Source organism: Candoia aspera, chromosome 3 (assembly GCF_035149785.1).
Source record: "Candoia aspera isolate rCanAsp1 chromosome 3, rCanAsp1.hap2, whole genome shotgun sequence".
Taxonomy (NCBI): domain Eukaryota; kingdom Metazoa; phylum Chordata; class Lepidosauria; order Squamata; family Boidae; genus Candoia; species Candoia aspera.
In genome coordinates this window covers 113,161,272-113,305,450 of record NC_086155.1, presented here as the reverse complement: position 1 = coordinate 113,305,450, position 144,179 = coordinate 113,161,272, and the positions used below count along the sequence as shown (strand labels likewise).

Genomic DNA, 144,179 nt, shown 5'->3' with positions numbered 1-144,179 from the left:
CACCTGGCACATTGCCCGCGGGCAAACCTCCGTTGTCGCTCTGCGTCCCAGGTCGGGCCCGACTGTGGGACTGGTCCTCTCGCACTGGGAGGGGTCCTGTCGTTTGCGGTTGCTAGCATGAAAGTGCGCTGGGCGTGCTCTGCCTTTCCGGCCAGACAAATCCACCCGTGTAGGGAGTCTGGGTCGTCCCTATAGAGTGTCCATTGTAGTACCTCGTGGTTGAGGCCATCCTTGAACATGTCGATCAAGGTGGCCTCAGACCACTCTGGGATTTTGCCCGCTAGGACCTTGAACTCGAGGACATAGTCAGCGACCGCTTTTTTCCCTTGGCGAAGTCCTTTGAGGGTACTCTTGGCCCTTTCCTTTGCCAGGAGGTCCTCGAAGTATTGTTTCAGCACGGCCAGGAAGTCGTGAAAAGTGGCCAGGGCTGGGGCTCCGGACTCGGACATCTGGACGTACCAGTCTGCAGCCCTGCCTTTGAGTTTTGTGGCCACTGCTGAGAGTTTGGATGCTTCCGTCCCGAAGCAATGTCCATACTGGGCCATGTAGTTCCTGGCATTCGTGAGGAAGAATGACAGGTTCATGGGGTCTCCGTCAAACTTTACGGGGAAGTCCTTGGCGAATCCCCCAACTTGCGAGACCTCCACCTGTGGGTGGTTAGGGATGACTCCCACCGGGCTGGGACCACGAAGCCCTGCGAAAGAGTCCCGTGCTTGGCCCCTTCCTCTCGTGGTTGTCGATGGGGTGGGTAGGGTGCCCCGATCCCCTCTTGCCCCCTGTGCAGCAGCAGTCTTTGTGAGTTCACTCACCACCGATGCCATGGACTGGAGCATGTGTTCCAGGGCTCGTACCTTGGCTTCCAGGGTGCTGACCCTGTCCGGTATGCCAGGGTCATCCGTCCTCGGTGCTGCCGGTTGCTGCCTGATCGGCAGTCCTGCTACTCCTTGCTCAGGCGTTTGGGGGTAGTGGAGTCTCCAGGTGGTGTAGGATGTCCCCGTCCGGGGTCCTGCTCCGCCGTCCCACATGAAGAGTTGTTGGCCCCCGACTTTGTCTTCCATCGGGGCTCTCCAATCCGGGCTGGAACTGGGGTGCGGTGTGGGCATCTCGGGTGCGCCGACTCTAGCAGCTGTTGGGTCGTCTCCTCCTCTTGTGTGGCGTCCTTCACGCCTCTGGTGTGAAGCGCCGACTCCATGGTCTTCCCCGGTTCCGTCATCACCGGTGTTTTTCTCCCATGGAAAAATTTTTTCCCCGGTGGACACTGGCAAGGTTCGTTTTTGTGACTCTCAGCTTTATGTCAGGCTCTGCCTGCTAACCAGTAAAGACACAGATGCTAGCGTAGGCTTAGGTTCTGGCTTTATTGAGAAAACAGAGTGCATGCCTTTAAAAAGCTGAGAGTGAGGGGAGCGCGCCGGAATGGGATTTAAATAGCCTGTGCCGGTCAGCGCTCCACCCCACCTTATTCCAGGTGCATCCCACCGGTATCGTCCTTGTCAGGTGAGAGGTTGTTCAGGCCCCCTGTGCCCCAGGCATCACCTCGATCGCCTTCCTGAACGGTAATGATTCATTGCCGGGCGATCAGGCTCTTAATCCCTTTGACAGGTCGGGCGCACCTCTCCTGTTGTCTTGTCAATTACCTTTTGGCAACTTTGTATCTTTGTCTTCCATGCCGCCGGCTTTGGTTGTTACTTAGTTTCCAGCACCTGTTGCTTTCTTTTTGTTTCATGGTTGCCTTTTGCCTTAATCCGCCAGGGACCCATTTCCCTGTATTGTCATGCGAGCGGTTGCGATGTCACAAGCATCGCAACCGTGGTCATGACATGTGATTCCACCAGTTCTTTGTTGCTGGTAAGTTAAATTCTTTCCAAGATTCCAATAAATCAAGGTGGTCACTTATTGTGTCTTCCCAAATACTCTGCTCTTAAAGACATCCTACAGTTGGTGCCTGAGGTGTCAACTCCCAAATGGCTATCCTTATGATGGCTCCAGGAAATGATTGCCATGGATTTCATATAGCAAGGGCCAGAGCAAGAAATACCCAGGTTATTGCCTGCCTGCCTGCCTGCCTGCCTGCCTGCGTGCCTCATTCTCAAACACATTTAGGCATGGACCTCCAGTAGAGATGTGTAACGAGTCCTGTAGATGCAAGAAGGTATCCTGATGGCAATCAGTCAGAAGGCAGCAAATGTACGTCATGCTAAGAGTCTAGTGGAGGGGTCGGAGACCCAAGGGTCTGGGCTGGGGTGGCAGTCTGCTGCTCCTGCCTGCATTATGAAATTGCTCATAAGATAAATGTAACAATTCAACTCTGCATGGAGCAAACACTTAGGTGCATTGGCTAAACAAGTCAGTAGCCCATGTGCCCAAGTGTTCTCTATATTCACAATTGAATTCTTCATTGTCAAACTACTAACTTCTGCTGACCACAACCTTGCTCCTTAACCTCTGGTCAACCTGACTGATGCTAAGAGACCACACATGCTTTTGTGACAGTGCCTCATGGTACTGGAGGCTGGCAGTGAGATGAGCCAATAAGGAGTTCCAGATGCAAATCAGTGCTAATTACATGAGTCTTCCTGGAGACAAATCTCGGGATTCATTATTACATCCAGGCTCTAGGTGGGCAGAACAAGGAGAAAAAGCAAGCAGCCAGCTGTCATGTTCACTGATTCAATGTAGTTTATACATTGTAACATTTCTCATGCCATGGCGCTGATGTGCGTTTCTGTTTGGGAGGGAGCTGCTGTGAGACCTTGTACCAAGCTTTGTATCTGAATTTATTACAATGGAATGTGTTTGGGTTATTTTCTCTGTTCAAGGACTTTTCCCGCGGACCATCAGAAACCGTTAGGAACACCTGGGATTGTGAACTTGAGAAGATTCTACGGGGGGAGGGATCTCATTTGCACCAAGGGTTTTTAGTTTGAATTTGGCACGCTTTCATCATTCTCAGCTTTCTCTGTGATCCTGCATACTATTCTTTAATAAATCAGATATCTTTGAATTCCTACTTATGAGTCTGATGATGTTTTAGAATAGGCAACCATTACAACCATTAGCAACCAAGCCCAGCTGTGGTTCAGTGAGAACAGTCCCAACCACATCTGCCACCTGGTCAAGGTGCTGAGGTAAATGTGACAAAGCATTGGTCAGAAAGTTTTTCTTTCCCAGAATAAATTTTAACTGGAAGTTAAAGCGACTGAAAAACTGAGCCCAGGCAACCATTACACCAGCAAACTCAAGTCAAGGAATAGTTTAGCGTTGAGGTTCAGGATTGACATACAGAACTGAAGGTACAACAGAAGAAACATTTCATACAGTGCTAAAGGTAAAGGTAAAGGTTTCCCTTGACGTAAAGTCCAGTCGTGTCCGACTCTAGGGGGCGGTGCTCATCTCCGTTTCAAAGCCTTGGAGCCGGCGTTGTCATAGACACTTCCGGGTCATGTGGCCAGTATGACTCACGGAACGCCGTTACCTTCCCGCCGAAGCGGTACCAATTAATCTACTCACATTTGCATGTTTTCGAACTGCTTGGTGTGCAGAAGCTGGGACGAGCAACGGGAGCTCACCCCGCTGCGCGGTTTCGAACCGCCGACCTTCCGATCGACAGCTCAGCGGTTTAACCCGCAGCGCCACCGCGTCCCACATACAGTGCTACTTTGCAGTTATTTAATCCATCAGATCCAACCCTTGCTCAGTACTGGAATTCAAATTAAGACATTCCTGATAGCTTGCAGTCTAGCCTCTGCTTGAACACATCCATCGAATGGAGGTTTATAGATAATCTCTTCATGATCTGTCCTACGATCTTTCCAGATGGCTTGTCAGATTGTCTGGCTTGCAATCCTTCAGATTCTCCTTCAGTCTTCTTATGTTTGCCCCATTTATTCTCCTCTCTTTTTACCATTGAGAAATTATGTGTATCTTTAGCCTTCTACCTTATCTTTCATCTTCCTTTCCTCAGAGTATATTTACTTCATTCCCTCTCCTCACATTTAATTTCCTTCAGGCTCCTTATCTCCTGCAACTCTTTCTCTTCATTGATTCCAGCTGATCAATATGCTGCATCTGACTTAGTCTGAAATGAGTATTATAAGAATGAAGAAAATAGGCCAGCTAACTTTTAGAAAACATAAAATGTATAACTAATTAAAAGTCTTGCAACTTTAGCACATACAGTATATTAGACAATACCATCACAAGCATATTACCAGCCACAATAAAAAGTGACATGCTTTTTTAAAAGATCAGGATTTAGTAGAAATGATTATAAAGGCATGTTACAAATGAGTTTTATAGCCAGATCTAGATGTTTTATAGCTAGATCTATGAGTGCTATAGCTAGATCTGGACGTTAGGTATCTTCAGGAACTATCAGATTCAGAGAACTTGCTGAGAGTGATCAAACACATGGACAAAATATCCTAATGATAACCCACAGCTCCCAAGCCCATAAAGGGCTGTTTGGTGACCTATACGCCAAGGCTGAGCAGAAGGAGGTGCAAGGAGGCCAAGTCTTCCCCTCAAGAGACATGATGCCCTATTTTTGAAAAAGTCCATTGTAATAATAGAAGACAAGTTGTTAGGCAGAATGTGTAACCACTATTCTGATAATTCATATAGTAAGAAATCAGTCTACTCTTGATTTTTTAAAATTTTAGTTGGTGTGTGCCCTGACCACAGGATTTGGTTGGTGGGCCAGTTGACACTTGAAAAAAAGTATCTTTTGATGTGGAAATAATCAGAAGTTACTCACTTTGACTCATCATCTGAACTCCATGTGACATGAATCCCTGTTCATAACTCCATATTCTTTTGGTACTATTTTTGCCTGTTTAAATCTGTGACAGAATTACATTGTAGGGGAGAGAGAGAGAGAGAGAGAGAGAGATTTTGCCTCAGAAAAAGTTTTAATGATAAATGCCATGCAATTAAGACCCTATTCCCAAGGAAAGTAAATTCAACAATTGTTAAGGTAATGACTTATCTAAAACAGATACACATAAAAGTGATTTTTAAATATTCAGTTGTTTAGGCTTCATCTACACAACCTCCTTCTCCCTGCATTAAGATGGCCCACTAACAGTTGTGGAAGGCATATGTATACAACAGAACCTCCATCTTGGTGCCAGCCTTCCACTGGGGAGGAGGCTGGAGCTGGATCAAAGTAATCCATCAGGAGAGTTGTGTCCTGATTCACCTGAAGGAGGCTGGCAACCCGCATGGCTCCAAGACTGTGCCCCTCTACTTGGCTACAGACTTTGGGCCTCAGTGACCATTTGTGGTTTGGAAGCTTCTTGCTCCACAGCAACCAGTCCTGTCTCCCTCCCCCCCCTGCCTATTTAGGCCCATGAATTTGTTATTCCCATCACTAAGCTCTGTTGCTTTGTTTTATTCCTCCCCAGCAGATGCCGAATCTTGCTGGAGGGGAGAAAAACCTAGAGAAAGAGGGATCCTTTTTCCTCCCTGCTCCTCTCCTCTCCTTTTCCCTTCCCTGCACCTGCCCTTATCTCTATACTGGCTCCGCAGCTAGTTCTAGCAGTCTCAGCACTGCATTCATGTGGAGAGAGCAATTCTGCTGGCCTCATTTTGGAGGTGTGGCAAAAAGTACACCATGGGGGCAGTAGTTTTTGGAAGCCATGTGCTTTTCTCCCACCTCAAAGTTGAGAGGAAAGCACAGCCTTCAGGGTTCAGCTTTTTGCTGAAGATACCTAGACATTGTATTTGCTTTGGAGGTAGATAGTCTTTAGCTCTAGTGCACATGCTTGATGGAGTTTTTAAAGGTTAATAAAAGAACTCCAAGCAGCTAACAACAATCTTGCAAAGTAGAGGCGTGAACCAAAAAAGAAACTTGCACATTAAGCTTAATTACATTCAGAAAATAATTCAGGCTTCAAACAGTAGTTAGATGAAGAGAGGAAAAAAGGGTAGCTTACATTTATTCAGTAGATCTGGATACAAGTAGCTTCACAGTTGTTGTTTATTCGTTCAGTCACTTCTGACTCTTTGTGACTTCATGGACCAGCCCATGCCAGAGCTTCCTGTCGGTCGTTGCCACTCCCAGCTCCCCCAGGGATGAGTCCATCACCTCTAGAATATCATCTATCTATCCTGCCCTTGGTCGGCCCCTCTTCCTTTTGCCTTCCACTGTCCTAACAACCAGGAAACACACTGAGACATGGAACTGGTCTCTAATAACAAACTGAAGAAGCGTGGGAAAACCCAGACATATAACCCCCAAGGGTTAAGGCGGTCCCGATCTGTGTCTCTTTGAATGGCTGAACAATTCATCTTGCTACGCATGCGCTTGACAGTCTGGATGGGAGCCCCCTGCTCGCCATCCTCACTCATGACATCCACTCTCCCTAGCATCAGCATCTTCTCCGGGGTGTCCTGTCTTCTCATTATGTGGCCAAAGTATTTCAGTTTTGCCTTTAATATCATTCCCTCAAGTGAGCAGTCTGGCTTTATTTCCTGGAGTATGGAGTGGTTTGATCTTCTTGCAGTCCAAGGCACTCTCAGAATTTTCCTCCAGCACCACAGTTCCAAAGCATCGATCTTCCTTCGCTCAGCTTTCCTTATGGTCCAGCTCTCGCAGCCATATGTTACTACGGGGAACACCATTGCTTTGACTATGCGGACCTTTGTTGTCAGTGTGATGTCTCTGCTCTTAACTATTTTATTGAGATTTGTCATTGCTCTTCTCCCAAGGATTAAACGTCTTCTGATTTCCTGACTGCAGTCAGCATCTGCAGTAATCTTTGCACCTAGAAATACCAAGTCTTTCACTGCCTCTACGTTTTCTCCCTCTGTTTGCCAGTTATCAATCAAGCTGGTTGCCATAATCTTGGTTTTTTTGAGGTTTAGCTGCAAGCCAGCTTTTGCACTTCCTTCTTTCACCTTCATCATAAGGCTCCTCAGTTCCTCTTCGCTTTCAGCCATCAGAGTGGTATCATCTGCATATCTGAGATTGTTAATGTTTCTTCCAGCGATTTTAACTCCAGCCTTGGATTCCTCAAGCCCAGTGTTCTGCATACAAGTTGAATAGGTAGGGTGAGAGTATACAACCCTGCCGTACTCTTTTCCCAATCTTAAATCAGTCCATTGTTCCGTGGTCTGTTCTTACTGTTGCTACTTGGTCGTTATACAGATTCCTCAGGAGGCAGACAAGATGACTTGGTATCCCCATACCGCTAAGAACTTGCCACAATTTGTTATGGTCCACACAGTCAAAGGCTTTAGAATAGTCAATAAAACAGAAATAGATGTTTTTCTGAAACTCCCTGGCTTTTTCCATTATCCAGCGGATATTGGCAATTTGGTCCCTAGTTCCTCTGCCTTTTCTAAACCCAGCTTGTACATCTGGCAATTCTCGCTCCATGAATTGCTGAAGTCTACCTTGCAGGATCTTGAGCATTACCTTACTGGCATGTGAAATGAGTGCCACTGTTTGATAGTTTGAACATTCTTTAGTGTTTCTCTTTTTTGGTATGAGGATATAAGTTGATTTTTTCCAATCTGATGGCCATTCTTGTGTTTTCCAAATTTGCTGGCATATAGCATGCATTACCTTGACAGCATCATCTTGCAAGATTTTGAACAGTTCAGCTGGGATGCTGTCGTCTCCTGCTGCCTTGTTGTTAGCAATGCTTCTTAAGGCCCACTCAACCTCACTCTTCAGGATGTCTGGCTCTAGCTCACTGACCACACCATCAAAGCTGTCCCTGATATTGTTACCTTCCTATACAGGTCTTCCGTATATCCTTGCCACCTTTTCTTGATCTCTTCTTCTTCTGTTAGGTCCTCGCCATCTTTGTTTTTGATCATACCCATTTTTGCCTGGAATTTACCTCCAATGTTTCTAATTTTCTGGAAGAGGTCTCTTGTCCTTCCTATTCTATTGTCTTCTTCCACTTCTGCGCATTGCTTGTTTAAAAATAATTCCTTGTCTCTTCTGGCTATCCTCTGGAATTTTGCATTTAATTGGGCATATCTCCCCCTGTCACTGTTGCCTTTGGCTTTCCTTCTTTCTTGGGCTACTTCTAGTGTCTCAGCAGACAGCCATTTTGCCTTCTTGGTTTTCTCTTTCTTTGGGATGTATTTTGTTGCCGCCTCCTGAACAATGTTGCCAACTTCTGTCCAGAGTTCTTCCGGGACCCTATCTACTAAGTCCAGTCCCTTAAATCTATTCTTCACCTCCACTGCATATTCCTTAGGAATATTAGTGAGCTCATATCTAGCTGATCTGTGGGTCTTCCCTAATCTCTTTAGTCTGATCCTAAATTGTGCAATAAGAAGTTCATGATCTGAACTACAGTCAGCTCCAGGTCTTGTTTTTACCGACTATATAGATGTCCGCCACCTTTGGCTGCAAAGGATGTAGTCAATCTGATTTCAGTGTTGTCCATCTGGTGAAGTCCATGTATAAAGCCGTCTCTTAGGTTGTTGGAAGAGAGTGTTTGTTATGCAGAGTGAGTTGTCTTGGCAAAATTCTATCAGCCTATGTCCTGCTTCATTTTGTTGTCCCAGGCCATGCTCACCTGTAATTCCAGGTGTCATTTGACTGCCCACCTTAGCATTCCAGTCTCTGTGATGAGAACAACATCTCTTTTAGGCATATTGTCCAGTAGGTGCTGCAGATCCTCACAGAACTGATCTACTTCAGCTTCTTCAGCATCTGTGGTTGGGGCATATATTTGGATCACTGTGATGTTAGATGGCTTGCCCTGAATTCGAATTGAGATCATTCTATTGTTTTTTTGGATTGTATCCAAGCACTGCTTTAGCCACTTTACTATTAATTATGAAGGCTACTCCATTTCTTCTGTGGTCCTCTTGTCCACAGTAGTAGATCTGGTGGTCATCTGATGTGAAGTGGCCCATTCCAGTCCATTTCAGTTCGCTGACGCACAAAATGTCTATCTTTAATCTTGACATCTCACCAATAACCACATCCAATTTGCCCTGGTTCATAGATCTTACATTCCAGGTTCCAATGGTGTGTTGATCCTTAGAACATCGGATTCGCCGTTCACCACCAGCACCGTCAGCCACTAGCTGTCCTTTCGGCTTTGAGCTAGCTGCGTCATCACCTCTGGGGCTAGTTGAACTCATCCTCTGTGGCTCCCCAGTAGCATTTCGACCATCTTCCAACCTGGGAGTCTCATCTTCCGATGGTATACCAACATATCTCTGGTTGTACTGATCCATTTAGTTTTCATGGCAAGAATACTGGAGTGGGTTGCCATTACCTTCCCCAGGGATCACATTTAGTCTGACCTCTCTGTCAGGACCTTGGGTGGCCCTTCACGGTTTAGCTCATGGCATCATTGAGGTGCTCAAGCTCCAGCACCATGACAAGGTAACGATCCTTTGCTGAAGAGATTCACAGTAGAAAGCACTTATCCATCACTGGTTCTTTGTGGATACATTTCTATGGAAATAGAAATGTCTGTGTGCAAGCAAGATAAAGGATGAGAGCTGCATTCTGCAGCACCTCCTGCTTGCAGGTGTGCCAAGAGGTAATGGAGATTGTTAATTCCCAAACCCAAGAAGGAGGAGGAAGTGAAAATCAGGTGACCCATGTGACATCGCACAAGCACAATAGAGATGTGTTTACTAGAAAGACCACCTTATGCTTATGAGACAATGCTGAGTTGACCCCTGATAATTCCAACATAGTGCAGAGGCTGCTCATGATTATATATCATTATATATAGTGTATATATAATATAATATAATATAATATAATATAATATAATATAATATAATATAATATAATATAATATAATATAATATAATATAATATAATATAATATAAAACAACCATGGTATCCTTCTGGACCGACTCAGGGAGTTGGGGGTGGGCAGTGTGGTTCTGCGCTGGTACACCTCCTTCCTCCATGGTTGGTTCCAGTTGGTGTTGATAGGGAGTGAGAGATCCGGCCTGCGGCCCCTCCTTTGTGGGGTGCCGCAGGGTTTGGTACTCTCTCCACTCCTTTTTAACATCTACATGAAACCACTGGGCGAGATCATCCATCACTACGGGGTGAGGTATCATCAATATGCAGATGATACCCAATTATACATCTCCATCCCGGGTGAAGTAAGTGATGCTGTGGCCTGGGGGCTGTGGGGGCCTGGGTGGGGGAGAACAGGTTGTGGCTGAACCCGGGGAAGATGGAGTGGCTGTGGATTAACAGCTCCTCGATTTCTGGGACATTGTCATCTTTAGTTCTGGATGGGGTTGCACTGCCCCAGACAGACCCGGTGCATAACTTGGGGGTCCTCCTGGACTCACGGCTCCTGCTCGAAGAGCAGGTGGCAGCTGTGGCTAGGAGGGCCTTTGTGCAACTTTGTGTTGTGCGCCAGTTATGCCCCTTCCTGGAGTGAGAGGCCCTTCAAACGGTCACTCATGCCCTGGCCATATAGACTACTGCAATGAGCTCTACATGGGGCTACCCTTGAAGAATATCCGGAAGCTATAGCTGGTGCAAAATGCAGCTGCGTGGGCGATCTTGGGTTTCCCAAGATCAGCACACATCACTCCTTCGCTCCGTGAGCTGCCTTGGTTGCCAGTATGCTTCCGGGTCCAATTCAAGGTGTTGGTTATCACCTTTAAAGCCCTACATGGCACGGGTCCAGGTTACCTAAGGGACTGTCTCCTCCCCATCACATCAGCCCGTCCCACCCGGTCGTGCAGAGAGGGCATGCTACGGACCCCGTCTGCAAGAGAATTCCATCTGGCAGGGTCCAGGAGGTGGGCCTTCTCTGCAACAGCCCCTGCCCTTTGGAATGTCCTTCCCCCAGAAGTGAGATTGGCTCCCTCCCTCCTGGACTTTAGGAAACAGCTAAAGACCTGGTTCTGTAATTATGCCTGGGGTGGGAGGGAGAGTAGCCATTCTTGGGGATGGTTAGTTTCTTAGCAGGACCCAGCTCTGCCTGCAAATCATAAAGAACTTTCAGCCATCGAGGTTTTTATGATATTTATTGTATTATGTATTATAGTGTTTTATAGTTTTATATTTTTATTGATGTTTTATTGTAAACCGCCCAGAGTCTCTTCTGGGAGATGGGCAGTGATAAATTTGATTAATAAATCAATCAATAAAATAAATATATGAACAATATCACATCCTATCATTTCACAAACTGTGATGGTGTTAACTTAATTTGTTGTTTATTCGTTTAGTCGCTTCCGACTCTTCGTGACTTCATGGACCAGCCCACGCCAGAGCTTCCTGTCGGTCGTCAACACCCCCAGCTCCCCCAGGGACGAGTCCGTCACCTCTAGAATATCATCCATCCATCTTGCCCTTGGTCGGCCCCTCTTCCTTTTGCCTTCCACTCTCCCTAGCATCAGCATCTTCTCCAGGGTGTCCTGTCTTCTCATTATGTGGCCAAAGTATTTCAGTTTTGCCTTTAATATCATTCCCACAAGTGAGCAGTCTGGCTTTATTTCCTGGAGGATGGACTGGTTTGATCTTCTGGCAGTCCAAGGCACTCTCAGAATTTTCCCCCAACACCACAGTTCAAAAGCATCGATCTTCCTTCGCTCAGCCTTCCTTATGGTCCAGCTCTCGCAGCCATATGTTACTACAGGGAACACCATTGCTTTAACTATGCGGACCTTTGTTGTCAGTGTGATGTCTCTGCTCTTCACTATTTTATCGAGATTGGTCATTGCTCTTCTCCCAAGGATTAAGCGTCTTCTGATTTCCTGACTGCAGTCAGCATCTGCAGTAATCTTTGCACCTAGGAATACAAAGTCTTTCACTGCTTCTACATTTTCTCCCTCTATTTGCCAGTTATCAATCAAGCTGGTTGCCATAATCTTGGTTTTTTTGAGGTTTAGCTGCAAACCAGCTTTTGCACTTCCTTCTTTCACCTTCATCATAAGGCTCCTCAGTTCCTCTTCACTTTGAGCCATCAAAGTGGTATCATCTGCATATCTGAGATTGTTAATGTTTCTTCCAGAGATTTTAACTCCAGCCTTGGATTCCTCAAGCCCAGCTTGTCGCATGATGTGTTCTGCATACAAGTTGAATAGGTAGGGTGAGAGTATACAGCCCTGCCGTACTCCTTTCCCAATCTTAAACCAGTCCGTTGTTCCGTGGTCTGTTCTTACTGTTGCTACTTGGTCGTTATACAGATTCTTCAGGAGGCAGACAAGATGACTTGGTATCCCCATACCACTAAGAACTTGCCACAATTTGTTATGGTCCACACAGTCAAAGGCTTTAGAGTAGTCAATAAAACAGAAATAGATGTTTTTCTGAAACTCCCTGGCTTTTTCCATTATCCAGCGGATATTGGCAATTTGGTCTCTAGTTCCTCTGCCTTTTCTAAACCCAGCTTGTACATCTGGCAATTCTCGCTCCATGAACTGCTGAAGTCTACCTTGCAGGATCTTGAGCATTACCTTACTGGCATGCGAGTTAACTTAATAGCAATACAAATAAGTTTTTCTAGTATAACATTCAGATGATACATGATGGCTCCTGCCCTATGAAACAATCTCCCGAATCTTGACCGGCCTCAACCTCTTAGCTTTCAGGAAGGCTCTGAAGACTTGGCTGTTCTCTCAGGTTCTGGGACCCTTTTGGGGAGATGGGCAGTGATAAAAATTTGAAAAATAAATAGATATTAGAGAAGCTTGTCCTGTGAAGCATAGTATATGTTGATGTGCCCTGACTGTGTGTCAGGTTGCTGTGGTCTTCGTTGATTCTCTGGTTCACTGTTACACCACCTGGAGTCACACTTTTACGAGCTGGGTGGCCATATAAATCCAAGGAATGAATAGGCAATAAGGCTTTTGGCAGCTGCCAATGGGAATAAAGCTGTTCTATACGTCAGAGGAAGACAAGTTGTTGCATTGGAAATAAAAACAGCATGTAACCTAGAGGTCCAATTTTCATCAGTGTAATAGTTGTATGGGACTGTGAACAATGAATGAGAGTAGAAGTCTCTCTTAATTAATGTTGAACATTACAGGCTAGAAGTGATGGTATGCTGTCTTTATTTATTTATTTTAGTTCCAGTCTTGGTTACCCTGATGTATGACTTCTGTCAGGAAAAAAAAATAGGGGAGGGCAACCTTGCTGATTTTCCTGGATGTTTCAACAGCTTTTCATACACTGATCATCATACCTTCCTGGTCTGGACATCCAAATTAAAGCATCCCAAACTGATGGTTGTCTAGCCTTTGCTTGAATACATGCAGTGAAAAAGATCATCACTACCTTAATAAATGATTGGTTCCACTCTCAAACTGCTCTTACTGTTGCTCCCAACATTCAATCTGGTAAGCACCATAGGCAAGCTGTTGACACTGAGTTCTCTTTCTCCTAATCAAATAAATCAAATAAACCTGTAAAAGAGCTGGTTTATTTTGGTACTGATAGACAGCAGATAAAACGGGAAACAGCAACTCAGTTCCAGTAAGATAGAGAGACTGTGAGTAAATGGGTAAATGTTTTCCTAAACTGAAGAAATTCATTATATTTTGAAGGGGGTTAGGCTCCTTTTGAAAGACAGTGCATAATATGGAATAACTCTTTGATATATATGATTTCTATTCCTGTTCTTTTGAGCATGTTGTATTCTTCACATGTTGTAATCCAATCCTGATTGCATTAGGACTTAATATTGTCCTGCAAGCAGCTAATGGATTTACCCCTTAAAAGTTACATTTAGTTGGGGCCTACTTTCCTCAGCTCTTAGGTTAGCTTAGACTGGACTTTTGCTGGCAATTAAAACAGACCTACTGTGTTTTCTGTGCATTTCTGCTGTTGTCCTTTGATATTCTGATGTCACAGGATAGCCTCTAGGCTCAAAAGGACTTAGAGAAGGGCAATGCTTGGAAACTAAGCCCTAGGAAGAGAGATGGAAGGCAATGGGATTGATTGGCCATGAGAAGAGAAGGAAGAGGGAGAATGTAATGGCACCCTTCACACTATTGAAAGAATGACATGCAAAAGGTCTCTGTCATCCCAGCATATAGGAAACAGAAAAATAGTTTTCAGCTAAGGAAAAGCAGATTCCAGCTGAATGCTAAGGAAAAACTCAGTAAAAGCAATTTGACAGTGGAACACATTACCTGAAGAAATAATTGGTTCCTCTTCCCTGGAGGGGTTCAAGTAGAACCTGGCCATCTGTCAGAAAGGCTTGCATGTGGGCTCCTGTGCTGAGCAGGGGCTGGACTCAAGACCTAGATGGTCCTTTCCAACAATATATCTCTGAACATTAACTTAATTTGAGAATAAGATGGAGGTTCCTGTATCCTGGCAAGACCTCTGTATAGAAAGAGAAAAGCAACCTCTCAACTTCTAAAACCAAAGCAGCTTTGTCACCTCACTACAGCTGGCTTCTGAGACTTCCTCTGGAGGTTATCACGTTTCTTCAGTGAGGGAAAGCACGATCCCACTTCTGTGACCTGAGAGTCCTCCTTAAGCTGATCAAGACTATCTTGAATTTCACTGATATTTATCAGGGGCATAAAAAGACTATAGGACTTAAAGTACCAAGTAGCTTACCAAACCTGGTATTCCTATCCTGTATCTGTGCATTATTTGTTTGATAAAGTCTTGTTCAGTCCCTCTGAGTCTGGCCACGGCAGATTGAGCAGAGGAGACCGATCCACTGAGTCCAGGGTCAAGAAGGCAGGCCCAGCAGGCATTGTGGAGTGCTAAGAGCATGACAAGTCATTTAAACATCCTGGTCATCCACTGCAGCAGGAGAGGTCTCTACTGTAACAGGTCTCCATGCCACTGGATTAAGGTCTCTTCTGGCAATTGAGCAGGACTGCCCCTGTGCAACGGCTGTTCCACTTAAAACTCCATCATACACAGGTTTCTGTTGTGCAATACTGCACTACAGTGTGTCTTCTTCGAACCTGAAGGTCTCCCATACAAATGAATCCAGAGCTAGAACAGTAGTCATTAATTAACTCTTTTTAAAAAGGTTGATATCTTCAAAACTTTTATATAAATAAGACAGGGTTAATTTCTGGAAAGCAGGTGAGAGGAACGCCTGCCACCTTGTGGTTCACTGCTTAATGCTATTCTATGCAGCAATCAGATTTCATATCCAGTAGAATTAATGCCTTTTGTTCATAATGCGTTGTTTATAAAATCTGATCACAGTCTTCATATCTACCTACATGTGCATACATGTGCATAAGAGCAAAAAAGCACTTGAGCTCTTTGTTTAAGTTTAGAGTATAACACTAGAATATATTATAGAACATCTCATTTTACATTTTACATTGTATTTTATAATATATGTGATTATCAAAATCATTATAATTATATTGTTATAATGATATTATAACATTTATTTTTTTACTTACTAACTTATTGTATTATGTTATTACACTGTAGTAATAGTAATATAATTTTATTGATTAGTCAATTGACCATATCAAATTATTACACTGTTTTGTGCATATTTTCATGATAGGAACTTTCTGGGCATATGCATCTTCAATAAAACATTTGTTTCTTCCTCTGTTTACAATAATATTTTTTCCTGTTATCAGTTTTATTTCCTCAAAGTACATTGTAGAAATTAGAATTATGCAGAAGCCAAACCTATAGTTTTGAAATTGGCCCAATCAGAACTGAGTAAATCCAAAGAGGTTTTTAGGCAAGACCTAAAAAAAAATCAAAAATCAAAACTTCATTCTCCCATAACCTAGCGTAAGAAAAGCATTTTCCTTTTCTTTCCAGCACAGTACTATGAAAGTTGCAGGCTTTCCTTTGGGGGATGGAATGGGGTGATGGGAGCCATGTGGCCCAGCTTGCTGATCGTGAGCCACTCTGTGCTTAGACAGTCCAGGTCCTCTTTTGACTGATAAGCCACTGCAGAATGGCCCTCAACCCAAGAGTATCTATGGGGTATGTGTGTCAAAAAGTCTAGATGGTATCTATGGCCACATGATCGAAGACCGGCCCCTTTTTTATGTGTGACCACCATTTTAACTTTCAACCCCTCCTTCCCAAATCTAGGAACACACCTGTACTGAAACCATTTAAATGGAACTCTTTGTGCCATACAAATGAAAACCATGTAGAAAGGATCTCAGAGAGAAAACATTGCCTGCTGAAGTTCATAACCTTCATTATATTATACAGTTATGCTCAATGTGCTGAGAATAAATGACAAACTTCAGCTCTTACTGTGGAAAAGCATATGTGATGATTAGGTACTATGGAATCCTAGCAGAATGATTTCCATTGATTGGAATATAGCAATTAAACTGTTCAAAAGCAAGAGAAGTTGCACTGTATGTTAAAAAAAAGGCCTTTCTTGCTCAAAAATTCAAATGAAGGAACTTGATAATGCTGTAGAGAGATTCTGAATTAAAATGTAGAAAAATAAAAACTATGCTGTTGTTGTCAAAGGAGAACTGGTTGATACCTTCCCCAAACAAATAGCAGATTATTCAAAGAGAGATGAAATCATAGTGATAGGAGACATTAATTAGTCATCATGGTCCTTTCAGGAAATTCCTGACTTGGTTTGCTGACAATGAGGAAAATTGAGAATCAACTATTCTTGACTGGATATTAATCAATTATTAATCAATAGAGAAGATTTAGCCATGGAAGCAGTAGTAGGAGAAATATTAGAGGAAAATAAAATTGAAACTCTGATTTTAATAAACTCAGAACAATAATAAATATGAACCCATGGCAGGTAAGAAAAGCTAATGGAATGGGAGGGGGAGGGGAATTCTTAAAGAAGGAAATACTAAAAGCACAATTGTAAACATTTCCTGTGAGGGGGAAAATGGGGAACAGCAGAAGAAGCCAAAATTTTTAATGAAGATCTGAAAATGGAAAGGATACATATATAATGTACATACATACTAAACAAAAAAGGGAAGACAGCCCAGAGCTGTAGAGATATGTCAGGAAAAGCAAAAGCCACAAATGAGCTGAGATCAGTAAAAAACAAAAAGGGCTTCTGATGTTCAGAATAAAAGGAGAAGAGCAAGTATGCTCTTTGAGTGAGATGGGTGGTGACTAAATTTGAAATATAAATAAATAAATAAAACACTGTTACTGGGGCTTAACAGGATTTGAAAGAAAATATCCCTTCCATTTCCCCCCCATTAAACAAATAGCATCTAGTTTTAATTTCCCAGCCAAACTTTGCAAGCATAATTTACAACCAGTAAGCTGCATTCCATTACTCCCTCCTCCTTATGCTCATAGGAAGATAAGCATAGCTACTTGAGATTTAAAACTGCAGTGGAACTAAATTTTTCTCTTTTTTTTCAAGGTTTCTTTAACAGCCTAATATGTTCTCAAGATGTACTTTTATGGAGTCCTTGGTGTTCTCTGAGCCTTGTTGCTTTCTTGCAGACATTTCATTGCCAGACTAGGCAACATCTTCAGTGCGAAGAGGGAGTGGGCCTTGCTCTCAGTTTATATACAGTGGCTTGCCCTGCTTGTGTTGGTGGAGGTGTTGTTCTCTCCTTGGGAGTTCTTTGATTGGGCTGTTGTTTGCTGCTTGGTTGATTGCCTGAGTTAATAGTCCTTGATTAAGGTGTATTGTGCTGTTTGATTGTTCATCTGGTGTTAATCCTGTTGTTGTTTATTTGTTCAGTTGCTTCCGACTCTTCGTGACTTCATGGACCAGCCCACGCCAGAGCTTCCTGTCGGTCGTTGCCACTCCCAGCTCCCCCAGGGACGAGTCTGTCACCTCTAGAATATCATCTATCCATCCTGCCCTTGGTCGGCCCCTCTTCCTTTTGCCTTCCACTTTCCCTAGCATCGGCATCTTCTCCAGGGTGTCCTGTCTTCTCATTATGTGCCCAAAGTATTTCAGTTTTGCCTTTAATATCATTCCCTCAAGTGAGCAGTCTGGCTTTATTTCCTGGAGTATGGACCGGTTTGGTCTTCTTGAAGTCCAAGGCACCCTCAGAATTTTCCTCCAGCACCACAGATCCAAAGCATCTATCTTCCTTCTCCCAGCCTTCCTTATGATCCAGCTCTCGCAGCCATATGTTACTACAGGGAACACCATTGCTTTGACTATGCGGACCTTTGTTGTCAGCGTGATGTCTCTGCTCTTAACTATTTTATTGAGATTTGTCATTGCTCTTCTCCCAAGGATTAAATGCCTTCTGATTTCCTGACTGTAGTCAGCATCTGCAGAAACCTAGAAATACCAAGTCTTTCACTGCTTCTACATTTTCTCCCTCTATTTGCCAGTTATCAATCAAGCTGGTTGCCATAATCTTGGTTTTTTTGAGGTTTAGCTGCAAGCCAGCTTTTGCACTTCCTTCTTTCACCTTCATCATAAGGCTCCTCAGTTCCTCTTCGCTTTCAGCCATCAGAGTGGTATCATCTGCATATCTGAGATTGTTAATGTTTCTTCCAGCAATTTTAACTCCAGCCTTGGATTCCTCAAGCCCAGTGTTCTGCATACAAGTTGAATAGGTAGGGTGAGAGTATACAACCCTGCCGTACTCCTTTCCCAATCTTAAATCAGTCCATTGTTCCATGGTCTGTTCTTATCGTTGCTACTTGGTTGTTATACCTCAGAAGGCAGACAAGATGAGTTGGATTCGCTATTCACCACCAGCACCGTTGGCCACTAGCTGTCCTTTTGGCTTTGAGCTAGCTGCGTCATCACCTCTGGGGCTAGTTGAACTCATCCTCTGTTCCTCCCCAGTAGCATTTTGACCATCTTCCAACCTGGGAGTCTCATCTTCCGATGGTATACTGACATATCTCTGGTTGTACTGATCCATTTAGTTTTCATGGCAAGAATACTAGGGTGGATTGCCATTACGTTCCCCAGGGATCACATTTAGTCTGACCTCCCTGTCATGACCTTCCCATCTTGGGTGGCCCTTCACGGTTTAGCTCATGGCGTCATTGAGGTGCTCAAGCTCCAACACCATGACAAGGTAACGATCCTTTGCTGAAGGGTGTTAATCCTTGTGTTGATTTTTGCATATCTGGGTGTTGATTGCTGGCAAGGGAGTGTACTGGTCTTTTGGCTTTTTCTATTGTCTCTTTTGAATGGTATGTAAATGTTGTTGACCCCTATGTGTCTGTTGATGGCTGCTTTGTCTGAGTGCCAGGCTTCCAGGAATTCTCTGGCGTTTTTGGATTTGTCTTGGTTTAGGATGCTCACAGTTTCCCAGTTGAAAGTATGGTTGAGTCTGTCCATGTGTTGTGAGATTAAGGAGTTCTCATTGTGTCTTCTGACTGCTAGTTGGTGTTCGTGGATGCGCTCTGCTAGTCTTCTGCCTGTCTGTCCTACATAGTGGCTATTACAGTCTTTGCACTATATGTTGTAAATCACTCCTGTTTTTTTGTAACACCCAGATATGCAAAAATCAACACTAGGATTAACACCAGATGAACCACCAAACAGCACAATACACCCTAATCAAGGAACTATTAACTCAGGCAGTCAACCAAGCAGCAAACAACAGCCCAATCAAAGAACTCCCAAGGAGAGAACAACACCCCCACCAACACAAGCAGGGCAAGCCACGGTATATAAACTGAGAGCAAGGCCCACTCCCTCTTTGCACTGAAGATGCTGCCTAGTCTGGCAATGAAATGTCTGCAAGAAAACAACAAGGCTCAGAGAGCACCAAGGATTCCATAAAAGTACATCTTGCAAACATATTAGGCTGTTAAAGAAACCTTGAAAAAAAATCTCTCTCATAGAGAGATTGACCTTAACCACTTTTTAAAAATGTGGAACTTACTAGGAGTCAGCATGAATTTGTCAAGAATGCATAAGCACTAGAATGATCAGAAAGTCTGTAGAGAAAAAAAAAATTCCTGTAGACTACAGCCCTCCTCCAACCCTCTGGTCTATTTTGGCTCTTCCCAAAGTACCCAAAGGGCACATCTAGGTGAAGCTGACAACCCCAACTTTCCTCCTGAGGTCTTGGTTATACACTCCAGGGAGAAAGTGGAAAAAAAGAAAAGAAAGAGAGAGGGGGGGGGGGAAGAAACTCTGAAGCTGACAGAAGGGCTGGCAAAAAGGGCTTGCGGGCTGTTCCTCCTGCAGCCCTCCAGGAGACATTGTAAAAAGCAGCTGCTTCTTCCAATCAGGTGCAAGATTGGTTGGTCTTGATTGGCAATTGAAGCAAGTACTACTGAAGCAGGGCTAGGCAGCCCCTGAGTGAATGGAAGTGGCAGCCAGCACAGAAGAGAGAAGGCCTTCACTAGTGACCAAAGGACTCTTTCCTTTCTTTCCTCTCCCGGGTACCCTCTGTGGCGGATTCAGGTACCTAGAAGTTCCTCCAGGTGAGGCAGAACAGGTTGCTGTACCAGAGTGGCAAAAAAGCAACCTTGTATTGCAGGATAGAGCCCTCCTCTTCTCCCTTTTTAAACATTTAAAATAAAAATGGGTGTTTTAGTACAAAAATGCATCATAAAAGACATATCTATGTGTAGTCTGCACACAAAAGAAATCTGGAATTAACTATGAATGTGAAAAGGTTTTTCAATAAATTAAGGGGTTCATTTCAGTTTACTCATTGGTTTTTTTTCCTTTAGAGCACATTATGCAGCAGCAAAAAGGTCCATAATTTCATGCATTGATCCTAAATATATGATAAATATCATATATTTATCAAAGAAGTTTTAATAAAAATTTATATATATATATATATATATATATATATTTTATTAAAACTTTTTAAAAAGAACATAAAAATTAATACACACTAATATAAAGTAAAGACGAAAAGAGAAAAAGAAAGCAAAGAGAAGCAAAAAGTGCAAGAAAAGAAAAAAGTTTAAGAAAAATAGAAAGGAAAAAAAAAAAAGATACAAAACAGTGGCTTCCGATATTCTTCACAGCAATTATAAGTACAATTATATTTTAACCTCTCTCTCTAAAGTTAAATTTCACACAACTATCAACTAGAGGTCTGCCTATACCGCAAAGGATGGGATCCAGCTTCCGTGGTGTATCGCATGTCTAAAAATGTTGAACAATGGCATCCTGCAACCCCACCGACATAGAATTTTGACATAAAGGAGAAGCCTATGGCATCATTTGCTATTTTTGTTCCTGGGTCCACACGAAACATGTTCTGCCTTAGAAAAAATTATCTGCCATTCCAGTTTTGACCATTTTGTGTCACTGTTAGTCAGAAGGACAAAGAAAGAAACTGCAGTGCAGTAAGCCAGAACAGACAGATGCAGAAGGGCAACAGAGCTGTGGAGGGTAAGACTGGTCATGCCTGTTGGATTCTAGGCCGTTTCAAAAGAACCTGTGAATGCAATGGACCCAGCTCTCCTTTATGATAATAAGAAAGAAACAGAAGAGGACAGGCCTGGCAGGAAAGGTAAGGGCTTCCTTTCTTTGCCTACCTGGATGTGATTCATCTTCTCTCTGATTATTTTTTCCAGGTGTCAAAAGGAATCTGGAAGCGGACATCTGATTCAACGAAACACATGTACTATAGCTGATAAAGTACAAGGCTAATTCAAGTTAAATAATTATTGAATAATACAAATGTGAACATACTTAATTAAAAACAAAATAATAAGCCATATCGATAAACTGTTATTGGTTAAGGTACAGTAAGACATTTGATTGTCAATACAGCTTGACTATTCTGCAGGTTATGTAGTTCCTTCAGTATTTGGATATTATTCTGGAAAAACATGTTTTGTCTAAAAAATCATGGAGAAAAAGTGCTATTGAGAATTGGTATACTTGTAGTTTGATAGCAGTCAAAGGTGGATAAAAATAAAAACTGTGGTAAGAGACAGCCATACTTCTTAGACAGCCAGTGTGATGTTGTGGTAAGATGTTGGACCTGGGTCATGTTTAGGTCCTCACTCGAACATTAGGATCATTGGGTCATTCTCTCCCACCTTAGCCTAACTCATAGGACCATTGTGAGAATAATACCCTCTCAAGCACTCAGAGAAAATCCAGGATATAAATATAATAACAATAATAGAAAATTACAATGGAACCCACTTGCATTGTATTCTAACTCCCTGAGAGTGAAATCAAAGCAACAGGAAAGAAGACAATGAAGATTACATAATGCAAATATAAAGAGCAAGTAGAAGTTCTTCAGAAACAGGTCAAAATGTGTACCCAAAGTTCTTGAAATCTGAAAGGCTGTATAAAAACTGGATTGTGAAGAAATGCCTATAGTTTGCAAATATTTCACTGGAAATCCAAGAATCAAAGAGTATCTGCAATTCCAATTTTGTTCCCCACAGTTCTGTCATCACATCACTACATGTGCCCTCTTAACACTCTTGATTGCCCCACAGTTTATTGAATGTAGCATCTGGCTGCAAAAAGGGATGTGCATTCTAGGGCTAAATACTGAAGATCTAAATCTCAGTGTAAGCTAGCTTTTAAATTCAGAACTGCAGGATTATTTCTCTCCATATACAGAAAGCCAGGATTTATTACCAAGAAAAAATAGTAGAGCCCTTACTTAATCTTCCTCTACTGTGGTTTATTTTTTAATTAGAACAACCCCTATAACTGCAAGATACAAATTTAGAGTGCATATTATTGTTCCTTTTTTGATTCTCCAGAATAATGTGATCTAACGATAATCAAAGATCTCAACTGACTTATGCTGAGTAAAAAACTTAAATAAATCATACAGGGAAAAAATACTTGCATGACCTGCTGTTGGTAACCACATCTTGACTTCAACAAAGACTTTGCAATGTTGGCCAAACCAGGTTAGGCTGGAAAACATTATCAGCTAGAACAAATCACGTTTTTATTAGATATGGCAGTTATGGATGCTAAACAAGGATGTGTTTCAAGGGTTAAAGTTCATCATAACACCAATGTAATTGGCATCTCCTCATATGTTTTAATTGTTTGTAGAAGATAAATGTCCTGTTCATATAGATAAATTATCTGTTCTGTTGTCCTTAAACTACAGTTCATCACATTACGAATACCTCTTTTTCCATTAGAATAGGAGGGATTGTAGCACTATTTATTTATTTACTGTTCATAGCCCTTTCAAGAAGTCAGTAACTTGGTTTAAGGAAATGGTTATATTACAAACAGCCGCATGAACCTTGAACAGGTTTCACAGACATGTAAATCAGTGGAGTACATGTTCCTACATTCAGCTGAATGCTGGCTTTGATTTGGGACAAGGTATACAGTGGCAATCACCTGAGATTCAACAGTGGAAGGTCTGCTCATGCTAAACAGTGACATGTGAGAGGTCCAACATCAATAAATGGGAAGATTCTAAAGAAGATCATAAAGTTAGAAATCTATAAGTCAGCATGGATTTGACAAGAACCAGTCTTGCCAAACTAACCTTATCTCACTTTTTGATCAGGCAACCTCCTTATGGGTTGCCTGAATGCTATAGAATGATATGTCATGACTACACTAAAGCTTTTGACAATGTATCCCAGAACATCCCGATAAACATCATAGATACATGTGGGCTAGATGGCATGGTATCTGGCTGGCTGGACCCCCAGACCTCAGCTGCCTTGAAAACTTTATTCAAAGAGTGCATATCAACTGTTCCTTGTCAAAATGAATGAAATACTACAGAATTAGATCCTAGGCCCTGTACTCGTCAATATTTTTATTATTGTCTTGAATGAATTAGTGGAGAGAATGACTACCGGATTCTCAGTTAATGCAAAAATGGGTAGTATATACCCCAGAAGAAGAAGAAAATTCAAACCCATCTTGCTATATAAGGAAAATGGTCTGAAAATAACAGAATCAAATTTAACAGAGTCAGATGCAAAGATTCACTTAAAATGCATTAGTGTAAAATGGGAAAAATCCTGGTTTGGCAATAGTACTTATTAAAAAAAAATCTTGGAACAGTAGTTAATTACAAACTAAATACAAATCAGCATGGGTTGTGAATGCAAAAAAAGCAAATGCAATTTTAGGCTGCATGAACAGAAATATACTTTTCAAACCACTTTGCATACTGCATCCGGTTCTAGGCATCACACTTTTACGAAATATTTGGACAAACTGAACTAGGCTTAGAGAAGAACAACAAGGATGATCAGAGGACTAGAAGTTAAGAAGCAGTTGAAAGAGCCGAGCATGTTTAACCTCAGAGATTATTGAGGGAGATGTAGTTAGCGCTCTGTACCTGAAAAGATGTCACACAGAAGGAAGTCAAAACGTCTTCCATATCACCTCATCATGCAAGTTCTGGAATAATGGATTTAAGTTAAAGGAAGAATTATTCTGACTGAATGTTAGAAAATTAGTATAGTATTAGTATAGATTATATAGTAGTATTAGTATAGATAATATAGCTTAGTATTAGTATAGAAAATTTATAGGATAGGATAGGATAGTAAAGAGCAGTTTGACATTGGAATCAGTTACCTAAAGATGTGATGGATGTATTAAAGTGGAAGCTAAATACACATGCTTTGGGGAAACTTTATTTTGGGTTCCTACATGGAGCCTGAAACTGAATTTGATGACCTAACTGGATTCCTCTACCTCTCTGATCCTGCTTTCTCATAGCCGAAATCCAACTTCCAGGATTAACTCTGACGTAATAACAAGTTTGTTGCATGCTTCTCTTGTCAGCAGCCAACTGTATCATCACTAAACTTTTCATTTTATGAGGATTTGTTACCTAGAAATTTTGTTGGAAACTGATGTGAGAGAAGTGTATTAAATTATTGATCACTATCACTAAACACCTAGCAATTTAACTTAGTGATAAGACAGATACAGATATGAAATCAGCACCACTAGAATGTCCCTGGTTTCCCAGTACATGTACCTATGTGTCTTCTCATCAACAGCAAATTATCAGCATATATATTACCAGTACTTTATTTCTCCATGTTTCAATATTTATGTAGCCAAAAATTGGTACCATTCAGCTGCAAGGTTTTACAAATTATGAAAAATATCTTAAAGCCTAAAAACAGCCTAATGAAACTCTGGGCATGGAATTCTGGCTGGTTTTGTAAAGGGTAGGAGGGGTAAGAAAACAGGAAGCAGGGGAACAGAGCATTTTGGAAATGACATGTCTTTCTGAAAAGGAGCTCTGCAAAATACATTTTGTTATATTTGTCTGTCCTACTTAATGCTTGTAGGGCTTGAAAAAAAACAGTAAAGATTGGCAGCATTTCCCCCCTAACTAAAATGCAACATTCTCAGAAATAGTAATAATGGAAAAATGACTTCTTTAGTATTCATTTCTTCCCTTCTGGATAATCTTCCACCTGTTTTGGATGAGTTTACACTTCCTTTGAAGGAGTTTGGGGGTTCTCATTGGTTCAGTAGTAATGACAGCTGCTGTGATCTTCCTGCCTGACTGCACAGGCAGGAGTTGCAATATCACTACTTAGTTGCTACATTTTTCCCCCAGGAGTGGAAACTAGGAACTTCGTGGGCACTGACAATGGATTATATTAAAGCTCCTTTTGAAGAGATTTAGAAGATATTATCAATATTTGATAATATTCCTACTTCATCACATGAAACGTGGCAGCTGGCAACCTCACCTATAGTCTTCAATGCCCAAGGTGGTACACCTTTCAGTACCTCCCATGCTTAACCAAAAACAAAAACAAAAACAAACCCCTTTGGTGTTGATGATGGTTTTATGCATTAACTGAATTGAATATCCCAGCCTGACAAATATAGTTGAAAGATGGGACATATATAATTGAATATATATTGAGTTAATGCTATGAAGTTTCTTATATTTAAACAACTTATTTGGTTCCTTTCTGGAGGCCACATTGGTTATCATGTTGGTGAGTTTGTATATTAAATGAGTTAAATTGAGAAATATAATTAATTATATTAATACATATTATTATAATATTAATATTAATTGTATTAATACTAATACAATTAATACTTAATTGTTGCAATTTAAATATTGTAACATGTAAATCATAAAAACTTTTATGACAAAAAGTGCTTCTGTGTAGATCAGTATTTATGGAAGTTGTACCCAACTCAAGCACAAGGTGGTGCTATCATACAATGCAGAATATAAGATTAGGGAGTACCTGCCCTCTCAAGGAACTGCAGCCAGATGGCAAAAGGAATGGCATAAGACAACAGCAACAAACAGAGAGCAGAACTTGGTTCCAAAAATCTACACAGATGAGAGGAGGAAAACCCTATTTTAAAAAATAAGAACTGGACAGACAAAACAGACAAAAGGACAACCTAGAAATCTTCTGTTTCAACCACCTGCTTTGGGGTGAGCCTGAGACAATGGATATTTATCTCAAGGGCAGGCAAGTTTTAATGTTTTTTCTTTATCTCTGCATGTATGCAGCAATGTATGAATCCATTATGTATTCAGTACCTGAGGAAACGAAAACTGGATTCTTGATAGCTAACGTATTAAAAGATTTGAAAGTGGATGTTAAGGAGCTTTCTACTCGAAAAGCCCAGCTGAGATCTAAGGATCCCAAACAGTATTTTCATCTGGATCCTAATACTGGGGATGTGACAGTAAAGAATAACATTGATCGGGAGGCTCTGTGTGGTCAGAATGACCCTTGTGTTCTACTCTCTGAAATTGTGCTGGAAAATCCATTGCAGCTATACAGAATTGACGTTGAAATAGAAGATGTGAATGATAACTCACCCAAATTCTCCAAAACAGAATTCTTTTTTGAATTACCTGAGCTGGTTTCTACCAACACCCGTTTGCCCTTGGAAAAAGCTGAAGATTCAGACAAAGGAGAAAATTCTGTTCAGAACTACATACTTAGTCCTAATGAATATTTTAGGCTAGACATACAAAACAACAGTGATGGTAGTAAATATGCAGAATTGGTACTGGAGAAACCATTAGATCGTGAAAACGTTTCACAGCTGATTTTAATGGTGTCAGCTGTAGATGGAGGCTTTCCAGTCAGAACTGGCACAACGCAAATAGTTATTGATGTTCTAGACATCAATGATAACTATCCTCATTTTCAACAAACAGTTTACCAAGTGAAATTAAGGGAAAACGAACAGTTGGATACTCTTGTCGCTAAAGTGGAAGCCAGTGACAGAGACATTGGATCCAATGCTCATATTACATATTCTTTCAGCCAAACGCCAGAAGGACCACTAAGATCATTTAAACTAAACAGAAATACTGGAGAAATTACTCTTGTAGGGAAAATTGATTATGAAGAAAACAGTAATTATGAACTGAACATCAAAGCCACAGATGGAGGAAGACTCTCTGCTTATTGTAAGGTCCTTGTGAATATTGAGGATGAGAATGACAATGCCCCGGAAGTGATCATATCATCTGTGACCAACCTTTTACCAGAAGACTCTCCCCCAGAAACAGTAGTGGCCGTCTTCAGTGTCACAGACCAGGACGCTGGGGACAATGGCAGAACTACTTGTGACATTGATTCAAACCTACCCTTTATGCTAAAACCCACTGAGAACAATTATTACCAGCTTGTGACCCACTGGCCATTGGACAGAGAACAAGTGTCAGAATATAACATTACCATTACGGCCACTGACCAAGGCTCTCCCAGACTTACTTCAATGAGAATTGTTCACATTCAAATTTCAGATGTTAATGACAACCCTCCGGTATTTGAAAGATCTTTCTATGATTTCCACTTACGAGAAAATAACATTCCAGGTCTGCTCATTGGGTCAGTCCATGCAGTTGATCTGGATGCAGAGCAGAACGCCCAAGTGACTTACTTGCTTTTCCTTGGAAAGATCAGGGAAGGGCCTGTATCATCTTACATCTCCATCAACTCTGAAACTGGGAACTTGTATGCTGTTCGATCTATAGATTATGAGGACATACAAGACTTCCAGGTGACGGTGAGGGCTGTAGATAAAGGCTCTCCTCCACTGAGCTCACAAACAATGGTCCGAGTTCTTATCACAGATGAAAATGACAATGCCCCCTTCATCCTCTGCCCACTTCAGAACAGCACTTCTCCATCAAGTGATCTGGTTCCCAGGGCAGCAGAGACAGGCTACCTGGTCACCAAAGTGGTGGCAGTGGACAGAGATTCGGGGCAGAATTCTTGGCTTTCCTATCAGTTGCTGAAGGCCACAGATCCAAGTCTCTTCACTGTGGGGACTCAGAACGGGGAAGTGAAGACCACGAGGCCGGTGACCAACCGCGATAGTTTCAAACACACTCTTGTTGTGGCAGTTAGAGATAATGGCCGTCCTCCTCAGTCTGTCTCTGCCACACTGAGAATTCTTCTAGTGGATGGCTTCTCAGATCCTTACATGAAAATTATGGATAATCCTAAGGGTGAAGTCCCACAGGAGGGAGATGATACCCTGACAATGTATTTGATTATCTGCTTGGTCGTCATCTCATCCATTTTCCTCCTTTCTGTCATGGTGTTTATTGCAACCAAGTTTCAGAAACGACAGAAATTAATAGGAACCTCTGCATCTAATTTCCCTGCGGGACAGAATTTGCAAGAGAACTGTGGAGATCCTAGTTCTGACACATATTGTCAGGCCTACAATTATGAGGTGTGTTTAGCTGGTGGGTCCTTGAATAGTGAGTTCAGATTTCTCAGGCCTCTGTTTCCTGTTTTTTCAATGGATCCTACTTACACCCAAGTGAATCCAAGGAATTCAACAGGTTCTCATGAAACCAAAGCTCATGTCAAGGAAGGTGAACTGATGTCCCAGGTGAGAATAGTATTAAAACTTTTCCAACAGTTTTACAGTTTAAATTTCTAATATTGGATTATTTAAGTATACCCTGTTGCCCACCATATGGAGCAGTTTTTCTATGATTAATTCTAAAAAAGTTCCATCCATGAGTATATTGCATTGTTCTGTATATGTTTCTGAAGTACTCCCTTTGTTTTATTTTGCTTTCTTCTTTGTTTTGTTTTTCTTTTCTCCCTGTTTCTCTCTATTCCTCTTTTGCAATCTTCATTCCTGTCCATCATTTGAGGAAGTCAAAATTGTCTCTGCTATTTAAGATAGAGCAATTTCATTTGAGTCTTAGAAAGGCTGAAATAAGTGCAGCTGAGAGGCTTTGAATAAAGAACCTTTCATTTCAGAAAGAACCCCTTCTGTGTTCTCTTCCTCACTTATGCATTGATGGTCATGATGATATTCCATTTCACATTATTTTCTGGTTAAAGTAGATAAAAAGATCTCTGGCTGTCAGTATGTTGTGGGATTTGAAATTGGGAAGAAGGGTGTTCCAATTAATTTCTACCACAAAGCTGCCTCCCGGATTGCCTCCAAAAGTTGTTACCATACTACGATATTTAACTTGAAAAAAATAGGGGCATTTACTATAGGGGCATTTAGGGTGCTGATCTCATGAACATCTTGATACATCTTGTACAAAGAGCTGAGGTGAGTTTAATCTGCATATATTGGCCAAACAAATTCACAAATGTTTTTTGCCTAGCAAAATGAAGTTCCAGTGATTAAACTAGAGTCCCTCATCACTTCACAGAAGGACTTTGAAGGAGCACTTTGCCATAATCTCCAGCTTTAAACAAAATCTTCCATCTTGATACTGGCTTTGGGTCTGTGCTGATAAAAAAGCCTTGTATAACCTCATTGATCCTTCTTTGTTTCTCAGTGACATCATTCAAATGGTGTCAGCCTTTGCAGATGTTCCTTAATTCAGGATTAACATTTTAGAGGAAAAGGTATGAGAGAAATGTTCATGCATCTTAATACACCATTGTTGACTTCCACACATCCAAGAACCCTGCATTATTCTTGAGGTGACATCTATGGGCAACAGGACTTTCCTTGTGGCTAGGAATCTGCCCATTTCTACTGGGGGCAAGATCTCAAATCTGTGTTTCCCATGAATCTTTCTACAACCAAGTTGAAGCTAACAAACCCAGTTGGCACTAATATGTTTATGGTCATGGAGAGGAAAATAAAGCCAGATCTAATACTATTTTAATCATGTTCATATATTTTTAAAATTAAAAGTCTAATAATTTCAAAATAAGGAAATCCCTAGAGTTACATATATTGTGGACTTTATTCATGTTTTTCTGTGGCTGAAATTAAGAAAATCTAAATGGGCATAATTAACAAAGATCCTTTCCTCTTATTGTTTTGTACTGATATAGTTTAATCTATTTATTCCTGGGCATCCTCAGGGAAAATTATATTGCAATGTTAGAGTAGATTTGTATCCCTCTCTGAATGTTTTGTTGAACCCTATTATTATTGTATGGGGATGAGGTAAGAGGAATCTCACCAACTTCAAGAAGCATATTTCTTGTGGAATCTTCAAATTTTGAGTAGCTAGAGAGCCTTCAAAATTATGATTTATTGCCTTTAATTTAGAACAGACTCTTTAGAGAATATGCAGTCCTAGTGGCTGATTCCTCAGACAGCCACATGATGGCGGAATAGGCAAACGCATTACTGGGAACCCGGAATTTTGGTATGAGAAGAAAGGTACAAAAAGCTTTGACCGGGTTCTGCAAGGAGAAGACAACTAGATTTTAAGCAACGAAAAGATAGAATCTGTGAGGCAAAGCAGAAGGAAATTATTTCTTTGTCAGAGATAATCACTGGATGAAAGTAAGGAGATTTATATTTGTTCAAGAATTAAGGAGAGTCCTGAAGCATGGAACAATGCATTAGGAGAAAACAAGGTATGTATCTTTTCTTGTTGCTTTGTCTTCCTGGCTCATTATGTATTTCAATCTACTATTCTATGCCTGAAGAAACCAAAAGTGGTTCTAAAGTGGCTAACGTGCTGAAGGACTTGAAATTGGGAATACAGGAATTCTTTGATCGCAGAGCCCATCTCGCTCCTGAAAGCACAAAACAGCATTTCTCCCTTGATATTCATACTGGGGATATATTGATAAATGATAAAATAGACCGAGATGTTCTGTGTAGCCAGACAGACTCTTGCATACTTACCTCTCAAATTGTGCTTGACAACCCACTGGAATCATACAATATTGAAATACAGATAGAAGACATAAATGACAATGCTCCCAAATTCTCTAAAAATGAATTTGAGATAGAAATTCCTGAGAATGTTCCTGCAAGTATGGCATTCCCCTTGGAATCTGCACATGATGAGGACCTGGGAGAAAACAGCATCCAAAACTATACACTCAGCTCCAATGAATATTTTTGGCTGGATGTGCAAAGAAACAAAGACGGAATTAACAATGTGGATCTTGTTCTGAAGAGACCACTAGACAGAGAAAAGATGCCACACCTTAATCTTACTCTAACAGCTGTTGATGGTGGGGTGCCACAAAAAACAGGCACTGTTCAAATTAACATTGATGTTCTGGACAATAATGATAACTCCCCTCAATTTCTTCAATCTGAATATAAGGTAAGAATAAAGGAAAACCTTCCTAAGGGCACTGAGGTGGCTAAAGTAGAAGCTACAGATCTTGATTTTGGTTCAAATGCGCAGATCCTCTACTCATTCCATCGAGTTCCTGAAAGAATAAACGATTTGTTCCTTTTAAATGAAAGGACTGGAGAAATCACCATTTGGGGACAGATAGATTATGAAAAAGAAAAACGTTATAGCATGAACATCAGAGCAACAGATGGAGGGGGACTTTCAGGGCGCACCAAGATACTGATAGAGATTGAAGATGTGAATGACAACCCCCCAGAGGTGTCCATCATATCTCTGACCAGCATCTTAAAAGAGGATTCCCCTTTGGAGAAGGTGGTGGCCCTCTTCAGTGTTAGAGACCAAGACTCTGGAGACAACAGCAAAACAGTCTGCTCTGTGGAGATGAACCTTCCTTTTGTGCTGAAAGCCACCACAAACAACTTTTATCAGCTTGTGCTCCAAAGTCCCCTAGACAGGGAGACCCTTGCTGAGTACAACATCACCATCACAGCCATTGACTGGGGCTCTCCTAGGCTCACTTCAACAAGAATGATTAATATTCAGATCTCTGATGTCAATGACAACCCTCCGCTTTTTGGAAAGTCTTTATATGACATGCAGATCCGGGAGAATAATATCCCAGGCTTGCTCATTGGCTCAGTCCATGCTGTGGATCTGGACACAAAGCTGAATGCTAAAGTGACTTACTCTCTTTTGCCTGAGAAGGGTGATGTCCTAGTGCCCTCTTCCATCTCGGTCAACTCTGAAACTGGAAACGTGTATGCCCTCCGATCCCTGGACTATGAGCAGATAAGAGACTTCAGAGTTACTGTGAGGGCGACTGATGGTGGTTCTCCTTCCCTGAGCTCAGAGGTGATTGTCCGAATCATTGTCATAGATGAAAACGACAACGCTCCCTTCTTCCTGTATCCCCTCCAGAACAGCACGTCCCCATGCAATGAGCTGGTTCCCAAGTCGGCCGAGGCCGGCTATCTGGTCACCAAGGTGGTTGCAGTGGATGGAGATTCTGGTCAAAACGCTTGGCTTTCCTATGAATTGCTGAAGGCCACGGACCCAGCCCTTTTCAGCATAGGAGCACAGAATGGAGAAGTGAAAGCCAGGAGAGCCCTGAACGAGCGAGACACAAACAAACAGAGGCTAGTGATACTGGTCAGGGACAATGGTCTTCCTCCCCAGACCAGCACTGCATCGCTTAACGTTCTTCTTGTGGATGGCTTTTGGGATCCCTTCCTGAGGAGGGTGGATGTCAGTGTGCAAGAACCGGAAGGAGATAAAACTTTGACCACGTATTTGGTGATCTGCTTGGCTGCAGTCTCCTTTGTGTTCCTGTTCTGTATTGTTGTGTTCATTGTGGTCAAAGTCCTCAAGAAGGATCCCCAAAGCAACTTCAGTGCTGCGCCTCCTCACTTCCCACCTGCCGGTGCTGATACCCCAGAGAACTATGCTGATTCACAGAATGGGTCACTTTCCAGGGCTTACCGTTATGATGTTTGTTTGACTGGTGGATCCTTAAGTAGTGAGTTCCGATTTCTCAGGCCCTTTATTCCTGTGTTTTCGGTGGGAGATGTTAACGTCCCAGGGATCTATAAGACTTCTTCTTGCTCCAGAGATATCCCTAAGCAGGGTGCAGATAAGCAGTTAAATGAACAGGTGAGTTAACTTTAAATGTTACTTGTATATTTTTTTACAGTTTTTCATGGAACTTCTCCCTGTGTCCTATGGATACTCTAGTCTATGGTTTGTACAACATGTTAAATTAGAAATAGTTTTTTTCCACTAGTCCCCAAGGACTAACACATTTATTACAATTGTAAGTTCCCCACTATTGTAAAAGGCAGTTTTCAGCCATCTTGATACCCTCCAAAATTCCATAAACAATAGATTTCTAAGCTTTATTGCTGTCAGCCAAACATTTGCTTATAAAGTTGCTGTTATAAAAATATTATAACTCTACTTCAGCCTTGACTATTGCTGTTTGCAAATTTTATTTATGTTTTCAACTAACATCCAGCAAATAAATCCTCCTGCATTTTCTTCTCCAATTTCTCATCATTTAAATGAAAGGGCATTGGTTTTAGACATTTTTTCAAAAGACAGTAAGTTTATTCTCGTCCTTGAGAATAAGGGTCCGATGTGATCTTTCAGTACTTTTTGATAAACAGCTTCCAAGAGATGTCAAATGTCATGTCTTTCATTTTATTGTCATTTCTCCAGTGATTTGCCTGGTTTTCCACATTTCCATTAAATCCCAAAGGAAAATATCAGAAGGAAGCACATTTTGAGGGGCTTTATCCTTTTAAAATTAGTATTATAATTTTACTGCAATTTTTAAAAGAGGAATACAGAAAAAGGTATACAAAAACAAATCAAAAGAAAAACAAGAATACCCAACAAATTAATTAATTAATTATGAAATTGTAATACCAAGATGAAGTAAAAGGGGAAAAATAGAAAATCAAACAATTTCCATAATAAGTTAATATAAATCACCTAAGTGAGAGCCAGTTTGGTGTAGTGGTTAAACCGTTAAGGCACGAGGCTAGAAAGGTGACAGTGAGTTCTAGTCCCACCTTAGGCACAAAGCCAGCTGGGTGACCTTGGACTAGTCACTGTCTCTCAGCATTAGGAAGGAGGCAATGGCAAGCCACTTCTGAAAAACTCTCCCAGGAATACTGCAGGGACTAGTTCAGGCAGTCTCCAGGAGTCAAAAACTGACTTGAAGGCATATGCGTATCAACTTGTGCATAAAAATTGTATATTCTTGTAAAATATTATGAAACTTATGCCAAAGGGAATCATATTGTGTCATTTTTTTTAATAGTAGAAAAAATAGCCTTTTCAAAAATAGATAAATTATGCAATTCTTGATTCCTGTCTTTGATATCCAGGGTAATAGTACTTTTCCAATCTCTCAGCATAAGTCTCTTGGCTATTCCCCATGTCTTATATAACCAATACTCCTAAAAAAACCCAGTCAGATTCTGAAATTTTGGAATATAATTAAAGGTAAAATTGATATCTCTAACTTGAAAACATTTGTCCAGACATCTACTTACAATTGTTACAGGAAATTAGAAGGAGACTGGTATCATCCGTTCCGACTAATACATTTTATTAAAAAGCTAAAATCTGTTAGTTGGAAAAGGTGCTACCAGACTCCTGATTTTTTACCACCATAGGCTTACACAGCTCTCCTCCTACATTATATATATTACAATATTCTTCCAAAAGGCAACCAAAATCAGACATGACCAAATCATATGAGTTAATGTACCTTCGAATTTCTTACATCACCTGCAGACAAAATCTATAGTCCATACTTTCTGATGCTCTCTTTCAGGAATCCAATACACTCAGAAGAAACTTTTTGACTGGTGAATTTCAAGTCCAAAGAAGCAACCTTAATATTTTAAAAGACTTTTAAGACACTAAAGCCCCATTATCAAGTTTTCCAACTCTTTGTTCCATAAGCTATAAATATCAGTATTTTTTTTTTTACTTTAAGGATATTTCTAAATTTCTGATATAATTTTGAAGTTGGTTTAATTTCAGCAACAGAGTCAATCAGAAATGATAGCATCACAGTCTTCTTTCAGGCAGCTAAGGTCTATTCTGAAAAATCAAAACTTGTTTAAGTTTTTTTTTCTGTTCAATTGTGCCTGATTCTTGGTGACTGCCAGGACTACTCCCTGCAGTTTTCTTGGCAAGGTTTTTCAGAAGTGGTTTGCCATTGCCTGCTTCCTGGAGCTGAGAGAGAGTGACTGGCTAAGGTCACCCAGCTGGTTTCATGCCTAAGGTGGGACTAGAACTCCTGGTCTCCCAGTTTCTATCCTGATGCCGTAACCACTACACCAAACTGGCTTTCCGTGTGTCTTAGGCAAAGAAAATTCTATCTGTTGTTGTCAAAAATCTTTAAAACTATATTTGCAAAGTAATATGGACAACCTGTTAATGGAACAGGTAAGTTAATATTAAATTTTACTTGTACACTTTTTGCATTGTTTCATAGAGATTCTCTTCTCTCTGTGAGCATCTAATAATTACTTTTGAAAATAATTTTTATTGAAGATTTTAATTACAATAGTAAAAGCAAATACAAACTAAACTCCGAGAGAGAAGGAAAAATAGAAAGAGTAAAAAGTGTAAAGAAAGAAAAAGAAAAAAGGAAGATAAAGAAAGGAAATATATGAAGAAGTGACTTCCAATCTTCATCACAACAAGTATAAACAAACTTAATAACTCTTCACCCCCTGTAAGGTTACAAATATCACTTTGTCCTATAACCCATTCCTTATCTATATGCAAATCCATAAATCATCAACTTTTCAGTCCTAATGTCCGCAAAAAGTCCATAAAGGGTTACCATAGAAACATGTCTTATTTTAACCTTAGTCAAACAAATCAACTTTATGCTCATTCCTTTTACTTCTGACAGTCTTGGTTTTTAATTCATTCAGATGTTGTTGTAGGATTTGATCTCTCTTGAAATTTTCTTTTTCCCATCCCAAAGGCTTCTTTGAGGCTTTAGCAAACCTCTTTTGTAAAATCCAGTAAAAAGTCCAGGTCATTCTCTTGGTTTGTCATTTGTATTTTTACTTTGATTTTCAAAGCTTTAACCAACTCCTTTTGTATATCCAGTAGAAAATCCTTATCCAAGTCATTCTCTTGGCTTGTCATTTGTCCCTGACCATGTCATCCCCAGGCAAGTCTTTAACTGCCTTCTCTGTCCTATAATCCATGCTTTTTCTTTATTATCCAGTATTTCTGATTCTGAGATTTCTACTTCTGCCTGCTCTATTAGAGCTAGTAAGGTGGGCATGCTCTTATGTCCCTTTGTTAAAATTATGTCATCTTGAGGGACTGGAGACTTGCATTTTCCACGGCTGCATGTACCCTATGGGATAGTATCTCTCCTGAAGTCTGCATAGCTCTGCCGGTGTTGTGAAGGCAAGTTCTTAAAATGTAGCAGTTTCAACAGGCCCTAGAGCAAAGCAATTAGTGACCCCACCCTGCTATTTGCATTTTGTTCCTCAGTTTCTGGTGTTTCCTTCCCTGATGTAGTAATATGGGGGTTGTTGTTGTTACTGTTGTTTATTACTCTTATCTACTTGTTTTATTTTTTAAAAAAATGTTTTATGTTATCTAGAGGTGCTTATATAATTGAGGTAGCTTATGCATTGAACAAATAAATTAAAATAAATAAAATGTAGCATTGAATTCACTACACTTTGCTCAACAGTAAAGTTTTGGGCTAGAAAAAGTGCCTGAAGCACCTTTTTGAATAGCAAATGGTGGGGACATCCCAGTGCATGATGAGGAATCCAAACACATTAACATTAATGAATAAATAAAAGAGGAAAACTTGCAATCACCTAAATTCAGCAATATACATATTAAAACTACAGTAGGCACATACTTTGGAGTGACTGTAGCTTTGTGATCAGAGAGAGTGCTTTAAATAAGTAGCAATTGTACTTTGCAAGTGTATATATGTGTTCCTCTGTTTGATCAGAGCAACGAAGAAATATTGGCTTCTAATGAATTTTCTATAATAGAAACTTGGATATGGCTTAACTTTGGCTCCCCATTCAGACGTAGTAAATGTGATCTTCTCCAACTTCATTCTATTTCTCATCACACATTCCTTTATGCAAAAATGAGAATGCAGCAATTAGGAAAGTAACAGAATTCACCACCTTTTTTTCTCCCTGAAAGCTTGGTGAAAGAAAATTACAAAGTATTTAGCCAAAATCTGTTAAACTCCTTAGGAGAGAGAGTCTTGAGAACTGCCCAAAGTCATGTGATTGGGACAATATAACAATCTTCTTGAATAAGTAGATACTGTACATACATATTAATAAAGAGAGTCTTTCTCAAAATGAGCTGCATCTTTGTGTTCTCAGGAATAAAAAATTGAAGTTCCTCCTACCACCTGCAGGAGTAAAGGTGAAATTTTGTCTGCAAAGACTGCTTCTTGGGAATTGTAGTACTTACTGCAATTCAACTTACTGTCTAGTGACCGAAGCCAAAAACAGCTCTTTCTCCAAGTCTACAGCATGAAACCACCCTCTTCTTTGTGGTTGCTATCCATGAGATGCAGTCCCTTCCTGGTCCACTCCCAAGCCAACGATGAATATGTTAGAACAGGAATACTACAAGTTAATCCTGAATAAGAAACAGTAAACCAAGAAACAATAAACTATGAGCAGATAACAAAGCTAGTCCAATGGGATTTTCTCAATAGGAAACCTTGACTGGGCTGTGTTGATCATTAGTTAAAGGACAAATTAGAGAACAGGGAACTGTCACATGTTGAAAAACATAGTAGACTGCTTGCTTGTGAGGGAAAAAAATGAAGCTTTAATTGTGGGTTTTAGTGACTAAATGGTTTGCACTGATAGAAATAATATAATATGGTTTAATTACTGGTAAGAGATTATATTTTAAGTTGTATTTGTATCTGTATTGGAGAAGTTGAAAACCATCTTTTGTTTCTTCACTTTTATAGTTTTTTTTCTTTAGCTCTATCTTCTTGCTTTCCTATATTTCCTATATTGTATTTTAACTATATATTTTGAAATTGAATAAAGTTCTTAAAAAAACATAATAGGAGGGGGAAAAAACTACAGCAAAATTTACTGGGTGTATAATGAAAGGAATTGCAACAGAACCAACTTTAAGTAGTTTGATTGCAGCAACTGTCCTGGCCCACACCTTAGGCTCTTTTGCCTAAATGTAAGAGAGACATGGTAAACTTCCTAATGAACCAGCTGTACTATTTCCTAATCCTGTGGTAAGAGATGCAAAAACCTAACACTTTTCACTATCACAGGAAAAAAAAAATCACGATTGGACCCAGGAAAACAGAGTAGAGCTATTCATTAGGTGTCATTTGTCCTTTATTAGGCTGTTACCTAAACGAGAAATAAGCCCACCATTTACTGGAAAGGTTAATACAAGTCTTTTAAATTTCTTTGACAGTAAGCAGACAGCCATGCATTCCAAGAAGCTCAGAGTCTGCATCATGCCTATGAAACCTTGATCCCAAACCTCGTACAGCTCAGATTTCTTTACCAGTTTTCCTTTTCTGAAGGATTCTCAGTCTATGAGGTCATCCCAGTAGAGGCCTGCTCAGAACACTCTGTATCACGATATTAAACCAGTAAAAGCATGTAAAAATGACAAAATATGCTATCCAGTATGCATTTAGAGCCAATGTGGTCCATTTGCCAGATTTTTACTTGCTGGGTTTCAAGATCAATAATCACTGTTATATAAAGAAAGCTTGTGCTGTTTTTTCATTTCTTGGAATATCTCTTGCCAAACTACATCAGTCCAATCCTTCTAGCCCAATTCACATCTTATGAACCTAGCCCAATTCACATCATGGCCCCATTCCATGATAATGAATTTTATATCCCAAACTGATGACATTCCTTGATCTGCGGTCTGTATAATCTCCAAAATACAGTAGATTCGTTTGATTAAATAAAAAGAAAACAAAAATCTATTCAACATACTGTATAAATACATATAAAATATATTCATCCAAATCCATTTCATAACTTCTGCACATGTTCACTCTCCTTATGGATGAGGGGATGAATCTGTCATCCACCTAGCTAAACTGACTCCTTATCATTTCCCTTGCCCACAGAGTTTTGAAAGAGGCCACTAGACATGCACAGCTGCATGCAGATAAGAGTCCTATTGACCTGTGTATAACTGTTTATTTTCTCAGTTTTACTCTGTAAAACAGAAGACACCACTCAATTCACATAAAGGCTCCCTCAGCTTGAGCCTGACTTCTACTTAACTACGTGGACGTGTCCATGTTGTTTCCTTGACAACAATACAGAGGTGTTTTACTACTTCTTCTGGGAATTTTTTTCAACTAGAGCCCTAGAATTTCCTGGTGATCTCCAACTGGGGTTCTAGCCAAGTCCACCCATGCTTAGCTTTTTCAAATCCAGTCAAGATTGACTAGATGTTAATATATTAGATTTTAACTGAGAAGAAAATAAAAATACAGTTTTCTCTGCTTTATTTGTGAAATCTTTTTATTATGCTGCTATGAATAGTTGGCTTGGGAAAAGAACACAGATCCAGGATATTACAATGATTATATGTGGAAGCCTGAGGCTCAAACTAATAGGGTTTGCATTGGCTGTTGCACCATGATTCTGTAAACAACCTTATTTGAAAAACTCATGGTGAGATCATGTGGCACTAAGACTTCTAATCTTCTAGGAGTGATAGAAACCTTAATAAGGAGATTACTAATTAATTTTCTCCTAAATTGTAACACAGTGTAAATTTAACACCAGTTGCCCATGTTTTCTCCCAAGTGTCCATCTCTATGTTATATCTAAAATTAGTAATCCATTTTGTCATACAGTCTTTAACCTGTTCTTCTGTTTCAAATCTTAACAAGTTTGTACATTTTTGCTGTTACATTAATCATTTGTACATAACTCAATTTCAAATTCTGTTTTGTATTTTTCAATTCCAATTGTCTTTTTATTCATACTAAACCTTTCTGGCTTCTTCAGCCTAGTCTCACACTGTGCATATGAAAATCACTGAAAACTATGTCCTTCTGCAGTCAATTTTTCTCATCTTGATTTCATCCTGTATTAATAAGTCTTGATATGTTAACCATAAGCCAGACTGCTCACTTGAGGGAATGATATTAAAGGCAAAACTGAAATACTTTGGCCACATAATGAGAAGACAGGACACCCTGGAGAAGATGCTGATGCTAGGGAGAGTGGAAGGCAAAAGGAAGAGGGGCCGACCAAGGGCAAGATGGATGGATGATATTCTAGAGGTGACGGACTCGTCCCTGGGGGAGCTGGGGATGTTGACGACCGACAGGAAGCTCTGGCGTGGGCTGGTCCATGAAGTCACGAAGAGTCGGAAGCGACTAAACGAATAAACAACAACAAGCTGTTCCTCTTCTATACATTTCTTGCAATGGTTTCTTTATATCCATCCATTATCTATATTTCCCAAGTTTTCCTGGAGGAATCACACCCCATTTTTAGAGATGCAGTTATAAAGCTGTTAATACTATGATCTCAGAAGCTGTGGATTTGCCTTCACTGAGGGCCTTGGAGGAATGATAGAAAAGCATATTGTTTTCTTTCCTGTCTGGGCTCACAACTCAACTGGCAGAGCAGTGAAAAAGCTGATGATATTTGTGAAGAAATAAGCCCTTTAAAAAATAGGTATGGCCCACCAAGACATGATAATATGGAGAAAAACATAGATTCATGAGCTGTCTACTACGTTATTAAACAAGGAGCTAACATTATGGTTTTCCAATCATATGCAAAGAATATGGGTCAATACAAAGGGTTGCAGACACCTTCAGTCTTTTGCAAGAACTTAGATGGGGCCAGAAAAGTGGAATCCTAATTGAAGATTCTGATGCCCCTATTTACTTTAGTGCAATTTAACATGTACAATTCAATCACCCTATTTTAAACGGCCCTCCTCCTTGGTATCATCTACCTAGAGTATACAACCTTTGAAATGCAAATTGTATTGATTCTAAAGATAGAGTGTAATACTGACACACTAATATTTTGTTTCTATCTAATAAAAGCCAAACAAGGAGGGACAGTAATTATATGGGAGATGCCACAGCTAGTGAGGAGTGAGGACTAAATGCAAAGCCTCATATCCCAGATATATTTGTGTTAGATGTTCCAGTAGATAGCATGTAATAGAACTAGAGCCTTATGAAGACATATTATTAACCTAAATTGTTTATACACTTTATCTAAAAGGTTCCCAGAATACTTACAGAAGTATAAAAACAAGAGACAACATAGAAGGAACAGGGGAAAGGGAAGGAAGAAAAACAATGAAACTTAGAAACCATGTTTCATGGTTTCCTTTCAAGGGCCAACTCTGATGAAATGGGCTAGCTGAGCTGTCCTCAGAGATTATCTTAAAACAATAAAATCATAAATCTGAAAGACACCATGTAGGCCAGTGAGTCCAGCTATCTGCTTTATTAAATCTGACAACAGAAAAGGCAATATCCAAAACCAACAGGAAAACATTTCAACTACTCAGGCACTGTTTCTGTCTCCATGGCAATATGGTTTGAGACCAGGAATTACTAAATCAATTTAATTGCAAATCAGGAAGGTTGGAATTCATTGGAATATTTAACACTATTTCCCAGGTTACTTAAAGACCAAGGTTTCTTCACACTAGGCATAATTAACTAGCCACTGAATACAACAAGGGCTATGCCGCATCAAACCGTTGCTTTATGTTTGATCATTACCAAGATATTCAATCTGTCACTTGGGGGGGGGTATTACTTATTTTCTCTTCAATCCCCTGCCTATTACGATAGAGTCTGGTGTGTGTGTGTGTGTGTGTGTGTTATCCGTTCAATTGTGTCTGATTCTCAGAGACTGCCTGGGCAAGTCCCTGCAGTTTTCTTGGCAAGGTTTTGCCATTGCCTCCTTCCTAGGGCTGAGAGACAGTGACTGGCCCAAGGTTACCCAGCTGGCCAGTTTGGTGTAGTGCTCAATGCAGCAGGCGAGAAACCGCAAGACCAGGAGTTCTAGTCCTGCCTTAGGTATGAAGCCAGCTGGCTGACCTTGGGCCGGTCACTCTCTCTCAGCCCTAGGAAGCAGGCCATGGCAAACCACTTCTGAAAAACCTTGCCAAGAAAACTGCAGTTGCCAGGAGTCAACACTGTGTGCGCTTTTTGAGTCATCACACAAAAAAGATATTTTGCACAACTACCTCATTCTCCCTGTGTATTACTTCCGTTCCTTTGAAAGAAGTTAAATATTTCAATTACAGTCTTCCAATTATGAGAATAATCCAACTAGGCTTTATCATATTTGGCTTCTGGTATTAATAATATAAATGCATGCTTATTTCCCACACTCTGAGCTCTACTATATAGTTTTTAAAAATCCATGTACTTGTGGATTACCTCTAGGTTTTTGTCTCCAAACACAAGAGATATCTCCTTAAAACTTTTCTGAGAAACCATGCTTTGGCCACACATTCTTCCCAGTTCTTTGATATAAGCAGTCTATTACCTACAAAACTCAGACCAGAGCCTCAGAAACCAAGTATCCACATCAAGGTGATTTTCACTGACTTTTTGTTTTATTTTTAATCCCGCCTTTATTATTTTTATAAATAACTCAAGGCGGCAAACATAGCTAATACTCTTTCCTACTCCTGTTTTTCCCACAACAACAACCCTGTGAAGTAAGTTGGGCTGAGAAAGAGTGACTGGCCCAAGGTCACCCAGCGGCTTTCATGCCTAAAGCGGGACTAGAACTTACACCCTCCTGGTTTCAGCCCAGCACCTTAACCACTAGACCAAACTGGCTCCCTTTTATTTAAATGACATTTAAGCTGCTTATTTGAAGCACTTCATTTCATCTCAAGGTTTAAGGATTTTACCTAAATGGAGAAATAAATTGTCTGGATTCCAGCTTTACTCGTTTAAGGGGGAAATACAGATTTAGTATACCAATTATCAAAGGAAGGCTTATCTATTTAGTAAACCTGCTGTCCAGGCCTGTTCTATGATACCATCAAGCCTCTAATTAAAAATAAATATCAGACCCAAATGCCTGCAGTTCCAGGATTCCAAGAACATATAGTTCGAAGAATAGTTGTGCAGTATAAAATTCAAGTACCCCAAAAACTGCCTTAAGAAAACTGATGATATATGTGAAAGTTAAAGTCAGTGGCATCATCTACATCTATTCAACTACATCTATTCCTCCCTATCCCTACAGCAAAAACTTGCTGCAACTCACCATTCACTAAAAGATGCTCATCAATGTTTTCAACATGAAAGGAAGCCTCTGTTTTGTATGCAGAAAGTTCCAGGTCATCCCTGGCTTCTCCAGGCTCCGCTCTCAAACCCCAGAGAGTGATTTCCAATCAGGGTAAACAATATTTTACCTTTTACTGCAGAAGATTTGAAGGTGAAGGATCATGTTGTATCACAAATGCAGCACACGGTGGTGCTATTGCATAACACAGAACAATATCCAACGACCAACCGCTCTTCTGGAGGTCTACGTAAGTAAGTCATTATTATGCACACGGACCTCAAAGGGAAAGGCAACAGAGCTTTATGAAAAGCAGATCTTAAGGAATCTGGGGAGAAAAATACACCCAGTTCAAGATACAGAGGTAGGATAAGACAAAGGTTTTGTGGGAGGATTAACTGTGGACAGTGAATCTGGTGTTTCCATTCTGCATTAAAGTGATCCTGGGACAATGGAAAGAGGTTGCATTAAAAGGCAAGTTTGGGCTTTTTTTCTGTATTTACATATGTGTGTAGAAATGGGAGAGTCTTTGCGTTATTCAGTGCCTGAAGAACAGAAAACCGGGTTTGTAGTAGCTAATGTGCTGAAAGACTTGAAAATAGATGTAAAGGAATTGTCTGCTAGGAAAGCCAAGCTAGTTCCTAAGGGCTCTAAAGAGTATTTCCAGCTGGATCTTCATTCTGGGAACCTAATATTAAAGGATACAATAGACCGAGAGGCTCTGTGTGGTCAGAATGACCCTTGTATTCTATTCTCTGAAATTGTGCTAGAAAACCCATTACTGCTACACGGAATTGAAGTTCAGATAGAAGATGTGAATGATAACATTCCCAAATTCTCTAAAACTGAGTTCCTTTTTGAAATATCTGAGCACATTCCAACAAAGACCCGATTCCCTTTGGAAAGGGCTGAAGATTTAGACAAAGGAAAAAATGATGTTCAGAATTATACGCTTGCTCCTAATGAACATTTTAAGCTAGATGTACGAACTCACGCTGATGGTAGCAAATATGCAGAGCTGGTTTTAGAGAAAGCATTAGACCGTGAGACAATTCCTCAGATTACCCTAATTCTAGAAGCGGTGGATGGAGGGATCCCAAGGAGAACTGGTACAGTGCAAATAATAATTGATATTTTAGATGCAAATGACAATGTTCCCCATTTTGAACAATCTGTGTACAAAGTGCAGCTTGTAGAAAACAGCCCACCAGGTTCATTGGTCACTAAAGTTGCAGCCAGTGACGACGATAAGGGTGCTTATGCTGACATCACGTACACTTTTAGCCAAGTACCAGGAAATGTGCTTAAATCATTCAAATTAAACAATCATACTGGAGAAATTACTCTTGTAGGAAAAATTGATTATGAAGAAAACAGTAATTATGAACTGAACATCAAAGCCTCAGATGGAGGGGGACTTTCTGCTTACTGCAAAGTACTTGTGGACATCAAGGATGAAAACGACAATGCCCCAACAATAACTATATCATCCATCACCAACCCCTTACCAGAAAACTCTTTGCCAGAAACAGTGGTGGCGCTCTTTGGTGTCAGGGATAATGACTCTGGGGACAATGGCAGAACTACTTGTGACATTGATTCAAACCTACCCTTTATGCTAAAACCCACAAAGAACAATTATTACCAGCTTGTGACCCACTGGCCATTGGACAGAGAACAAGTGTCAGAATATAACATTACCATTACAGCCACTGACCAAGGCTCTCCCAGACTTACTTCAATGAGAATTGTTCACATTCAAATTTCAGATGTTAATGACAACCCTCCGGTATTTGAAAGATCTTTCTATGATTTCCACTTACGAGAAAATAACATTCCAGGTCTGCTCATTGGGTCAGTCCATGCAGTTGATCTGGATGCAGAGCAGAACGCCCAAGTGACTTACTTGCTTTTCCTTGGAAAGATCAGGGAAGGGCCTGTATCATCTTACATCTCCATCAACTCTGAAACTGGGAACTTGTATGCTGTTCGATCTATAGATTATGAGGACATACAAGACTTCCAGGTGACGGTGAGGGCTGTAGATAAAGGCTCTCCTCCACTGAGCTCACAAACAATGGTCCGAGTTCTTATCACAGATGAAAATGACAATGCCCCCTTCATCCTCTGCCCACTTCAGAACAGCACTTCTCCATCAAGTGATCTGGTTCCCAGGGCAGCAGAGACGGGCTACCTGGTCACCAAAGTGGTGGCAGTGGACAGAGATTCAGGGCAGAATTCTTGGCTTTCCTATCAGTTGCTGAAGGCCACAGATCCAAGTCTCTTCACTGTGGGGACTCAGAACGGGGAAGTGAAGACCACGAGGCCGGTGACCAACCGCGATAGTTTCAAACACACTCTTGTTGTGGCAGTTAGAGATAATGGCCGTCCTCCTCAGTCTGTCTCTGCCACACTGAGAATTCTTCTAGTGGACGGCTTCTCAGATCCTTACATGAAAATTATGGATAATCCTAAGGGTGAAGTCCCACAGGAGGGAGATGATACCCTGACAATGTATTTGATTATCTGCTTGGTCGTCATCTCATCCATTTTCCTCCTTTCTGTCATGGTGTTTATTGCAACCAAGTTTCAGAAACGACAGAAATTAATAGGAACCTCTGCATCTAATTTCCCTGCGGGACAGAATTTGCAAGAGAACTGTGGAGATCCTAGTTCTGATACATATTGTCAGGCCTACAATTATGAGGTGTGTTTAGCTGGTGGGTCCTTGAATAGTGAGTTCAGATTTCTCAGGCCTCTGTTTCCTGTTTTTTCAATGGATCCTACTTACACCCAAGTGAATCCAAGGAATTCAACAGGTTCTCATGAAACCAAAGCTCATGTCAAGGAAGGTGAACTGATGTCCCAGGTGAGAATAGTATTAAAACTTTTCCAACAGTTTTACAGTTTAAATTTCTAATATTGGATTATTTAAGTATACCCTGTTGCCCACCATATGGAGCAGTTTTTCTATGATTAATTCTAAAAAAGTTCCATCCATGAGTATATTGCATTGTTCTGTATATGTTTCTGAAGTACTCCCTTTGTTTTATTTTGCTTTCTTCTTTGTTTTGTTTTTCTTTTCTCCCTGTTTCTCTCTATTCCTCTTTTGCAATCTTCATTCCTGTCCATCATTTGAGGAAGTCAAAATTGTCTCTGCTATTTAAGATAGAGCAATTTCATTTGAGTCTTAGAAAGGCTGAAATAAGTGCAGCTGAGAGGCTTTGAATAAAGAACCTTTCATTTCAGAAAGAACCCCTTCTGTGTTCTCTTCCTCACTTATGCATTGATGGTCATGATGATATTCCATTTCACATTATTTTCTGGTTAAAGTAGAAAAAAAGATCTCTGGCTGTCAGTATGTTGTGGGATTTGAAATTGGGAAGAAGGGTGTTCCAATTAATTTCTACTCGAAAGTTGGCTCTCAAATCCCCTGCAAAAGTTGTTACCATATTACAATATTTCATTTGAAAAAATAGAGGCATCCTGAAATAAGTGGGCAGTATGGGTACGGCACTCATGACTAATCTGCTATTAAGCGCTGATTGCATGATCATCTTGACACATCTTGTTCAAAAAGCTATGTGAATCCAGTCAGCATATATTGGCCAAAGTCACAAGATTTTTTAGCTAGCAAAATGAAGTTCCAGTGAGTAAACTGGAGTCCCCCATCACTTTACAGAGGGATTTTGTAGGAGCACTTTGCCATAATCTCCAGCTTTAAAAAAATCATCCATCCTGATACTGGTTTTGGGCATGTGGTGGCAAAACAGTCTTTTTTTCATTGATCCTTCTTAGCGCCATCATTCAAATGGTGTCAAAGTCCTGAACACTTTGCACATTCAGGGCTAATATTTTTAGGAAAAAAAACAGGAAACAAATACTCATGCATCAGAATATACACATGGTGATTTCCACATATGATAGAAAATTGCATTGTCACTGGAGTGACATCAGAGGGCAATGGGACTTTGTTTTGTTTATCAACAATCCCCTCCCCCATTATATATTCAGGGTATGTAATGGCATCTCAGATACGCTTTGCTTGTCAGTATAAATCCTTCCATTTACCAAGCTGAAGCTAACAAATCCAGTTGGCTCCTAAGATGTTTATGGTCATGCAGAGGAAAATAAACTCATTAGCCAGGTCTAATACTATTTTAGTCATGTTCATTTATTTTTAAAACTAAAAGTCTAATAATTTCAAAATAAGGAAATCCCTAGAGTTACATATATTGTGGACTTTATTCATGTTTTTCTGTGGCTGAAATTAAGAAAATCTAAATGGGCATAATTAACAAAGATCCTTTCCTCTTATTGTTTTGTACTGATATAGTTTAATCTATTTATTCCTGGGCATCCTCAGGGAAAATTATATTGCAATGTTAGAGTAGATTTGTATCCCTCTCTGAATGTTTTGTTGAACCCTATTATTATTGTATGGGGATGAGGTAAGAGGAATCTCACCAACTTCAAGAAGCATATTTCTTGTGGAATCTTCAAATTTTGAGTAGCTAGAGAGCCTTCAAAATTATGATTTATTGCCTTTAATTTAGAACAGACTCTTTAGAGAATATGCAGTCCTAGTGGCTGATTCCTCAGACAGCCACATGATGGCGGAATAGGCAAACGCATTACTGGGAACCCGGAATTTTGGTATGAGAAGAAAGGTACAAAAAGCTTTGACCGGGTTCTGCAAGGAGAAGACAACTAGATTTTAAGCAACGAAAAGATAGAATCTGTGAGGCAAAGCAGAAGGAAATTATTTCTTTGTCAGAGATAATCACTGGATGAAAGTAAGGAGATTTATATTTGTTCAAGAATTAAGGAGAGTCCTGAAGCATGGAACAATGCATTAGGAGAAAACAAGGTATGTATCTTTTCTTGTTGCTTTGTCTTCCTGGCTCATTATGTATTTCAATCTACTATTCTATGCCTGAAGAAACCAAAAGTGGTTCTAAAGTGGCTAACGTGCTGAAGGACTTGAAATTGGGAATACAGGAATTCTTTGATCGCAGAGCCCATCTCGCTCCTGAAAGCACAAAACAGCATTTCTCCCTTGATATTCATACTGGGGATATATTGATAAATGATAAAATAGACCGAGATGTTCTGTGTAGCCAGACAGACTCTTGCATACTTACCTCTCAAATTGTGCTTGACAACCCACTGGAATCATACAATATTGAAATACAGATAGAAGACATAAATGACAATGCTCCCAAATTCTCTAAAAATGAATTTGAGATAGAAATTCCTGAGAATGTTCCTGCAAGTATGGCATTCCCCTTGGAATCTGCACATGATGAGGACCTGGGAGAAAACAGCATCCAAAACTATACACTCAGCTCCAATGAATATTTTTGGCTGGATGTGCAAAGAAACAAAGACGGAATTAACAATGTGGATCTTGTTCTGAAGAGACCACTAGACAGAGAAAAGATGCCACACCTTAATCTTACTCTAACAGCTGTTGATGGTGGGGTGCCACAAAAAACAGGCACTGTTCAAATTAACATTGATGTTCTAGACATAAATGATAACTCCCCTCAATTTCTTCAATCTGAATATAAGGTAAGAATAAAGGAAAACCTTCCTAAGGGCACTGAGGTGGCTAAAGTAGAAGCTACAGATCTTGATTTTGGTTCAAACGCGCAGATCCTCTACTCATTCCATCGAGTTCCTGAAAGAATAAATGATTTGTTCCTTTTAAATGAAAGGACTGGAGAAATCACCATTTGGGGACAGATTGATTATGAAAAAGAAAGGAGTTATAGCATAAATATCAGAGCAACAGATGGAGGGGGACTTTCAGGGCACTGCAAGGTACTAATAGACATTGAAGACATGAATGACAACCCCCCAGAGGTGTCCATCATATCTCTGACCAGCATCTTAAAGGAGAATTCCCCTTTGGAGAAGGTGGTGGCCCTCTTCAGTGTTAGAGACCAAGACTCTGGAGACAACAGCAAAACAGTCTGCTCCATGGAGATGAACCTCCCTTTTGTGCTGAAAGCCACCACAAACAACTTTTATCAGCTTGTGCTCCAAAGTCCCCTAGACAGGGAGACCCTTGCTGAGTATAACATCACCATCACAGCCATTGACTGGGGCTCTCCTAGGCTCACTTCAACAAGAATGATTAATATTCAGATCTCTGACGTCAATGACAACCCTCCGCTTTTTGGAAAGTCTTTATATGACATGCAGATCCGGGAGAATAATATCCCAGGCTTGCTCATTGGCTCAGTCCATGCTGTGGATCTGGACACAAAGCTGAATGCTAAAGTGACTTACTCACTTTTGCCTGAGAAGGGTGATGTCCTAGTGCCCTCTTCCATCTCGGTCAACTCTGAAACCGGAAACGTGTATGCCCTCCGATCCCTGGACTATGAGCAGATAAGAGACTTCAGAGTTACTGTGAGGGCGACTGATGGTGGTTCTCCTTCCCTGAGCTCAGAGGTGATTGTCCGAATCATTGTCATAGATGAAAACGACAACGCTCCCTTCTTCCTGTATCCCCTCCAGAACAGCACGTCCCCATGCAATGAGCTGGTTCCCAAGTTGGCCGAGGCCGGCTATCTGGTCACCAAGGTGGTTGCAGTGGATGGAGATTCTGGTCAAAACGCTTGGCTTTCCTATGAATTGCTGAAGGCCACGGACCCAGCCCTTTTCAGCATAGGAGCGCAGAATGGGGAAGTGAAAGCCAGGAGAGCCCTGAACGAGCGAGACACAAACAAACAGAGGCTAGTGATACTGGTCAGGGACAACGGTCTTCCTCCCCAGACCAGCACTGCATCGCTTAACGTTCTTCTTGTGGATGGCTTTTCGGACCCCTTCCTGAGGAGGGTGGATGTCAGTGTGCAAGAACCGGAAGGAGATAAAACTTTGACCACGTATTTGGTGATCTGCTTGGCTGCAGTCTCCTTTGTGTTCCTGTTCTGTATTGTTGTGTTCATTGTGGTCAAAGTCCTCAAGAAGGATCCCCAAAGCACCTTCAGTGCTGCGCCTCCTCACTTCCCACCTTCCGGTGCCGATACCCCAGAGAACTGTGCTGATTCACAGAACGGGTCACTTTCCAGGGCTTACCGTTACGATGTTTGTTTGACTGGTGGATCCTTAAGTAGCGAGTTCCGATTTCTCAGGCCTTTCATTCCTGTGTTTTCGGTGGGTGATGTTAACGTCCCAGGGAACTATAAGACTTCTTCTTGCTCCAGAGATATCCCTCAGCAGGGTGCAGATAAGCAGTTAAATGAACAGGTGAGTTAACTTTAAATGTTACTTTCATATTTGTTACATTATGTCATTGAGATTCTTTTCTCTGGGTATCGAAGAATTATTATAAGGCTTGGTTTTGAAAATATGCTTAATTAAAATAAAACAACATTCAGTAATTTGTAGTTTAGAGTTTTGTGAGAATGGAGTCAATTTCTGAGCATATATGAACAGGGGCATCCTATAAACTAAGCTAATTTTTTTTGCTGATGTTACATTTGCTCCAGAGCCCTTATATAAAACAATTATAACTCACCCAACTGTAATCTGTGGTCCTTGTGAACTTTATGAATGTTACTTGCCAATCCCTGCCGCTGTCATGATCTGAATGAAGAAGTACTGTGACGTCCTACTCTAGACAATGGTTATTCTGCTTCTCCAGTTTCTGTTTCCTGTGAATAGATGAGTTCAGCAGACAGAACTTTTCATTTTCTGAACCGTTTCAAAGCACTTCTTTCTGTGAATTTCCTGTCATTACTGTAAGGCTTGGTTTGTACAACCTGCTAAATTAAGGTAACATGCAATAGAATAATTTGGGTCCAGCATAAAACAGGAACCAACCAACATCTCTGTGTTTGGTGTGAATCAGGCTATCATATTAAGCCACATTTGTTTGGGCATAGCCATTTGAGTGAACACAGCATTTATGTCTGGTTTTGCTGGGTTTAGAGTTTAGTGTACTGTATGAACTTAGCCATTGTGTGTGGAGAAAAATGCCCCTTATTCTAAATTGAATATTTGCACTGTGTACCAATATCATCTGTCAGTGTTGACATTATCTTCTTCACTAATTGTTTTCTAATTAACTATGGAGTAAAGCTGCTGAGCTATTCAGGGTACATAATGGCATGTAAGAAAAGGAAGTGAATAGCAAGGCTGATCTGAAACAAGTGTCCCTGTTAATTCCTCAAGGTTCAAGGATTAGGGGCATGGAAGACTGATTTGGAGATAGAGGAGTTCAGCTGCAGTGAAATACTAGTTGCATATTGTTATACAGGAAAATTTGATTTTTTTTTCTATTTAAAAAAAATAAATCTTAGTTAAAATAAGGTAAAAATTAAGCTATGCAGGGAATGAAGCTTCTGCATTTTAAATCAGGCTGGCAATGATACCAAATGTGTGGATGTAGTGGATGTACCAGGGGAAATATATGTATTGCTAATCAAAATCAAATACAACATGAATACATACTTACGTACATAGCCATGCTGAATAGCCCAGTAGCTATTTGGGATGATTTCACCCTTATCAACAAAGTCATTATATCTTAAACAGTACGTGCATTTTTATAATAGAAATATTCTTGTATTACCTATGGTGACTCTGTATAAAGATTTTAAATAAACAGACAAAATATTAACCAAAAAAAAAATTCCCTTCTCACCCATATGGGTGGTATGTGTCTTCCTCAACCTTGGGTCCTCTACCAGAGGCCTGGGAGTTTGAGGGTTCTGCATGGTATCTTAGCTGTTCCTAGCACTGCACTCTTCTGGACAGAGAGCTCTGATGTTGTTCCTGGGATCTGTTGGAGCCACTCTCCCAGCTTGGGGGTCACAGCCCCAGGTGCCCCTACCACCACTGGGACCACTTTGGCCTTCACTTTCCACATCCTCTCTAGTTCTTCCTTCAGGCCCTGGTACTTCTCCAGCTTCTCATGCTCCTTCTTTCTGATGTTGCTGTCACTTGGCACCACTACATCTATCACCACCACTGTCTTCTGGTCCTTGTCTACTACCACGATGTCCAGTTGATTGGCCAGTACCTGCCTGTCTGTCTGGATCTGGAAGTCCCACAGGATCTTAGCCCTGTCATTCTCCACAACCTTCTGTGGAATCTCCCATCTGGACTTGGGAGTGCCTAGCCCATACACTGTGCAGATGTTCCTGTATACAATGGCAGCTACTGGGTTGTGCTATTCAGTGTATGCTGTTCCTGCCTGCATCTTACACACTGCCACTATGTGTTGGACTGTCTCTGAGGCCTCTCTGCACAGTCTGCACCTTGGGTCCTATCTAGTGTGGTAGACCCCTGCTTCTATGGATCTGGTGCTTAATGCCTGTTCTTGTGCTGCTATGATCAGTGCCTCAGTGCTGTCTTTTAGTCCAGCTTTTTCCAGCCACTGGTAGGATTTCCCAAAGTCAGCCACCTCAGCTATCTGTCGATGGTACATCCCATGCAGGGTCTTGTCTAGCCATGGCACTTCCTCTGCTTGATCTTCCTTCCATGCCTGCTGCTGCCTCAAGCATTCTCTCAGCAACTCATCTTTCAGTCCCATCTTACTGATATACTCCTGAATGCTCTGGGGTTCATCCCGGACAGTGGCTTTCATACTCACCAGACCCTGCCCACCCTCTTTTTGGCTGGTGTACAGTCTCTGGGTGTTGGTGTTGGAGTTGGGGTGGAAACATCTATACATTGTTAGGAGCTTTGGGGACTTCACATCGGCAGCTTCCATGTCCTCCTTTGCCCAGCTCACTATACCGGCAGGGTATCTGATGACTGGTAGGGCATACATGTTGATGGCATGGATCTTGTTCTTCCCATGGAGCTGGCTCTTCAGGACCTGTCTTATCCTTTGGTGGTACTTGGTTGTTGCTGTCTTCCTTGCCTCTTCATTGTGGTTCCCATGTGTTTGTGGGATACCAAGGTACTTGTAGCTGGTCTGTATGTCTGCTATGTGGCCTGCTGGTAGTTCCACCCCATCAGTCTTAACTACCTTCCCTCTCTTTACTACCAGCCACACTTCTCCAGTCTGAATGACATCCCAATGTCCTCACTGTAGATTGGTTGTTAGGTAGATCAGTGAGTTGATGTCTCTTTCACTCTTAGCATACAGCTTGATGTCATCCATGTAGAGGAGGTGGCTAATGGTAGTTCCACTCTTGAATTTGTATCCATATCCAGTTCTTGTGATAATCTGGCTGATAATCTCAAGCCCATGCAGAACAGCAGTGGGGACAGTGCATCACCTTGGTATATGCCGCACTTGATGGCCACTTGTGCAAGCTGCCTTGAGTTGACTTCCAGTGCTATCTTCCACAGTCCCACTGAGTTCTTGAGGAAGGTCCTGAGTGTCCTGTTGACTTTGTATAGTGCCAGGCATTCACAGATCCATGTATGTGGCATTGAGTCATAGGCTTTCTTGTAGTCAATCCAGGCTGTGTTCAGATTGGTCTGTCTAGACCTTGAGTCTCAGGCAACTGCTCTATCTATGAGCAACGGGTGTTTTGAGCCTCTGGTGTTGTTCCCAATGCCTTTCTGAGCTGTGCTCATATACTGACCTATATGGTCCTGCAGCTTGGGAGCTATGATGCCTGATAGGACTTTCCATGTTGTGGGGAGGCAGGTTATTGGCCAGTAGTTGGATGGTGTTGTTCCCTTGTGGGGGTCTTTCATGGTTAGCACTGTCCTACCTTGTGTTAGCCAGTCTGGGTGGGAGCCTGCTGCTAGCAGCTGATTCATCTGTGTTGCTAGACGTTCATGCACTGCTGTCAGTTTCTTTAGCCAGTAGGTGTGGATCATGTCCGGGCCAGGTGCTGTCCAGCTCTTCATTTTCTTGACCTGCTGTTGGATGTCTGCTACTGTGATGGTGACTGGTTCCTGTTCTGGAAGGTTGGTGTGGTCTGCTCTTAGATCCTGCAGCCACTTTGCACTGGTGTTATGTGTCTTCTCTTTCTCCTATATGTTCTTCCAGTACCGTTCAGTTTCTGCTGCTGGTGGCTCTGCTGTTACTGTGTTGTTGCACTGCAGTTGGGAGTACACCTTGGATGGTTCTTTGGAGAACAGGGCATTTATCTTCTTGGCCTCTGCTCCTCTAGTGTATCTCCTTAGCCTGGTAGCCAGTGCTGTGAGCCTTTGTTTAGCAGTCTCTAGGGCTTCAGATGGAGTCAGGCCTTGTATTTTTTCAGTAGTTGAGTTTTATCCTTCATCTCCACACCCTTGTGTATTTCCACCAGCTGGCTAGCTTCTCTCCAAGTTGCCTTGACCTTAGCCTCCAACCTCATTTTCCGGGGGTGGGGGTATGTACTGCTGTTCTTCTTGATTGTGTAGGCAAGCATCTCCAGGATTATTGCGGCTGTAGCATATACCAGTTCATTGGTTTGAGTTATGGTGGTAGTAGAGATCGTCATGAGGGCTCTGTTGGCATCTTCTAGCATACTATCTGATGGTACTTCTCCACTGAGCCTTGGTAATCGGTCTTGAGAGTTGACTGTAGCTAGTTTATCCATGATCTTTTGCCTCATATCAGCTGCTCTGTTCTGTAATGGAGTGGGTGGCAGTGCTGTTCCAGCTTCAGGTGTTGGCTGCACCTCCAGTTGTCCTTCTGGGTCTTCTTGAGTCTGGGATATAATGTGTAGTTGGTCTATCTCAAGTTGTGAGAGCAGCTTCCTCTTCACTATGTTGAAGCATTGGGTAACTAGCTGTTTCTCAGTTAGTGTGGATGCAGGTCTTCTGCCCATCCATAGTTCCCTCATGTGTTTCATATATCCCCTGTCATTAGGTCTGCTGTTATAGTAGCATTCCATCAATTCCAGGTTCTCTTGTCTTGTCCATGTGCGGTTTGTTCCAGTAGCCCACTTATCATCAGATTGTCCTGGTCCCCCAACATGTGACACGGACCTTGTTAATTCGGGTGATGTCCAAGCCGGCATGACTCTCTTAGTTCGTGTCACTCTCATATTTGAGGTAGGCAGGTGAAGTATTAGGGTGTCTTTGCCCAAGGACTCCTACTGGTACAACCAGGATTTGAACCCTGGTCTCCCGCTCTAAAAGAAGTTATGGCCTTGAAGAAAATTCTTGTCTTGCTAAATATAGTCACCTTCCTTGGCCGGAAGAATCCAGAACAGTGTTGGCTGTCTTGACTTGATATTAATAAGGAAGGCTTAGAATAGAATACCACACCATATTGAATAGAGTAGAATACCACACCAAATGTTTAGTTTTTTTAAATATATATATTAAAAAAAACTAAACATTTTGTCATGAGTAAGGATGGCGAGCAGGGGGCTCCCATCCAGACTGTTAAGCACATGCGTAGCACTGAGGAATTGGGCAGCCATTCAAAGAGACACAGATCGGGACCGCCTTAACCTTTGGGGTTTATATGTCTGGGTTTTTCCCACGCTTCTTCAGTTTGTTAGGATTCCTGTTATGTACAAGCAATAAAACATTAGAGACCAGTTCCTTGTCTCAGCGTGTTTCCTGGCTGTTAGGACACATTTAATGTCTTTGGAATACCACACCATATTCTAAGCCTTCATTATTAATATCAAGTCAACACTGTTCTGGATTCTTCTGGCCAAGGAAGGTGACAATTTTTAGCAAGACAAGAATTTTCTTCAAGGCCATAACTTCTTTTAGCTTCTATTACATATATTAATACATCTCTATCAATTATTCAATAGGTGATGGCCCTTGTTTCTCTATACACCCTTACATTCTCTGAAATGAATGCAAGGAAACAGGAAAAGTTGAGGAGATTATATCCCTGTGACATCCCCCAGCATTGCAGTTGAAATCTGTGTTGTTTATTCGTTTAGTCGCTTCCGACTCTTTGTGACTTCATGGACCAGCCCACGCCAGAGCTTCCTGGCGGTCATCAACTCCCCCAGCTCCCCCAGGGACGGGTCCGTCACCTCTAGAATATCATCCATCCACCTTGCCCTTGGTCGGCCCCTTTTCCTTTTGCCCTCCACTCAGCACCTTCTCCAGGGTAGTTGAAATCTAGGCAGACTTTATCTGCAAAAACAATGCAAACTGATCTCAGCAAGCTGCAACTGTTCTGGCATCCTTGTACTCTAGCTATCTTCCTCTATGATCCATTGCTCTCAGTTCCCTACAGAATATTTGATTCTTAAAGAGAAAAGAGGTCAGCTAGGAGCAACAATGCCAACCTCCTGGGCCATTTCTCTGTTCTACAGATCAGACAGCATAAAAGGGCAAAAATGATATTTAGATGGTCAGGGAATGCCTAAACTGTTTAAAAGAGTTTCAGTCTCCAGGGCCACAAGAATTACACCTGAGGATACAGAGGAAACATATTCATTGTCTGGCTAGTTTTTTACTTTAGAAATCTTGGAGAACTGGTAAAATGCTAGATCACTGGAGCAGGTCAAATACTGTCCTTTTGTAGAAAAAGGGTGAGAAAGCATATCTCAGGAAACCCTAGACCAGTCAGTCTGATAGTGATACCTTAGAAATTCTACAGCAAACCATAAATTATCAATCCTTGAGTATCTTGCCAAAAAAAGGGCATGCCAGACTAATTTTATCTCATTATTTCATCTGGTAGCTTCTTCAGTATATTATGGAAATGCAGTAAATATATTTGTAAATGTTTTAGAAAGGTGAGTTGGATGGGATGACAATTACAAGGACATAAAGATGTCTCCAGAACCATACTCGAAGTATGTTACTCAGAAATACCTCCCTAAACAGGGACTAGTTCATCTATAGCACCTTAGACAACATAATGCACAGTACGTGTACTTCTAGTTTCTTTCAGGAGATGAAGGTTTTGTTTATGCAGGTGTACAGAGAATGGTGGATCATATAGTTGATGCATGCATTAAAAGCTTTTTTTGGACCACAATAGGAAACAATATTTGGGTCCCTTTGTATAAAATATCCTTTGGTGTCACAAGCGATGGAAAGATCCCACTGCATGAAAAGGAATCCCAACACATGATTTGAGGTCATCGATCAATCATTGATTGGTCTGTAGTTTCCTGGATCCATTTTTTCCCCCTTTTTAAAAATTGGAGCCACACCAGCTCTTTTCCAGTCCTCTGACAGTTCTCCTGTGCTCCAGGAGCTCTCAAAAATTTCATTCAGTGGTTCCGAGATCACATCCACCAGCTCCTTCAGTACCCTGGGATGTAAATCATCCAGTCCAGCAGACTTGAACTTGTTCAAAGCAGCTAGGTGTTCTTTTACCAATTCCTTATTTATTTTGACCTGCATTTTTCTTCTATCTCCCATGGTGCCGCTTTTGACAGGTGGGACTATTTTTTCCTTTTGTGTAAAGACAGGTGCAAAAAGGGAATTAAGCTGTTCTGCTTTCTCCCTGCTGCCCGTCACCTTCTTGCCATCTTCTCCCACTAGTGGACCAACAATTCCCTTGACTTTCCTCTTGCTCCTTACATATCAAAAAAACTTTTTTTGTTGTTGTTTTTAGCATTTATTTATTTATTTTTCAAATTTATGTCACCACCCATCTCCCCCAAAAAGGGGGACTCTGGGTGGTTTGTTGCAAGTCTCAGCTCATTCTGAGCTTTAGCCTTCCTGACTCCATCACTGCACATTTGGGCTATTTGCCGGTATTATGCTCTAGTTATAAGCCCCTCTTTCCATTTTTTATACTTGTCCTTTTTGTCCCTCAGTTTTTCAGAGAGTTCTCTGTGCAACCATGCTGGTCTCGATAGGTGTCTCTTGTTTTTCTTTCTCTGTGTCCTAACAGTCAGAAATCACGCTGAGACGAGGAATAGGTCTCTAGTGTTTATTACTGCTACATAAGACAGAATCCTAACAAACTGAAGAAGCGTGGGAAAAACCCAGACAGATAAACCCCAAAAGTTAAGGCGGGTCTGATCTGTGTCTCTTTGAATGGCTGCTTAACTCCTCAGTACTACACATGCGTTTTCCCCCCTGGATAGAGGCCCCTTCTTGCTCACCATCAGTACTCATGACACTCTGTGGTATTGTTTTTGTTTGGGCCTTTATTATCTCGTTTTTTTAGAATTTTCCAAACATCCTGAACTGATTTCCCCTCTAGGATTTCTATCCATGGAATCCTTCCTATTCTTCCTCTTAGTTTGCTGAAGTCAGCTCTCTTAAAATCTAGAACATTAATCTGACTTGGTTCAGTTACCCTTGCCTGCATTACGTTGAATCCTAGTATGACATGGTCACTCTCTCCCAGAGTTCCTACAACTTCTACTCCCTCAACCATTTCATCCCTATTAGTAGGCATTAAGTCCAGAACAGCTGACCCTCTAGTTCCCCCTTTCACCTTGACAGCCAGGCACATCAGGAATCTCTTCGATCTCCCACTTCCTGCAGTGTTTGTTTCCCAGTTGATGTCAGGGTAGTTAAAGTCCCCCATTATTACAGTGGTGTGTTTCCTGGACACCTCAGCTAACTGATTTGCAAAAAGTTCATCTATTTCCTCTGCTTGGTCGGGTGGCCTGTAGTACACCCCTATGGCAGTGTCATTTCTTTTTCCCCTAATATTAAACCAAATGCTTTCAAGAAGGCTTTCACCATTGGTATCATGTATTTCTGTATGGGATATCATGTATCCTGTACAGAAATACATGATTTATCATATCATTCCTTGACCATGTTTCTATGAATCACAAATTTCAGTCACACCCTCCAAGCTGCTCTTCAGGATTGCCTGGTGGAACATACACTCTTACAAAGTTCATTCAGAGATGTGAATATTTCTAATATACATTTGCAACTCATACTTTTGTACTGCTTCTGTTCCTTTTGTATGCTTCAGTTACCATATTTTAATCACAGGACACATCCCAGCAGGTCTTAGTTATTTGCATTCTTGTATTATTAATTCACATTCATCTTATTTGTCTCTTACATACTGAGTATTCATGTAGAGGCAATGAATACCAAATGTTTACAAGATCATGAAAACCTGTCTCCACCATATGTTCTCACAAAGCTTTTTCTGTAGCGATACTGTTTCTTTGTCTTATTTTTTCCCATTGGAATTGTTTACAATTGTGTTTTGAGAAAACCCTTCTTCAGAAACTCCCACCCAGTTTGAGTTCCTTTTTCTATTAGCTTCTTCTGCTATAATATTCTTATCACTGCCCTGAATTTATTAACATCTTTTTTAAAGTCCAAGATCCATGTTTGACTATGCTCAGCTTTACTTTCCCTTAAAATCAAGAACTCCAGCAATACATGGTCATTTTCCCCAAACGTACCTGCTACTCCTGTTACTTTACAATCCTATTGGTTAATACTAAGTCAAGGACAGGTAATAAATGTGATGAGCCAATGTTCTTCCTGAACATTACTGGTGTTTAAATAGTGCAGTTTATGGTCCTTGTGATCAAGGTTCCAATGCTTTGGCCACATACATTTGAGATACAATCGATTTTATGCCAGCAATGCTATGGATAACCAGTCCATTGGCCCAGAAGCCAATCTCTGATACTATTGACACTGTCAGTCACTGCTCCCCTTTATGGTCTCCTTTGATGGATTGGAAGGATGGATGAAAAGATCACCTAAGCTCTCACAATATTAAGCTTCTTTTTTAGATCTTCAAAATCCAAAGTCCATGGAGATAAGATTGGAGCCACTCTTATCACTATCTTAGTCCCCACATGAATTAGAGGAAGGAATAATTTTTTTAGTATGATTTTTTAAAAAAACTTTTTAAAGAAGAAGTTAAAAACTAATCCAAACTAATATAAACTAAGGAAGAAAAAAGAAAAAGGAAGGAAAAAAAGATACAAAGGGGTGACTTCTGATATTCTTCACAGCAGTTATATGTACAATTATATTTTAACCTCTCTCTAAAGTTATATCATGATACTCTTCTTTCTATAATCTATCCTGTCTAATCATCAAAGCCATAAATCACAAGTTCATTTTTTTCATTTTTATGCAAAAAGTCCATAAGAGTTTTCCAGTCACCAATAAATGTAGAAAATTAGAGGAAAGAATAATTGTCAGTGGATGTAAAAAGTTTTGAAATCTGTTTTGTCTTATCCCTAATCCATGCTCTTGGTAGACAGCACCCTTCATAAAGTCAGTGGGCCCAGTCAATATACAGTTGTTTTGATTCCTCTTGGTAGTGGCTTCCAGACTCTTCTCTTTTTCTCTTTTCTCTTTTCACAGGCTGCAGTTGTATCCTCCCTGCATTTCAGCGATTTGTCCTCTTGCATCCTGTTCCAAATGCCTTCTACTTCAGTTTAAAGTTGAGAGTTTGCTTATTTTCTGCTAGGATCTCAAAGCTCTTTCTCAGTCCCAGAAGTTTCTGTTTCCAGTTGGCTTATTCCTTTTTTGTTCCTCCTCCTTATGGGGAGTTGTTTCCTTAGTCAGCTCCTATTGTTGCACCTCCTCTGCTTTATGTGATAAAGCTTCTTCCTCTCTTATGGGCTGAAGCAAGGCCACTCACTGGTCCAATCCTCATTTTTTTTTCTTTATTTGTTTTCACAGGGGAACAGAAACATGCCACAAACATTGCAGAGGCATGTCCATTCATCCTCACTTTGTTTCTTAAGGGCCTACTAAAAAAAAAAGTGTTCATTTCTTGACTATACCTGTTGAATTCCATGGCCAAATTCCTATTAGCTTTCACTGTGTGTGCTTGTTCCTTAGAAGCTGGTGCGTTACATTCTTTCCACAATTTCTTCAGCAGGCTGTGCTTGTTCAGCAGGAAGCAGTCAGTCAATCATCTCAGGTGGGCACTCAGCAGTGCCAGTTGCTGTTTTGATATCATATGGCCCAGATAAGTCTATATAGATTACTGAGACAACTTGGTAATACTAATAGGAAAAAAAAACTTGTCTATATATTGTAATAAGAATATACAGTATCTGCTACAATAATAATAGTATCTGCTACATTTAAACAAATCCATTGCTGTATATTAGATGAAAGTGGATCAGAATAAGTTCCTTCCTACTAAAGCCTCCTCAAATGACAGAAAATATTTTGCTAACCAAACAGATGCTTTTGTAATTCTGCTTGAAGACCAGGTGGCAGCTGTAGCCAAGAGGACCTTTCCACGGGTTCATCTAGTGCACACTGTTCCTAGGTTGGCCCTTCAGATGGTCACACAAGCCCCAGTTCCCTCACAATTGGGTTGCTGTAGTGTGCTATACGTGGGGCTGCCCTTGAAGACACCCAGAAGCTATGGCCATCCAGAATGCAATGGAGCAGGATTGATGGGTGGGTCATGTTATGCTCGTGTGTCTCCGCAGGTCTGCAAGCTGCACTAGTTACCAGTTGGCTTCTGGGTGCAATTTAGGTCTCTGGTTATTATCTATAAAGCCTTTCATGGTATAGGGCCTGTCTGTCTTAGGGACCACTTGTCTCTAATTACTATCTGTCTGGTGAGATCAGGCAGAGTGGGTACACTCTGGATCCCATCGCTTAGACAGGGCCGTGATTTAACCAATGAAAGATCAGTGCTGGCAATTATTGACATACATGCTGACTGGAGAAGGAGGTGCCCAGTTAATTTGTAATTTAAATTTTCCATGGCAGGAAGTAAATTTCAGGCTTTCAAGGTATCTACCCCAAAACAAAAATAAAACAGGAGTTTGTAATATTCCCAACTCATATACAGTTTCTTATTTTTACATAGCAGTGATTTTTCTTTCTCAGCTTAAAAATATAAGAAATTATCCTATTAATGCATCTGGTATTCTGTCATTATGATAAATAGCTTGGTAGCTGAGAATATGTTATACTGAACTCTTAACAGGGAGGAAAAACAGTGATGCATTATATAACTTTGGGGAGTAATCTAGTACTGTTATCCAGTCTAGGTATGTTGTTTACTTTTGTTTTCTTTTTAGGAAAATACAGTGTATGTATTTTATGAGTGAAGCTGGTTGTACCAGCACTGCAATTGACTGAGGATTTGGAGGAATCTGTGGTGTAGTTTACAGTGTTGTTATACCAAGCGGCTCATTTTCCTGTTTGATTCCACTTGGGAGGGCACTCAACTGTTAGAGAGGCCTTTGCTGCTGAGGCAACATGGCACAAGGCTGTGCAGAAATTAGTGCTTTCTCCTGTATTCTGAAGAACTCTACAGCGAAAATAGCCAAGGCTTGTGAAATGACTAGAGAGCAGAGCAAGCTAGACTTAGCAGTGTTACATAATTGAATGAAGGTAAGGAAATGTATTTCTTTAATAGCTATATTCATATTTAATAGATTCTGCCTTTTCTTCCCAAATGTACTCAAGAAAGCTAGCAGTTCTAATCATGCTTAGTACAAGGCTCATGTACATGTTCTGGGTCTAGATAAGTCCCATGAAGTTAACAAATGAGTGACTAAGGTGATGTTGCCCCAGAGTATCCAGTAAGGCACAGGAAAGAGAAAGTCATGCAGGCTTCTGCTTCTGGCAGTCCTATTAGCTTTCCTCTTAAAGAGGTAAAACACCAAATAACCAATAGTTATAATTGAAATATCTTGATGAGGTTTTAGCAGCTTAGCAACTATGAGCATACCAGAATAATCAAGTTACAGCCTCTGAGAAAGCAGTGATGTTTCTCATTTTAAGGTAAAATTTCTAGCCCTAAAAAACTACTATTACCAAAGTAAATGAATAAAAGAATCAAAATAAAGTGTCTTGTGTTTAGAGAGAATGTTAAGCAAGTACTTACAATGGATGTATGTACAAATGTACAATTTACATCTTTACTGCAGAAGATTTGAAGGTGAAGGATCATGTTGTATCACAAATGCAGCACACGGTGGTGCTATTGCATAACACAGAACAATATCCAACGACCAACCGCTCTTCTGGAGGTCTACGTAAGTAAGTCATTATTATGCACACGGACCTCAAAGGGAAAGGCAACAGAGCTTTATGAAAAGCAGATCTTAAGGAATCTGGGGAGAAAAATACACCCAGTTCAAGATACAGAGGTAGGATAAGACAAAGGTTTTGTGGGAGGATTAACTGTGGACAGTGAATCTGGTGTTTCCATTCTGCATTAAAGTGATCCTGGGACAATGGAAAGAGGTTGCATTAAAAGGCAAGTTTGGGCTTTTTTTCTGTATTTACATATGTGTGTAGAAATGGGAGAGTCTTTGCGTTATTCAGTGCCTGAAGAACAGAAAACCGGGTTTGTAGTAGCTAATGTGCTGAAAGACTTGAAAATAGATGTAAAGGAATTGTCTGCTAGGAAAGCCAAGCTAGTTCCTAAGGGCTCTAAAGAGTATTTCCAGCTGGATCTTCATTCTGGGAACCTAATATTAAAGGATACAATAGACCGAGAGGCTCTGTGTGGTCAGAATGACCCTTGTATTCTATTCTCTGAAATTGTGCTAGAAAACTCATTGCAAGTATTCAGAACTGAAGTTCAGATAGAAGATGTGAATGATAACATTCCCAAATTCTCTAAAACTGAGTTCCTTTTTGAAATATCTGAGCACATTCCAACAAAGACCCGATTCCCTTTGGAAAGGGCTGAAGATTTAGACAAAGGAGAAAATGATGTTCAGAATTATACGCTTGCTCCTAATGAACATTTTAAGCTAGATGTACGAACTCACGCTGATGGTAGCAAATATGCAGAGCTGGTTTTAGAGAAAGCATTAGACCGTGAGACAATTCCTCAGATTACCCTAATTCTAGAAGCGGTGGATGGAGGGATCCCAAGGAGAACTGGTACAGTGCAAATAATAATTGATATTTTAGATGCAAATGACAATGTTCCCCATTTTGAACAATCTGTGTACAAAGTGCAGCTTGTAGAAAACAGCCCACCAGGTTCGTTGGTCACTAAAGTTGCAGCCAGTGACGACGATAAGGGTGCTTATGCTGACATCACGTACACTTTTAGCCAAGTACCACGAAATGTGCTTAAATCATTCAAATTAAACAATCATACTGGAGAAATTACTCTTGTAGGGAAAATTGATTATGAAGAAAACAGTAATTATGAACTGAACATCAAAGCCTCAGATGGAGGGGGACTTTCTGCTTACTGCAAAGTACTTGTGGACATCAAGGATGAAAATGATAATGCCCCAGAAGTAACCCTGTCATCTGTCACTAAGCCATTACCGGAAGATTCTCCCCCAGAAACAGTAGTGGCCGTCTTCAGTGTCACAGACCAGGACGCTGGGGACAATGGCAGAACTACTTGTGACATTGATTCAAACCTACCCTTTATGCTAAAACCCACTGAGAACAATTATTACCAGCTTGTGACCCACTGGCCATTGGACAGAGAACAAGTGTCAGAATATAACATTACCATTACGGCCACTGACCAAGGCTCTCCCAGACTTACTTCAATGAGAATTGTTCACATTCAAATTTCAGATGTTAATGACAACCCTCCAGTATTTGAAAGATCTTTCTATGATTTCCACTTACGAGAAAATAACATTCCAGGTCTGCTCATTGGGTCAGTCCATGCAGTTGATCTGGATGCAGAGCAGAACGCCCAAGTGACTTACTTGCTTTTCCTTGGAAAGATCAGGGAAGGGCCTGTATCATCTTACATCTCCATCAACTCTGAAACTGGGAACTTGTATGCTGTTCGATCTATAGATTATGAGGACATACAAGACTTCCAGGTGACGGTGAGGGCTGTAGATAAAGGCTCTCCTCCACTGAGCTCACAAACAATGGTCCGAGTTCTTATCACAGATGAAAATGACAATGCCCCCTTCATCCTCTGCCCACTTCAGAACAGCACTTCTCCATCAAGTGATCTGGTTCCCAGGGCAGCAGAGACGGGCTACCTGGTCACCAAAGTGGTGGCAGTGGACAGAGATTCAGGGCAGAATTCTTGGCTTTCCTATCAGTTGCTGAAGGCCACAGATCCAAGTCTCTTCACTGTGGGGACTCAGAACGGGGAAGTGAAGACCACGAGGCCGGTGACCAACCGCGATAATTTCAAACACACTCTTGTTGTGGCAGTTAGAGATAATGGCCGTCCTCCTCAGTCTGTCTCTGCCACACTGAGAATTCTTCTAGTGGACGGCTTCTCAGATCCTTACATGAAAATTATGGATAATCCTAAGGGTGAAGTCCCACAGGAGGGAGATGATACCCTGACAATGTATTTGATTATCTGCTTGGTCGTCATCTCATCCATTTTCCTCCTTTCTGCCATGGTGTTTATTGCAACCAAGTTTCAGAAACGACAGAAATTAATAGGAACCTCTGCATCTAATTTCCCTGCGGGACAGAATTTGCAAGAGAATTGTGGAGATCCTAGTTCTGACACATATTGTCAGGCCTACAATTATGAGGTGTGTTTAGCTGGTGGGTCCTTGAATAGTGAGTTCAGATTTCTCAGGCCTCTGTTTCCTGTTTTTTCAATGGATCCTACTTGCACCCAAGTGAATCCAAGAGCTAGATCTGCAGAACATTCTGGTCATGAAGCAGAAACAAAATCTATATGCCAGGTGAGAATATTTTTGGATTTTTTGCTATATGGTGAAATTGCAAATAGTATTGGCAACTTTCCATTGTACTTTATCTTATATTTTTATTTTTTCTTGAATTTGTGCTGTTATTCTGTAAAATATAGACCTAAATTTAATACATTTGAAAAAATATAAATTTGACTTTGGAATGCTTCTCTTTTTCTTCTGTTATTGTAACATACAAATACCTTAAAAATACTTTATATCATTTTTTTTCTTTTATAAATTTAGGGAAATTAATGATTTTATTATTCTTTTCTGTTCTGTTATGAGTAATGTCATACATTTCCATGAATAAGTCTTTCCAAACTATTTCTGCTAGTGAAAGAGTGAGTGGTATCAACTAAAAACAGAGAGAAAAATAAGAAATAAACAGATGTGGAGGAAATCAAAATACATTCGTTGGGGGAACGGGCACCTAAATGTATTTTTTAAAAATCTTCTTCATGATAGAATTTCTTCTTTAACAAAATACCACAGAGGTTAACTCGAAATTTCACATAAATAGCCCAATTTCAAAAGTTGCCTGTTTTTAATAAAGAGAACACAAAAAGGTAGTGACGCTAAAATCAAAATATAGTATATTTATAACACAAAGCATTCAGTACATTCTCAGTTAAAGATCGTAAGTATAACTATGTTTTCCAGAAACTTTACTAACTCTTGCTGGATTTTTTAAATAAAGTAATATGTTCCAAATAACTAAGCAATACATCTCAGCTTTTGAAGTTAAGTCTATTGTGAAGACAGGTGCCATACAATCAGAAATACAGGAGTGATTTGTTTCCATGTAGTGGCAGCACAGGCTAACATATTAATAGACACTCAGAATGTTGTCTTTGAGGAATGCTGAGGAAATGATTGTCAGAGATGTGAATGAAACAAAAACTCTGTTATGCGCAAAATTTCAATGGAATTGAGCATCCACACTGCGCAACAAAACTTTTTTCCCTATTGGCAGACATTATCACTGGATAAAAGTTAAGAAGCTTATATCTGGGGCAAAAACTGAAGAAAAAGAAATTTCCTACACAATGGAAGATCACTTCATCAGGGACACACAAGGTCTGTGTCTTTTGCTTTTCCTCAGTCTTTTTGGAACACTGCGTATTTCAGTTTGCTATTCTGTCCCTGAAGAAAAGAAAAGTGGGTTTGTAGTGGCTAATGTACTGCAGGATTTGAAACTGAAAAAAGAAGAACTCTCCACTCGCAGAGCCTGTTTAATTTCTGGCAGCACTCAGGAATATTTCCACCTTGATATCTGAACTGGGAATCTGTTGATAAATGATAAAATAAACAGAGAAGCTTTCTGTGGCCAAAAGGAACCTTGTTTACCTTTATCTCAAGCTGTACTAGAAAAGCCATTAGAACTCCATAGTATTGAAATAGAGATAGAAGACGTGAATGATAATGTTCCTAACTTTACAAAAAATATATTCACCATACAAATGTCTGAACGTGTCCAGTGAATACCCAAATTCTGATGGAGTCTGCTCAAGATGCTGATCTAGGAAAAAGTGGTATCCAGAAATACACACTGACTAAAAATTCACATTTCACATTAGAAGTACAGATTGATGAACATGAAAAGAAGAACGTTGACCTTATTCTGCAGAAACCACTAGACAGGGAGAAGATTCCGCACCTTCAGTTGACTAACGGCCATCGATGGAGGAACGCCACAAAAAACAGGCACATTCTTTTCACCAAGTCCCTGAAAGAATAAACCATTTGTTCTTTTTAAATGAAATCACTGGAGAAATCACCGTTTGGGGACAGATGGATTATGAAAAAGAAAAAGGTTATAGCATGAACATCAGAGCAACAGATGGAGGGGGACTTTCAGGGCACTGCAACGTACTGATAGAGATTGAAGACGTGAATGACAATGCCCCAGAAGTGTCCATCATATCTCTGACCAGCATCTTAAAGGAGGATTCTCCCCCAGACACAATGGTGGCCCTCTTCAGTGTTAGAGACCAAGACTCTGGAGACAACAGCAAAACGGTCTGCTCCATGGAGATGAACCTCCCTTTTGTGCTGAAAGCCACCACAAACAACTTTTATCAGCTGGTGCTCCAAAGTCCCCTAGACAGGGAGACCCTTGCTGAGTACAACATCACCATCACAGCCATTGACTGGGGCTCTCCTAGGCTCACTTCAACAAGAATGATTAAGGTTTGGATCTCTGATGTCAATGACAACCCTCCGCTTTTTGGAAAGTCTTTATATGACATGCAGATCTGGGAGAATAATATCCCAGGCTTGCTCATCGGCTCAGTCCACGCTGTGGATCTGGACACAAAGCTGAATGCTAAAGTGACTTACTCACTATTGCCAGGGGAGGGTGGTGATGTCCTAGTGCCCTCTTCCATCTCAGTCAACTCAGAAACCGGAAACGTGTATGCCCTCCGATCCCTGGACTATGGGCAGGTAAAAGACTTCAGGGTTACTGTGAGGGCGATTGATGGTGGTTCTCCTTCCCTGAGCTCAGAGGTGATTGTCCGAATCATCGTCATAGATGAAAACGACAACGCTCCCTTCTTCCTGTATCCCCTCCAGAACAGCACGTCCCCATGCAATGAGCTGGTTCCCAAGTCGGCCGAGGCCGGCTATCTGATCACCAAGGTGGTTGCAGTGGATGGAGATTCTGGTCAAAACGCTTGGCTTTCCTATGAATTGCTGAAGGCCACGGACTCAGCCCTTTTCAGCATAGGAGCGCAGAATGGGGAAGTGAAAGCCAGGAGAGCCCTGAACGAGCGAGACACAAACAGAGGCTAGTGATACTGGTCAGGGACAACGGTCTTCCTCCCCAGACCAGCACTGCGTCGCTTAACGTTCTTCTTGTGGATGGCTTTTCGGACCCCTTCCTGAGGAGGGTGGATGTCAGTGTGCAAGAACCGGAAGGAGATAAAACTTTGACCACGTATTTGGTGATCTGCTTGGCTGCAGTCTCCTTTGTGTTCCTGTTCTGTAGTGTTGTGTTTATTGTGGTCAAAATCTGCAAGAAGGATCCCAGAGGAAATTTTACTGTTGTACCACCTTACTTCTCACCTCTGAATGCTAATACCTCTGGAAAGTGTGCTGATTCACAGAATGGGTCACTTTCTAGGACTTAACATTATGATGTTTGTTTGATTGGTGGATCCTTAAGTAGTTAGTTCCAATTTGTCAGGCCCTTCATTCCTGTGTTTTCTTTAGGAGATATAAACATTCCAGAGAGCCACAGAACATCTGGTTTCCAAGATACTGCTCATCAGACTGCAAATAACCAATTAAAGGATGAGTTAATTTTTAGTTGAAAGTACACATTTCTTTTCTTTTTCTTTTCTTTCTTTTTCTGTATTGTTTTATATCACTTTTTTCTGTGAGTATCCTGTAGTTACTTAAGGCTTGGTTTGTATAATACTCTAACATAGAATAAAGTAGAATAAATTGAAACAGCAATAACTCTCTTTTTATAACTTAGCATGTTATATGTACCAAGCATCACATTAATTCATGATACTTAGTTGGGCATAGCATTTTATATAAATTCAGAAATTATGTTGTGTTAAACAGATTTTGCATTTTAGTGTGTTTTATGAATTGGAACTGTCTTAGTATCTTACACAAAGTAGGCCATATGGTTAAGGTAAAGGTATGTGCTTATGTAGCATTTGCACCAGTGGCAATATATGGAAAAACATGAATGAGACAATAACCAATCATGTACGGTACTTTCATGATGACTATTACCTGCAGATATCACATTTTCAACCCCTGGCTTTGGTGGCCATCCTTAAAAGCTTTCAGTACTCAGGTAGTGGTCTGCATGTAGGGAAAATTGAGACCTGTTGCCACAAGCCTTCCTCATCTTCTACTCCCAGATTGCTGTATCATATAGTAGCCCACAGATAAAACTGGGAGAGATGCCCTCATTTTTCTTCTCTCAACCAATGTGCCATATAAGTAATTAATTAATATACTGGCTTAGGACCGAAGTGCAAGTTGTTTAGAAATTGCTTTCCCTGAGAGAAATATTTGATTCCACTTTGATTTTGCTTTGATTCTGAAATTCCTTCTTTCCTGATGAAATACTATTTCTTTTAGAAGGTGTAACTAGCAGTCCAAGATATATTACAGACAACTGAGTTATTTCTTATACCACACCTTGCTAAATATTCCTAATTATAGAAAGAACCAGTGATCTACATTTGGCCCCTCCGCTTCGTTGGTTTTTCTTTCTAGTGTTTCTCCTTTCCTTATTCCTTGTGGGGGTAGTTGGCTTTCCCTGAATTACTGACCCTTTCTAGATATCAGTTTATTCCATTATTCAAGCCTATTGTTGCAGTAACACACATTTAATTGCAGAGAGAGAGAGAGATGATAGAGCTTTACATACACACACATGTATATATTCACATACACGTATATGCAGTATTTACAGACCACCTACTTCTGAGAACGCAACGTATCTCAGGAGACAAGTCATCCCAAAGTGTGGAGCCTGCCACTAAAAAGGTGTATTATTGAGTTATCCTCAACCCTCCTAAGCATATCCTCCCTTAGACACTGTTTGGAGCAAGCCAAATCTGGGCTGAAAAAGTAATCCTGTAGACATGTGAGTGCCAAGACCTGAAGAAAACCATCAGCCATTGCAGCAACAATAGTGTAGGTATAATATTTCTAAATTTCCTGTCCTCAATTAGCAGATAGGCTGCTGCATGCAGTCAGTTTCAAAAAGAGAGCATGTTACAATAATCTGTCCTTGAGGTGATAAAAGTACAGGTCAATGTTCAAGCTTCCAGGTCCAAAGAGTCACCAAAAAGTTATCCAGCCACAGCCTTCATCTTCTATTTTAGCAGGAGCTATGAATCAAGAAGGATCCCCAAATTGCTGACCTGCTTCTTTAGGGGAGTGCAACCCCATTCAGAGTTAAAGTTGGGACCAGAATCAAGCCAGATCAATTGCCCCACAAACAGCAGCAACATCTTTCAGGAATGACAATGAATGACAATGCTCCAGAAATAACAATATCATCCATCACCAGCCCCTTACCAGAAAACTCTCGCCCAGAAACACTGGTGGCTGTGTTCAGTATCAATGATCAAGACTCTGGAGACAATGGTAGAACTGCCTGCAACAGTGACGCAAACCTGCCCTTTATCCTAAAACCCACTGAGAACAATTATTACCAGCTGGTGACTCAACAGCCATTGGACAGGGAACAAATGTCAGAATATAATATCACCATCACAGCCACTGACCAAGGCTCTCCCAGGCTCACCTCAATGACAGTTATTAACATTCAGATGTCAATGATAACCCTCCAATGTTTGAAAGAGCTTTCTATAATACCCACTTACAAGAAAACAACATTCCAGGTCTGCTCATTGAATCAGTCCATGCTGTTGATGTGGGCACAGAACAGAACACCAAAGTGACTTATTTGGTCTTGCCTGGAAAGATCAGGGATGGGCCTGTATCTTCTTATATCTCTATCATCTCTGAGACTGGGAACCTGTATGTCATTCAATCTATAGATTATGAGGACATACAAGACTTCCAGGTGACGGTGAGGGCTGTAGATAAAGGCTCTCCTCCACTGAGCTCACAAACAATGGTCCGAGTTCTTATCACAGATGAAAATGACAATGCCCCCTTCATCCTCTGCCCACTTCAGAACAGCACTTCTCCATCAAGTGATCTGGTTCCCAGGGCAGCAGAGACGGGCTACCTGGTCACCAAAGTGGTGGCAGTGGACAGAGATTCGGGGCAGAATTCTTGGCTTTCCTATCAGTTGCTGAAGGCCACAGATCCAAGTCTCTTCACTATGGGGACTCAGTACGGGGAAGTGAAGACCACGAGGCCGATGAAGAACCATCCTCAGTCTGCCTCTGCCTCACTAAGAATTATTTTAGTGGATGGCTTCTCAGATCCTTATATGAAAATTATGGATAATCCTAAAGGTGAAGTCCTGCAGGAGCAAGATCATACTGTAACAATGTATTTGATTATCTGCTTGGTTGCCATCTCATCCATATTCCTCCTTTCTGTCATGGTGTTTGTGGCTTCCAAGATGTAGAAATGAAAGAAGTGTATAGGATGTTCTAATTCTTCATTGAATTTCCTCATGGGAGCGAATTTGCAAGAGAACTGTGTGGATCCTAATATTGGGACACCTTCCCAGGCCTACAGCTATGAGATGTGCTTAGCCGATGGCTCTCTGAGCAGTGAGTTCAAGTTCCTTAGACCTCTCTTTCCTGTTTTTACTATGGAGCAACCTAAAACACTACTGAATCCACTGATTAGAAATTATTCCCATGATCTCCCTTATCAATTGGTGGAAAGAGAGCAGATATGAGAATAATCTATTCATATAATTAAGAGAGAATAATCTATTGATATAATTAAGTTATAAATCCATACATTTTGAATGACTCAGAAAACAGGAAAAAAATAAAATATTGTCTATTGAGGTACCTCAGGAGCAGTCTCCAGAGAACTAGTTCATGCCATTATGCACTAACAAATTTGTATTGGTTTACATCTATTTTAGTTCCTGAACTGGAATTTATTCTGCTTTGTTCTATACAATTGACTTAGTGGGAAATGCAGGGATGCTTTCTTACCAACTAACGAATTATTTTTCTTGCTGTCCTCCAAGGTGTGACCAAAACATCTGCTACCATCCAGAGATCACTCTTACTGCATCTGACTCTTTATTGTTTTTTTAAAGATTTTTTTATTCCGCTTGTATTATTTTTATAAATAACTCAAGTCAGGGAATATACCTAATACTCCTTCCTCCTTCTATTTTCCCCATAACAACAACGCTGTGTGAGGTGAGTTGGACTGAGAGAGAGTGACTGGCCCAAAGTCACCCATCCAACTTTCATGCCTAAGGTGGGACTAGAAGTCACAGTCTCCTGGTTTCTAGCCTGGTGTCTTAACCACTAAGACCAAACTGGCTTGAATCTGAAAAAAAAAATCCCTGTGGCAATATAAAAGAACTTTACAAGATATTGCTTCCATATCCATCTCACCATACAATCAGTGTGCTTGTTGTAGACATAACATGTGCCTTCTGGAGAAGTTAGTGGACAGTTGAACAATTTCCTTAGTATATGGACTGTAAATAGAAAGGTTTTTTTTAATGTACCTTACATTCAAAGTTCATCTCTGAGTTGTGGAAGTGAGAGTAGAAAAATGTGATTCAGCACTTAGATATATCAACTCTATGGATACTGGAAATGTTGTGAGCATATACAAAAGTATGAAGAAATTGGAGTAATGTAGAAATATTCCCCTTGAAAAATGTTAGAAGAAGAATATGTGCTGTGCAGAATTCAGGGTGGGTTACTAAGAAAAAAATGCACTTTCTACAGCATGAGGAGACATGGGGAAGGAGACCAAATATGAGGTTGCCTCCTGGATAGTATTGATCTTAACAGAATACCCAGTGCTTTTAGTGTAAGTTGAGCATTTGATGGGTTGATAAAATAGTTCTTCAAAAGTATATCTTGAAAGTACTGGGTTACAACCTGTAGGAACAAAACGTGAAGTGTATTGTGCTGGTAACTCTTCTGTTTCTTTGTTTTTATTAATATAATTGGAGGAATAATTGTCTTATGTTTGAATGACCAACTGGTAATATGGTAGGTAGATAAGGATGAATTGAATCTAACACTATCATTCTGGGACCAGACTAAAACTATGTTTTTCTCAGGATGAACCACGTGGTGGCAGTATTAACAAAGAAATTCAATTCTATTCTGCATCTTTTTCTAATTTGCACACTAGAAAAGCTATTCAGTAAACAGATAAAACTGAACAAGAGGGGAATCAGATAAACACAGTTGATAGAAGAAAGCAACAAATAAAGAATAATAAAAAGGATTTGTAGAATTAAATTGCAAAAGAAGGAAGCCAGAAGTTTTCCACTGGGGCAGAATTTGATCTTGTAAGGAAGAGATTGGAATCATGGAAAACCGCTTTTGGAAAAGACAAGGTCTGTATTTCCTTCTTTTTTTCTCATTCTTTAGAGTAATGTGTACTTCAATTCACTTTTCTGTCCTTGAAGAAAAGAAAAACGGATTTCTGGTGGCTAATGTGCTTAAGGATTTAAAACTGAAAACTGGGGAGCTCTTGAAACGCAAAGCACATCTGGTTTCTGAGGGCACTCAGGAATATTTCCACCTTAACATCCCTACTGGGAATTTGTTGGTTCATAATAAAATAGACAGAGAAGCTTTATGTGGCCAGAATGACCCTTGTTTACTTCGATCTCAAATTGTGCTGGAAAACCCCTTAGACATCTTTAATATTGAAATCAAAATAGAAGATGTGAATGACAATGCTCCCAAATTTTGGAAAAACAAAGTGGAGCTGGACATTCCCGAGAATGTTCCTCAAAGTACAACATTCCGCTTGGAATCTGCTCAAGATGAGGATCTGGGAGAGAATAGCATTCGCAACTATACTCTCAGTCCCAATGAGCATTTTCAACTTGAAGTACATAAGCAGGAAGATGGAAGTAACAATATGTATCTTGCTTTGAAAAAAATGCTAGATAGGGAGAAGGTGCCACATCTTGGACTGACTCTGATGGCTATTGATGGAGGAGTGCCACAAAAAACTGGCACAATGCAAATTAATATCAATGTTTTAGATATTAATGATAACTTCCCTCAGTTTAGTAAGTCTGAATATAAAGTAAAAATAAAGGAGAACATTGTTAAGGGAACGCTGGTGACTAAAGTGGAAGCTACAGATCTTGATTTTGGTTCGAATGCACAGATCCTCTACTCATTCGACCAAGTGCCTGAAAGAATAAATAATTTGTTACATTTAAATGAAAGGACTGGAGAAATCACCGTTTGGGGACAGATTGATTTTGAGAAAGTTAAGAGTTATAGCATGAACATCAGAGCAACAGATAGTGGGGGACTTTCAGGGCACTGCAAGGTACTGATAGAGATTGAAGACGTGAATGACAATGCCCCAGAAGTGTCCATCATAACTCTGACCAGCATCTTAAAGGAGGATTCTCCCCCAGACACAATGGTGGCCCTCTTCAGTGTTAGAGACCAAGACTCTGGAGACAACAGCAAAACGGTCTGCTCCATGGAGATGAACCTCCCTTTTGTGCTGAAAGCCACCACAAACAACTTTTATCAGCTGGTGCTCCAAAGTCCCCTAGACAGGGAGACCCTTGCTGAGTACAACATCACCATCACAGCCATTGACTGGGGCTCTCCTAGGCTCACTTCAACAAGAATGATTAATATTCAGATCTCTGATGTCAATGACAACCCTCCGCTTTTTGGAAAGTCTTTATATGACATGCAGATCTGGGAGAATAATATCCCAGGCTTGCTCATCGGCTCAGTCCACGCTGTGGATCTGGACACAAATCTGAATGCTAAAGTGACTTACTCTCTTTTGCCTGAGAAGGGTGATGTCCTAGTGCCCTCTTCCATCTCGGTCAACTCTGAAACTGGAAACGTGTATGCCCTCCGATCCCTGGACTATGAGCAGATAAGAGACTTCAGGGTTACTGTGAAGGCGACTGATGGTGGTTCTCCTTCCCTGAGCTCAGAGGTGATTGTCCGAATCATCGTCATAGATGAAAACGACAACGCTCCCTTCTTCCTGTATCCCCTCCAGAACAGCACGTCCCCATGCAATGAGCTGGTTCCCAAGTCGGCTGAGGCCGGCTATCTGGTCACCAAGGCGGTTGCAGTGGATGGAGATTCTGGTCAAAACGCTTGGCTTTCCTATGAATTGCTGAAGGCCACGGACCCAGCCCTTTTCAGCATAGGAGCGCAGAATGGGGAAGTGAAAGCGAGGAGAGCCCTGAACGAGCGAGACACAAACAGACAGAGGCTAGTGATACTGGTCAGGGACAACGGTCTTCCTCCCCAGACCAGCACTGCATCGCTTAACGTTCTTCTTGTGGATGGCTTTTCGGATCCCTTCCTGAGGAGGGTGGATGTCAGTGTGCAAGAACCAGAAGAAGATAAAACTTTGACCACGTATTTGGTGATCTGCTTGGCCGCAGTCTCCTTTGTGTTCCTGTTCTGTATTGTTGTGTTCATTGTGGTCAAAGTCCTCAAGAAGGATCCCCAAAGCACCTTCAGTGCTGCGCCTCCTCACTTCCCACCTGCCAGTGCCGATACCCCAGAGAACTGTGCTGATTCACAGAATGGGTCACTTTCCAGGGCTTACCGTTACGATGTTTGTTTGACTGGTGGATCCTTAAGTAGCGAGTTCCGATTTCTCAGGCCTTTCATTCCTGTGTTTTCGGTGGGTGATGTTAACGTCCCAGGGAACTATAAGACTTCCTCTGGCCCTCAAGACACACCTGAGCATATTGCTGGTGATGGTGCAAAGAAAGAGGTGAGGAAAACCATGCGATTAATCCATCTTCTTCCTTTTTATTCTCCTTTTCTTTTTTGCTCTATTGGTTATTCCTGAGCAACTTACTAATAACCTATTAAAGAAATAGGTAACTTTATTTTAAAATTTAGTTGAGGGTACAGATCAGAATTCCTGTATATTTTCTGCATTGTTTTAAACTGCTTCTCCCCCACCGCCATTTCCAGTTATATCTGTATTATTTGATTTACACCTCATGCACTAGCCTAAAATTGGATAGGAAAATTAATGATGCAATCTATTTTGAGAAACAAGTCAGTGCTCTAATGTGCTCTGTAAAGCAGGCCCTCTAATACATAACACTTTGCAGCTAACTAATGGTTAAAAGTACTTAATAGCATCCCTTTACAGTTCCTGTTACTCCAATGGCATGGACTTAAAAGTTGGCAGACTCTCTGTTGGAGCATCTCATCAGTCAGGTAGAATTCCTATAGGCCATTGGTTTCAGGTCTATGAGGGGCCACTGGTCACTGTGGGGAGAAAGCAACCAAATTTTTTTAAAAAAATAAACTGGCCTGAATCTCACAGGATTTGGGTAATCTCACTCAAAAGACTTCTACATTCTCAGCTTAAATCTCACAATATTCCGTCGGGAATCAATATCTCATGAGAGCTGGTAATCGTGCAAGACTCTAGCTGTGAGCACTGAAATAGTTTTATTTAATATTCTGTTTTGTGGCTGCAATCTAGGCAAATCATGCATGTCCTTATGTTGTTGTTGTTGTTACCGTTACCATAATGCCAACCTCTGGCTGATATGGTGCCCCTAAAATGTCTTGAGTGATGAAGTATTGGTCTGCATAAAGGAAAATATTGGAGATTGCTGCTATAGACTATGGCCACACCACTTCCCCATCTCCCACTCCCGATCTACTCCCAATCTACTCCCTCCTCTTCTCTCAGCCACTGTCTGTAATCCATGCTGGTCAATCCTTTTCATAATTATTTTACCAGCTATGCACTTAGGAATGAAGAGCAGTTGCCATTCAAAGTAACATAATATTTCATTCTGCCTTGATTTGTTTATATTAACATTCCAATTATCTTCATGAAATAGAAAGTGTAATTAGCAGTCTTAGCTACAGTGCAGGCGGTTTCAACTCTTTCTGACATCATTCCTGATATAGAGACAACCAGTGATCGGCACTCAGTCCCGCTGCATCCTTGCTTTTTCTTCCTCGTACTTCTGTCCGCTTTGCTATATGGAGTATGTCAAGAGAAACATTAACGTACGTTGAATTTAGTAGGAAGAGGTTACTTAAGAAGTGTTTGGTAAAAGAAGAAGAGACAGGATGAATGAATGAGTGCAAAATACAAAAGTGAATGAGCAGTAGAAAAGAAATGTGTTGAGATTATTTAGTCACATAGAGCAAAATATACAGATAATTTACAAATATAATACAAATACAAATAATTATCTACAGTATAAAGCAACTTTAAGATTAAGTGTTGCCAATGTTTTGAAAAAACAAGGACAGTCAATTTCATTATTCCAAAGGCTGCATAAATAATATCAATTTTCATAAAATCATTGAGTCGTAGAATTGAAATATATCTACCTCTCTATCTCTAACTCTATCTCATTGAAACCAATCACCTGCTCTGTGCAGAAATCCAACTTAAAGAACACTTGACAGATAGCTTTTCAGCCTCTGGTTGAACTCACCTCTCTGTGCAATTTGTTGCCCTTACTGTGAGGAAATTTTCTGCTAGCATTGAAACAGCCTTCCTGTAACTTCTACTGTGTGATGTTTTCAGCCACTTGGCTTGTCTTTTCTTCTCAAGAGGAAATATGGCTCTTCTTATCTACTGGCCAGGTAGACCAAAGGGAGTTGGATGTTTCTATAGGGCTCTTTCTAGATGAATCTCAACTTTCCAATACTGCATTTCCATCTTTTATTCTGTATAGGTCATGGCTCTCACAATACATTAGTCTCACACTTGGTTCAGGAAAAGGGCAACCTTTTCCTTTTTGTGGATGTTTTCAGTTTCTTTCTCAAGTAATGAAAGCATTAGGTATGCTTGGTTATTAGTACTGGCCATACAATCATGTTTCCTTTGTTTGTTTCCATTTATCTGATGGTTGCAGCCTGCATTCTTCATCTCTTTTATCTATCCTTTCCTTCCGCCCTTTGATATTAGCCCTTTGACTGCTAATATCTCTTTTGTAATAATTTTGTTGAAAATTTTGATTACAATAGTAAAAGCAAATACAAACTAAACTCAGAGAAAGAGAGATAGAAAGAAAGAATGCAAGGAGAGTGCAAGGAAAGAAAAAGAAAAAAGAAAAAGAAGAAAGTAAGGTAAAGAAAAGAAGTTACTTCCAATCTTCATCACAAGTATAAACAAACTCTTCACCCCCTGTAAAGATTACAAACAAATATCTCTTCTTCCCATAACTCGTCGCTTATCTATATGCAAATCCATAAATCATCAACTTTTTATTTCTTTATTTCTTTATCAAATTTTATCACCGCCCATCTCCCTCCAAAAGGAGGGACTCTGGGCGGTTTTCAGTCCTGGTGTCAGCAAAACGTCTGTAAAGGGTCACCAGAGCTTTATAGAAACATGTCATATTTTAACCTTGGCTTTGATAGCTAATATCTAAGAAAAGAATAGAAGGAAACATAGAGAGAACAGAATAGATAATAAAGATATTCTTTATGTCTTTAACAAACCTCGGTATAATGTTATTGTGGTCAACAGTCACATATATGAACAAAATAATAATATAATCATGCATTTTGGATGTTATTAATGTTGTCGGCTGCTTTGTTGCTGTGCTGCAGAGAAAAGCAGCTCGGAAAGAGGTAGCTTGTTTAAGCTCTGCAAGGGGTGGGCAGGGGGGGGAAATTGGGTCGGTCACAGGACAAGCGTGGTAACTGATTGTTATGGCGAACATGTGACTGAAAGAAAGATACTGCGAAGCTCATAAATGCAGGCATTGGTCACAAAGTTATTTTTTCATCATTGTCGTAACTGTGAACAGTTGCTGGCCCAGGCAGTCACTAAACAAGGACTACCTGTATTTATTTTGGTCAGTGACCAAATGAAACAAAACATATATAAACAAAATACAGCAGAGAGAGGGGAGAAAACAAACAAACCATCCACATAGCCATAAGATAAGTGAATCGGGTATGAGGATGTCAGTCATGTGCAGTAGTCAGTTGCTTGTGCACATTCACAGCAGCTCATTCACAGCAGCTATACAGAACTTTGCTATGTAATTGGTGATAGCACTTTCCTTATCTGATAAGAAGAAGTACTACTGAAATTACGTAGCCAGAAATATGATACAAGGTTGTCAGACTTGTTTGGGGAAATCCAAGATGATACCATGTTGATAACAAATCCATACTGATACCAGAATCATGATGTTCTTTTTAACATTAATCTCTTTCCAGGATCTCTCATAGATCTTATCAGATATTGATGTTAGGCTAACATTTGTTGCCTTTCTGGACCTCCTTTCTCCCCTTTTTTTAGATGGAGATAATGTTGACCTTCTTCCAGTCATCTAGCACTTTGCTTGTTTCTGAAAGATAATAAATAATATCACCAGAGAACTTTTGCTGACATTCACCTCTTAAAAGGAGGTGTGACGTGAAGGGGCATGCCCCTCCGCAGGGACAGTGTGCCCCTGCTCCAAACCAAGGATCTCTCCTACTCTCACGGCTTTCTGAGTGCAGAGGAAAGCCTGACTGATGCTTTATGAATGTGCAGCCATTAATCATATTCTTAACTTGGGGTGCTAAACTATTACGACTATTGTTGTTGTTGTAATACTATTATTATATTTTAAACTCTCACATTTTTAATAACTGCACTTCATGTAGAGTTCATCTGAATGGAGGTGGCAGAAGGGAGGGAGGGAGGGAGGGAGGGAGGAAGGTTCAATCTTACCATCAGCAAGGCCTTTCACTTCCATATAATGCTATTCCTCTGCCCCTGGATATTAAAATTCATTCATAGTAAATTGATATTCTATAAGAATGCTTCTATCAAAATCAAGCTTCAGTCCTGCCCCTTCACTCTAAAATTATTCTCTATAATTTTTTGGTGGAGCACATATCTTCTTTCTGGTGAAGCCTGACCCAAAATAAGAGTCGAGTAATTCAACCTTTTGTGTCTTCAATTAGTATTTTGCATCTTTACTAAGGAGCTGGTGTACTGATTCACTTGTCTTCCATTCATTCTGAATATACTGTATCTGGAGAAGCCTTTTTATGTTGTTCTCCACATCCTTCACCAACCTCAGTTCATGCTAAGTTTCCTGACGTAACTTCTACAATTCTGGAATCACACATTCTCGGAAGGAGTATGGCGGCAGGACGAGCGATGTGAGAGCTCGAGAATATTCTCATCTACAACGCAGGACGAAGGTGGCTTTGCGGAGTCGGAGAGACAGGCAAACCACGGAGGCAGCACTGGAAGAAGAGCTCTGCTGACGAAGAGCTTCAGTGGATTTGGAGCGGCAGGCGAAAGCTTTAACTTTCTTCTTGTCACTTTCACTTTCGCCATAAAAGAGCAGCCGGGAAGCCAGGAAGCAAGAACTGTAGAGCCTGCGTGAGTAGCCTAGCTTTCTAGGCAATTCTGCTGCCCCCTTCACTTCGATGAAAGGAACAATAATTACTGACTAAATAAAGAAAAAAGAAGAAACTTCCTAAGTAGGGGGGGAAAAAAACTTTACGATTGGGGGGAAAAATCTTTATTATAAGTCCTTGCTGCGATAAGGGGAAAACTGATTTATTTAATTAATTCATCACGCCATATTGTAATATACTATAGCTTTATATAAATACTTAAGCATATTTTGTACTGTATAAGTAGAAATAGATATTGTATATTGTAACATATAAACAAATAGTGTATTAGGATTAATAGTTAAGATAAGCTAAAAAATTAAGAAGGATATTTACAAAACAAAATGAATACAAGAAGACAGATTAGGAGAGGCTCAGAAGCGGGGGAAGGTGAATGGTTGAAAGCCATGTTTGAAGACTTTACACAGAAAACAATTCAAAACATCACTCAAAATTTAACTCATTTATTGGAAGAGAAAATTGATGGCTTTGAGAAAAGATTAGACCATAAGTTAGAGACAATGGACAAAATAATAAAAGCAGATATCCAAGAAGTAAGAGAAAGAGTGGAGAAATTAGAATGGGAAAAGGACACTGAATTAGACCGTTTAACTGTGTTAGAGTTAAAAGAAAAAGAATACTGTATTAGGCTTAGAGGAGTACCAGAAAAAAAAGAGCCAGAAATCAGAGAAATAGTGATTCAAATGCTTGCCAATTTAATTGACTGGGATGAAGAAAAATCAGAAGAAAATATAGAAAAAATATAGAGAGTTAACTCGAAATATGCAAAGGTTCATAGGAAACCAAGAGACATAATAATTGAATTTGCAAGAAAGAGGACAAAAGAATTGATAATACCGGCCTCTTATGGTAAAAAAATTAACACTGAAGGAGAGGAAATCATGATACTGAAGGACATACCACTGAAAATACTTAAAAAGAGAAGAGAATACTTTTTTCTTACTGATGTCTTAAAAAGAAATAAAATTCCCTTCAGATGGGAAATTCTGGAGGGAGTTAATGTTATGTTTAAACAGGTAAAGGTAAAGGTAAAGGTTTCCCTTGACGTAAAGTCCAGTCGTGTCCGACTCTAGGGGGCGGTGCTCATCTCCGTTTCTAAGCCTTAGAGCCGGCGTTGTCCGTAGGATGTTTAAACAATGAAGATACAAATTGAATACTATCTCAAAAGCACAGGAATTTCTTTAAAAATGTAAGAAAGATCTGGAAACAGATGCAGAGGGGAGTGACAGATTTAAAAGTAAAGAAAATAAAGGAAAGTGTCTAGATTCTGAAGACCCCAGTGTAGAAGAATTAGCTTCTAGCTCTAAAGAGTTTACAATACTTCTCCCGAATGAATGAACTAAAATGCCTTTCCTGGAACATAAATGGAGTCAACTCCCCAGTTAAAAGGAAAAAAGTTTTTCATTATTTATGTAAATTGAAACAAGATATTATATGTCTTCAGGAAACACACATCGCTAAAAAAGATGATAAATATTTGATAAACAAGAAATTAGGAAATGAATTTATAGCAGCAAGTGAAAAAAAAACAAATGGAATTGTAATATATGCAAATTCTCATTTAAACTCTAAATTGATAAGTGCTGACAAAAATGGAAGATATATAATCATAGAAGTGGAACTGCCAAGCCTTAAAGTATTAGTGGTTGGAGTATATGCCCCGAATGATAATCAGAAATTTTTTTAATCAAAATTTATTTAATGTACTTTCTGAACTACCCTATAATAATTGGATTATGATTGGAGATTGGAATGGGGTTACTTTACCTATCATTGATAGAAAGTCTGAACAACAAATTTTAAAAAATCAAGGAAAATTACCTCAGTCTTTTTTTGATATGACCGAAAATTTGGCTATTGTAGAAGCCTGGAGACATAAAAATGGCTTGGGCAGAGATTATACCTTCTACTCAGATAGATTCAAATCATTCTCTAGGATTGATATGATATGGCTATCTAAACATCTGGCAAATAAAATCTCTGATGTAACAACCCTCCCCAGATCCTTCTCAGACCATAACCTGATTCAATTGAGCATAAAACTCCACCCAAAAAATTATAGGTGGAGATTAAATGAAACTTTGCTGAGAAATAAAGAATTTGTAGAAGATTGCAAAAAGAAACTAAAGGAATTCTTTGAATGGAATCTAAATAAAGAAGTAAGTATTGGTACTGTGTGGGGTACTAGTAAGGCCTATTTGAGAGGGTTCTTTATGTATCAAAACAGGTGTTTGAAAAGGAAAGCACAACAAAAAACTCAAATAATTTTAGATCAAATTAAGTTAAAAGAAAAAGAGCTCCAATTAAAGCCATCTGATGAGGAAATAAATCGCCAAATAAAAATTTTGCAACAACAATTAAAAATACTTACAACAGATGAAATTGAAAGGAAACTGAGATATATCAAACAAAGAAACTTCGAACATGCTAATAAACCGGGTAAATGGTTGGCATATAAATTAAGAAAAGATAAGGAAAAAAAACCATTACCAAAATTCGAGAAAATGGGGAAGAATTAGTTGACAATGAAAAAATTAAGAAGGCATTTTATAACTTTTTTACAAATTAATATAAGAAACAAGAAATATCAATTGACAAAATTGAAAACTATTTGCTAAAACACAATTTAAAGAAACTAACTAAAGATCAAAAAGCAACAATTAACAACCCCATTACAACACAGGAAATTATAGATGCTATTAGAAAACTGAAAACAGGCAAAGCCCCAGGACCAGATGTTTTTTCTGCAGGATACTATAAATATTTCCAAGATCAAATACTACTACCATTTAAGGATTTATTGAATATGATTGTAGCAGGAAATCCAATACCTCAATCTTGGTCTGAGGCGAATATTATATTAATTCCTAAAGAGAAATAGGATCCGACACTATGTAGAAATTATAGGCCTATTTTGCTACTGAATAATAACTACAAAATATTTACATTAATTCTAACTGAAAGATTAAAAATTATATTACAAGAAATAATTGATCATGACCAAAGTGGATTCCTACCCCGAAGACACATAAAAGATAACATAAGGACTATCATAAATATAATAGAGTATGCCCAAATTCATAATGAAAAACAGATTATGCTACTCTTTTTAGATGCAGAAAAAGCCTTTGACAATTTAAACTGGAATTTTATGCTTAAAACCTTGGAATTTATGGATTTTGGCGACACATTTATAAAGGCAGTCAAAGCAATCTATACATTCCAAAAAGCCAAAATTGTGATAAACGAAGATACAACACAAGAATGCGTAATAGAAAAAGGTACCAGGCAGGGTTGTCCACTCTCCCCCTTACTATTCATATTGGTTTTGGAAGTCTTAACAGAGAATATTAGAAAGGAAAATCAGATTGAGGGAATAAAGGTAAAACAAGAAATATATAAATTAAGAGCGTTCGCAGATGATTTAGTTATTACCCTACAAAATCCACTAACATCTCTTGACTACTTATTAAAAACGCTACAAGAATATGGAGAATTGGCTGGTTTCAAAATAAATAAACAAAAAACGAAAATGATAAACTTAAATACGTCACAAAATATTCAGAATATATTAGAAAATAAATCAGGATTCTCTAGTGTTAAAAAAGTCAGATATTTAGGGATAGAGATTACAGCTAAAACTAACGATCTATACCAAAACAACTATGCAAAAATATGGAAGGAAATTCAACAAGACTTAGGGAAGTGGGAAAAACTAAATTTATCACTTATGGGGCGAATCTCTGTAATCAAAATGAATATCTTGCCAAGGATGTTATTTTTATTTCAAAATATTCCAATATTATTAACTGACAAAACTTTTAAATTATGGCAAAAAGACCTATCAAAGTTCATTTGGCAAAGGAAAAGACCAAGGATTAGGCTTAAATTAATGCAGGATGCTAAAGAACGAGGAGGCTGGGGTCTTCCAGATTTTAAATTATATTATGAAGCATGTGGATTATTATGGGGTAAAAGAGTGGAATACTTTACAGAATTATAGATTATTAAATCTAGAAGGCCACGACCTGAAATTTGGTTGGCATGGATTCCTATGGTATAACAAATTGAAAGTAAATAAAGTATTTAATAATCATTGTATTAGAAAGTCCCTTCTTAGAATTTGGGAAAAATATAAATCTACTCTAACACCCACTCTACCATTATGGATTTCCCCACAAGAAGCGTATAGTAGGAGAGAAAAAACAGGAATTTGCAAATGGCTAAGATATTTGGACCTAATAAAAATTGAAGGGGCTATATATAAAATGAAAAGAAGAGATGAATTGGAAAATGAAGGACATCCATGCCAATGGTTTTTGTATTTTCAATTAAAGGAACAATTTAAAATTGATGCCCAAAGTTACAAATTCACAAAAGATTTAACCTGGTGGGATAACTTAGTTTATGCCAACAATGACCACATGATTTCCAAAATATATAAAATGTTATTACAAATAAGAATGGCAAATGTACAAATTAAACAATGTATGATTAAATGGGAGAGAAATCTTGGACATCACATTGACTATGATGTTTGGGAAAGAATGTGGACCAAAGGGCTGAAATTTACTCTAAATTATAATTTAAAAGAAAATTTTTACAAAATGATGTACATGTGGTACATTACTCTGGACAAAATATCCAAAACGTTTCAGAATACTTCAGATGTCTGCTGGAAGTATAAAAAAGAAACAGGAACATTTTGTCATATGTGGTGGACTTGTAAGAAGGCGAAAAAATTTTGGACATCTATACACAATATAATTTATAAAATGTTGACTAAAGAAATTAATAGAACACCAGAACTCTATTTATTGGGCATCGTGGACAAGGATTTGGAACATGAACATGGAAAACTTTTACGATATTTGATCACCGCAGCTAGAATTACATATGCATCAAAGTGGAAGGAAGAACTGACCCCCTCAATGGAAGAATGGACATTTAAATCCCTGGATCTGGTGCAGATGGCAAAACTTATGGACCAGCTAAATGATAAAAATGTGGAAGTTTTTCAGAATGACTGGGCCCCCTTCTTCAACTATGTAGAATCGACCCAAAAATTAACGTAAATGTGTAAAACATATGAATATAATACAAGATGTAAATATCATGTATTTGACTTATATAATCTCAATAGAACTGTAGAATTATTGTAACCAAATTAGTGAATTGTGAAAAGAAATTATTTAGTTAAGGTATAAAATTGTATTACTTAGGGAGTTGGAAATCCATTTCCTTTCATTTAAACCTCTTCTTCTCTTTCTTCTTTCTCCTTTCCTTTTTTCTTTCTCTTGTTTTTGCATTTTATGTTTATTGTTGATTTCTCATTTTATGTTTGTATTATTTGTGTAAATAATTTAATAAAGACTATTTTATATATATATATATATATATATATATATATATATATATATATATATATAATAACTTCTACAATTCTGGGCTATTTCTATTAGCGACTATTCTATTAGTCCCTTTTTCCATCTCCAATGTATGTCCTTTTTTGTTTTTGGAACTCCACTGAGATTTCTGTGCAGCTACCGACATGGCTTCTTCCATCTGGTTTTTTCCATTGAAGCTATTTGCTGTTTATTGGTTAATTACCACCTGTCTTGAACTCTTGTTCTCTTAAGATTCTCTTCCCAAAGAATCCTACTTATCATTACTCTGAATTTATTCCAATTTTTTTCTTGTAGTATTAGATGTGTATTTGGCTGAATTCAGCCCAGAGGGAAATATAGTATCTGGGTTGTTAATGAGGATAGTATGAATAAGGATTGAGGAGGCCATAGCAGTTCAGTGTCAGAGAGCCTTATAGATAAAAGGGCCCAGATTCAATTCCTGGCCATCACTGAGGTATCTGAGATAGGAATACATCTAGGAAATGATTTTGGATGAACTCTGGATGAACTTTGTTTAGTTTCTGCCTATACAACTACAGAAGTGGCTGAATTGGTGGGGTGGGGTGGGAGAACCACACACTGAAAAAAAGCATCAACCATACATCATTCAAGAACATCTCTACCAGTGATTGGGAAAGTTCCATGTATCCAATATTTGCCTGAATATTCAATATCTGCTTGACTCTTCAACATCCCAAACCAAAATTAATTAGAAAGACTAAAGCAGATTTGGAATGTAAATCCTGACATGTAAAGCTAACGTAGGGTACAAGATGGAATGAAGTCTTTATAGATTTATTTAAAATTCCTTGAACTATATTATTTTTTGTAATTTTTGATGCATAGAGTACTACAGCTACACCTCTGGAAATTTAAATGCATCATTCCAGAATCTTTTAATGGATGACACAAGTTATTGTCTGCCTATAGCTCATATTCAAAGGGACATTGAAAATAATCTGAATTTTAAGCTACCAAATACAAGACACAGTCACCACCCCACTTCTATGTTGGTCTAATACCATCCTGCCATGTGGTCAATTGTTCATTCCAGTTCTCCTCTTCTGTATACGTGATACTTGCTACTAAGATGTAAAGAAAATCCAAAACAAAATATTATAAGACGGACAAAAGAGGTAAAAACCTTTGCAAACTAATGAACAAAAAAAGTGAAAGAAACAGAAATAGAGACTTTATTATGTCAGCAACAATGTAGATTCCTGTGTGCTTAATTTTCTTATGAAAGCAATTAAGAAATGCCTAGTTATGAATGGAGGTAAAATTATGATCGTTTTCAAGTGAGAACTACTTGGTCATTATAAACTCATCAGATAAAAGGAAAAACTACACCTCACCTCCCATATAAAAAGATAGTTACAAGTAAAAAATAAGTGAACAACAAGTGAAATAAGTAAAAGCAAGTGAAGGATCCTTGTACTTATTTTATACCATGTTTCTGTACACTTATAGCACAATCATACCGAAAGTTACAGCTCTTACATTTCAAGGGGAATCCTTTTTCTCTAGATTGAAAGCTGTTTCAATAAATTGTCCTGATATGACAGATGACACCAAGATTGTATGCATGAGGTAAAATTTTGTTCTTTCAAAAATCAGCCTTCAATTTTGCATACTGTAAATAATGCCCTATTCAAACAAGTTTCATGAATTCACAGTGCTACATTTTACTTTAAACACAAGGTGGTGCTATTGCACAAACAGTAAAAATAAAAATTACTGTACTTTACCTACAGAATGATCTAGTCATTAGACAAAGGAATCTCAGAGCAAAGGCAACAGCTCTTAACTAAACCTTGAGAAATTTCAGGAGAACATATTCCAGCATGAGTATCAGAAAATAACTTCCACTGGATAGTGATCACAAATGTAAAGGAAATTCTAGGAGCTCCTTTACAAAGAATCATACTGAATTTATGACCTTCCCTGAAAAAGGCTGAGAAAATGGAAATACGTCATCTTGGCAGGCAAGTGGTCTTGTTCTTTATTTATCTATGTAACTCTGGTATGTTGTGTGAACCGTTCCGCTATTCAGTGCCTGAGGAGAAGGAAGCTGGCTCAATAGTAGCAAATGTGCTGAAAGATTTGAAAGTAGATGTGAAGGAGCTCTCTGCTCGCAGAGCACAGTTGATTTCTAAGAGTTCCAGGCAGGATTTCCAGCTGGATCCTCATTCTGGGAATATCATGTTAAAGGGTAAACTTGACCGAGAAATTGTATTTGATCAGAATGACCGTTGCGTTCTATTCTCAGAAATTGTGCTGGAAAATCCTTTGCAAGTGTTCAGAATTGAAATTCAGGTAGAAGATGTGAATGATAATTCCCCTACGTTCTCTAAGAATCAATTCCTTTTTGAAATACCCGAACAGACTCCCGTAAATACACGTTTCCCTTTGGAGACAGCCCAAGATTTAGACAAAGGGAAAAATGCTATCCAGAACTACATACTTAGCGCAAATGAACATTTTAAGCTGGATGTGCAAAGTCAAAACGACAGCAACAAATATGCAGAACTGCTTTTGGCAAAACCATTAGACCGTGAGGTGATTCCTCAGTTTATCCTCATTCTGGAAGCTGTGGATGGAGGGATCCCAAGAAGAACTGGTACAGCACAGTTAGTTATTGACATTCTGGATACCAATGATAATGTACCCCAGTTTGAACAATCGGTGTATAAAGTGCAGCTGATGGAAAACAGTCATCCAGGTTCTTTGGTTGCCAAAGTTAAAGCCACTGACAAAGATATTGGATCCAATGCTCACATCACTTACACTTTTAGCCAAGTACCAACAAATGCACTCAGATCATTCAAGTTAAACAACCATACTGGGGAAATTACCCTTGTAGGGAAAATTGATTATGAAAAAACCACTAAATATGAACTGAATATCAAAGCAACAGATGGAGGGGGACTATCTGCTTACTGCAAAGTCCTTGTTGACATTGAGGATGAGAATGACAATGCCCCAGAAATAACAATATCATCCATCACCAGCCCCTTACCAGAAAACTCTCGCCCAGAAACACTGGTGGCTGTGTTCAGTATCAATGATCAAGACTCTGGAGACAATGGTAGAACTGCCTGCAACACTGACGCAAACCTGCCCTTTATCCTAAAACCCACTGAGAACAATTATTACCATCTGGTGACTCAACAGCCATTGGACAGGGAACAAATGTCAGAATATAATATCACCATCACAGCCACTGACCAAGGTTCTCCCAGGCTCACCTCAATGACAGTTATTAACATTCACATTTCAGATGTCAATGACAACTCTCCAATGTTTGAAAGAACTTTCTATGATTTCCAGTTACGAGAAAACAGCATTCCAGGTCTCCTCATTGGATCAGTCCGTGCTGTGGATGTGGACACCGAACACAATGCCAAAGTGACCTATTTGCTGTTGCCTGGGAAAATCAGGGATGGGCCTGCATCTTCTTACATCTCCATCAACTCTGAAACTGGGAACCTGTATGTCATTCAATCTATAGATTATGAGGACATACAGGACTTCCAGGTGACAGTGAGAGCTGTAGATAAAGGCTCTCCTCCACTGAGCTCACAAACAATGGTCCAAGTTCTTATCACAGATGAAAATGACAATGCTCCCTTCATCCTCTGCCCACTTCAGAACAGCACTTCTCCATCAAGTGATCTGGTTCCCAGGGCAGCAGAGACGGGCTACCTGGTCACCAAAGTGGTGGCAGTGGACAGAGATTCAGGGCAGAATTCTTGGCTTTCCTATCAGTTGCTGAAGGCCACAGATCCAAGTCTCTTCACTGTGGGGACTCAGAACGGGGAAGTGAAGACCACGAGGCCGGTGACCAACCGCGATAATTTCAAACACACTCTTATTGTGGCAGTTAGAGATAATGGCCATCCTCCTCAGTCTGTCTCTGCCACACTGAGAATTCTTCTAGTGGATGGCTTCTCAGATCCTTACATGAAAATTATGAATAATCCTAAGGGTGAAGTCCCACAGGAGGGAGATCATACCCTGACAATGTATTTGATTATCTGCTTGGTTGCAATCTCATCCATTTTTCTGCTTTCTGCCATGGTGTTTATTGCAAACAAGTTTCAGAAGCGAAGGACGTTCATAGGGTCTTCTAATTCTGCATCTAATTTCCCTGTGAGACCGAATCTGCAAGAGAACTGTGTGGATCCTAATATTGGGACACCTTCCCAGGCCTACAGCTATGAGGTGTGCTTAGCCGATGGCTCTCTGAGCAGTGAGTTCAAGTTCCTTAGACCTCTCTTTCCTGTTTTTACTATGGAGCAGCCAAAAACACTGCTGAATCCACAGAGTAGAAATGATTTCCATGATCTTCCTACTCAATTGGAGGAAAGGGAGCAGATATCTCAGGTGAGAACAATTTATTAATGTAATTTAGTTACACATCTACAGTATATACTGTAGTTGATCTACATTTATATATACACCCTGACAACTTTTATAAGTATGAGTCAGTGAGTCAGGATTTGGGGGACTCTGTGATAGAGACTAGCAGAAACTGTCCAATTTCCAAAATCATGAAGTCTCAAATTTCTGTTATGTGAAAAACGAATTGATGGAAAGAGGAAACAATATCACAAAAATAACACCCTGTAAAAATAGCTAAAGGAGGGGCATTGAATTGATGGATGTTTGAATAATGCAGAAGTTATGAGTAAAAAAACTGTACATTCTGCAACAAGGAAAGACATGGGGACAGGATGCCAGCATCCTGGGATACCTACCGGACATTATCAACCTTTTTTTTTTAATAATTCAATTTCTTCTTTAACATCTTCATCATTGCTGACATTGTTTCTGTTCCCATTCTTCAAATGTCTCCTGGAGTATTTCAAATGTCATACCATTTTCAGTCATTTTGTCTCAATGCTGACCAAGACAAAAGGCAAGCCTGTCTTTTTTTTTTCTTTTGCCTTTCATGCCTAGAGTCTTTAGTCCCCTCTACTGTCCAATTTCCAAAATCATAACGTCTCTGATTTCTGTTATGACTTAAGGTAGACTAAACAATTTAGTTACCATGAAGCTGATGTTTATTTATATAATTATTTCCAAAACCTTATAGCAAAAGTCCTAATACTCCAAATTTATCTGGTCCCTTAATTTGTTTATAACTTTCTTGGATTAAAGTCTTATTTAGTTTTTTGCCATTTGTTTCAAATTCTTTAAATTCTTAAACTTATTGTTCATTTTTCTTTTATTCTGGAATGAAGGTAAATTCACCAGGTAGCTTTACAAACTTGTTGTTTTGAAGATGTCTAATAGCCTTAAAATAGTTAAATAGGTACTTTCCGAGAGTGATTAGAAAGTGAGGTTAGCAAACCCAGTGTCCTTTAAAAGGCTCCACCATGGTTGAGAGTGTGATGGCTTCCCTTCATCTCCTGATGCTCAAATCCACAGGAAACTGGTATCCTGTGGTCTCCTCATGAGGACCAGCTGTCTGGAGCACAAGTGGGTGATCTCCTGTCCTTTCCTTATCTGGAGAGTTTCCATGGGACTGGTCTACTTGCCTGTCATTTGATTGCGGCCGCAACAATGTCTCTGCTCATTCAGAGACATGCTAGCTCGCCATTCCTCACCCAGAATTCCTGGACATTATCAATCTTCTGATGATGTCCGGTACATTTATTATAAGGAGCTAATTCCAAAGGGGTGGTAATACAAGGTTTATTCGCACTGCCTAGTTGTACTTCAACCATTTTTGGTGGGCAGAAACAGAAAATGTCAGCCTTTATTCATCTCCCTCCCACCACAAACTTAACTTCCAGGCACATTTTCCTACTGAGTACTTTACTTCCTTACAGACTAACCCCAGCAGTTAATTGGCTACTTCAGAGAAGAAAGAATGCCCACTCCACTAAGGGAGTGAACCCTTTTACTGGGTGAAATGATGAAGTGGTAAAACCCTACACCTCTACTACTACTACTACTCCTTCTTCTCTTTCTCAGAATTATTAAAAGCCCTCAGCTACTGTAGCTAGGGAAAACTAATTAGTAAAAGGAAAAAAAATAGTAATTAACTTCCATCCACCCCCATTTCTGCTGGGTTTTGAACCAGCCACCTCTATCATACAAAGCAAATCTCTTAGCTGTTTTAGTTGTGATGGCAAAGGGAAGGTTTAGAAGTTATTGCATTGCTGAGAAAGAGGAGAAGGAGAAGTAGTAGTAGAGGTGTAGGATTTTACCACTTCATCATTTCACCCATTGCATTGCAAAAGCATCGCAGGAAAGGAATTTAAAGCTGTTTGTGAGTGCCTGCAAGTAGAGGCATTTTGATTATATATATGAATGTATGTACAGTATGTGTGTATACTCACTATGTATAGATATATTTCTATACATATTTATATATCTTACGGACATTGTTTTTCTGGGACACTAAGGTGGGAAGGAGCAGCAGCAAAGGAATTGTGCAGGGTGAGGACCTGGTTGCCTGCAGTCCAGACTGAAAGCTGTTGCCAAAGTGTCCCAATCCGGACATATTTTTCTTATACAAGTATAGACTTAATATGCACAGAAAATAAACAGCTTAAAGAGTAACTGTGGATATGCCCACCATCATTTGAAGTACACCTTGAAAGAACTGGATTACAGCAAAAATCAATAACATGTAAAATTTCTAGTCCTGGGTATTTCTCTGTTTCTTTTTTTCTCTGGTCATATAATTAAGAAGATAATCCTCTTCTGCTTGGATGGTTAGCAGTGTTTATATTGGATAGATAAGGATGAATTCGGTGTAATCTCTCTTTCTGACTGTTAATATACAGTGTATTTCATATACAGTTAATATACAGTTACTGTTAGTGTACAGTATATACAGTATATTTTTGCCTGGTTTACCACATGGTGGCAGTATTAACAAAGAAATTTAGTTCTGTATCTTGCTCAATATCAGGAGAAGAAAGCTATTAACAAAATTGAAAAAGGAGAATCTGATTCTTTTGCGATTAAACATATACAGATTATAGATGTTAAAACAGTGAACAAGGAAGAATACAAAGTTCTATTCATTCGATCAATTAAATCTTAAAGAAAGGAAGTCAGAGATACTGGTTTTTGGGCAGAATTTGATCTTACAAGGAAGAGACTGGGAACATGGAAAATAGCTTTTGGAAAAGACAAGGTCTGTATTTCCTTCTTTTTTTCTCATTCTTTAGAGTAATGTGTACTTCAACTCGCTTTTCTGTCCCTGAAGAAAAGAAAAAGGGGTTTCTGGTAGCTAATGTGCTTAAGGATTTGAAACTGAAAACTGGGGAGCTCTTGAAACGCAAAGCCTGTCTAGTTTCTGAGGGCACTCAGGAATATTTTCACCTTGATATTCATACTGGAAATCTGTTGATTAACGATAAAATAGACAGAGAAGCTTTATGTGGCCAGAATGACCCTTGTTTACTTCGATCTCAAATTGTGCTAGAAAACCCCTTAGACATCTTTAATATTGAAATCAAAATAGAAGATGTGAATGACAATTCTCCCAAATTTTGGAAAAACAAAGTGGAGCTGGACATTCCCGAGAATGTTCCTAAAAGTATGACATTCCCCTTGGAATTAGCTCAAGATGGGGACTTAGGCGACAACAGCATCCAAAACTATACCCTTAGTCCCAATGAGCATTTTCAGCTTGAACTACATAAGAATGAAGATGGAAGTAAAAATATGTATCTTGCTCTGAAAAAAACACTAGATAGGGAGAAGGTGCCACATCTTGGACTGACTCTGAGGGCTATTGATGGAGGAGTGCCACAGAAAACAGGGACAATGCAAATTAATATCAATGTTCTAGATAATAATGATAACTTTCCTCAGTTTAGTAAGTCTGAATATAAAGTAAAAATAAAGGAGAACATTGTTAAGGGAACGCTGGTGATTAAAGTAGAAGCTACAGATCTTGATTTTGGTTCAAATGCACAGATCCTCTACTCATTCGATCAAGTGCCTGAAAGAATAAACAATTTGTTACATTTAAATGAAAGGTCTGGAGAAATCACCGTTTGGGGACAGATTGATTATGAGAAAGATAAGAGTTATAGCATGAACATCAGAGCAACAGATGGAGGGGGACTTCCAGGGCACTGCAAGATACATATAGAGATAGAAGATGTGAATGACAATGCCCCAGAAGTATCCATCATATCTCTGACCAGCATCTTAAAGGAGGATTCTCCCCCAGACACAATGGTGGCCCTCTTCAGTGTTAGAGACCAAGACTCTGGAGACAACAGCAAAACGGTCTGCTCCATGGAGATGAACCTCCCTTTTGTGCTGAAAGCCACCACAAACAACTTTTATCAGCTGGTGCTCCAAAGTCCCCTAGACAGGGAGACCCTTGCTGAGTACAACATCACCATCACAGCCATTGACAGGGGCACTCCTAGGCTCACTTCAACAACAATGATTAATGTTCAGATCTCCGATGTCAATGACAACCCTCCACTTTTTGAAAAGTCTTTATATGACATGCAGATCCGGGAGAATAATATCCCAGGCTTGCTCATCGGCTCAGTCCACGCTGTGGATCTGGACACAAATCTGAATGCTAAAGTAACTTACTCTCTTTTGCCAGGGGAGGGTGGTGATGGCCTGCTGCCCTCTTCCATCTCAGTCAACTCTGAAACCGGAAACATGTATGCCCTCCGATCCCTGGACTATGAGCAGGTAAAAGACTTCAGGGTTACTGTGAGGGCAACTGATGGTGGTTCTCCTTCCCTGAGCTCAGAGGTGATTGTCCGAATCATCGTCATAGATGAAAACGACAACGCTCCCTTCTTCCTGTATCCCCTCCAGAACAGCACGTCCCCATGCAATGAGCTGGTTCCCAAGGCGGCCGAGGCCGGCTATCTGGTCACCAAGGTGGTTGCAGTGGATGGAGATTCTGGTCAAAACGCTTGGCTTTCCTATGAATTGCTGAAGGCCACGGACCCAGCCCTTTTCAGCATAGGAGCGCAGAATGGGGAAGTGAAAGCCAGGAGAGCCCTGAACGAGCGAGACACAAACAGACAGAGGCTAGTGATACTGGTCAGGGACAACGGTCTTCCTCCCCAGACCAGCACTGCGTTGCTTAACGTTCTTCTTGTGGATGGCTTTTCGGATCCCTTCCTGAGGAGGGTGGATGTCAGTGTGCAAGAACCAGAAGAAGATAAAACTTTGACCACGTATTTGGTGATCTGCTTGGCTGCAGTCTCCTTTGTGTTCCTGTTCTGTATTGTTGTGTTCATTGTGGTCAAAGTCCTCAGGAAGGATCCCCAAAGCAACTTCAGTGCTGCGCCTCCTCACTTCCCACCTGCCGGTGCCGATACCCCAGAGAACTGTGCTGATTCACAGAATGGGTCACTTTCCAGGGCTTACCGTTACGATGTTTGTTTGACTGGTGGATCCTTAAGTAGTGAGTTCCGATTTCTCAGGCCCTTCATTCCTGTGTTTTCGGTTGGAGATGTTAACGTCCCAGGGAACTATAAGACTTCCTCTGGCCCTCAAGACACACCTGAGCAGGTTGCAGCTAACGGCACAAAGGAAGAGGTGAGGAAAACCATGCGATTAATCCAGACTTTTTCTGTTCATTCTCCCTCTTTTCTTTTTTGCTCTATTGGGTATTCCTGAGCAACCTGCTGGTTACCCATTGAAGAACCAGGTGATTTGACTTTAAGATTTAGTTGAGAGTAGAGATCCCTATTCCTTTTATATTTTTTGCATTGTTTTACAGTGCTTCTCTCTCTCTCCCTCCCCCCCCCTTGTATTTCCAGTTTTATGTCTATTATTTGACGTATACCTCATGTACTAGGCTAGAATTGGATAGGATAGTTAGTGATTCAGTGTGTTTTGGGAAACAAGTTGGTGTCCTAACATGCTCCTTAAAGCAGGCCATCAGTTTAATCCATAACACTTGTTTGGAGATAGCAAGTTATGTGAACTCTAAAGAGTGACACCAAGCCTGACTGGCAGCCTGACACAATTTTGCAGCTTCTTATGTCAGTCTAGGATGTGTGTTTGTAAATAAATAGCCAATATAAATTTAATCTGAGGCACAGAAATTTTACAGATTACAGAATCGAGGAAAGTATTGCAATAGTCCTCCTAAAAGGGGCAGCATTGGAAATCATGAGTTAGAGTTTCTATTATATCGAACTTCAAGAGCAGGTTCTTTCATATTATGGTTATTTTTTATCCCTGTCTCCTAGAATTGCTGCGGAAAGGATTAAATTCCACAAAAATAAATACTCTGCAATACTTCATTATATAGAGGTTGCCAAAGTAACTTGCCACCTTGGGTTTGAAGATTGTATTGCCAGTTATTGAATTCATGGACTTTCTGTCATGATCTGACTGCACATCTGTTTAAATTATCCTCTGTCTTAATGTTGTTTTAGTTTCTTTGTATCACATCATCAAGGGTATCTGAAACATGTATTCAAAAATATTTATCATCTGAGCAATGATATTATCATCTTGTTCTCCAATCATCCCATGATTGGGTGGATTCACTTTTGTGTTACTGATCCAGGAAGAAAAAATAATAAAGGGGGAGATGTGGAAGCAATAGCCATTGGGGTAAATAATGGCACTGAACTCAACAAACCTAACAACAGGACTGATCTGAAGCAAGTTTCCTCCATAAAATTAGTGAGGTCAAGGAGTAGGGGGATGGAAAACTGAACTGGGGGTATAGAGGTTCAGCTGCGATAGAATATCAGTAGTTTGCTGCTGTACAAGGAGGTTATTATTACTGTATTATTATTATTCAAAATTTTAGGTTGTTAAAACTATACTTCTGAACAATTAATTGTAATTTGTAAAGTTAAAAATAATGGGCAAGGTCTTAACCAAAGGAATTTATTCAAGAGTTTTGCATAGACAAAGTATGAACCCCTACCCCCAAGCGTTCAGGAAACTGAACTGGGAGCCAGTTTGGTCTGGTGGTTAAGGCTCCAGGCCACAAACCAGGAGACTGAGAGTTCTAGTCCCGCCTTAGGCATGAAAGCCAGCTGGGTGACTTTGAGCCAGTCACTCTCTCTCAGCCCAACTCACCTCACAGGGTTGTTGTTGTGGGGAAAATAGGAGGAGGAAGGAGTCTTAGGTATGTTCCCCACCTTGAGTTATTTATAGAAACAATAAAGATGGGATAAAAAAAAAATTTCTTTCTCCTGTCTACCACCAGTTTGTTACTGCAGTGGAACTTGTACAGAAAAGAGATACTGAATCTATTAACTTTAGTTGCTATGCCTAACATTTTCCCCTATTTAGTCAAGAAATACCAATACCAATGTAGTCAAGAAACCTTCATTCTTTATTTACTGACATGTCATAATGAAATTTTCCTCTTGATCTTTTCCTCTTAGCTAAGGGACTGTTTATTATATACAACATCATTAGATTTTTGCCTGGCAGAAATTAAAATTTGCAGACAAATAATTAATGGTGCTGGGCATGGGTAAACTTACCAAGAATTTCTCTTTATGTTTTTTTTATGTTTATCAGTTTTTACATCTTTTTTGTGGCCTTCAGAGTCCCACTTTTAGTACATAGTCTTTTAAGTCTATGTACTGCATTTTATAGTATTGTGTTAGCAATCATAGCTTTTAGTTACCTTTTATTTTATTTATTTCAATGTCATTTATTTCAGTGACATTACTGAAATAAGTGTAATTTTTCCTGATTGTATTTTATGCCAGTCTTAATAAAAAACAAACGAAACAGAATAGTAGCTTCATCATGTACTCTTCTCCATGTGGGCTAGATGCCAGTTAGGCATGGCAGGCCTGACTGGGCAATCCTGGCACAGACATTGAAATTTCAGAGGAAAAGAAACCTAGAGGAAATGGTCATAACTATGTCCATCCCAGCTCACTCTGGTTAAGAGTGTGTTGTATATCAAGGTGGACCTTTCTTTCATTCATTCATTCATCTTCTATGGCACCATCTAATGGACAACTTTTTGCAACTAACAAAGATTAAAAGTACTTAATAGCATCCCTTTACAGTTCCTGTTACTCAAATGGCATGGACTTAAAAGTTGGCAGACTCTCTGTTGGAGCATCTCATCAGTCAGGTAGAATTCCTATAGGCCATTGGTTTCAGGTCTATGAGGGGCTACTGGTCACTGTGGGGAGAAAGCAACCAATTTTTTTTTTAAAAATAAACTGGCCTGAATCTCACAGGATTTGGGTAATCTCACTCAAAAGACTTCTACATTCTCAGCTTAAATCTCACAATATTCCGTCGGGAATCAATATCTCATGAGAGCTGGTAATCGTGCAAGACTCTAGCTGTGAGCACTGAAATAGTTTTATTTAATATTCTGTTTTGTGGCTGCAATCTAGGCAAATCATGCATGTCCTTATGTTGTTGTTGTTGTTACCGTTACCATAATGCCAACCTCTGGCTGATATGGTGCCCCTAAAATGTCTTGAGTGATGAAGTATTGGTCTGCATAAAGGAAAATATTGGAGATTGCTGCTATAGACTATGGCCACACCACTTCCCCATCTCCCACTCCCGATCTACTCCCAATCTACTCCCTCCTCTTCTCTCAGCCACTGTCTGTAATCCATGCTGGTCAATCCTTTTCATAATTATTTTACCAGCTATGCACTTAGGAATGAAGAGCAGTTGCCATTCAAAGTAACATAATATTTCATTCTGCCTTGATTTGTTTATATTAACATTCCAATTATCTTCATGAAATAGAAAGTGTAATTAGCAGTCTTAGCTACAGTGCAGGCGGTTTCAACTCTTTCTGACATCATTCCTGATATAGAGACAACCAGTGATCGGCACTCAGTCCCGCTGCATCCTTGCTTTTTCTTCCTCGTACTTCTGTCCGCTTTGCTATATGGAGTATGTCAAGAGAAACATTAACGTACGTTGAATTTAGTAGGAAGAGGTTACTTAAGAAGTGTTTGGTAAAAGAAGAAGAGACAGGATGAATGAATGAGTGCAAAATACAAAAGTGAATGAGCAGTAGAAAAGAAATGTGTTGAGATTATTTAGTCACATAGAGCAAAATATACAGATAATTTACAAATACAATACAAATACAAATAATTATCTACAGTATAAAGCAACTTTAAGATTAAGTGTTCCAGTTTTTCTACCAATTTGGCAATGTTTTGAAAAACAAGGACACTCAAGCTCATTATTCCAAATGACCTCTTTTATCTATCCTACACTTGTGCCCTTTGATATTAGCCCTTCAATAGTTAATATCGAAGCATGTAATAGAAGCGTACATATAGAGAACAGAATCTATAATAAATCCATTCTCTATGTCTTTAATAAACCCCTGTGTAATGTTATTGAGGGCAATGACCTGTCACATTTACAGAAAAAATGTCATGCATTTTACATCATTTCAGATCGGTCTGATCTTCTTCAGCTTTTCTGACTCTGTTCCAGTTTGCCTTGAACTGCAGTACGCAGAGCTAGTGCCCAGAGCTAGTCTTGAGGCCATTTAAAAATAACTGAAACAATTACTTTCCATGATTTGAAAACTGTCAGTGAAATCTATATTGCATTTTTTTTCATCGCATTGCTAACTCCTAGTCAGTTTGATTCATCGCATTGCTAACTCCTAGTCAGTTTGTAACCAACTTCTATTCCAAAAATTTTTGTACAAGTGCTTATCAAGTCAGGTGTTCCCCATCCCATATTTGTAGACTTTATTCCTATTTTCTTAGTGAAGAACACTGCATTTTTCTCCTCCTTTTCCCCCATTTTGTAGAGGGAGACAATATTGACCTTCTTCCATTCATGTAGCACTTTACCTGTTTCTGAACATTTGCTGACATTCACCGGTCAGTAGAAGGTATGTTGTGAAGGGCCACTCCCCTCATCTTGGAACAGGGTGTCTCTCCCCAAATTAAGAATGGTTCCTACTCTGTCTTCTGGGAGCTGGCCTGACTGTGTGATGCTTTATGAATGTGCATTAACTATAATCTCAATTTGGAGGGGTTGTACTATTACGACTTTTTGTTGTTTACATTTTTAATAACTGCACTTCATTTAGAGTTCATTTGAATTGAGTTGGCATATGAATCTAGGGACGGAGGGAGGGAGAGGGGTCTTTCAATTCCATGGAATCCTATTCATCTGATCCTGGTTATTTAAATTGCTTCATATTCAAAGTGATACTTTTTCTAACAATGTCAAGCTTCAATCCTGCACTTCACCCTAAAATTCTTCTCTATGGTTTCTTGGTGGGGCATATATCTATCATGGTGAAGCCTGACCCAAAAGTGTTGAGTAATTCAATCTTTTGTACTTTTGGTTAGTATTTTGCTGTCTTCACTAAGCAGCTAGTATATTGATTCACTTGTCTTCCTCTCATTTTGAACACAGCTGAAGAAGCCTTTTCATGTTGTTCTTGGCTTCTTTTACCAACTTCAGTACATGCTAACCTTCCTAACATCACTTCCACAATTCTGGGCTATTTCTATTAGTTACTGTCTCCATTTCCACCTCCAATGTATGTCCCATTTTGTTTTCAGAACTTCACAAAGATTTTTATGTAGCTACTTTCTCCTAAGATTCACATCCAAGCATTATTAAGACCTAGTTCGCTGCTTAGAATTGCTTGGTTTCCACAAGGTGACAGCATCATGTACAAAGACAGCATCATTCAGGGCTGGTGACTATCCTTCCCAAAACAGCATATATGTTTGGAATATTCTGATCAGTCTTTGTTGTAGTTTGCAACCAATGAAAAGCAGGAATAGCCAAACATTTCTCACATATTTTTCTTTTCTTTTTCTTTCCACTCTCTTTTGGTTTTTCCTTCTCATCAGAGTGACTGCTGAACTCCAAGCTGCTGTTATCACAATACTGCTCTGTATTTATTAATATTTTCTCTGTCCTCCCTTTTTCATTTAGCTGCACTATTGTTATAAACATTCCTGAGCTTAACTCTCAATCATGTTGCTGATCATGAATCAATGTGAATCAATGAGGGTTCTCTTCTAGGGTTTATTGAGTTCACAAGATCACAATGGAAAATTTCCACCTGCTTCAGAATTCTGTTCTTCCATGAAACTTTATGATGCCTCTCCAGAAGTCTTTATTACTGTGGGGCTCTCAAATTGTAGTACCACAGCATCCAAAAATGATAAACAAATTTCTGCAAAATGTTCCCCAAAATAAAACTAATTATTTAAGTGTAGTTAGGGTTGGACAAGAAATAAATACACCACATACTTTTAATTATTAAACTTTAATCAATATATCACAGGGGCTCTCAAACTCTGTGGTACTGCAGCTGACCATCGTGGACAATGCAATCAAAGCAGGGAGGCAGGCCCAGAGCAAATTTTGATAGTACTACCATTTTATCAGGACAAACATGCCCTCCAAATTACTTCCAATGACTTTGATGTTGCAATCCAGTTTGAGAAGCCATGACTTAGTATGAGACCCTTTATAAGTTAACCCTAGTCCCTTTGAACAGTGCATGCCATCTTAGAGGGCACAACTTTTCATCCCTCTTGTGTCTCTATACTCTACTCCCAAGGCAGTTACAAGCCTGCATTGTCATTTTTGATTAAGGGAGATTTAGTACAGCTTCCATATTGCCAGCCCTAATTTGGGAAAAAGATAGCATTTGGTTTGTAAATGTACAGTTAGTATAAAGATTGAGAAGGGCCATAGCAGTTCAGTGTCAGAGAGCATTTGCCTTATAGATGAAAGGGCCCAGATACAATTCCTGGCCATGATTGTGGATGAACTTTGGGTTTGTTTAGTTTCTGCCCATACAACCACAGTAGTAGCTGGATTTGGGGGTAGGAGTGGGGGATGGGCAAACCATACATTGAAAAGTTGTATCAGCCATATATCAGCCAAACATCTCATAGATTCATAGATTTATTTCAAGTTCCTGGATATTTGAAGCATGAGTAGAAACTGGATCCACCTAGTAACTTTATCTAAAATAGAAGGATGATATGATGATGATGATGATGATGATGATGATGATCCAAAAAGTCTATACTCCATGCAGCTAACTAAATCAACTCTAACCCATGAAAGGTTATACAGCATTAAATCTGTTCATCCTTAAGGTGATAGCCCTCAGATTTTTGCTGCATAGATTATTACAGCTACACCTCTGGAAATCTGAATGTGTCATTCTGAAATCCCTTAAAGGATGACACGGGTTATTCTCTGTCTATACCTCAACTTCAAAGGCACATTGAAAATATCTGAATTTTAAGCTACCAAATACAAGACACAGTCTCCAGCCCACTTCTATGTTGGTCTAATACCATCCTGCCATGTGGTCAATTGTTCATTCCAGTTATTCTCTTCTGTATACATGATACTTGCTACTAAAATGTATTTTAAGAAATCCAAAACAAAACCTTATAAGACGGACAAGAGAGGTAAAAACGTCTACAAAGTAGTAAGAAAAAAAGAGACAAAGAAACACAGTGATAGCTTCAGCAAATGGAGACTTTTTAAATTAGATTCCTGGGTACTTGCTTTCCATGAAAGGAATTCTGAAATCTCTAGTTGTGAATGGAGGTGAAAACTAAGATGGTTTTCAAGTGTGAACTAATTGGTCATTATAAACTCATCAGATAAAGAAAAAAGAATTACATTATCTCACATCGTATATAAACAAATGGATATTAGTAAAAATATAACACACAAGTGAAATCTTCCAGGATTCTTGAACTTACTTTATAACATGTTTCTGTCCACACTTTTACTGCACAATCATACCGAAAGTTACAGCTCTTACATTTCAAGGGGAATCCTTTTTCTCTAGATTGAAAGCTGTTTCAATAAATTGTCCTGATATGACAGATGACACCAAGATTGTATGCATGAGGTAAAATTTTGTTCTTTCAAAAATCAGCCTTCAATTTTGCATACTGTAAATAATGCCCTATTCAAACAAGTTTCATGAATTCACAGTGCTACATTTTACTTTAAACACAAGGTGGTGCTATTGCACAAACAGTAAAAATAAAAATTACTGTACTTTACCTACAGAATGATCTAGCCATTAGACAAAGGAATCTCAGAGCAAAGGCAACAGCTCTTAACTAAACCTTGAGAAATTTCAGGAGAACATATTCCAGCATGAGTATCAGAAAATAACTTCCACTGGATAGTGATCACAAATGTAAAGGAAATTCTAGGAGCTCCTTTACAAAGAATCATACTGAATTTATGACCTTCCCTGAAAAAGGCTGAGAAAATGGAAATACGTCATCTTGGCAGGCAAGTGGTCTTGTTCTTTATTTATCTATGTAACTCTGGTATGTTGTGTGAACCGTTCCGCTATTCAGTGCCTGAGGAGAAGGAAGCTGGCTCAATAGTAGCAAATGTGCTGAAAGATTTGAAAGTAGATGTGAAGGAGCTCTCTGCTCGCAGAGCACAGTTGATTTCTAAGAGTTCCAGGCAGGATTTCCAGCTGGATCCTCATTCTGGGAATATCATGTTAAAGGGTAAAATTGACCGAGAAATTGTATTTGATCAGAATGACCGTTGCGTTCTATTCTCAGAAATTGTGCTGGAAAATCCTTTGCAAGTGTTCAGAATTGAAATTCAGGTAGAAGATGTGAATGATAATTCCCCTACGTTCTCTAAGAATCAATTCCTTTTTGAAATACCCGAACAGACTCCCGTAAATACACGTTTCCCTTTGGAGACAGCCCAAGATTTAGACAAAGGGAAAAATGCTATCCAGAACTACATACTTAGCGCAAATGAACATTTTAAGCTGGATGTGCAAAGTCAAAACGACAGCAACAAATATGCAGAACTGCTTTTGGCAAAACCATTAGACCGTGAGGTGATTCCTCAGTTTATCCTCATTCTGGAAGCTGTGGATGGAGGGATCCCAAGAAGAACTGGTACAGCACAGTTAGTTATTGACATTCTGGATACCAATGATAATGTACCCCAGTTTGAACAATCGGTGTATAAAGTGCAGCTGATGGAAAACAGTCATCCAGGTTCTTTGGTTGCCAAAGTTAAAGCCACTGACAAAGATATTGGATCCAATGCTCACATCACTTACTCTTTTAGCCAAGTACCAACAAATGCGCTCAGATCATTCAAGTTAAACAACCATACTGGGGAAATTACCCTTGTAGGGAAAATTGATTATGAAAAAACCACTAAATATGAACTGAATATCAAAGCAACAGATGGAGGGGGACTATCTGCTTACTGCAAAGTCCTTGTTGACATTGAGGATGAGAATGACAATGCCCCAGAAATAACAATATCATCCATCACCAGCCCCTTACCAGAAAACTCTCGCCCAGAAACACTGGTGGCTGTGTTCAGTATCAATGATCAAGACTCTGGAGACAATGGTAGAACTGCCTGCAACACTGACGCAAACCTGCCCTTTATCCTAAAACCCACTGAGAACAATTATTACCAGCTGGTGACTCAACAGCCATTGGACAGGGAACAAATGTCAGAATACAATATCACCATCACAGCCACTGACCAAGGTTCTCCCAGGCTCACCTCAATGACAGTTATTAACATTCAAATTTCAGATGTCAATGACAACTCTCCAATGTTTGAAAGAACTTTCTATGATTTCCAGTTACGAGAAAACAGCATTCCAGGTCTCCTCATTGGATCAGTCCGTGCTGTGGATGTGGACACCGAACACAATGCCAAAGTGACCTATTTGCTGTTGCCTGGGAAAATCAGGGATGGGCCTGCATCTTCTTACATCTCCATCAACTCTGAAACCGGGAACTTGTATGCTGTTCAATCTATAGATTATGAGGACATACAAGACTTCCAGGTGACGGTGAGGGCTGTAGATAAAGGCTCTCCTCCACTGAGCTCACAAACAATGGTCCGAGTTCTTATCACAGATGAAAATGACAATGCCCCCTTCATTCTCTGCCCACTTCAGAACAGCACTTCTCCATCAAGTGATCTGGTTCCCAGGGGAGCAGAGACGGGCTACCTGGTCACCAAAGTGGTGGCAGTGGACAGAGATTCGGGGCAAAATTCTTGGCTTTCCTATCAGTTGCTGAAGGCCACAGATCCAAGTCTCTTCACTGTGGGGACTCAGAACGGGGAAGTGAAGACCACGAGGCCGGTGACCAACCGCGATAGTTTCAAACACACTCTTGTTGTGGCAGTTAGAGATAATGGCCGTCCTCCTCAGTCTGTCTCTGCCACACTGAAAATTCTTCTAGTGGACGGCTTCTCAGATCCTTACATGAAAATTATGGATAATCCTAAGGGTGAAGTCCCACAGGAGGGAGATCATACCCTGACAATGTATTTGATTATCTGCTTGGTCGTCATCTCATCCATTTTCCTCCTTTCTGTCATGGTGTTTATTGCAACCAAGTTTCAGAAACGACAGAAATTAATAGGAACCTCTGCATCTAATTTCCCTGTGAGACCGAATCTGCAAGAGAACTGTGTGGATCCTAATATTGGGACACCTTCCCAGGCCTACAGCTATGAGGTATGCTTAGCCAATGGCTCTCTGAGCAGTGAGTTCAAGTTCCTTAGACCTCTCTTTCCTGTTTTTACTATGGAGCAGCCAAAAACACTGCTGAATCCACAGAGTAGAAATGATTTCCATGATCTTCCTGATCAGTCGGAGGAAAGAGAGCAGATATTCCAGGTGAGAATAATCTATTAACGTAATTAAGGTATAAATCTATATAATTTGAATGACTCAGAAATAATTAATTTTAAAAAATGAAGGATTGCCTATTAAGGTACCTCACTGTGAATTTCCAGAGAACTAGTTCATATAATTATTCATGGTAACAATCTGACAAATTTGTATTGGTTTTACATATATTTTAATTCCTGCAAGGATATTTATCCTTTGTTGTCCTATGTAATTTGGTGGGTGAGAAATTCTGAAATTTTTCTGGCCAAAAAATTGACCAAGTATCTGCTACCATCCTCAGATCACTCTCACTGGATTTGACATTTTACAGCCCCTGCATCCAAGAAAAATAAAACCCTTCAATTTTCCTCAAATAAAATAATATGCAAGGTGTTTGGAATTTTGCAGGTGGCTGAACGGGTGTTTGAGGGAAGGAATGTGGACTGAATGAAAGACTATTTAAATGTGATTTGAGTACATTAATTGAAATAGATTGTTTTGTAATGTAGCTCATGTTCAAAGCTCATCTCTGATTAGTGGAGAGCAGTACACATGATTACATGCTTAAGTGGGTCAGGATTTTGGCAACTATGTAGTGCAGACTTGCAGAAAGATGAAAAACAAACTGATGGAAAGAGGAAAAAAATACCACAAAGGAACACCCACTAAAAATAGCTGAAGATGGGTATGAAGTAGCTGGATGTTTGAATAATGCAGAGGTTGTCAGTGAAAACTTGTACTTTCTGCAACATGGAAAGACACGGGGACAGGATTCCAACATACTGGGACATTACTGGACATTATCAATTTATGAGGATGTCCAGTACATTTAGCATAAGCAGCTCATTCCAAAGGGATGATAGAATAGAATAGAAGGTTTATCTGCACTGCCTAGTTGCCCTGTCACCTGAAAGGGGCTTCAACCACATTTGGAGGACAGAAACAGAAAATGTCAGCCTTTAGTCATCTCCCTCCCATTGCAAACTTGACTTCCAGGCACATTTTCCTAGAGCAGTTTGAAAGAGTCTTATGAGTAATCTTGTCCATTTTGGCTGGAGTACTTGACTTCCTTACAGGCTAACTTCAGCAGTTAATTGACTACTTTAGAGAGGAAGGAATGCCCTCTCAACTGAAGGAGTGAAACCCTTTCCCTGGAGAAATAATGAAAGAGTAGAACCCTGCATTCCTCCTTCTCCTTTTCTTCCTCCTCTTCCTCCTCCTGCTCTTCCTTCCATCCACTGCCATTTCCATAAAGACCAACCTTTATCATACAAGGTAAATCTCTAGGCTATTTTAGGCTTGATGGTAAAGGAAGGTTTATAAGTTATTACACTGCAAAAGACTAGCTAGAAAGGAAATTTTGTTTTAAAGCTGTTTGCAAGTGCCTGTATGCAGATGTATTTTGATGCCTTAACAAATCAATCCAGAGCTCTCACTCAAGGCACAAATAATCAGGCTTAAATTATCCTACTTTGGGCACATTATGCGAAGATCTACAGTAGCTCTCTAGAGAAGACCGGGAAAGGTGGAAGGAAAGAGAAGAAGAGGACGACCACCCACAAAGGAATGCAATTGCTTTTCTGAGTAAGGTGGGAAGATGACCTTGGGCTCTCCCTCACCCCTAGGAAGGAGGCAGTGGCAAACCATTTCCGAAAAATGTGTAGAGAGCCATTTTGGTGCAGTGGTTAAGGCATCAGTCTAGAAACTGGGAGACCGTGAGTTCTAGTGCTGCCTTAGGCAGAAAGCCAGCTGGGTGACCTTGGGCCAATCACTTTCTCTCAGCCTAGGAAGCAGGCCAAGGCAAACCACTTCTGAAAAACATTGCCAAGAAAACTGCAAGGACTAGTCCACACAGTTGCCAGGAGCCAAGAACAATTCAAAGGCACCAAAAAAAAAAAAAAGTGGGAAGGTGCAGCAGCAAAGGAATTGCCCAATGGGGAGACATGGTTGCCTGTAGTCCAAACTGAATGCCTTGAAAGTTGTTGCCTAAGTGTCTCAATCTAAAGATGATTTCCTTACCCAGGTTTAGACTTGATATGCGTGGGCACAGAATAGAAGAGTCACTGGATATGCCCACACCCATTCAGAACTATACTGTGAAAGAACTGGATTACAGCCTTTATCAATAATGTGTGAAATTTCTTGTGCAGGTGATCTCACTGTTTCTTTTTCTATGTATTCAAATAGTTAAGAAGGTAATCCTCTTCTGCTTGGATGGCTAACTAGTGGATAGCTATTCCACATAGAACCTGTTTTTTAACTAACTAGTGGATACATAAAGATGGATTCAGTGTAACTTCTGTGACTAAACCATGTAAATAATTTTTTTGTTAGTTGACCACATGGTGGCGGCATTAACAAAGAAATTTAGTTTCTGAACTCTGACAGTTCTGTTCTTCTGCTTGCTCAGTATCAGGACAGATGGTGATACAAATTGAACAAGAGGAACCCGACTCTTTTGTGGTGAAACATATACAGATTATAAGATAGCAAAAGAGTGAATAAGGAAGAATTAAAAATGATTTGTACAATTAAAGCATAAAGGAAGGAAGTCAGAGATACTGGATTTTGGGCAGAATTTGATCTTACAAGGAAGAGGCTGGAAACATGGAAAATAGCTTTTGGAAAAGACAAGGTCTGTATTTCCTTCTTTTTTTCTCATTCTTTAGAGTAATGTGTACTTCAACTCGCTTTTCTGTCCCTGAAGAAAAGAAAAAGGGGTTTCTGGTAGCTAATGTGCTTAAGGATTTGAAACTGAAAACTGGGGAGCTCTTGAAACGCAAAGCCCGTCTAGTTTCTGAGGGCACTCAGGAATATTTTCACCTTGATATTCATACTGGAAATCTGTTGATTAACGATAAAATAGACAGAGAAGCTTTATGTGGCCAGAATGACCCTTGTTTACTTCAATCTCAAATTGTGCTGGAAAACCCCTTAGACATCTTTAATATTGAAATCAAAATAGAAGATGTGAATGACAATTCTCCCAAATTTTGGAAAAATGAAGTGGTGGTGGACATTCCTGAGACTGTTCCTAAAAGTACGACATTCCCCTTGGAATCTGCTCAAGATGAGGACTTAGGAGACAACAGCATCCAAAATTATATCCTCAGTCCCAATGACCATTTTCAGCTTGAAGTACATAAGAATGAAGATGGAAATAACAATGTCTATCTTGTTTTGAAGAAAACATTAGATAGGGAGAAGATGTCACACCTTGGATTGATTCTAATGGCTATTGATGGAGGAGTGCCACAAAAAACAGGCACAATGCAAATTAATATTAATGTTCTAGATAATAATGATAACTTTCCTCAGTTTAGTAAGTCTGAATATAAAGTAAGAATAAAGGAAAACATTCCTAAGAGCACTCTGGTGATTAAGGTGGAAGCCTCAGATCTTGATTTTGGTTCAAATGCACAGATACTGTATTCATTTCACCAAGTCCCTGAAAGAGTAAATAATTTGTTCTTTTTAAATGAAAGAACTGGAGAAATCACCGTTTGGGGACAGATGGATTATGAAAAAGAAAAAAGTTATAGCATGAACATCAGAGCAACAGATAGTGGGGGACTTTCAGGGCACTGCAAGGTACTGATAGAGATTGAAGATGTGAATGACAATGCCCCAGAAGTGTCCATCATATCTCTGACTAGCATCTTAAAGGAGGATTCTCCCCCAGACACAATGGTGGCCCTCTTCAGTGTTAGAGACCAAGACTCTGGAGACAACAGCAAAACGGTCTGCTCCATGGAGATGAACCTCCCTTTTGTGCTGAAAACCACCACAAACAACTTTTATCAGCTGGTGCTCCAAAGTCCCCTAGACAGGGAGACCCTTGCTGAGTACAACATCACCATCACAGCCATTGACTGGGGCTCTCCTAGGCTCACTTCAACAAGAATGATTAACGTTCGGATCTCTGATGTCAATGACAACCCTCCGCTTTTTGGAAAGTCTTTATATGACATGCAGATCCGGGAGAATAATATCCCAGGCTTGCTCATCGGCTCAGTCCACGCTGTGGATCTGGACACAAATCTGAATGCTAAAGTAACTTACTCTCTTTTGCCTGAGAAGGGTGATGTCCTAGTGCCCTCTTCCATCTTGGTCAACTCTGAAACCGGAAACGTGTATGCCCTCCGATCCCTGGACTATGAGCAGATAAGAGACTTCAGGGTTACTGTGAGGGCGACTGATGGTGGTTCTCCTTCCCTGAGCTCAGAGGTGATTGTCCGAATCATCGTCATAGATGAAAACGACAACGCTCCCTTCTTCCTGTATCCCCTCCAGAACAGCACGTCCCCATGCAATGAGCTGGTTCCCAAGTCGGCCGAGGCCGGCTATCTGGTCACCAAGGCGGTTGCAGTGGATAGAGATTCTGGTCAAAACGCTTGGCTTTCCTATGAATTGCTGAAGGCCACGGACCCAGCCCTTTTCAGCATAGGAGCGCAGAATGGGGAAGTGAAAGCCAGGAGAGCCCTGAATGAGCGAGACACAAACAGACAGAGGCTAGTGATACTGGTCAGGGACAACGGTCTTCCTCCCCAGACCAGCACTGCGTCGCTTAACGTTCTTCTTGTGGATGGCTTTTCGGATCCCTTCCTGAGGAGGGTGGATGTCAGTGTGCAAGAACCGGAAGGAGATAAAACTTTGACCATGTATTTGGTGATCTGCTTGGCTGCAGTCTCCTTTGTGTTCCTGTTCTGTATTGTTGTGTTCATTGTGGTCAAAGTCCTCAAGAAGGATCCCCAAAGCACCTTCACTGCTGCGCCTCCTCACTTCCCACCTTCCGGTGCCGATACCCCAGAGAACTGTGCTGATTCACAGAACGGGTCACTTTCCAGGGCTTACCGTTATGATGTGTGTTTGACTGGTGGATCCTTAAGTAGCGAGTTCCGATTTCTCAGGCCTTTCATTCCTGTGTTTTCGGTGGGTGATGTTAACGTCCCAGGGAACTATAGGACTTCCTCTGGCCCTCAAGACACACCTGAGCATATTGCTGGTGATGGTGCAAAGAAAGAGGTGAGGAAAACATGTGATTAATCCATCTTCCTTTTTATTCTCCTTTTCTTTTTTGCTCTGTTGGTTATTCCTGAGCAACTTACTAATAACCTATTAAAGAAACAGGTAACTTTATTTTAAAATTTAGTTGAGGGTACAGATCACAATTCCTGTATATTTTCTGCATTGTTTTAAACTGCTTCTCCCCCACCGCCATTTCCAGTTATATCTGTATTATTTGATTTACACCTCATGCACTAGCCTAAAATTGGATAGGATAATTAGTGATTCAATGTGAGTAATGTTCTCCAAGCATTTCATGATTGGGTGGATTCATTTTTGTATTATAATAAAGGGGAAGATGTGGAAGCAATAGCCATTAGGGTAGATAAAGGCATTGAACACAACGAACCTAATAGCAGGATTGATTTGAAAAAAGTTTCCTCCATAAAATTCTCAGGTTCAAAATGTAAGAGGATGGAAAAGTGAGCTGGAGATGTACAGTTCAGCTGCAATAAAGTATCAATTTTTTGTTGTAGTACACAGTCGTTGTCATACGAGATGGTTGGTAGAGAAATATGACAAATAGATAAATAAATAAATGAAAGTATCCTTCTGTAACTGTAATTTGCACAGTTGAAAATACTGAATGATGTCTTGGCCAAAAAAATGTATTCAACAGTGTTGCTGAGATTCAAAGTATGAAACCCGCCAGCAGCATTCAGGAAACCAATCTGGTGCATCCAGCAATGCTGTCAAACCAATTTAACACATGCCGTGATTTTCACTGGTTTGACAGTCTAAAATTGACTAAGGTCTGGTCTACTAGCTATTCCCATCTGAACAATAAATGCCTAATGTGCTCTTCTGTATGCATGGGTCTAGATGCGAATTGTAACACATCCACAGTGTTCATGGCAAACATAATAACCTGAACTGATCCTGACTGGGCAATCCTGTCATAGACTTTGAAATTTTAGAGGATGAGAAACAGTGGAAGCCAGTGTCATTACCGTGTCCATCACAGTTTGCCCTGGATGAGAGCATGTTGGATGGACAGTTCCTTCCTTCCTGCTTCCTTCCATCCTTCCTTGTACAGAACTCTGGGCAGTTAACGAGGGTTGAAAGGAGTTCGCTAACGTCATCCCTATACTGTCCCTTCAATACTCTCAGCTTAAATCTCACCATAGTTCATCGGGAGCCAAAATCTCATGAGAATGTGTGATCTTGTAAGATTCTAGCCATCTTTAAAAAAGCTGAAATTTTTATTTAATATTGGGTCTTGTGGCTTCCATCTAGGCAGATCATGTGCCTCATTATTCTCTCTTTATCTCTCTCTCTATATATATATATATATGTACTGTGTGTGTGTGTGTGTGTGTGTTCACTTGTTCTTCTTCTGTTTCAAATTTCAGTAAAAGTACATTGTACATTTTAGCAATTACATTTTCATCATTTGTACATAATTAACTTCAAATTTTATCTTCTGCTGTTCAGTTCCAAATGTCCTGTTATCTACCTTAAATCTTTCTCTTAACTGTGCATATGAAAACCACTGAAAGCTAAATCCCTCTGGCCATTTGCTCTCTTGATTTCATCTTATATGCTCCATGCTCTTGTTCTAATAACGCTCAGTAAGTTAGACATTTCTCTTTACCTGCTGTTTCTTTTCTTTAAATTATTCTTGGGCTGAGACCCATAAAGGCATTTTCAGGCATGGTCTGGTATTATATCTATTCCATATTCTCAGTACGGCACTTCTAATATAATGATTCTTAAAATCATTAACCTTACCTTTATCGTACCATAGAAAACCATGTCAGCCAAACCTCAGATTGTGCTCTTCTAGTTCTAAAATTCTCTTCATTTCTCAGCAAGATCCACACTCTCATCCAAACCAAGCAGCAGGCTGCAAAATACAATTTCAAGTCAGGCAGTCCCAATCCTCCTCATTCCTTTGCATCTTGGAGTATCTTATATTTAACACTTGGGTTTTTCCCTTGCCACATGAACCTAGATATATCTTTCTGCCACTGTACATCAGTTGTCAGAATAGGTATTGTTTAAAACAAAAACATCATTCTAGGCAAAACATTCATTTTTATCATGGAAATTCTCCCCAACAATGACAGTTGTAGTTTCTCCCATCTTAACGTGTCATTCTTAATTTCATTCCATGTCTTAACATAATTATTCTGGTATAACATAAAATTCATATTAGTCATAATGATACCCAAATATTTTACTTTTTTCTCAATCTTAAAATCAGTTTTTTCCATCATTTCCATTTGTTTTTCCATTTTCATACCCTTTGTTAACATCTTCATCTTTTGCTTGTTAATTTTGAAACTAGCTAAGACCCCAAAAACCTTTAATTTTTCCATTAATATTTCTATTCTTTCCAGACAACCTTCCAAAATTATCAAATCATCAGCCAGTGCCTGTGATTTATGTGTTCTTCTTTTAATCCTCACTCCAGCAATTCTTTTATCTCATTTTATATCTCTATTCAATCTTTCCAAAGCTAAAATAAATAACAATGGTAACAAGGGACATCCTTGTTTTGTCCCTTTCTGTATTTCACAAGGTTTTGTTAATTCCCCATTCACAATTATTTGTGCCTTTTGTGAAGTGTAAATTGATTTCACCCATTTAATAAAATTTTCAGCAAAGTCCATATCCTCCAAAATTTTAAACAGAAAAGTCCAGTTCAAATTGTCAAAGGCCTTTTCTACATCAAGAAGAATCTGCTTGTTTTTCATTATGTTGTTCCAAGTTTTTCAAAATGTCCAATACATTTCTGATATTATCCCTCAACTATCTTTTAGGTAAGAACCCACACTGATCTTCATGAATAAAGTCCTGTAATACCATCTTCATCCTCTCAACTAAGATCATCATTTTTTTTATCAAACTTTATTAAATTTTCAAGGTAGATAAAAGGTAACAGAAAATATTAGTTAAGGTAGAAAGTAAATATAGAAAAATAGAATAGAAAGAGTAAAGTCAAAAGTGCAGACAAAAAATTAAAAAAAAGAAAACACAGAAAATACAGAAAAAGAATGATTCCCAACTTTCAATGCAATAGATTTAAGTATACATTTACATTAAACTCTTACTTAGAAGTTTACAACATAACTTTCATTATTTCTGTTGCCCATTATTATTTCTAATAATCAAATCCAAATATCATGGTTTCATTTTTTTTTCTGTTTCATGCAAAAAGTCCAAAAGGGGTTTCCAGGTAGCATTAAAATTACTCAATGTCTTTTCTCTGATCAAAGCTGTCAGTTTTGCCATCTCAGCCAGCTCCATCAACCTGACCATCCATTCTTCCATTATACAGTAGGTAGTGTTATATCTTTCCACCTTTGTGCATATAAAAGCCTTGCTGCTGTTACCATATATAAATACAAAATTCCATGAGATCTTTCCAACTATTTATCCATCAATCCAAAAAGAAAAGTCTCTGGTTTTGATTGTATATTAATTTGTAAGATCTTCTGAATTAAAATATGTATTTGATCCCAATTTTTTTTAGTTTTTTTTACATGTCCACCAAAGAGGATAGAAAGTCCCCTTTTTTGTTCACATTTCCAACATGCATTCAAAGTACCTTTGTACATTTTAGACAGTTTATCTGGTGACAAATACCGACGATACATCATTTTATAAAAATTCTCTTTAAGGTTATAACACAGTGTAAATTTCATTTCCTTCATCACATATTCTCCCATTGTTCCATTTGTATATTATACCCAAAGTTTTTAGCCCATTTTATCATACAGTCTTTAACTTGTTCTTCTGTTTCTAATTTCAATAAAAGTGTATATATCTTAGCAATAACATGTTCATCATTTGTACAGAGTTCAACTTCAAATTCAGAATTACCATATTCAAAGTCAAAAGTCCTTTTATCTACTTTAAACCTTTCTAATACTTGAACATATGAAAACCATTGACATCTTTAACCTTCAGATATTAAACTGTCTCTTGTTTTTTACTTAATATCCCCGCCGCTTTTTTTCCCCTGTCAGAAGCACCTACTAAGGTGCTTCTGTATTGAAAGGGTTTGCCAGTGACATCATCATTGCCCAGGGGATGCCTGAGGGGGCTCCTTTCATGTCTCTGTTATTTTCCCACCGAAGTGGTACCTATTCATCTACTTGCATTTGCATGCTTTCGAACTGCTAGATTAGCAGGAGCTGGGACAAATTGACGGGAGCTCACTCCGTTACATGGCTCGCACTCTTGGGTTTCGAACTGCTGAGCTGCCGACCTTAATGGTCCTCTGACTCAGTGTCTTAACCACTGAGCCACCATGGCCCCCTAATATCCCCCTGAGAGAAAAACCAATATGTTACCATAAGTTAACCATTTATGCTTAGTTATCATTACACTTCTGTAAAATGCTTCTTGAAGTGACAACCATAAAGGAATTTTCAGAGAAAACCTAGCTTCATATCTATTTCCTCAATATGGCACATCTAATAAAATGATTTTTAAAATCTACATTAACCTTAACTTTATCATACCATAAATAGCCATGCCACCCAAATCTCATATCATGCCCTTCTAATTTCAATATCCTTTTGTTTCTCAAAAGTCACCCACTCTTTCATCCATAATAAGCAACAAGCTGCAAAATACAATTTCAGATTTGGTAAACCTAAACCTCCTCTTTCTTTAGCATGTTGTAGCACTTAATTTATACTTAATTTGCGGGTTTTTACCTTGCCACACAAATTTAGAAATATCTTTCTGCCTTTGTTTAAATGGTACATCAGCTGTCAGGATATAGGTATGTCTGAAACAAAACTAGCATTCTAGGTAAATCATTCATCTTAATTATAGAGATTCTTCTCAACAGTGACAGTTGCAGTTTTTCCCATCTTCACATATCTTTTTAAATTTCATTCCATGTCTTGACATAAATATTTTGGAACATACAATTCATATTAGTCAGAATAACACCCAAATGGTTAACCTTTTTCTCAATTTTAAAACCTGTCTTGTTCATCAGTTCTTGATATTGTGTCTTCTTTACTAGCATCTTTGTCTTTTGTTTGTTAGTCTTAAAACCTGCTACTGCACCAAATTCTTTTAGTTTTTTTCATTAATCCCCTTCAAGGGGTCTTCCAGCACCAACATCATCTGCAAAGGCTTCAGCTAAGATCATCATAAATAACTTGTATTCATTACTCAATAATGATATTGGGCGGTAATTTTTTGGTGAAGTCAAATCTTGGCCTTCTTTTGGTATTAATGCTATATTAGCCTCTGTCCAACTATCTGGCATCTTTTCAGTCTGTAAAATAAAGTTCATCATTTTTTGTGAAGGTTGTAATAATTCATCTTCAAAGTGTTTATAATAAGAGGCTGGGAAACCATCTGCTCCAGGCACTTTTCCTATTTTGGCCTTTTTTATAGCTTCACAAACTTCCTTTATTATTGTAGGTCCATTCATTAATTGTTTTTGTTTTTCTGTGATCTTTGGTAAATTTTGTTTCTTTAAATATTCATCAGCCTTTGGCAAGGAAATTTCCTCTCTTTGATATAGTTTAGAATAGTATTGATGAAATATTTTTACATATTTAAATTGTCTGTTAATATGGTATTTCCATCTTGTAATTTTAATATTTTTTTCTCTTTTTCTTTCCTCAGTTTGTATGCCAACCATTTCCCTGGATTGTTTGCAAATTCAAAATTCTTTGTTTTGTGCAGTTCGTTTTTACTTCCATTTCTCTTATAGTTAACATGGACAACTGCTTTGTAAAAGTTTAATTTATTGTGAAATAATTTTTTCTGGGAGTTTTATTATTCTTTTTTCATTTTTATCTCATCTAGAATCACTTGTGTTTTCCCTTGTCTCTCTTTTTGAGTTTGATATTATGTTGTATGAAATGTCCCTTCATAAAAGCTTTGCTTGCACCCCAAATCATCCTTATGCCTGTACCTTTATTAAGATTATTGTAAAAAGATTCTTTTAACTTCTTTTTACAATCTTCCATTACTGTTTCTTTCTCCAAGAATGTTTCATTTAACCTCCATTTGAAAATCTAATTTTCCTTTTAAGTGCTAAAGTCACTGGGTTATGATCTGAACAAGTCTTTGGCAGTATCTCCATTTTATGAAAACTAGTAGCCAAATTTTTGGATATCCAGAACGTATCAATTCTTGAAAAAGATCAGTGTCTTTCAGAAAAATAAATATATTCTTTTGAATCACCATTTTTATATCTCCATACATCTATAAGCGCTAAGTTGTCTTTTATATAAATAAAAAACTTTTGGCAGTTTACCTTGTTTTAATGTCTTTCTCAGAGGTTCTGTCTTTTTGTGGATAAACCACTCCATTCCAATCGCTCATTAAACACCAATTTTCATATGGTAAGACCATTAGTTTACCTTAAGTTCTTTGTAAAATGTTACTTTGTCCACATTTGGAGCATAAATTCCTAATATCAAAGTATTAGCCCCATATAAAATAACCTTGACCCCAAATATCTGTCATAAATCGTCAGTCAATTATCAGGTCTGGTTGTAATTGTGGATTTGTGTACAAAACAACTCCCTTTCTCTTTTTAGCTCCTGCTGAAATAAATTATTCATCTAAATATTTGTAAATCAAATATTTTGTATCCTTTTTTTCTAATATGTGTTTCTTGTAGACAAATAACATCTTGCTTCAGTTTTTTTTCAAATAGTGAAATGCTTTTTTTTTTTTTTTGAGGAGCATTTGCTCCATTTATATTCCATATTAAACATTTAAATACAGGTCAATAACTTCAGCACCTTATGTAGCAGCTTCATTCTTGGTTTCTTCTTGTGGCTGTTGCTGAGTCCTGTCTATTACCTCTATTTGTATTTCATCCATTTCATTTTTTTCTAAAAAATCCCTTGCCTTTTGCACTGAATTCAATCGGAACCTCCACTGTTTGAAAGAAAAATCACTCCTTCTAATTTATCCCATTGAAATTGTATCTTTTTCTGTCTGAGCTTTTATTCTTTTCTCTTACGCATTATTCTGATTGGGATTTCTTTAAGTACAATTACATCTTCATTGTTAATCTTCAAACTGGTAATAAAATGCTGCTGCAAAACTTTGTTTCTTGTCTTCTTCCTGACAAAGTGCACAAGAATATCCCCTGGTGCATTAAATTTTGCAAATTGCATATTAATCCTATACACTTTGTCAGTCTCTGCCTCCTTGTCATCTTTGTCCCATTCCAAAAATTTTGTTAAAGACTGAATAACCTTTTCTCTGGTGTCTTCACCAGGATCCTCTGTAACCATTCTAAATCTCAAGCAGAATTCTTTTTCTCTCAATTCCAGTAGCACCTTTTCTATCTCTCTCTGCCTTACTTTCTAAAATTTCCTCTTTATCATTAATTTTACTTCTCCAGTCACTTGTCCTACAGATTCTTTAATTTTTTTAAAAAATTCTTCTTTCATTGCCTCTTCCATTTTTTCTTCCATTCTTTCTTCCATTCTCCCTTCAAATGCAGCCAAATCACTTTTAGCAGATTTCTTCCCCATTTCTTCAAACATTTTTTAAAATATTTCTGGAGTAATCCTGTTTTCAGTCTGTGGCTCTAATGATCCTCTCCTCCCTTCTCCAAGCTTTGCTGTTTTTCTGGTGGTTTCCATTCCTTAATTAGTAATCCAAAAATGAAAGTAAATCAGTTACAAAGGTGAAAGTAAAAGGCAAGCCTTCCTCTCTTTTTTTTCTCTTTTGCCTTTTCTGTGTCCTTAAGGCTTTGGTCCAATCTGGCTCCCCATAATTTTGGTCACACAGTCTGTCTCATATTACAATTATCTCTTTGATTTGTAAATTCCACCAATTTTATTTTCCCTTTGATGTTAAACAGTCAACATTCCCACAAAGGTCTGGTCTTTTTATCTGGTTAGTTCTAAATAATATCAAAAACAAGTTCAACAAAATATTAATCTTTCCAATTCATGCTATCTCCTTTATCCATTTATAACTCTTTTAAAAGAAAATTTTAGTAAGCTTTTTGCTGTTAATTTGAAGTCTTTAAAGATATCTCTTTTCTTTCCTTTTTATAATCTGGAGGGAAGGCCGACTCACTGAGTGGCTGTTTTCTTTCTCCCACTGGTTCAAATATATCTCTTTAACTTGTAAATTGATTACTTCCCAAAGTGTTTAAGACAGTGAGGCTCTGAGTGAACCTAATGGCCTTAAAGAGTCTGCACTGTAGATACGAGCACGCTCTCTCTCCCTCATCCCCCAGCCACTGTACTCACAAGAAGAGCGCAAGAACCTTTGATTCAATCTCCCCACAAGGAGCAGCTGTCTGGAGTATAGAAGGGCAGTCTCTTGGTCTCTCCTTTATCTGGAGAGACTCGGCCAGAATTCACCACTGGCCACCAATCACTGCCACAGTGTCGACTCCGCTCCTTTGGAGACATCTAGTCGGCCATAGAACCTAGCCTTACCCAGAAGCTCATGTGTGTCATTATTCTTATAGGCACCATACTGCCAGCCTCTGGTGCTTATATGGTGCTCCTTAAAAGCTTTCAATGATAAAGTATTGGTTTGCATAAAGGAAAAGAGTAGAGATTATGCTTAGATCATTTATTTACTTATTTAGATTTATATGGTTGCCCATAACATCATCATGACTTTGAGCAACTAGTAACAGTTAAAAAACACAATATAACAATAAATACATAATCAGCAGCCTAGATAAAATTGCAAATAATCATCAACTTAACTGTCTCATAGGTTCTGCCATATGTTCTGACCCCCAGACCAACGACATAGCCAAATCTTCAAGCCTTCCAAAAGGCCGACTGGTTTGGGGTTAATCTAATTTCTGTAGGGGTGACATTCCAAAGAGCAGGTGCCATGATAGAAAAGTCTCTCTTCTTGGGTCCCACCAGATGGTACTCTTTAATAGAAGGGACCTGTAGCATATCTCTCCTGCGTTATCTGATGGGATGGGGAGAGGTGGTCCTTCAAATAACCTGGCCCCATGCCATGATGGGCTTGATAGGCAACTACTAGCACCTTGAATTGAATCCAGAAGCACACTGGGCAACCAGTTTAGCTTGCAGAGTAGAGGTCTAATTTGCACTGATCAAGGAGCATATATACCTTCCCACATCACTGTATTTGAACCAGTTGCAGCTTTTGGATGTTCTTCAAGGGCAGCCCCATGTAAAGTGCACTGCAGTAGTCAATTTGGAAAGTGACTAAGACATGACTGACTGTGAACAGAATCTCTCAGTCCAGGAAAAGTTGCAATTGGCACACAACCTGAAGCAGTACAAAAGTCCTCCTGGCCACAGCTGCTACCTGTTCCTGGAACAGGAGCCATGAGTCAAGGAGGATCCCCAAATTGCACACGGGTTCTGTGCAACCCCATCAGGAGTTAAATATAAAAAATCCCCAGATTTTTGTACTTATAGGTATATGGCATAGGAAATATATAGGTATCTATTTTATACTTATAGGTATCTGATGTAGGAAGATATCTAGGAAATTATTGTGGATGAACTTTTTACTTCTTTAATTTCTGCCCATACAAGCACAGTAGTAGCTGGATTTGGGGGTAGAGTGGGAGATGGGACAATGATCTATCGAAAAGTCACATTTTTCAGAAACATCTCTATCCAGTGATTGGGAAAATTCCATCTATTCAGTATCTGCTCGAATATTTAATATCCCAGGGCACCATTGATCTGAAAAACCAAAGCAGATTTTGCTATATAACTCCTGCCATCATAGGGCAGAAGACTGAGTGTATCTTATTTCAAGTTCCTGGAAGCATGATTAGAAACTGGATCTACCTTCTAAGGTGACCTAAAATTGAAGGATATTATTATTATTATTATTACCACCACCAACATATTACACAAGTCTATGCTCCATGCAGCTGAGTAAGTCAACTCTAATCCATGAAAGGGTATACAAAATTACATCTGTTCATCCTTAAAGTGCTATTCCTCAGATTTTTGCTGCATAGATTATTACAGTTACGCCTCTGGAAATTGAAATGTGTCATTCTGGAATCCCTTAACCAAATACAAGAACACAAACTCCATGCCTCTTCTAAGTTGGTCTAATATTGCGGTCAATTCTTCATTCCAGTTCTTCTCTTACATATACGTGATATTTGACACTAAGATGCAAAATACAAAAATACAAAACAAAACAAAAGGTTTTAAGACAGATAAAAAACTCTGCAAAGTAATAAGGAAAAAAGAGAAAAAGAAACACAGTTCCTGCAAAACTGAGACTTTATTAAGTCAGTAATAATGCAGATTCCTACATGCTTGATTTCTGTGAAAGGAATTATGAAATGTCTAGTCATGAATGGAGATGGATATTAAAATCATTTTCAGACATGAACTACTTGATCATTATAAACTCATCAGATAAAGAAAAAAGAATTACATTACCGCGCCTCTCATAAAAACAAATAGCAATAGTAAAAATATAACACACAAGTGAAATCTTCCAGGATTCTTGAACTTACTTTATAACATGTTTCTGTCCACACTTTTACTGCACAATCATACCGAAAGTTACAGCTCTTACATTTCAAGGGGAATCCTTTTTCTCTAGATTGAAAGCTGTTTCAATAAATTGTCCTGATATGACAGATGACACCAAGATTGTATGCATGAGGTAAAATTTTGTTCTTTCAAAAATCAGCCTTCAATTTTGCATACTGTAAATAATGCCCTATTCAAACAAGTTTCATGAATTCACAGTGCTACATTTTACTTTAAACACAAGGTGGTGCTATTGCACAAACAGTAAAAATAAAAATTACTGTACTTTACCTACAGAATGATCTAGCCATTAGACAAAGGAATCTCAGAGCAAAGGCAACAGCTCTTAACTAAACCTTGAGAAATTTCAGGAGAACATATTCCAGCATGAGTATCAGAAAATAACTTCCACTGGATAGTGATCACAAATGTAAAGGAAATTCTAGGAGCTCCTTTACAAAGAATCATACTGAATTTATGACCTTCCCTGAAAAAGGCTGAGAAAATGGAAATACGTCATCTTGGCAGGCAAGTGGTCTTGTTCTTTATTTATCTATGTAACTCTGGTATGTTGTGTGAACCATTCCGCTATTCAGTGCCTGAGGAGAAGGAAGCTGGCTCAATAGTAGCAAATGTGCTGAAAGATTTGAAAGTAGATGTGAAGGAGCTCTCTGCTCGCAGAGCACAGTTGATTTCTAAGAGTTCCAGGCAGGATTTCCAGCTGGATCCTCATTCTGGGAATATCATGTTAAAGGATAAAATTGACCGAGAAATTGTATTTGATCAGAATGACCGTTGCGTTCTATTCTCAGAAATTGTGCTGGAAAATCCTTTGCAAGTGTTCAGAATTGAAATTCAGGTAGAAGATGTGAATGATAATTCCCCTACGTTCTCTAAGAATCAATTCCTTTTTGAAATACCCAAACAGACTCCCGTAAATACACGTTTCCCTTTGGAGACAGCCCAAGATTTAGACAAAGGGAAAAATGCTATCCAGAACTACATACTTAGCGCAAATGAACATTTACACTGGTGGCTGTGTTCAGTATCAATGATCAAGACTCTGGAGACAATGGTAGAACTGCCTGCAACACTGACGCAAACCTGCCCTTTATCCTAAAACCCACTGAGAACAATTATTACCAGCTGGTGACTCAACAGCCATTGGACAGGGAACAAATGTCAGAATATAATATCACCATCACAGCCACTGACCAAGGTTCTCCCAGGCTCACCTCAATGACAGTTATTAACATTCAAATTTCAGATGTCAATGACAATTCTCCGATGTTTGAAAGAGCTTTCTATAATATCTGCTTACAAAAAACAATATTCCAGATCTCCTCATTGGATCAGTCCATGCTGTGGACATAGACACAGAGCAGAACGCCAAATTGACTGATTTGCTCTTGCCTGGAAAGATCAGGGATGGGCCTGCATCTTCTTACATCTCCATCAACTCTGAAACTGGGAACCTGTATGTCATTCAATCTATAGATTTTGAGGATATTCAAGATTTCCAGGTGATGGTGAGGGCTGTAGATAAAGGCTCTCCTCCACTGAGCTCAGAAACGATCGTCCAAGTTCTTATCACAGATGAAAATGACAATGCTCCCTTCATCCTCTGCCCATTTCAGAACAGCACTTCTCCATCAAGTGATCTGGTTCCCAGGGGAGCAGAGACGGGCTACCTGGTCACCAAAGTGGTGGCAGTGGACAGAGATTCAGGGCAGAATTCTTGGCTTTCCTATCAGTTGCTGAAGGCCACAGATCCAAGTCTCTTCACTGTGGGGACTCAGAACGGGGAAGTGAAGACCACGAGGCCGGTGACCAACCGTGATAATTTCAAACACATTCTTATTGTGGCAGTTAGAGATAACGGCCGTCCTCCTCAGTTTGCCTCTGCCACACTGAGAATTCTTCTAGTGGACGGCTTCTCAGATCCTTACATGAAAATTATGGATAATCCTAAGGGTGAAGTCCCACAGGAGGGAGATGATACCCTGACAATGTATTTGATTATCTGCTTGGTTGCAATCTCATTTATTTTTCTGCTTTCTGCCATGGTGTTTATTGCAAACAAGTTTCAGAAGTGAAGGTCGTTCAGAGGATCTTCTAATTCTGCATCTAATTTCCCTGTGAGACCGAATCTGCAAGAGAACTGTGTGGATCCTAATATTGGGACACCTTCCCAGGCCTACAGCTATGAGATGTGCTTAGCCGATGGCTCTCTGAGCAGTGAGTTCAAGTTCCTTAGACCTCTCTTTCCTGTTTTTACTATGGAGCAGCCAAAAACACTGCTGAATCCACAGAGTAGAAATGATGTCCGTGACCTTCCTAATCAATTAGTGGAAAGAGTACAGCTATCTCAGGTAAGAATAAGTTATAACTCTATATAGTTTGAATTAATCAAAAATAATAAAATATTGTTTACTGAAGTACCTCACTAAAAATTTCCCTTGAATCAGTTCAGGTATTCCAATATTCATGCTATCTGTATTAGTATACATATTTTTTAATTTATACTTTAGTTGATGGGAAATGCTGAGATCATTGCTGGCCAATTCATGAACTATAATATTACTATCTAATATGTTTTTGTCTTGCTACAATCTACTGATTCCTCACAATGCATCCAAACATGAGCAGCCCCTTTGTTGTTGTTTATTCGTTTAGTCGCTTCCGACTCTTCGTGACTTCATGGACCAGCCCATGCCAGAGCTTCCTGTCGGTCGTCAACACCCCCAGCTCCCCCAGGGACGAGTCCGTCACCTCTAGAATATCATCCATCCATCTTGCCCTTGGTCGGCCCCTCTTCCTTTTGCCTTCCACTCTCCCTAGCATCAGCATCTTCTCCAGGGTGTCCTGTCTTCTCATTATGTGGCCAAAGTATTTCAGTTTTGCCTTTAATATCATTCCCTCAAGTGAGCAGTCTGGCTTTATTTCCTGGAGGATGGATTGGTTTGATCTTCTTGCAGTCCGAGGCACTCTAGAATTTTCCCCCAACACCACAGTTCAAAAGCATCGATCTTCCTTCGCTCAGCTTTCCTTATGGTCCAGCTCTCGCAGCCATATGTTACTACAGGGAACACCATTGCTTTAACTATGCGGGCCTTTGTTGTCAGTGTGATGTCTCTGCTCTTAACTATTTTATCGAGATTTGTCATTGCTCTTCTCCCAAGGATTAAGCATCTTCTGATTTCCTGACTGCAGTCAGCATCTGCAGTAATCTTTGCACCTAGGAATACAAAGTCTTTCACTGCTTCTACATTTTCTCCCTCTATTTGCCAGTTATCAATCAAGCTGGTTGCCATAATCTTGGTTTTTTTGAGGTTTAGCTGCAAACCAGCTTTTGCACTTTCTTCTTTCACCTTCATCATAAGGCTCCTCAGTTCCTCTTCACTTTCAGCCATCAAAGTGGTATCATCTGCATATCTGAGATTGTTAATGTTTCTTCCAGAGATTTTAACTCCAGCCTTGGATTCCTCAAGGCCAGCTTGTCGCATGATGTGTTCTGCGTACAAGTTGAATAGGTAGGGTGAGAGTATACAGCCCTGCCGTACTCCTTTCCCAATCTTAAACCAGTCCGTTGTTCCGTGGTCTGTTCTTACTGTTGCTACTTGGTCGTTATACAGATTCTTCAGGAGGCAGACAAGATGACTTGGTATCCCCATACCACTAAGAACTTGCCACAATTTGTTATGGTCCACACATTCAAAGGCTTTAGAATAGTCAATAAAACAGAAATAGATGTTTTTCTGAAACTCCCTGGCTTTTTCCATTATCCAGCGGATATTGGCAATTTGGTCTCTAGTTCCTCTGCCTTTTCTAAACCCAGCTTGTACATCTGGCAATTCTCGCTCCATGAACTGCTGAAGTCTACCTTGCAGGATCTTGAGCATTACCTTACTGGCATGTGAAATGAGTGCCACTGTTCGATAGTTTGAACATTCTTTAGTGTTTCCCTTTTTTGGTATGGGGATATAAGTTGATTTTTTCCAATCTGATGGCCATTCTTGTGTTTTCCAAATTTGCTGGCATATAGCATGCATTACCTTGACAGCATCATCTTGCAAGATTTTGAACAGTTCAGCTGGGATGCCGTCGTCTCCTGTTGCCTTGTTATTAGCAATGCTTCTTAAGGCCCACTCAACCTCACTCTTCAGGATGTCTGGCTCTAGCTCACCGACCACACCGTCAAAGCTATCCCCGATATTGTTATCCTTCCTATACAGGTCTTCTGTATATTCTTGCCACCTTTTCTTGATCTCTTCTTCTTCTGTTAGGTCCTTGCCATCTTTGTTTTTGATCATACCCATTTTGGCCTGGAATTTACCTCCAATGTTTCTAATTTACTGGAAGAGGTCTCTTGTCCTTCCTATTCTATTGTCTTCTTCCACTTCTGTGCATTGCTTGTTTAAAAATAATTCCTTATCTCTTCTGGCTAACCTCTGGAATTTTGCATTTAATTGGGCATATCTCCCCCTATCACTGTTGCCTTTTGCTTTCCTTCTTTCTTGGGCTACTTCTAGTGTCTCAGCAGACAGCCATTTTGCCTTCTTGGTTTTCTCTTTCTTTGGGATGTATTTTGTTGCCGCCTCCTGAACAATGTTGCGCACTTCTGTACAGAGTTCTTCTGGGACCCTATCTACTAAGTCCAGTCCCTTAAATCTATTCTTCACCTCCACTGCATATTCCTTAGGAATATTAGTGAGCTCATATCTAGCTGATCTGTGGGTCGTCCCTAATCTGTTTAGTCTGATCCTAAATTGTGCAAGAAGAAGTTCGTGATCTGAACTACAGTCAGCTCCGTGTCTTGTTTTTACCGACTGTACAGATGTCCGCCACCTTTGGCTGCAAAGGATGTAATCAATCTGATTTCGGTGTTGTCCATCTGGTGAAGTCCATGTATAAAGCTGTCTCTTAGGTTGTTGGAAGAGAGTGTTTGTTATGCAGAGTGAGTTGTCTTGGCAAAATTCTATCAGCCTATGTCCTGCTTCATTTTGTTCTCCCAGGCCATACTTACCTGTAATTCGAGGTGTCATTTGACTGCCCACCTTAGCATTCCAGTCTCCTGTGATGAAAATAACATCTCTTTTAGGCGTGTTGTCCAGTAGGTGCTGCAGATCCTCATAGAACTGCTCTACTTCAGCTTCTTCAGCATTTGTGGTTGGGGCGTATATTTGGATCACTGTGATGTTAGATGGCTTGCCCTGAATTCGAATTGAGATCATTCTGTCGTTTTTTGGGTTGTATCCAAGCACTGCTTTAGCTACTTTACTATTAATTATGAAGGCTACTGCATTTCTTCTGTGGTCCTCTTGTCCACAGTAGTAGATCTGGTGGTCATTTGATGTGAAGTGGCCCATTCCAGTCCATTTCAGTTCACTGACGCCCAGAATGTCTATCTTTAATCTTGACATCTCACCAATAACCACATCCAATTTGCCCTGGCTCATAGATCTTACATTCCAGGTTCCAATGGTGTGTTGATCCTTAGAACATCGGATTCGCCGTTCACCACCAGCACCGTCGGCCGCTAGCCGTCCTTTCGGCTTTGAGCTAGCTGCGTCATCACGTCTGGGGCTAGTTGAACTCATTCTCTGTTCCTCCCCAGTAGCATTTTGACCATCTTCCGACCTGGGGGTTTCATCTTCCGATGGTATACCGACATATCTCTGGTTGTACTGATCCATTGAGTTTTCACGGCAAGAATACTGGGGTGGGTTGCCATTACCTTCCCCAGGGATCGCATTTAGTCTGACCTCTCTGTCATGACCTTCCCGTCTTGGGTGGCCCTTCACGGTTTAGCTCATGGCATCATTGAGGTGCTCAAGCTCCAGCACCACGACAAGGTAACGATCCTTTGCTGAAGGAGCAGCCTCTAGATCTGGAAAAAATCTTCCATTCCCCTGAAAGGAAATAGTTTGGAATTTTTGTAGATGGTTGACTGAATATCTGAGGAAATTTCAACAAGAGGGAAGAAGAGTGAAGTGAAAGAAAGATTATTTAAATGAGTGTTGAATACATGGACTGTAAATAGGTGGTTTTGCATTATGTCCCACATTCAAAGCCCATCTGAGTAGTGGAGGTGGGAGGGGTGCAAGCAATTAAATGCTTCAATGCTTGTTAGGATTTACATGGTGAAGACACGCAGGGTATGAAAAAAGGAGGAATGTCACAACAAAGAACATCCTCTAAAATAATTAAAACAGTGTTAGGAAATGACCAAATGTTTGAATAATGCAAGGAATATAAGAGGAAAAAAAATGCACTTTTGCGGTATGAAAAGATTGAGGGACAAGACAGCTACATACTGACATAGTTCCTGGATATTACAAATCTTCTCTGGATGCCCAATAAATTTAGTGTAAGCAACTAATTCTGAAAGGGTGGTAATGCAGGCATTCCAAAATTCTCTGTGAAATAACTAGATTAGATCAATAATGTGTAAAAAGGATTGTGCAGGTTATCTCTCTTTTTCTCACTACTAACCTAATTAGGAAAATAATTCTCTTATGCCTGGATACTTTTCATAGTAGAAAGGTAAGTACGACTTTAGTCTCGTCTGCCTCATTCTTTGACTAAACCACCTTAATATATTTTTTCCTCTGCTTGAACCACATGGTGGCAGTATTAACAAGGAAATTCAGTTCTTTTCTTCATCTTGCTTAATATCAGAAAGCTATTGACAAAATTGAACAAGAAAGGAATCTAATTCTTTTGCATATACGGATTATAAGATGGTGAAACAGTGAATAAGGAAGAATAAAAAATGATTTGCACAATTAAATCATAAAGGAAAGAAGTCAGACATACTGAATTTTGGGTAGAACTTGATCTTGAAGGAAGAGACTGGAAAAATGGAAAATAGCTTCTGGAAAAGACAAGGTCTGTATTTCCTTCTCTTTTTCTCATTCTTTAGAGTAACGTGTACTTCAATCCACTTTTCTGTCCCTGAAGAAAAGAAAAAGGGGTTTCTGGTGGCTAACGTGCTTAAGGATTTGGAATTGAAAACTGGGGAGCTCTTGAAACGCAAAGCCCGTCTAGTTTCTGAGGGCACTCAGGAATATTTTCACCTTGATATTCATACTGGAAATCTGTTGATTAACGATAAAATAGACAGAGAAGCTTTATGTGGCCAGAATGACCCTTGTTTACTTCAATCTCAAATTGTGCTGGAAAACCCCTTAGACATCTTTAATATTGAAATCAAAATAGAAGATGTGAATGACAATGCTCCCAAATTTTGGAAAAACAAAGTGGTGTTGGACATTCCTGAGAATGTTCCTGAAAGTACAACATTCCCTTTGGAATCGGCTCAAGATGAGGACCTGGAAGAAAATAGCATCCAAAACTATACCCTCAGTCCCAATGAGCATTTTCAGCTGGATGTGCAAAGGAACAAGGATGGAAGCCACTATGTAGATCTTGTTCTGGAGAAATCACTAGATAGGGAGAGGATGTCACAGCTTACACTGGTTCTAATAGCTATTGATGGAGGAGTGCCACAAAAAACAGGCACAGTTCAACTTAATATTAATGTTCTGGATAATAATGATAACTTTCCTCAGTTTACTAAGTCTGAATATAAGAAAATGTTAAAAGAAAATGTTCCCAAAGGGACTCTGGTGACTAAAGTGGAAGCTACAGATCTTGATTTTGGTTCAAATGCACAGATCCTCTACTCATTTCATCGAGTCCCAGAAAGGATAAACAATTTGTTCCATTTAAATGAAAGGACTGGAGAAATCACTGTTTGTGGACAGATTGATTATGAAAAAGAAAGAAGTTATAGCATGAACATCAGAGCAACAGATAGTGGGGGGCTTTCAGGGCACTGCAAGGTACTGATAGAGATTGAAGACGTGAATGACAATGCCCCAGAAGTGTCCATCATATCTCTGACCAGCATCTTAAAGGAGGATTCTCCCCCAGACACAATGGTGGCCCTCTTCAGTGTTAGGGACCAAGACTCTGGAGACAACAGCAAAACGGTCTGCTCCATGGAGATGAACCTCCCTTTTGTGCTGAAGGCCACCACAAACAACTTTTATCAGCTGGTGCTCCAAAGTCCCCTAGACAGGGAGACCCTTGCTGAGTACAACATCACCATCACAGCCATTGACAGGGGCACTCCTAGGCTCACTTCAACAACAATGATTAATGTTCAGATCTCCGATGTCAATGACAACCCTCCACTTTTTGAAAAGTCTTTATATGACATGCAGATCCGGGAGAATAATATCCCAGGCTTGCTCATCGGCTCAGTCCACGCTGTGGATCTGGACACAAATCTGAATGCTAAAGTAACTTACTCTCTTTTGCCTGAGAAGGGTGATGTCCTAGTGCCCTCTTCCATCTTGGTCAACTCTGAAACCGGAAACGTGTATGCCCTCCGATCCCTGGACTATGAGCAGATAAGAGACTTCAGGGTTACTGTGAGGGCGACTGATGGTGGTTCTCCTTCCCTGAGCTCAGAGGTGATTGTCCGAATCATCGTCATAGATGAAAACGACAACGCTCCCTTCTTCCTGTATCCCCTCCAGAACAGCACGTCCCCATGCAATGAGCTGGTTCCCAAGTCGGCCGAGGCCGGCTATCTGGTCACCAAGGCGGTTGCAGTGGATGGAGATTCTGGTCAAAACGCTTGGCTTTCCTATGAATTGCTGAAGGCCACGGACCCAGCCTTTTTCAGCATAGGAGCGCAGAATGGGGAAGTGAAAGCCAGGAGAGCCCTGAACGAGCGAGACACAAACAGACAGAGGCTAGTGATACTGGTCAGGGACAACGGTCTTCCTCCCCAGACCAGCACTGCGTCGCTTAACGTTCTTCTTGTGGATGGCTTTTCGGATCCCTTCCTGAGGAGGGTGGATGTCAGTATGCAAGAGCCAGAAGAAGATAAAACTTTGACCACGTATTTGGTGATCTGCTTGGCTGCAGTCTCCTTTGTGTTCCTGTTCTGTATTGTTGTGTTCATTGTGGTCAAAGTCCTCAAGAAGGATCCCCAAAGCACCTTCAGTGCTGCGCCTCCTCACTTCCCACCTGCCAGTGCCGATACCCCAGAGAACTGTGCTGATTCACAGAATGGGTCACTTTCCAGGGCTTACCGTTATGATGTTTGTTTGACTGGTGGATCCTTAAGTAGTGAGTTCCAATTTCTCAGGCCCTTCATTCCTGTGTTTTCGGTGGGAGATGTTAACGTCCCAGGGATCTATAAGACTTCTTCTGGCCCTCAAGATACACCTGAGCAGGTTGTAGATATTGCAGCAAAGAAACAGGTGAGAAAACAGTTTTATTAATACTGCCTTCTACATTCCTCCTTTTTGCTAAATTTTAAGAAGTCAATTTTTAAAAATATTTTAGCTGCTGCTCCTTTCACTTTCACATTTTTTGTTCTATTTATCTTCTTTCTCCTATGATTCCATCTCCTTCTCCTGTTCCATTTTTCCTCATGTTAATTTAGTTATTGTCCTTATTTAAACATGCAAATATTACCTAAAAATACATACTGATAGAGATAGTGGACTGAGCACAGATTTGCCAAACAAGAAATTTATAACACCTTTATATATACATAAAATATAGAAATCGTATCTATAATGCATATGCCTTCTCTGGAATCAATATGACTTTTCATAGGTTTTTTAATGGTATATATTGCTTACAAAAACCACAATTGATATTTTATGATGGCAAGATCCTACAAGGAAGTTATATGCTCTATATTTGTTCAAGACAGCTGTAATTTAAAGAGCAAAAAGTAAAAATAAGCTTTGCTTTAGCTGATAGTTCTATCATATATTTAGGGTTTTTTATATGATGCACAGAAGAAATATATTGATGATATTCATGTGAACTGCCTTATAATGGTGCAAAAAGGATACAACTAGTATGGCTGTGCATTACTTATAAGGGTGTGGAATCAACACAGGACTCAACGCACAAATAATCAAGGCTGACTGCAGTCTTTATGGATACAGTGTGCACCGGAGGGGTCCTCACCAAGATGGTGGGTGCCTCCCCTGCAGACAAAAGAAATGCACTGATATTTATACATTGCAGAAAAGAAAATGATGTAAGCATACATATTCATATGATGATGCAGGCATATACTGTATACATATTCATAAGCAATAGATCTCAAGTTACTTTCTGTCCTACTTACCTACTTTGAAGAAAGCCATTGTCTTAGTGGGAAGAAGGGAGGAAGCAAACTTCCTGAATATAGGGATTCATAGGAATGTCCTGATAAAAGTTAGCAAAAGCTGCAGAAGCTGGTGTGGGATAGCTTCCAAATTGGACTGACTCACAAGCACTGAAATCAAGGCTATGTTTGATGGAATGGAGTTGTTTCATGCAGGCCTAGTAGCTTAAGAAATATGCCAACATGGCCAGATTTAACACCTTCAGAAAGGGATGGAGTCAAAGAATAAGCATGACCATTTTGATGCCTAGGTAAGTCCATCTGGCTCAATCATATCTAGCCATTTATGTATTTATTATCAACTTGATGCCACCTCAATCACTGGAGTTACTCCAGGCAGCCAAATGTTTGCGCAGCCAAAGAACTGTGCAGGATTTTAGTGTTCTGATCATGGGAAAATGATCTCAGCTGCTGTATTCATTTTGACCTGGGTTGTTTACTGACTTTCTTTCGTTATTTCCGTGAAAACACGGGCCTTTCTCACTACCCCTTCACATGCTGCTATGCCCTTGCACCCACACCCCGTGCATACTTGGTCTCTCCCTTCCACATTCTGTTCCTGCATCTACCAAATGTTTGGCCTCTCCCAAACACTCACCAGCCTCCCTCCTCCAATGCAGGTGGTCCATCTTCGTTTCATTCACTGACTGTATACAGCTAGGCTCCCTCACATTCCAACCCACTGCGTGAATAACTTCTCCTCCCATTCATTATGCCTGACTGGTCTTTCTTTTACTGATCAAGTGCCATGTATGCTTTGCCTCCCTGCTTCCTGTAGGGTAGGCTGTAGGGTCTTTTCCCTCCACTTTTGTGCTATTTCACTTACTTATAATCTTGATATATAATTTGCCAATTAACATTGCAGATTTTTTCCTACAAATCTTTTAAGCAGAAATCCTTCAAAACATGGAGGATTTTTTACCATTCTACTGACACAAATATTAAATCAGAACAGAACAGAGGGATTCATCCCAGTGCTGCCCAGTTGCTTCTGAGTGCTGTGGCATTTTCCTTTGTCACTTCCTAGAATATGGGTTTGCTTAGTCTTGTGCAATCCTGGTCAGGCTCAAGTTAAATGTGCCAGCAGGTTAACCTTTGGAGTGAAGCCATTAGTGGACAGCTAGGACCACTGAATGGAGCAGAGCTTAATGCAGTGAAAGATGCGCCCAGAAAAAGAATATTATCTTAAATAGCATTAATGAGCATGTTAGAGAAATATAGGTTCTTTACACACTTAGCCAACCCAAGCATACACACTTAGACAAAGTAGTTTCAAAAGTAAGTAAAAAGGTGTCTTACTGATTTATTTGGTACAGTTACATCCATCTCAGAAGAAAAGTTGATTATTCTGGTTCTTCTTTCTGTTCCCTAAACTTAATTTACCCTCAGCCCTCATTGCTACTGAAGGCTGCATGGAGAAAGGGGCAAAATTCTGACTCTAGGCCAAGCATGTGGCCCAGAGATGGAAAGAGCACCCAGCCACGTGGTGCTTCATTCCCTGATGGTGAAGAAGGAGGAAGAGGAAGTGAGGAATGTGGGAGGGGCAACAAACAGCTTCCTCCAGAAGCACATGGAGAATTTGCATCCTAAAATGAACTCATCCACATGCTAATGAGGCATGCTGATTTGCTGATACCTCCAACATGGAGGTGGCTATATTTGTTTTAGTAGCATAATCAGGCATTGTGACGTCTGATGAAACCTGATACATAACTTTGAAATTTCTCTCTCTCTCTCTCACACACACACACACACACACACACAGTTTGTACATTTGAAATGTCCTTTTCAAAGACATTAACCTATATGCTAGGCAGGGCATCTTACAGCATGTCTTCATATTGCAACCTAATACCCTAAAAGTATTTATCTATGCAAATAAAATTCAGTATTGAACAATTACAGTGCTTCCTTTTATAATTTTTGCAGGCCAAAGTTCCTTTGTCTGAAGATTCTGCTGCCAGATCTGGAGGCCCAAGTTGCACTGTAAATCAAGCAATAGGTGCAAATATGAACTCTGGTCAAAGTGACTGGCTTTCCTACCACTAGATGACAATAACCAACTCAGCCCATCATTCTGTCTCTGTCAGAAGATACATGCAAGAATCCTCTAGCCAGAAAAGAATGGGCCCTCTGTATCAAAGAACATCAGATAGAAACTTTGGAAACTCAACTGAAAATAACAAGAATGCCCTTGTGCTTTTCCCATTCATTTTAAACGAGTTTGTGTGGAATAATATACAAATGGATTATACGCATACATTTTACCTAATGGAGTCCTTGATGCTCTCTGAGCTTGGTTGTTTGCTTGCAGACATTTCATAGCCTAACTTCATCAGCTAAAGATGTTGCCTAGGCTAGCACTGAAGATGTTGCTTAGTCGGGCAATGAAATGTCCGCAAGCAAACAACCAAGTTCAGAGAGCACCAAGGACTCCACAGTTCAACCCTGAGCTGCAGATATTCTCTTCTGTTGGTATTTTACCTAATATATAACTGCTTTGTTATTTCTGCTTTGTAGAATTTTACAATAGGCTACTGCCTTTTTGACCTAGGAGACTCAGCTGCATGTTTATTGTTGTGATTCTTCTTTGGATTATGATTTATGAGATTATGCTGCTCTTCATAAAATATTTTAAGTAGCTATACCAATTCCTTGGACATTTTATGCATTTAACTAATAAAATGTGCCTACATAAAAGTTCTTGTAACGCAAGTGATTGAGTATACTTAGTAAGAAAAAAGAGAATGAACATGGGAGCTTTGCAACAGAAGAATTAATTTTCTCATTTATTTCAATGGTGTTTTGCCAGTGATGAAGCTCATCATTTCCTAGGTGCACCTAAGTCTAAAGTTATGTTTGAGATAGCAACTTTTACAATACCCCTACACTACCTGTAGATGTCTATATACAGAACACAATTTTACTAATAAACCATTATTTCTGAGTTCCTGCAATCACAATGTACAATGCTAAAAAGCATACTACAAGGTAATCAGTTCTCCTTTGGAAAAAGTGGAGCGAATTACACACAAATTGAAAAGAGCATTGTGCCCTCTGTGTTGTTATGGTCAGGAGGACCAAAGAAGCTCCCCTCAGTCATTTGCTGCCCTTTAAGATCTGTTCACTTGTGGTGATCAGATTTATTCTAGTGATAACTGAGATTTAATTCCAATATTGACAGTGCTTTCTACAGCAAAAAAGGGTAATTCAATAGTAAATCCATAAGAAAGTGCTACCATTAAAGACCACTTTTTAAAAATCCTATATGTTTTATTATGACATGATTTCCTGGTTTTGTGCTTACATAGTTGAATGAAATGTCTGTAGATTTTGTGTTTTACTAATAGTATTATGTTCAAACTATCACAAAAATCACAACTGTAAAAAAATTAAATCCGTGGATGAAAAAGAATAGCAAGTAGTATTATATTGATGTAGCAGATTAGATAGTAAAGGATGCAATGCAGAGACAATTGGAATCAGCAGGAAAATACATTAATGCTTTAAAGGATGTGGAGTACAGTACACCCACTTTGTTTTATGCACTGTTATCTCTGTGTAATGGGGAAATAAAAATACCACATACATATTGTTAGCCAGATTTTAATATTGTATTGGTATCCTCAAAATTAATAAAATTAGTTTGTAAATTCTTTAAATGGAATTAATATGTTAAATCAAACCCTGACACTATCACCACCACCACCACCACGTCAGTAGTACATACTCATAGCATGGAGAGGAACAGGATAGCTTTCTTCTGCTGTTGCTCCCCACTGACCAGCATTCAGAACAGGTTACCTGTGATTCAGTTATTTTGTGACTCAGTGTGTGTTCTCAGGCAGGAACACACAGAGGTATCAGGAATTGCAGACTTATATCCATTTCTCTTCATTTTATCCTTTTAGTTCTTTTGATGTTCCATTAGTATAAGGATTGTATTTCTTCCTGCTTCCTTCTCAGGCTCTTAGATTAGCAAAAAAAACCACACATCCCTTACAGGCAGAATTTGTTAGTCCCCTCCCAAAACTCTGCTATCCAAATCATGGGCAAAGTCCTATTTGTTGTCTCAGTGGGCCCACTTCTTGGTACCCGGCAGCCATCATACTTAAAATATGCAACATACAAAATATAACCCCCCAAAAGTGACATGTGTGTTCCTTCTAGATTAAAAAAAAAAGAGTTCATGTTTTTTTAAAATTTTGAAATAAAGTTACCCTAAAATGGATTTTCTATTTTTTTTCTTTATTTTTATAATTCAAAAATCAACACTTAAAACATAATATCAGTATAAAGTGAAAACAAAACTAAGAGTATTTTCTTTTCAAACGGTCACAACAGCTTACTTGATTTTACTATAAATCCTAAATATAGAGAAATTCAGTTCAGGAATGAGCTGCAGACAATTAGCTGACTTCTTCTGAAAGGTCCTTGTGGAAGGGAAAAAGGAGAATGACAATGGCCAGAAATCAGTGTAGAAGATCAGTTTTCAGTTACTATAAAATGATATTTCTTTGGTGGCAAAAGAAAAAAGGGAAGTGGCAGCGTACAGAAGTACTGTCTGTACCAGAGGTTTAGAGTTACTCAGCCTTTCTAGCAAAAGGAAGTTCCCTGGGATGATATCAAATACTGTCAACAAGTCTGAGAGTTCAATCAACTAAGACACAAGGGCAAAAAGCAGATGACCTGTGCTTCCTGGAAAGGTCAAACACTTAAAGGGGATGATATGATGGGAAACTTACCAATACGCATAAATGGACATGTTTTTCCTGTGCTTCTGGGGATCTTTGTAAACCAAGAGAAGGAGACCATCTATTTTCTGTAGTCAATAGATAGGAAAAGATGAAGTCTCCCTTGAGCCCAGCTCACTTCCTGGTGACTACCTGGACTTGTCCATGTTGTTTTCTTGGCAATAATATGGAAGTGCTTTGTCCCTGAGCTGCTGATAATGATTGACCAGGTCTCTTTGCCCAGGTTAATGAAAATAGCGGTGCTTCTCTCATTCAGGGAAGAGCACTGCTGTACCCAATGGCAGGGTGCCTGCAGCAGCAAACTCCCTGGGTTACTACAGTGCTCACCGTGGATGCAGACTCTGATTGGGATTCTTGGCTTCCCTGTAAGCTCTTGGAAACAAACAGATCTGAGGATGAAGAGGAACAGCCCCATCCAACACTGGCTCTGCTGGTTAATAAACCCCGACCCCTCAGTTCAGGTGTAATTCTAAACGCAACTCCAGTAGGTGACTTCTAATGCTTGCATATACTTTTAACCATATTAAAATGAGGCAAAATATTGTGATAAAATATTTAATTCTCTCCTTGATATCCAATTCCTTTTTTCTATATCAGTGAATTTACACAATGAAATTATGCAGGAGAAAGAAGACACATGTTTGCTTCTGGCAGAATAAGGTAGTAAATGAAAAGACCCTAGAAAACTGTGAAGTTTCATTCACATCTAAATGAGAAAATACTGAAAAGAAGTTAGCAAAGTTTGTTTTTCCCAGCCTCCCCCTACAGTGTACAAGAACAGGACCTCTCGGTAATCTCCCTTCTCTGTATGAAATCTATCTATCTATCATCTCTCTATCTACAGTACATACATATCCACATACCATCACACTTCTCTTTTACAGCGTAGGTAATGTTAATCACAGTGCAGAAAAGGAGGAAGGAAAAAATAATAAACCAAAGAAATTAAAGGCATGAGATAAGAAAGAAAAAAAGAAGTATAGCTGAACTAGTTAAGATCATTCACCATGCCTCTTTATTCTGGCAGACCATCCTTGTTTCCTCCATGTCCATATACCATTTTATACATTCCCTTTTGTTCTTTAAACTTCTCACCTCCCTCTTTTTCAGGATCTCATCATCTCCATCCAACTATGACTTTCTCAGCCTTTTCCTTCCTCTCAACCCATTCACTCTTCCTTCATATATTTGTTTTGCAATTTAATTCTCATCTATTCTCTTGATATGATCGCCCATTCATTCTTGACTCTAGTGCTTGTTTTACCACCCACACCCCTTGCATACCCCATTCCCACTGCATTCAGTGTTCAAATTCAAATATGTTTCTCCTGACATACCCATATAACACTGATTTCCATATAACAAAGTGAGCAAAACCAAGTTTTTACACACAACCATTTTGTTCTTTTGACATTCGTTTCTCCCAACCAAGAGCATACACTACCCACTACCTTTCTACAAATATATGCATGTCTTAAAATGTCTCCCTGCATTTTCCCACCTGTAGACTTTAGATTTATATCCTTTATTTTGATGTCTGTATGTATGAATAGAATTATGCTTAAATCACTATTTGAAATGAATGGTCCTGGTTTTTTTAAAAGAAGAAATGAATGGTCCTTTTTCTAAGTAGTTATTTGCCAAATGGTCACCATTCCCTTTTATTCTTGAGTCTCCAATGGCCCAATCATTCCCAACCAACCACACATGCCAGTCTTTCCCCTGGATTGTACTCCTCCCCACAACTCATCTCTGGTCCTCCATTATTACCATACACTGGAGCACACCAACCTATTGCATTCCACAACAACTTACTTGACTGCAATCCATGCTTCATCACATACTTTTTAGCCCTTTCATTCATACTTAAACCTATACGTTCACTTCCTTGTATTTATGAACTTCACTCCACAAGATCAGGCTGCCTTCATTCAAACCTATTATATCTTTCCTTTTTTCTTAGTTTCACAGACACACAGTATACATATTCTTTCTTTCATTTCATACATCAGTTCATGTTTTTTATAATGTACTCAGCTTACATTCCAAGTGTCAGTTTTCAATATGCCACAGTCACCCCGCCATCATGGCTTTCATCAGTCAACACTTTAGTATAATTTTTTTTTAATAAGATAGAAAAGGTGCAAACTAGATAGTCAGCTGTAGCTGTGCCACATGGAACATTCCCTGTGAATGTTAAGCATATCATTGGTCGGTTTTGGCACATTTTGGGCAGTACGCCCTGATCAAGCATAGCCAAAACCCAGTTTTACCCCGAGAACGTGCACATGTATTTACTTAAAAGGCTTATATAGCCATCCATATTGTGAACCACAACTCTGGGCAGCTCACAAAACAAAAACCAGACAACTGTAATAAAATCCCTGGCATCCTGGGCCAACACTCTCCCACACTGGCACTGGGGTAGAATGAGGCACTTCACCTCATTCTACCCCAACACATGTGGGAAAAGCCAGCTCTTCGAGTCCTTCTGGAAGACCAGGAAGGTAGGGGCACATAGTTCTATGTAAGTTAGGATGCCTAATTTAGAGTCCATCTTGCAAGCCTACATACTGTTGCATGCATCCCATGAACTAATATATTGAATATACTGACACATACTCAGGGTTTGAATTCTGTGAACTAAATTCATCATGTGAAAGGTTGCAATTTTTATTCTGAATCTAATCAAAGGGAAAGCAGTGTCTGGATATTAATTTAATAAGACATTATTGATTTGTAATCAGCAACAACTCTACTTGTCTGTCTTCAATTGCAGCTTATCCTCATATATCTAATCCTTTCCATCCTGGAGACCATGAAAGATCTTGGAAAAACCCAACCCTGAGCTTGTAGGACAGCTGAGTACCATCAGCTTATTAATAACAATAAACTCCAACCTGTGAATAATCCTTCCCAGTGGCTTCATGTAAGTATTGCATAACATGGGAGAGAAAATGGGATCTTGTTAGACTTCTCTCAAACTTCTGAGCAATGGTCACTCAAGATTATCTTCTGATATCACCCAGAGAGGTAGGAGTTGAACCACAAAGCAATGTCTGCAACTCCCAGCTCCTTCAAGGGTTCTAAAAGTGTACTGTGGTCAATTACATTAAATGTTCCTAAGAAAAATCCAGGATATTTACATGGTTGCACAATCCTTCTTCCTCTCCTGGTACACATTATCCATCAGAGTGGCACAGAGGGCCTTTTATCAACTATGGAAGATATACCAGATGCATATCTACCAGAGGAGAGAAACCCATCATCTGCTAGTACCTCAAAGTTGGATTCTTGCAATATATTCTTTATGAGATAACTCTTGAAAATTGTTCAGAAACTGCGGTTGGCTCATAATGCAGCAGTGCAGGTAGAGATTGGCACATCTCACAGATGCCACTTCACCTGTGATGAGAAACAACTGTATCGGTTGCCAGTAGATTTCCAAGCTCAATTCAAGACACTCAGTTGAAGTGCACAGACTTATATGGCTTAGGCCTGTTGACTGCAGGACCATTTATTCCTGTATATCTCACACCCTCAGGTCTTTGATGGGGCACCTTTTGCAGATCCCTCAATGGATATATTAATTAGGGATTTGCAGCACTTGGGATTTATCTCCAAAAGATACTTCGGCATACACAGGGAATGCAAACATAGCATCTGTCTCAACACCAAAAAGTACATAGATATGCCAAGATTGTGTCATAGCTATGGAAGACAGTCATGCAATCCCAGCAAAAGATGCACTTGCTTTAAAATTTTTAAAATATAGCAGACAGGTGCTTTGCTATGATTATGCTTCCACATAAGTAATACTGATAGTGCTTATTCACATGAGGGGATCAGTATTTGTTTTCTGCTCTTAGAACTGTATCTCTAGAATGAAAATTAGCAAACCAATAGTGGACACATGACGTTGAACAATGATACGTGCTGATGCTGAATACTATACAGTATTTGATAAGCTTTCCATCTGCAATATGAAATTGAGCCTCTTTTCTTCACTCACAGTGTCCCAGGCATGTTTCTTTTATGAAAAGCTCATGAAAATGAAACTGCAAACTGAAATCTAACACACTACAGTCAGGTCACCCAAGAAATTATAGCAATGAGACAGCAGAAAGAGCAGCCTAATTAGGAGGTCAAAAGAAATAAGGCAGTGCTGCTAATGCATACAGTAGGAGCAGACAAGAATGTAATCAAATGGCAAGCCCAAATGACCAAATTGGATCAATGAACAAAAAAAGAGAGAGTCTGTACAAACAATGTTTTCTTTGATCAGTGGAAACAATTACCATGGGCAACTGCAGGGGGGTCAGGGGAATGACAAAACATGCATACTATATTGTCACACAAACGCCACAACTAATACACGTGCATCAGATACCAGGACACAAGTACGTAATCATGGCAATTGTGTGATTGGCAGTATTGAAGCTTGCTGTTGACACTGCTGCCATGATAAATTCTGTTTTGGGCTGAGAGGCTGTAGAATTATTTCAGGATCAGGGATTGGTGCTGTAGGGTCTGTAGACATGGAAAGCATTGGATTTTTTGCAGCACCCGATTTGGGTGAGGAAAAATCATTTTCAAAATGCGTCATTACAGATTTACTTTGAGTTCTTCCATAAAGACATTAAAGCAAATTAGAATACATGATGTTATAATATTTCAATCCTTTGATATTTTAAACTGTCATTAAATAAATCTGGCTAGCTTTTCTTGAGGAACTTTCTTGGGAAAAAAATGAGGAAGATGGGTTAATATGCTGTTGCAATTTTTGGTTGAAACTCTGAGTGTCACTGTTTTCTCACAATACTATGAACTATATATTCCTTCTCTGCTCAGAGAGCAGTGAATACACAAAGCTCAGATGCATGTTCACCACATCTGATTATGCAACCATAATAATTTAGGTAGTTTGTGGATATTTCATAGTACTCATCTCCAAATAACACAATGCATTTCGCAATGCAACAGTCTAGTCTGAAGAAAAATAGCTGCAATGATTCTGATTCGTTTTGTGCTGATCACTCCCTGGAAGAGAATTTCTGCACAAATTCACTATTTAATTCCTGAAGAACTGGAGAAAGGCTCTTTTGTTGGAGATATTGCAAAGGATTTGGGACAGGAAATAAACAAGCTATCAAGTGGCAAAGTCGGGATAATTTCCAGAGGTATGAAGCAATATTTTGTACTTGATTTGAGAAATAGCCATTTGTTTCTTAATAAGTAATTGACAGAGAGCAGATATGCTATCAGATGGATAAATGTATATTACATTTTGAGATTCTTATCATGAATAAGATGGTTTTTAATAATTGAAATAGCAGATATTAATGATAACCCTAGTTTCTCTATTGAAAAACTGGAATTAAAAACTGCTGAAAATGGATATCTCAGGGCACAATTTCTTATAGAAGAAGCTCAGGATCCAGATCTGGGGACTAATTCTCTTCTGAGTTATCAATTGAGTAAGAGTGAACAATTTTCTCTGGATGAACGTATTGGATGAACGTACTGGATAAACATACTGGAGTCAAATTAAAAAAAACTTGCTCTTGAAAAGTTATCAGATTGAGAAGAACAGAAAATACATAAATTTTCTGATTCTGATTGCTGCTGATAAAGGAAAATCAGTCTGGTTTGGTATTATGCACAGCCATATCGTTTCAGATGTAAATGACAATGCCCCTAATTTTAGCAAGATAATCAATATCAAGTTGATATCAAGCTGATGTTGTTGAAAACATCCTAAGGGGATCTGAATTGCTAACACTGAATGCAACTGTCCCTGATAAAGGAATAAATTCAGAGGTAATCTAAACATTTCAGACAAGACTTCCTAGAAATTCTATTTAGAATTTGCCTTCTACAGGGCAAATAACAGACTTCGAAGAATCTAAATTATTGGAAATGGAAGTGCAAGGACAAGATGGGGCCAGATTGCCTACTCAACGACAAAGCAATAATAAGAATCATGGATGCAAATGGCAATGCACTAGAGATCACAATAACAACACTTTTCAACAAGATTGCAGAAGACTCTCCACCAGGAAGTGTAACAGGTGTTATCAATATTCATAACAATGACAGTGGGAATGGAGACATCACATTTCATATCAGCAAGCCTTCCATTTCTATTGAAGAAATCATTTGATAGTTATTACAACTTGGAAATTGTAAGTGTATTTGATAGGGAGAAGTTATCAGCATAGAACATCATAATTCCAGCAAGTGACAAAGGGTTTCCTCCTTTACAACAACTGGATACTTCCCATTAGAAATATTAGATGAAAATGATTATCTGCCCACTTTTAAAACTGCATTTTTCAAGGCTTGTATTGAAGAAAATAATAATGCAGGTTATTTCATTATGAATTGAAGGCATCTGATCCTACATGTAGGGAAAGTGACACAATAATTAATTCTATAATTGAAAGAAAGGCTGAAGAACCCAATTCTATGAAAGCTTACTCAAAAGTAAACTGAAACCTACTGGAATTAATAGAACTTATTCCAAGATAATCATGCCAAAGATTGACATCAGAAAAATCATTCCTTCCTACCTCTGACATTAATTCTGAGACAAAGACCGTCTATGCCCTGAGCTCCTTGGATTATGAGGAGATTCAAGAGATTCAGTTCCAGGTCAAGGCTCAGGATGGAGGGTCCCCACCACTCAGCTCTAACGTCTCGGTGACTCTCTTCATCTTGGACCAGAATGACAATGTCCCAGAGATCTTGTACCCCTCCCCTCCCGCTGATGGCTCAACTGGGATAGAGCTGGCCCCTCACTCCTCTGATGCAGGATACCTGGTCACTAAAATAGTGGCAGTAGATGCAGATTCTGGCCAGAACGCCTGGCTCTCCTATCAGCTGATCAGAGCAACAGAACCGGGGCTCTTCACTGTGGGACTCCACACTGGAGAGAACAGGACTGCTCGGCTGTTTCTGGAGAAAGCAAATCCTGGTGGTTTTGGTGAAGGACAATGGGCAGCCTGCTCTCACTGCCTCAGTCTCTCTCACCGTGGTACTGGCTGACAGCATCCCTGAAACTTTATCTGCATTTCAGTTCCTACAATTTGACCTCACATTATACCTTATGATTATAGCTGTTTCAGTGTCCTGTTTGATTTTTACTATTCTTCTTTCATTATTAGCTCTTAGATTCTACAGGTGGAATTGCATATTTAGTCAAGTTCCAGTGTCATAAATTATGAGGTTTAATGGATTCCAAACTTTTCTTTAACACTTACTGCCATGAAGATTCACTTACTACTGGTTCCGAAAACAGAAGAATTATTCTTCACATTGGAAATTATATAAATACACCCTCACTTCAACTGACTTCTGGTAAATTACATCCTGTATTAACTCTGGAAGATAAAAGTTTAGTTAATGACAGATGTATTCTGAGCAGGTGAGTTCTTTTTCTAAGACGTATGAAGCCTTAAGTGAAAAAAGAAGTTGAATTTGACTAAGTCTGTAAAGTTGATCAGTACCCAGTGTGATTCCAAATTACCGCTGCTTCATTCAAAGGATCAGTAATGTATTTTCAGTAATATGCTACCGAGCAGCTGCTACTATGTACTATCAAAGACAATGGCTTCTCCATATTTTAATTCTTAACTTAATTATGTTCATCTATTCTGTGTAGGGTGGGAGTAATTTATATCAACAATGGACAAGCTGAAAATATAAAAGAATAAGACTTTAAGATTAAGAGGCCATTTTACTGCATTATTTCAGGGTTGCTCTTTGCTCTTGATAAGCAGCAATTTCTGCATTACAGTTGGCATTATCAGATACTACCTATGTGAGTGGTCTTCCTTCAACCCCTCAAGTCTCCTCTTCAGCACTTCCTTGACATTGCAGGTTCCTGTGCTCCCTTGAAGCCTGAGAGGAAACAGGAGGAAGAGCAGCTGACCTAGTGTCCGGATCTTTCTGAATAGTGATGTGCACTGTGCACAATGGGCAAGGTCAAACAATGGGCACCAGTGAGTGAAGCA

General features: G+C 39.6%; 4 protein-coding genes and 4 pseudogenes across 4 annotated transcripts; all 8 read left to right on the top strand.

Moving 5' to 3' along the window:
• Positions 1-26,084: 26,084 nt before the first annotated feature.
• Positions 26,085-28,696, top strand: LOC134494931 (protocadherin beta-16-like). The gene has a single exon (XM_063300182.1). The coding sequence runs from the start codon at positions 26,227-26,229 to the stop codon at positions 28,693-28,695; it is 2,469 nt and encodes an 822-aa protein (XP_063156252.1). The 5' UTR covers positions 26,085-26,226; the 3' UTR covers position 28,696.
• A 1,736-nt stretch (positions 28,697-30,432) lies between these two features.
• LOC134494666 (protocadherin Fat 4-like) lies at positions 30,433-60,399 on the top strand. The gene is made up of 4 exons (XM_063299913.1): positions 30,433-32,992; positions 44,150-45,687; positions 48,015-50,433; positions 60,322-60,399. Exons 1-4 carry the CDS (start codon positions 30,575-30,577, stop codon positions 60,397-60,399), a joined length of 6,453 nt encoding a protein of 2,150 aa, XP_063155983.1. The 5' UTR covers positions 30,433-30,574.
• A 2,619-nt stretch (positions 60,400-63,018) lies between these two features.
• Positions 63,019-68,908, top strand: LOC134494665 (uncharacterized; annotated as a pseudogene).
• Positions 68,909-70,594: 1,686 nt separating this feature from the next.
• On the top strand, positions 70,595-71,952 carry LOC134494664 (putative protocadherin beta-18; annotated as a pseudogene).
• Positions 71,953-73,448: 1,496 nt separating this feature from the next.
• Positions 73,449-135,072, top strand: LOC134494663 (protocadherin Fat 2-like). Its single transcript, XM_063299912.1, has 4 exons — positions 73,449-75,989; positions 87,985-90,429; positions 93,157-95,592; positions 133,340-135,072. The coding sequence occupies exons 1-4, from the start codon at positions 73,572-73,574 to the stop codon at positions 133,457-133,459; spliced, it is 7,419 nt and encodes a 2,472-aa protein (XP_063155982.1). The 5' UTR covers positions 73,449-73,571; the 3' UTR covers positions 133,460-135,072.
• On the top strand, positions 103,013-105,700 carry LOC134493015 (protocadherin beta-16-like). Its single transcript, XM_063297227.1, has one exon. The coding sequence runs from the start codon at positions 103,265-103,267 to the stop codon at positions 105,698-105,700; it is 2,436 nt and encodes an 811-aa protein (XP_063153297.1). The 5' UTR covers positions 103,013-103,264.
• Positions 121,457-123,650, top strand: LOC134493839 (protocadherin beta-2-like; annotated as a pseudogene).
• A 6,100-nt stretch (positions 135,073-141,172) lies between the features above and the next one.
• On the top strand, positions 141,173-143,383 carry LOC134494662 (protocadherin gamma-A10-like; annotated as a pseudogene).
• The last annotated feature ends 796 nt before the right edge of the window (positions 143,384-144,179 follow it).

Bases quoted from the DNA above. Each gene is read 5' to 3' on its own strand.
- LOC134494931 (XM_063300182.1), top strand. From the start codon at position 26,227: ATGGATATTTATCTCAAGGGCAGGCAAGTTTTAATGTTTTTTCTTTAT.
- LOC134494666 (XM_063299913.1), top strand. From the start codon at position 30,575: ATGGAACAATGCATTAGGAGAAAACAAGGTATGTATCTTTTCTTGTTG. The intron at 32,993-44,149 runs GTGAGTTAACTT...GAACATTTTAAG, and splicing joins ATAAGCAGTTAAATGAACAG to CTAGATGTACGAACTCACGC. The intron at 45,688-48,014 runs GTATTTGATTAT...AGAGTCCTGAAG, and splicing joins GGAGATGATACCCTGACAAT to CATGGAACAATGCATTAGGA.
- LOC134494663 (XM_063299912.1), top strand. From the start codon at position 73,572: ATGGAAAACCGCTTTTGGAAAAGACAAGGTCTGTATTTCCTTCTTTTT. The intron at 90,430-93,156 runs GTGAGAACAATT...TGATCTTACAAG, and splicing joins AAAGGGAGCAGATATCTCAG to GAAGAGACTGGGAACATGGA. The intron at 95,593-133,339 runs GTGAGGAAAACC...TAATTTTTGCAG, and splicing joins CTAACGGCACAAAGGAAGAG to GCCAAAGTTCCTTTGTCTGA.
- LOC134493015 (XM_063297227.1), top strand. From the start codon at position 103,265: ATGGAAATACGTCATCTTGGCAGGCAAGTGGTCTTGTTCTTTATTTAT.